At 43.6% G+C, this 144179-nt stretch overlaps 1 protein-coding gene and 1 non-coding gene across 2 annotated transcripts; both read left to right on the plus strand.

Annotated features, from left to right (window-relative positions):
* The first annotated feature begins 36413 nt into the window (after nt 1-36413).
* Nucleotides 36414-120234, plus strand: HS3ST3A1 (heparan sulfate-glucosamine 3-sulfotransferase 3A1). Its single transcript, XM_081580656.1, has 2 exons — nt 36414-38071; nt 119320-120234. Exons 1-2 carry the CDS (start codon nt 37473-37475, stop codon nt 119939-119941), a joined length of 1221 nt encoding a protein of 406 aa, XP_081436782.1. The 5' UTR covers nt 36414-37472; the 3' UTR covers nt 119942-120234.
* TRNAC-ACA (transfer RNA cysteine (anticodon ACA)) lies at nt 57887-57958 on the plus strand. Its single transcript has one exon. It is a non-coding gene; the product is annotated as a tRNA-Cys (tRNA).
* Nucleotides 120235-144179: the final 23945 nt, after the last annotated feature.

The following is a 144179-nucleotide window of genomic DNA, read 5'->3' on the forward strand; positions in this document are numbered from 1 at the left end:
TTGTTGCAAACACGGGCTCTAGGGTGTACAGGCTTCAGTAGTTGCAGTGCATGGGCTCAGTTGCCCCAAGGCCTATGGGATCTTCCTGGACCAGGGATCAAACTGTGTCAGATGGATTGGCACCTGACAATCCATCCATTGGCAGATAGATTCTGAAACACTGGACCACCAGGGAAGTTCTAAGCTCTTTCCATTTAACAAAATGTTTTTCTAGAAAAAGAAAAAACTTTTCTTGGTATAAATAATAATTGCATCAGCTTGGAAATGACACAGGTTCAGTCTGAAATTCATCTCTGTTGGTCCAGGAATACAGTGAATGAGATGTGGCTTTTGTTTTTGCTCGGCAGCCTCCCGCAACATTTGTCTTTCTAAAAACATCTTTCTGAATCTGCTCCAGGTCCCCAAATCTTAATCTTTTCTTTAATTGTGATCCCTACAAGCCTTGACTAAGAGGAAACATGTTACTAAGAGGAATCGTGAGGTGTTACAAAGGATGCAGGTCTTAAAACAGGATGTGAGTGGTTCACATTCTGTTTTGATGCTTGCTGGACATACAAATTTGAGCAAGTTCCTAAGCCCACTCACTCACGTTCATTCAAACATTTATGTACAGTCCACTTTGTATCAGCCTCCTCATCCGGAAATGAGAACAAACACTAACTATTAGAGTCATGAGAATCACATGAAATTACATTTAAAGATATCACCTGATTGTTTTCCACATAGCAGGCAGTTAATTCTTATGGTAAATATCAAGAGATTTAAAAAGAGATGTGTTACAATGTATATAATTATTGTGCATTTGATTTAAATGTGTTGCTGGTGGGGATGACTGCCCATTTTTTTTTCAGACTAAATTCAACAAACACTTATTGAGACCTACTGTGAACAGGTTTTGAGAGATCAAAAAATAAATTCAAAAATTACAGTATAGTCCTAATTCGTGACACTCCAGAGTATGGAGACTGGTACATAATTGGTTCTCAGCCAGTATTAGGGAAATTATAACACAAGATGTTACCACTACACTAACTGGAGTATATTCTTAATTAAAGATGGGTTGACAGCTCCCAGTGAATCTTTAAATGTAGTTACTGAATATGCTTGTTAATTGACATCACATCCTATTAAAACCATTTTCACTGTATGTTGTAAGTTCTTTTGAGAACAGTGCTTCTGTTGAGTTGCTCAAAATCAGTGATCAGTTTTCTGAAACTTATAAATCTTCCTCAAATACTTTCTCCATCTTTCATCCCCTATTCCTGTATCATTTTGTTAAAAAATGTTAAAAAAAATATATTTTTTACACAGAAAATTGGCAGCCCAGTTTCTGAATTCACCACCAAGATAAAGCCCGAGATCCTTGGCTTGGATCTCCTTGTGACGGATGGAAGGCAGAACACATGATGTCCTAACGCTAATATTAATTTGGGGGAGTCAGGTTCTGATTTACCAGGATCTTGTGAATGAGAATCAGTCACTGAAAGCCTTAATGTTTTTGTTTTGTTTTGTCTTTTAATCTCCATCCAGGCTTGTGATTGAAAAATGCTTTCAGGACCCTTGCTTTCCTGGCCAGCAAAAAACTTATGAAAACGATTCTCATGTGGGGAACACACAAGGAAAAAATGGATGTGTTTTCTTCAACACCTGTTTTCATTAAGTAAGGGGAAGGAAACGAAAGAACTTTTTAATGCTTATCAAGTAAGTGCCAGAAGCTTGCATATGTTATCCCACTTTATCTTTCAACTCAGAGAGGTGTAGATACTGTAGTCCTTGTTTGGGACATCCTCTCTAAGATTTTAATGAAATAAGATTTATCTTTTAGAATTAAACTTTTAATGAATTTTACAGGACTCAAGTAGAAATGAAAAGTCATAAGAAAAAGATAGAATAGTGTTTAGACCAGCACAATATGCAATCGTGTTAATGTTAATTGACGTTCTTACTAAAGAACGGTGTCCTTGGATAAAGGTACAGATCAGCCACGGAAGTTCAGACAAAAGAGGGACCCAGAGATGAACAAGAGCTGTCAGAGGAAAAGAAGAAACTCGACCAATTAATCTGGAGGAGTCTTGGTCCATTGCCAGGTTCTCCGTTTTGTGGAAATGTACACCTGAGGCTATATTAGCTCGATTCCATCAAACACCCAACCAGCTTCTCTCTTTCTGATTTCATGCTCAACAAACAAACCCCTGGTTGTAATTTGACTTCCACGTGGGTTTGCCTACAGGAAAAGAAAGTTGCTGACCAAGCAACTGTGAGGACTCTGGTCCAAGTCTTATTTCTCTTGGGAGATTAATAAAATGGCTTTCTGATTTTATATGTTAGTCTTGTGATTGGTTACTATAAATAGATCCTCCTGGCATAATCAGGTTTCTGAATCTACCAAGGAGAGATCCACATTGGGGATGGGAGTGTATTTATCAGGTAGTTCATGCCAACTTGTAAGATCTCATTGGAATTAACTACTCTACCTGACATATATCACTTCAGCCAGGTAATAAGACTTGGCATAAATATTGATGACATATTGATACTATGTAGACTTTTGACAGTGTGATGGAATTGCACTTTATCTCTGTGGTCTTCCTTCCAAATAGCTAAAATCTCTACCTAACCATGAGGAAAAGATCAAACATTCTACAGAATACCTAATCCAAACTCACTGAACTGTCAGGGTTGTCAAAAACAATTAATATCTTGAGAAGCTGTCACAGCCAAGAGGACCTAAGACAACACACAACCAAATGTAATGTGATATTTTGGGTGCCTAGATGAGATTGTGGAACAGAAAAAGAATGTTAACTAAAAACCAAAGAAATCTGCATAAAATATGTATTTTAACATCGAAGTATTGATATTGGTTCACTAATTGTAACAAAGGTACCACATCCTTATGGTGGCCCAAGAAATCTGTTTAGATTATGCTGCATTTAGGAAAAAAGTACTTCCTATAGACCATATGTATTATTAAAAAAATTGCTTGTGTTGGAAGTTGTGTGTAAATCTTCAGCCTTATTATAGTTAAGAAAACCATACGAAGAGTGGAGGAGGCTTACCTAGACCTCACACGAGAGGAGAGGCTTTGAATAGAAAGGGACGTGAAGGGTCAAAGCTCACCCTGAATTTGTCTGATACATTTTGGAGACTTGTAACTGAATTGCTTGGGTGAAACAATCTGTGATGTGATTCTCTGCTTAGTAACTCAGACGTTTGGGAAAGACATTGCTGTGGGTTAGTGTGACATGTTGTTCATCTGGAGGAGGAAGGTGATGAAATCTAAGCTAAGATCAGTGCTTGTGGACTGCAGATGTGGTTTTCTGAAAGGCAAATAAAGATTATTCGAAATAACAATAAAAGAATACACTTCTCTCAGAGAGAAGGAAGGGAGGCTCTCAAGAGAGAGAACAAGATTATGAACTGAGAGATACTTCCTAAAGGATACAGCAAAGACCTCCCCTTCATCACCCATCCACCCATCCACCCCTCTACCCATCCATCCACTCATCCATCCATCCACCCATCCACCCCTCCATCCATTCACCCCCCACCCTTCCATCCACCCATCCATTTATCCATACACCCATCCATCCACCCATCCATTCATCTGTCTTCTCTTCATTTGTTGTCTTATTTGGGGCTCTGGGCACAATTCTATTTCATATCCCACTCTAAGTTATTGTTTCCTCTGTTGGATAAGAATAGTTATTCCCAATGCTGTCATCATATCTGCTATAAGATTTGTATGGTTGGGCTGGAGGAATTAAGAAATACAAGAGGGAAGGGAAGTACCATTCCACATTTTCCAATTCCTTGATGCCAGTATAGCAGCAGCAGAACCACCTGAAGGAGGATGACAGTCCCAGAGTTTCAGGTACCAGCTGGCAGTTTGGTGAGACCTGTCCAAGAGGCAGCAGAGAGCAGCCGAGAGGAATACACAACCCAGAGAAGCAGCTGCCGTTGGAGCAAGAAACCGTTTTAAGACAAATCCCCCTCTCCCGAAATATGGAGGAAGGTAAGCCCAGTACTTGGGTTACACATGGATTATGTCAGATGATATATATTCTGCATATAGTAAGCACTGCATATATGGTAGCTATTAAAATAATAATAATAAATCTAAACGAATTCCACCTGGGACTATTTATCTGCAGAGGAATCTGGAGAGAGGTATGGCAGATCTGGGGGCCTCTGGGAATGGAGTAACATTATTTAAAACATCAACAAATACTGGAAACATAGAAACATTGAATACCAGAGCTAGGAAACCTGAAGAAGCATTTTAGGTCAACACTTTCATTTTACAAATGTATAAACTGAGTCCCCGAGAAGTCAAGTGACTGGCTTGAAACTATCCAACATCTGTACCAACTGAGCTGGGCACGCTGACTTCCAATTGACTGGGACTTTTTAAAAATTATTTTTCAAAAAATTCTCTAAATCTAAGGTCCATAAGTAAATTCAAGAAAATTCTGGATAATGGCTCTCCTAGATTTAGCTTAGTGGGGAAGTTACTGGCAGACATCATCTCAGAAAAGTGGAACCATTCAGTGGGAAAGAAAGTGCATTAGGGTTTCAGTGATAGACATGAATTCTTAAAGGAATGAAAATTCTTCCCCAGAAAATGCTGTAAAGGATGCTCATTTTGTGGATGTCCTGAAAACTCGATTTTCTGTTTTCCTTGTTCATACAGTCAGGAAATCTTGCTGAGATGGTAACAAGGGTCTGTAGACCTTCTCCACCCTACAGAGGTGGGGTCCTTTGGGAGCATGCGCAAGGAAAATGGACAGAAGCCCAGCGTCATCAGGTTCGAGGCCCATGGGATAAGGAGGGAGCCCCAGGCCAGCAGGTCCTGAGATCAGCTCCACGGAGAGAGGCTGGACTTGTGTGTCCATCAAAATCCTCTACCTCCACTTGGAACCTTTCAACTAGGACCATCTTCTGCCAATAAACATTCATCCTGGGAAGCAACCTTACAAACAGAGAAATACCATCACTGTCGGGAAGTCATTGACGTCAAGTTTCAGAACCAAGATTAGAACATAATTTTTTTTATTTCTAGATCTTCCTGGAAGGTCATGATGTTATAGCATCATTATCAATCCCAGATGAAGGGATTGTTGTTGTCAATCCCAATTGAAGGGACCAAATTGAAGATCAACATATTATAGCATCACTGTCAATCCCAACCCCATCACACAAAGGTCATTGTTATGTCTGTGGTCCACTGGCATATTTGCCCTTTAGGTCTGGTTCACAAAATCAACTCTTTCTGAAGTAGTGAAACTGAGTAGTTTAACATGTTCTCTCATTACTGTAAATCCTGGTCAACCTCTTAATGACCCAAACTAGCCTATTTCCTAAAGCTTATTATCCTAACCTACACAGTTCTCTTGGAAATCGTGTAGGTCAGAGCTCATACAGCTTACCTGAGCTTCTAAGTATGCAAGCTTTGTCTTCCCTTGTCTCCTAATTTTTTTTTTTTTTTGGCTGTACCACATGGATGTTAGTTCCCTGACCAGGGATCAAACCTGGGCCCCCTGCGCTGAAAGTGTGGAGTCTTAACCAATACACTGCCAGTGAAGTCCTTAGGTTTTCTTTCTATTAAATGTCTTGCCAGGTCAGGGCCGCTCAACAGGGATCCTTACTTCAATTGTTGCTTGGAAACTACTAATTGATGCCAAAGATTTTTATTATTGCTGTTGTTGGTTTTGTTTTGTTTTTTAAGGAAAACTTCCTCCTACAACAGGTGCTAAACAGATTATACGACCTTGGGAGGGATGTGTTTGGCATCCTTGGGCATTTCTACAACTGTAACAGCTATTCATGACATCCCCGGTTGACATCTAAGTTTGGTATGAGATCTGGTACCAGCCAGAAATTCCCAACTTGGCAGATTTTATTGCCGCTTTAAGTTGCCAAGGATTTTGAGGCTGCTGAGTGTGGAGGGGAGTCTAGGTGATGCATGTCTTCTCATCTCATCTTTATTTATTCAAAAAATACATACTGAGATTACAACATGTATGAGACCATGAAAATGCAACATGGGGTCAGATGGTCTGGAATCCCCCCACAATGACACTCATGAGAGTCTACAAGAGCATTTGAGGCAGGCCACAGAGCCTTAGAAAAAATAAAGTGATTCCTCATCAAAGAACACGTGGAATTTCAAATGCCACTCACTCAACCATTAGGCATGCTGACATATTTACTGAGGAGTCAAAATTTTAGTTGTAAATAACATGACTCTCACCATCTTGAAAAGTCTTATGAGACCTGTCGAATGAATGTTTGGTGAGTATCAGGATCAAAGGAAGCCATCTTAGGACATAAGAAGAACCTTATAGTGGACCCAGACAGGAAAGAGACCATGCATATGAAGGCCAGGTTCAGAGAGCTGCCTCGTGGGAACTGTGCAGGCTCAGGGAAGCTGTCCTGAAAAACTTATCTGGCATGGGCTCGGGAATCAAGTGAGACATTAGGTGGGAATGAGCTAGTGATGAGACAGTTTTGAGCAGAGAAATCAATGAAAAGCAATGGAGAAAAGTTTTGGTCACGGAGTGAAGAAACCCTGAGCATATTTGCTTTGTACAAAAGGAGATCATGCAGTCTAAAGTCCTGCTTCGAACACCATGATGGGCTTTTCTATATCTGATATCACTTTTGGCTACAGTATTGCAAGCTAGTCCTCCCAGGTGGCGTGGTGGTAAAGAATCTGCCTGCCAATGCAGGAGACGCAGCTTCGATCCTCGAGTTGGGAAGATCCCCTGAAGAAAGAAATGGCAACCGACTCTGCTATTCTTGCCTGGGAAATCCCATGGACAGAGTAGCTTATAGTCCATGGGATTGCAAAGAGTTGGACACGACTGAATGTACACTCTGTTTAAAAAAAGTTCAGTTTTATTATATATCTCTAGGGACCGGCAGAAGCATTGATTACATGAATGACTGACTATCTTGCGCGTTGTTCTGAACAAAGTATAACTTACAAAATCTTTAAAGTTTATTTACCATCAATTTGGAACAGTACCCTGAATAACCATTTCCTTAATATGCAAAAGGTTACACAATTCAGTTTAGTTCAGTTCAGTCACTGAGTCTTGTTTGACTCTTTGCGACCCCATTGACTGCAGCATGCCAGGCCTCCCTGTCCATCACCAACTCTTGGAGTTTACACAAACTCATGTCCACTGAGTTGGTGATGCCATCCAACCATCTCATCCTCTGTCATCCCCTTCTCCTCCCACCTTCAATCTTTCCTAGCATCAGGGTCTTTTCAAATGAGTCAGTTCTTCGCATCAGGTGGCCAAAGTATTGGAGTTACAGCTTTAGCATCAGCCCTTCCAATAAATCTTCTATAAATATTCATTTTGAGTTGTTTAAATTGTGTTTTCATGTGTAAACTTTACACATGACTTCATGGCAAATAGATGGGGAAACAGTGGAAACAGTGAGAGAGTTTATTTTGGGGGGGCTCCAAAATTACTGCAGATGGTGACTGCAGCCATGAAATTAAAAGACGCTTGCTCCTTGGAAGAAAAGTTATGACCAACCTAGACAGCATATTAAAAAGCAGAGACATTACTTTGCCAACAAAGGTCTGTCTGGTCATGTATGGTTGTGAGAGTTGGACTGTAAAGAAAGCTGACCGCTGAAGAACTGATGCTTTTGAATTGCTGGAGAAGACTCTTGAGAGTCCCTTGGACAGCTAGAAGATCCAACCAGTCAATCCTAAAGGAAACCAGTCCTGAATATTCTTTGGAAGGACTGATGCTGAAGCTGAAACTCCGATACTTTGGCCACCTGATGCGAAGAACTGGCTCACTTGAAAAGACCCTGTTGCTGGGAAAGACTGAGGGCAAGAGGAGAAGGGGGATGATAGAGGATGAGATGGTTGGATGGTATCACCGACTCGATACACATGACTTTGATTAAGCTCTGGGAGTTGGTGATGGACAGGGAAGCCTGGCACGCTGCAGTCCATGGGGTCCCAAAGAGTTGGACACAACTGAGCAACTGAACTGAACTGATACCCAGAACTTGTGTCAGCAGAAGGCGCTATGGACGCAACTATATCCTCCCATCAAATTCATATACTAAAGCCTTAACTCCCAAGGTGACCATATTTGGAGCCAGGGCCATTATGAAATTAATTAAGGTTAAGTAAGGTCATAAGTATAGGACGCTGACCTGATAGGGTTAATGTCTTTATAAGAAGAGGAAGCCAGGACTAGAGATCTCTCACTCTCCACACACCTGTACAGGTGAAGGAAGGACCATTTGAAGACACAGCATGAAGGTGGTTATCTTCAAGCCCGGGAGAGAAATTTCATCAGGAACTTAATCGTGATGGCACCTTGATCCCAGACTTCTCGCCTGCAGAACTCTAAACAATTAATTCTCTTACTTAAACCACCCAGGTGAAGGTATTTTGTTATGGCAGCCCAAGCTAAGACAGAAGACATTTGAATAAATAAGAATTTCCAATTTAAGGATAGTCAATAACTGATAACAGTGATTCAGAAACCTGTGCCTGTTCATAAGGGCTGTAAATGCAAATATACAATGTGATGTTGCTAACATATTTATTTGTAAGACATAATAATATTAATGTATATTCCTATTTACATCTTTATGAACATAAAATAGGAAATAACCTTTTACACATAGAATACATGGAATCTTTTTGTAAAAAGAAGGAATCGTTTGTGTAACCGAATGATGAAGTTCCAGTGGTTGATTTTGAAAGCATGGTTCTTTGGGGAAAATTCTTTCATTTTGTGATTTCTGCATCACTTATCTAGACCAGATCTCTTGGGTGTCATCTTAAGAGCTCTCCATAACATAAATCATGCCAAATGGGTAGTAAAAAATAGTAGAAGGTAATAGCTGATTTGAACCATTCTTCTTTCTGACAGTTCATGATGATACCTGCTCTGTGATGGTTGTAAGTCACAGAACTCAGGTCTGCTCATCAAAGTTCTCTGCACACACTCCCATGTAAACTAAAGTGCTCATCAAGATTCACACAGAGCAGCAGAACTGCAGCCAAAATTTATCCGCTATACACGGGTACCCAGTGGAATCTCAGAGACAGAGTTTTGGGTGAAGTAGAAAAGAATAGCTTTACCCATAGTGGCTTAAGGTCCTCGGCTGGGAGCCAGCTCACGAGATCCCACCCATGACAGAGTCATGAGAAAGAGGACTGATTTGAGCACGGCTTCTCAGGCCTCGGGGATTCTCGAGAGGCTGCCTCAGCGCTCACCTTAAAAATTAGATCTCTCTTTCTGACACTTGCTATAATAGACCTCTTCTTGTCTTCTGTGACTTGGACAAAAGGCTTTTCCTGATTCTCTTCTGAAATAGATCAGTCTGAAACCTCAATCAACAAGGCCCCTGAACCGTAGCACCCTAAATAAAATTATCTGGGATATAGAGTATGCTGATCTAAATTCCTTTTGCTAACATATTGGTTTGTTTAATAAATGTACCTGTGCCTTTGGAGCTAATGTGCTTGACTGTCCCTTAACAACAGAACAACATTGAGAGCCTCCACACAGAAAGCCCCAATGGGCACAAAACCCTTCGCAGGAAAAAAGGCTTGTTGGGAAATATAGGAAATGTTGCTTTATGAAACTGTTGCTTAGTCTATATTTACTTGCTATGTTTTTACTCTTAACGTATTTAGCCTATATAATAAAAGCATAATAGTTGAAGATTTATATAAATAGAAGTTTAGCTGTAATACAAATAGTGAGACAATTGTTGATTTAACTGAAGATTCTTACTTAGAGCTGACCTTCAGCTTGCTGTTCTATGACTTTATGGGACCACATTCTTTTCTGTTAAGCTGAAGGCGTAAAGTAAATTACCGAAAACAGGTTTTGCCTTGAAACTTTCTATTGATGGGTTCTTTCCTGCTGTGCCTGATACAAAAGTGTTCTGACTGATCAACCCTTATCAATAGGAGAGTCACAAGATGTTGGCAGGCCCCCAGGCCAGAAGATGATGTAAACAAAATGAACTAAGATATGCAAATGATGTCGGTAAAGGTCAACACTGTTGACCCATTAAGCTGATTTGATATGACTCTATACATTTGTTTCTATGTACCACTAAAGATATAAAAGCTGTCTTAAAAACAATAAAGTCAGAAGACACTTGGAAACACCGAGATTCGCTGTGTCTTCTCATTCGTATCGCCGACGCCGTCCATCCTGAGGGAACCCCTGACCTGCTGGGGCTGGACTCCGGCAGTCCTCAAAACTGCACGTACCATCCTGGAGAGGGTACTGAGGAGCTTTACATCAATAGTAATGGCTCAAAGAGGAGGGCGTGATCAGCTCGTGGACATTCTTCTGATTGGTTGATGTGAGGTCAGCATCATCAACCTTCTTGTTCCAGCCAGTCTGATGTCTCTGTGTTTGTGGGCTGCACACAGTTAACGTCTCCCTCCTGGAGAGGGTTTTTCTGCAAAAGGGCTCTGTGCATATCTTGAGGTGGAACCAGGACCTGCCTCAAGGCTTCACTATTGTTTCCTGACAGCTTCTCCCTTGTCTCCACTTCCCCTCCCTTCCTTGATTAGCAACCGTTTGGACCTGCCCTTTGGGGAGGTGTGGAGGCTGTAATCAAAATGAGACTCACCTGGGTCACACATCTAGTTAGTGGCAGGGCCAGAATTGGACCCCAGGACTCCTTCTTCTTCTTCTTTGGTTGCTCAGTGGTGTCTGACTCTTTGCAACCCCATGGACTGCAGCACACCAGGCTTCCCAGTCCTTCACTATTTCCCAGAGTTTGCTCAAACTAATGTCCATTGAGTTGGTGATGCTATCCAATCATCGCGTCCTCTGTCATCCCCTTCTCTTGCCCTCAATCTTTCCCAGCATCAGGGTCTTTTCCAATGAGCCAGTTCTTCGCATCAGGTGGCCAAAGGATTGGAGCTTCAGCTTCAGCATCGGTCCTTCCAATGAATATTCAGGGTTGATTTCCTTTAGGCTTGACTGGTTTGATCTCCTTGTTGTCCAAAGGACTCTCATGACTCCTACCCTCCTGTTTACAGATCCTTCCCACATCTCACAGCCTCCTGGAAAATGCAGAGGAGGGTTTTAAAGAGCCCACCTGAATTTCAGCCATGAGATTCTTTTACTGTTGGACTCAACATGTAAGCAGAAAAGTTATGTGGTTCTTATTTTCCTCAGTTGAATTATTAATACCAAGAGCTGATCAGCATGATGGTGAAACAACATAAACTTGGTGTCGGAGGAGGTGGGGCAGGTGCAGAGAACAGAGAGGAAGAGAAAAATCACTGACTTTAGGCAACACTGCCTTGGCTTCAGGGCTTGTGGGCTTAGGACCAATTTTGGAAAGGGCTTTTGATTCCTTCCGTATTAGCTCTTGAGAGTCTTGGAGAAGATGCTGAAGCTGAAGCTCCAATACTCTGGCCACCTGATGCAAAGAGCCGACTCATTAGAAAAGACACTGATGCTGGGAAAAACTGAAGGCAGGAGAAGGGGATGACAAGAGGATGAGATAGTTGGATGGCATCACTGACTCAATGGACATGAGTTTGAGCAAGCTCCAGGAGGTGGTGAAGGACAGGGAACCCTGGCATGCTGTATGTAGTCCATGGGGCCTCAAAGAGTCAGACACAACTAAGTGACTGAAAACAACAACATTAGCTCACTCTTGTGCCTAGTGCTCCCATTGCCTCCAAGCATAATTGAGAAGACTCCATGAATATCAGCAAAACACTTGCTTTATCACTTCTTCAAGCAGAAGCATTGTTTAAGATGAGAGGTTTCAAATTGTAAATGGGATGAGGGCTTCCCTGGTGGCTCAGAGGGTAAAGCGTCTCCCTGCAATGCAGAAGATGTGGGTTCAGTCCTCGGGTTGAGAAGATCCCCTGAAGAAGGAAATGGCAACCCACCCCAGTTCTTTTGCCTGGAAAATGCCATGGACAGAGGAGCCTGGCAGGCTACAGTTAATGGGATTGCAAAGAGTCCTACGTGACTGAGTAACTTCACTTTGAGACCTATAGATGGGGTGGTAGGTATATGTGTTTAACGATTGTGTCCGACTCTTTGTGACCCCATGGACTGTAGCCCACCAGGCTCCTCCATCCATGGGGTTTTCTAGGCAAGAATACTGGAGTGGGTTGCCATTTCCTTCTCCAGAGGATTTTCCCGACCCAGGGATCAAACCTGGGTCTCCCGCATTGCAGGTAGATGCCTTACTGTCTGAGCCACCAGGGAATCAAAAAAAGAAGTTTCACATTGGGAGAAAAAAAGAGCTTCCAGGTTCTTCTGAGAAATGAATATATACAGTGATACAGGCTTTGCATTGTGACTTGGTGACAGCTGAATTAACTCAGTTTCTCTCCTCCACTGCTTCACTCACTTGCATCACTTGTCTCCTCGGTGGGCAATTGACCTGGTGGCCCTTGCTTAAAAAAATGACACGAATTACATGATATTATTTTCTGCTTACAACTACAGCATACCTTGAAATTAAAAAAAAAAAACTTTAAAATTAGATTTCTTTATTACCAGCTGATGCTAGTATTTGCTCCACTGGACCTGGTCATAGTAGAACTCATATATATATATATATATATATATATATATATATATATATATATATATATATATATATATGTATATATGTACACATACACACACATGCACACATACACACACCCTCACACAGGCACTAGTGGTTAGATCTTTCAGCATCACTGATTCTATAGTATTTCAGCTTTTAGTCCATTGCCAGTTGGAATATAGGCATTAAATACCTCACTGACATCTTCTTGCTACTCATTCTGAACACTAAATACCTTCAAGGGGATTTAAAATTCTGTGGGCATCACCCTTTCCCTAACAGAGTGAGTGGCTTCATGAGTGTAACTCAGCCTCTACTGGACCCAGCTTTCAGCTCTGACATCAACACCAATTTCCAAAAACAACTGAAAAGACTTTTGAAGCACAGTGTTGACCTCAGTTGTCTCCAGTTTCCTCTCTCTGTGCAGTGAGAGTCACCAAGATGCACGAGATGCACCTTGGGTTAAAGCAAACTGCCACAGAAATAAAGATCAGACTCTTTTAGTATGATTTGAAACTAAAACATTCCTCTACCATAAAATCTGAAAGGTCCCAAAGTTTCATCATTTGAAAACAGACAAACATGTTTTTCTTTCAAGAGGAGGCAGCGGTGACCTAAGTGTTTTATATTCATTCTCACCCTGGGGAAAAATATATTCTTGGAAAGTTTTTACTTTTTTGAGCTCATTCCAAGGATGCGATGAACACGGCTCGATTCTGCGGCTGTATTTCATGAAGTGTCATTATCCTTCTGCCAGAGCAACTAATGGATGGCTGGGAGGAAAGATACAATTTGGAGGCAATTAATTCTGCTTCAAGTCCCAATTCACTGATGCTAAATAGCATTTGAAACGCGATTCAAGATTTAGAGGCCAGTGGAAGTCTGCCTGAGCTACTCCTCTTCTGGGCTTGTTCTGCAAGGAGCCTGCCTTTTGTTTCACTTCCTTTTGGTCCTGTGCTTGGGGCAATTAGATGGGCGATGGGGCCCCAGGCCCCATAAAGAATTTATGTCCTGGTTTGCAGTGGGGAGGGAGCTCCAGGTGAGCCGGTGCTAAAGATCACTCTACTGGACCTATCCAGGTCAGGACACATGCTGCCATCTGCTTGCAACACTGCAACAAAAACACAACATTTTGTTTCCCTCGGTGAGACTGCTGGGTCCACTCTGCCCTGGAGATGCACCCAGCGAGCCAGAAAGGCTTCACACCAGCTGGCCAGCATTATCCTGAACCCAGGAAGAGCCAGAGGCCGGCCCGAAGATATCACTTCTGGGAATACAAAGGCATCAACTTCCGTTCATGATTTATGAACAAGCGGAAATAGTCATAAAGCAACCTCTGCTGAGAGAGCAGCCATCAACCCACCTCTTTCCTTCTTCCTCTTCCAGGACAAAGGTGCTGCTAGCAGCCCTGGGGAGCAGGGAGTCTGCTAGGAAACCAGCTCAAGTCAAGTGGCCTCCCCTCCCATCAATGCCTTCTAGAAAAGCCACTGGGTAACCCCTCACTTGCCCTGCCTCTAGGGTCTCACGTCAGACTTGGCCACTTCCTTGTCACCACGGACTCCTCACTCAGCATCCTGTGCCTCTGTTTCCTCATCTTTGTGCTGCACCAGAATGATGGACTGCATTAAATGGTGCACACATAGCAGAAGCAGGAAATGTTAGTTACCATCCCCAGGTGGGGTTCCACTCTGACCACAGTGAGCGAGCCAGATTGGAACAGGGGGGTCAAGCAAATCCAGGGCACAAAGTCCCAGGGATGGGCTTAAAGCCAGTGCTTGTGTTCCAGCCCCCACTGAAATCAGTGCGAGGTGGATGTACTCCATGACAAGGGGACCCCGACTAACACATGGTGGCCCTCAGTGCTGGGCGTGGCTCCATGCAGCTCACATATGTTAACTGCTTGCCAATTTCACCACAACCCTCCGGAGGTTGTAACTATTTGTATCGTTATCCTCATTTCTCTAATGAGGAGGTTGATGCCTGTGGACATTAAGGAAACTCCTTGGGTCACCTGGGATCCTGTGGCTGCCCGACTGGCTTGCAGTGCGTGATCTCAACTACCCCACCCTCCACCACTCAGAGTCAACAAGATGGACAGTCCTGGGGCCAGATGGTCTGAGCTGGGCTCAACCTTCTAGAGCCTAGTTGCATTGAACTCCTTCATTTTGCAGAGGCAGGAACTGGGGGTGAAGAGACAGTTTTAGACAATGCCATGTAGTAGGGCAGCCTGAATCGGAGAGGTTGCTGAGAGTTCTAACTGTGCTGCAAAACAGCCCCTGACTTCAGAGGGCTCACTAATCACTAAATCACAGCTGGGTTTAGATTCCCACACCTAGGGTCCTGCCTCCTGCCCGCCTCACAAGGTGCAGGGAAGACCGCCTGGGTGACATGCTAGGCATGGTGAGTGCTACCTGGGAGGAGGTGAGGCAGCTGTTCTTGCCCCTATTCATGCAGTTGAAGCGGTGGAGTCCAGAAGTCTGACCTGAAGACTAAGTCCAACCCCAGGAGGCCTTGCCCTGCTGTCTGCTGTCTGGAGAACAGAAACAAAAAACAAAGCCAGAGGTCTAGTGAAGCCTTGCCTGGACTCCAACCAATATGGTTTCCAAACCTTCAGAGCCAGGGTGGGTCACAGCAATGAGGGCAACAAGAAAAGAGGGCTGCCAATGTAACTTGGGGCTGCCACTATGGTAAATAGCATCACAGTTCCTCAAAAAACTAAAAGTAGAACTATCATATGATCCAGCAATCCCACTTCTGGGTATGTATCCAGACAAAACTATAATTCAAAAAGATCCATGAACCCCAGTGTTCATAGCAATACTATTCACAATAGCCAAGACATGGAAGCAGCCTAAATGTCTGTTGACAGAGGAATGGACAAAGATGTGGTACATGTATACAACTGAATATTATTCAGCCATAAAAAAGAACAAAATAATGTCATTTTCAGCAACATGGATGCAACTAAAGATTATGATACTAAGTGAAGTAAGTCAGACAGAGAAAGAGAAATACCATATAATATCACTTATCTGTGGATAGATGGACCTGAGGAAATGGCAACTCCCTCCAGTATTCTTGCCTGGGAAATCGCACGGACAGAGGGGCTAGGTAGTCCATGAGGTCACACAGCGTTGGACATGACTGAGACAACTGAGCATATGTACTCATGGAACAGAAATGGACTCACAGACATAGAGATCAGGCTTGTGGTTGCCACGGGGATGGGGGTGGGAAAAGGATGGACAGGGAGTTTGGGATTAGCAGAGGCAAACTAGTATATATAGGATGGGTAAACAATAAGGTCATACTGTATAGCACAAGGAACTATATTCAATATCCTGTGATAAATCAGAAAGAAAAGGAATATGAAATCAATACACACACACACATATACACATATATGTGTATAACTGAATCACTTTGCTGTACATCAGAAATTATCACAGCATTATAAATCAACTATACTTCAAAAAAAAAAAAGAAAAAAGAGGGCCTGCCTATAGGAGGATCATTGACAGGGCAAGGAGTCCTGAGTCCAAGCCCCGCCCCTCACCCATTGGCCTGGCTCTGTGCCAGAGAAGCAAGTGACCCTCTAGGCATTCCCTGACCTCCCCTTCCCAGATCCAGGGCTCAGGTTAAATTGGTCCTCTTCCTAGTTACTAGATGTCCATTCTCTAAGGCTCAGTTCATTTCAGAGTTCATTGCCGGGTCGCCTGCTGGAGATACACAGAAGTACATGAGGAATTTAGAAATGGGAAACCTGGAAAGTACCTGGTTACCATGCATGGTTGAGGGTGCAGTTTAAGCACACGATGTGGGAATTCTAAGAAGGATGTGGTTAATGTGGCTTGGGAAAGCGAAATGTTGAGCGCTTTGTGTATGTAAACGTGTTTCATCCTGAAAGCATTCTCAGAGATCAACATAGTTAATTTTGCAGATGGAGCTTCAATGACAAAAGTCACGTACCCAAAGGTCAGAGTTAGATGTTGGGATCTAAACTGAAGCAAAAATCCAAGTCCTTGCTACTATCTCATGTTGCTTCTCAGTGTTTATGGAGTATCTACTGCGTACCAGGTACTCTGCAAAACATGTTGCACATATTAGCTTATTTAATCCTCACAGAACCCTTGGGAGACAGATAATATTAGTCCCAATTTCTAGCAAAAGGAAGCTTTAGTAACTTGCTCATGGTCACATCAGCAAGAAAAAGATCAAGATTTGAACTCGACAAGATTTGTGGAGCTCCAAAACTATGCGGAATTCCAGTTGAGCTATTTCAAATCCTGAAAGATGATGCTGTGAAAGTGCTGCACTCAATATCCAGCAAATTTGGAAAACTCAGCAGTGGCCACAGGACTGGAAAAAGTCAGTTTTCATTCCCAAAGAAAGGCAATGCCAAAGAATGCTCAAACTACCGCACAATTGCACTCATCTCACACGCTGGCAAAGTAATGCTTAAAATTCTCCAAGCCAGGCTTCAACAGTATATGAACCATGAACTTCCAGATGTTTGAGCTGGATTAAGAAAAGGCAGAGGAACCAGAGATCAAATTGCCAGCATCCACTGGATCATCGAAAAAGCAAGAGAGTTCCAGAAAAACATCTTTTTCTGCTTTACTGACTATGCCAAAGCCTTTGACTGTGTGGATCACAATAAACTGGAAAATTCTGAAAGAGATGGGAATACCAGACCACCTGACCTGAAAAGGAGTACGTCAAGGCTGTATCTTGTCATCCTGCTTATTTAACTTATATGCAGAGTATATCATGAGAAATGCTGGGCTGGAAGAAGCACAGGCTGGAATCAAGATTGCCAGGAGAAATATCAATAACCTCAGATATGCAGATGACACCACCCTTATGGTAGAAAGTGAAGAACTAAAGAGCCTCTTGATGAAAGTGAAAGAGGAGAATGAAAAGGTTGGCTTAAAGCTCAACATTCAGAAAACTAAGATCATGGCACCCGGACCCATCATTTCATGGTAAATAGGTGGGGAAACAGTGGAAAGCGTGGCTGACTTTATTTTTCTGGGCTCCAAAATCACTGAAGATGGTGATTGCAGCAATGAAATTAAAAGATGCTTACTCCTTGGGAAGAAAGTTATGACCAACCTAGACAGCATATTAAAAAACAGAGACATTGCTTTGCTAACAAAGGTCCATCTAGTCAAGGCTATGGTTTTTCCAGAGGTTGTGTATGGATGTGAGAGCTGGACTATAAAGAAAGCTGAGTGCAGAAGAATTGATGCTTTTGAACTGTGGTGTTGGAAAAGACTCTTGAGAGTCCCTTGGACTGCAAGGAGATCCAACCAGTCCATCCTAAAGGAGATCAGTCCTGGGTGTTCATTGGAAGGACTGATGTTGAAGCTGAAACTCCAATCCTTTGGCCACCTGATATGAAGAGCTGATTCATTGGAAAAGACCCTGATGCTGGGAAAGATTGAGGGCAGGAGGAGAAGGGGACGACAGAGGATGAGATAGTTGGACGGCATCAGCGACTCAATGGACATGGGTTTGGGTGGACTCCGGGAGTTGGTGATAGACAGGGAGGCCTGGCGTGCTGCGGTTCATGGGGTTGCAAAGAGTCGGACACGACTGAGCGACTGAACTGTACCGAAAACTATGCTCCTTCAACTACACCCTCATTTTTCCCTTTCTCTCTCTCTTTTTTTCCTATAAGTTTTAAAGAAAATATTCCCAAATTCCATCAGGAGTTTGATAATAGGTTGCCATTGCTGCAAGTGAGAATAATCCTCATCATCTCTACCAGATCTTCTCTTCTTATTTCAGGGACCAAATATTACGTCTTGAGCCCTACATAGCTGCCAGGTCCAATCACTTCCTGTGATGGAAGACTTCTCGGTCAAGCAGTGGGTTGGTGTTGTGACCTTTGCGTACTTAACCCATAAACATGCTGCCCTCCCCACCCTAGTCCAAAGTGACCACCTTGTAACCCTTCCTTCTACTCATGTCCCACATCCCGTCAGTTATCAGATCCCCGATGCTCAAAGCCAGGCTCCACCTTTCCATAGACTTCCTCAAATTCAGAGAGCCCCTCAAACTACACCTCTCTTTCAAATCTCTCCATTGACCTCAGGTGCCAGATACATAACTTCCTAAAGAGCAGCAGAGGAGATATCAGGACCAACTAGCACAGTATTCTAACTGAAACAGACAGTATGTAGAATGGGGAGTATAGAGAACTAACTGGTTGAATGATTTTCTGCTGAGATTATGGAAAGGTGACAAAAATATCCCTTCTCATTCTGAGTCCAGGAAGAAGCTTTTGAGCCTTTTCTCTGTAAAAGCAGCAAACCCTTATTTGTCAAAGGAGACTTTTTTTTTTTGATACAAAATCCACAGCTTCTGCATCATTGTTGTCTTCATATATGTGTGTGTGTGTAATTTTATTTATGTGTTTATTTTTGGCTGTGCTGGATCTTCACTGCTGTGTGCAAGCTTTTCTCGAGTTGTGGCGAGGGGGAGCTACTCTCTAGTTGTGGTGCCATGGGCTTCTCGTTGCGGTGGTTTTGCTCGTTGAGGAGCACAGGCTCTGGAGCATGGGCTCAGTAGTTATCGCACACTGGCTTAGTTGCCTGCCCCTTGGCATGTGGGATCTTCCCGGACCAGAGGTTGAATCCATGTCTCCTACATGGGCAGGCAAATTCTTTACCACCTTTTATTTTTGAGCCCTCTGTTGTATTTGCATTATTAAAACTCTCTCCTTTGATGGTTCTCATTCTAGTATCTTTTTTGTTGTCTCCTCCAACCCAAAAGGTGATGGAACAGCAGTGCAGCAGCAGGCAGGTGGAAAGGAAGGCAGGTCAGCCCAGGAATCATCAGCCTGACTCTGATCCTGACTTTGCTCCTGAGACTGCCCAGTTTGCCTGGGGACTTTCTCAGTCTTAGAACTGAAAGTCCTACATAATGAGAAAACCCACAGTCATGGACAAATCAGGAGAGTCAGTCACTCTATCTTTCTAAGATGAGAATAGAGAGGGGTAAAGATGTAAAATTAGTGTGAAAAAGCTATACTTTTCCTAGTTTCTTTTCTTTGGAACTAAGGAGACTTTCTAGTGATGGTAATCCCCTGGAAGATGTGCTAAAAACACAGATTGATGCTTTCAAATTGTGGTGTTGGAGAAGACTCTTGAGAGTCCACTGGACTGCAAAGAGATCAAACCAGTCAATCCTAAAGGAAATCAACCCTGAATATTCTTTGGAAGGACTGATGCTAAAACCGAGGCTTTGGCCCCCTGATGTGAAGAGCTGATTCACTGGAAAAGACCCTGACGCTGAGAAAGATTGAGGGCAGGAGGAGAAGGAGGCAACAGAGGATAAAATGGTTGGATGGCATCACTGACTCAATGGACATGAGTTTGAGCAAGCTTGGAGAGATGTTGAAGGACAGGTAAGTCTGGTGTGCTGCAGTCCATAGGGTTGCAAAGAGTCGGACAGGAGTTAGTGACTGAACAACAACCACGCCCACCCCAATTTCTGTTGCGAATGTCAGGGTAGAATGGAGAATCTGCATTCCTGGCAAGGTTCCATGTGATGCTGCTGCTGCTGGTCCAGGGACCACACTTTGAGAACCACTGCTCTCCAGTTTACAGATCTCCCCTCCAGAAAATATAGGATTCCTCCGACTGTGATTACACCAGAACCATCTTGCCACTAGGTCTGACCTTGTGCGTGCCCACTGAGCCATTTTATTCTTGCTAAAGTCTTTATTGTTCAGAGAGAGCGAGTGAGTGCCAGGCCAGTGACGTGGCCACCACTGATTAATGAGCCTCCTGCAGCCCTTGCGTCTTCGGGAGACCCTGGCTTGCAGCTTTTGCCCTCAGAGCCCTGTGTTCGAGGGGGAAAGAAATGGGAGGTCTCTTTAGAAAGGCCAGAGGGTGAAGGCTGGAGGGGCCGGGCGAGGCTGCAGATCACTGGAGAAAGACCAACCTGACCCTCTCCAAACCCACAACAAAACCTTTTCTTGAGTGATTAGCCCCAGAGAAAGGTGATTTGTTAAAGCCCTGGGTTCACCGCCTTTGTGTCCTGGGCCTTGGACATCTGGCAGGAGCCAGCGAGTCCTCTGATAGCGGGCTTGAGCCCCCATTCTCACCCAGTGGACTGTGCATCATTGAAACACTGGCTACTTATTCTCATGCTAATCCGTGAACTCCGGAGCAGATGCGAGGCGTTTGGTTCTGTTCTTGCGCACTTGTAAAGAACTAATGCAACTTTTTGAAAAGGGAAGGGCAGAGTTGGGCTGAGAGAAGGGTGAAGGTGAAGGGGGAGAGGGAAAAGGAGGGGGCCGGGGTGAATTCCAGAAAGAGAGTTTACTTGAACGACTTTCTCTCTTGATGGGCAAAGCACCGCAGTTCATGCAAACTCCAACCAAAGAAGTATAAGACAGGAAATGTGAATTAATATTAAAGTTGTGGGACACCTCCAACTTGCAAAGTGGACAATATTCATAGAATGCAAAGGCAGAAAGGCATAGAAGTTTCTCTCCCAAAAAGCTCCCATGAGTCTTTTTCTCTCTGTCTTGTGCAAAAACTTTATCTTCTGGGGCATGGACACTTTATTCCAGCCACTAAAGATTACAGGTGGCACAGTGGTAAAGAATCTACCAGCCAATGCCTGCCAACACAGGAAGATCCCCTGGAGGAGGGCATGGCAACCCACTCCTATATTATTGCCTGGGAAATCCCATGGACAGAGAAGCCTGGTGGGCTACAGTCTATAGGGTCACAAAAGAGTCAGACACGACTGAGCACACACACAAACACACACACACAGATTGCTTGACAAACTTATGGCACCCTTCATTTTATAGTTAGAATGCCATTTGAAAATTGAGGTAAGTTAAAGGGGAAGCTGGTAGTTGTTCAAAGGACTATGTCTCTATTTTTATATGCATTTCCTTTTTCCTATCGATAAAAAGATATGTATAGATTTACAGAGAGAAGGACAGATAAATAACTTTCAAAGCTGTCAGACATTTAATACTGTTATTCCTGTGTGGTTCATTTGACTAAAGTGCCTATATTATTGATTACATTGTAAATCTGTTAATGACAACATCGATTCTGTGGAATATCTAGATTTGTTTCCTACACTGTCATCAGGAAAATTCTTAAGGAGAAAGACTTATGATGCATTTGCTGATGGTGGACTGTCCCTCTTGCCTAGAATTTGTGACCTATTTAATGCACGCCACGGACACAGGCTGACGTCTGCAAAGCATGCCAACTCAAAATTGTTTACAACTCTCACCCAGATGTCCTCTGCGGGCCACCAGCTAGCATCACTCACTTTAACGGCTCTGCCACGTCAATAGCCTCTTCGTGCTAAGTGACCAGACCACCACCTTCCACTCTTGAATCTTTCAAGAAGTCTCTGAAGTCAGAGTTATCCAGAATTCCCTAGGGGTGAGAAGAACCTGGAATGCTTGTTACACAAAGACCTCTCTGGGCCCTCCGCTAGAGACCGTTATTCAGTAAATGAGAGCAGGCAGGGGTTCTAGCACACCTGCCAAGAGCCCCAGGTGACTCTGACCAGCAGAAATCTCTGGATCACATTGTCCAAAAGAGCATGTTTGTGACAGTCGTGGGGTGAGCAGGGGTCTCGCATGAGACCCCTGAGCTGCATGCCCTCTGCCCCTTCTCTGCGAATGCTGTCCTTCTTTGTTAGGCAGGTGTTTGGGTATATAGTATTTAATTGTAATTTTTAAAATAGCACACCTGTTTCTTTCATGATCTAATGCTTCTTTAATACACTTGTGTTTAGCCATCTGTGACTTTTGAAACCTGGCATGCCTGTTTTCACTGTACTGCCATTACCTGGAGATTTTATCTCCTGGTACCTGGTCCTCAGGTCTCTGTCTTGTAGGACGATGGGCACAGGGAGATTTGGTGATGAAATATATAGTACAGTAAGTGTATGGGCTTCCCTGGTGGCTCGGACAGTAAAGAATCTGCCCACAATGCAGGAGACCCAGGTTCAATCCTTGGGAAGATCCCCTGGAGAAGGGAAGGGCAACCCACTCCAGTATCCTTGCTTGGGAAATCCCATGAACAGAGGAGCCTGGTGGGCTACAGTCCATGGGGTCTCAAAGAGTCGGACACAACTGAGTGACTAACACACACATAGACAGTAAGTGTATATTATTTAATTGTAATTTTTAAAATAGTGCACCTATTTCTTTCATGATCTAATTCTTCTTTAGCACACTTGTGTTTAGCCCCCCTTAAGGTGATGCAGTGATAAAGAATCTGCTTGCCAATGGAGGAGATACAGGTGGTGCAGTTTTGACCCTTGGGTCAGGAAGATTCCCTGGAGAAAGAAATGGCAACCCACTCCAGTGTTCTTGCCTGGAGAATCCCATGGACAGAGGAGCCTGATGGGCTACAGTCCATGAGGTTGCAAAGAGCTAGATACGACTGTGTATGCAAGAGCATTTTCTTTGAGTCAGTCACTCTATAAAACCTTTTATATGTATTAACTCATTTACTGCTCTCGTCAACTCAGTCATCATAGATAATCATGTTACTGTTATCCTCCTGACACAGATAAGGAAACTGAAGCCAGACTAGATTAGGTAACTTGCCCAAGATCAGGCAGCTGACAGGAGGTGGACTCAGGGTTAAACCCAGATAGTTCAACTCCAGAACTCAGCACAATATACACATCAGTTATCCTTTCATATAATCCCTCAGTTCCTCATCTGTAAAATGGGAGTGTTAGATTTGATCTGATGTAACCAAGTTTATTTCTATAATGGGTATATGATCAGAAATTCATCTGTGTATAAATTCTAAGGATTTTTAAATAACTTTTACTGAATGAAGAGTGTCTACATTTAGTGATTTTTAGATGTGACTCCACCATGATTCAAATGTACAGGGGGTATAATTTATACCTATTTTCTTTCTGTCAGCAGTCCTTCATTATGTCGGTTTGGTGATGTCAATTTAATGAAGTGAAAGTTCAGCAGTTCAAAATCGTGTGACTAACGACATTGCACTTCAGTTATAATTGGCACTTGATCCAAGGATGCTAGAGGTACACTTGGCAAGGTTGGTTCTGCAAAAGAACCAGCGAGACTGGTGGCAAATACTTGCTGCCCTGTGAGATCACATGTGTTGGCCCAAGTGATAGAGAACGTTTGGTTAACAAGCCTCTGGGACACACGGTTGGCCCCCAGGTCACACAAAAGCAGTGGGGTAGAGGAGCACACGGCCAGGCAGACCAGCAGTGCATCCCTACTGACACCTGCTCAGCATTCAGAGCCTGCTCCAGCATCGGAGATGCTGTAGGAGACCTGTAAGCTTTAGAGTGAAGACAGATAAAGCATCCAGCTAGTATTTGGTGGGGGGTTGTTCATTTGTTTTAAAATATCTATTTATTTACTGGGCTGCACTGGGTCTCAGCTGTGGCACGTGGGATCTTTAGTTGTGACATGTGAGCTCTTAGTTGCGGAATGTAGGATCTAGTTCCCTGACCAGGGATCTGTCCTGGGTCCCCCGCATTGGGAGGGTGGAGTATTTGCCACTGGACCACCAGGAAAGTCTCATATAGCTAGTATTTTAGACTTGCCAATCGGTAGAGAGTCTGCCTGCAATGCGGGAGACCTGGGTTCAATCCCTGGGTCAGGAAGACCCCCTGGAGAAGGAAATGGCAACCCACCCCAGTATTCTTGCCTGGAGAATCCCATGGACAGAGGAGCCTGGTGGGCTACAGACCATGAGGTCACAAATAGTCAGATTTGACTGAGTGACTAACACAAACAGTATAAGAAAACCAGTCTCTATAATCATAGGAGCCAATTCCTTTAAATAATTAAATAGATGAATAAATAAAATATATGGAGAGAAAGATGGATGTAAAGATGCATGTATGCATATGTGTATTGGGTTGTGACTTTTAAAAATCTATCTTTTACTCTAGGCCAAGGTCAAAACCAGTTTTAAAATTACTCCCTTAGGTCTTCACGTGACCAGCAATGGCACCATCTCCAAAAGCCCTGTATCAGCACATGTTATTTTTCTAGTCACTCACCTCAAAACCATTGGTTTTTACCATTTCTCACTGTTTGACGCCCACTCATACCTTCCCTTTTCTCCCACTCAGCTTAGATTCTGTAATTTTCCATGGAATGGTTTTCCTACAATCCCTCCCTTAACTCCCTTTTCTTCTTTGACTTCAGAGTATTTGACAACCTCCACTTAGGGGCCCCTAACCTTGATGCATTTCAGCTTCACCCGGGCAACTGATTGAACACAACTCAAGAAAACACAACTGTGCTAATTTGTTGTTCATGACCACAAGTGCCAAGTGGGCTGCTGTGCTCGCTATATTTCCTGATACACTCACTCTCCTACTCTTAGATGACACAGTTTCACACCTTTGTGGTTGTTTTCAATCTCAGGCAAATTCTATCCACAAGGAGGCTAAGGTACCTGTCTTCATTTTGTTATATAGCCAAAGACTCCATGATAAACGGTATATGATTTCTGACAATTAGTAAAGGTCTCACGAAAGACTTTTAATTAACTGGGTTTGGGTCCTTTGCCTGTTCATGAGCCAATTACTATGGCCAAGTTCTGGCTTTTGTGCCCACCCCTCTAAATCAGGCTGGATCCACGCTTTCCAGGCCACGCGGACCAAGAATGAGGGGGCTCACTTCCCAAAGAGATATTTGGGGTACCTCCAATGTAAAATGAGACAGAGAGTTCTTGCTTTGCATATGAGGTTCATTACACAATGCCCAGCACGCAACAAAGAAACATTAGCTCGATGCAAACAGCACATAGAAAAGCTTTGGGATGTAGACAAAGTTCTACTTACATAAAAAGCTAAACCCTAAAAACTTGCATCACTGAACAACAAAAAAATGAAAATAAATAAAATATGATCTCTATTCTTGCTCAATATTCTAGAACAGACAACAAAATACATCTAAGGAAAGAAGAAAAAAGGAAACAATAGAGTTACAAGCAAAAATCAATGAATCAGAAAATAGAAAATGGTAGTTTTACTCCTCAGTTGTTTTCTTTTTTTTAATATAAAATAAATAAACGTATATAACTCTGGCAAGCTTAGTTAAAAGTGATGTGTGTGTGTTGAGTCATGTCCAGCTCTTTGGGATCCTCTGGACTGTAGCCTGCCAGACTCCTCTATCCGTGGAACGTTCCAGGCAGGAATACTGGAGTGGGTTGGCATTTCCAACTCCTGGGGATCTTCCTCACCCAGACATCAAACCCAGGGATCCAACCCGCATCACCTGCATCTCCTGCACTGGTAGGCAGATTCTTTACCAGTGAGCCACCTGAAGGGCGGCTAAACACAAGTGTACTAAATAAGAATTAGAATCATGAAATAAACAGGTACAATATTTTTAAAATTATTATTAAATACTATCCACCATTTAAATACTTTGATAAAGAGAATGATTTTAGCATGTTTTAAAGTTCATTGAGCAAATATTATGCAAAGGAAACACAAGCATATTGTCATAGAAAGAAATCAATTACATACAGCAAAAACCAAGAACACTCCCTTTTCCATCTCTCTTGCACTCTTCTTAAAAATAAGCACCGTCAAGAGTTGAGAGTTCATTTTTTTTTTCCACTGATGCATTTACATATGTATGTGTTTATGTCTTCCGTGTCATATGGGAAAATCTACCTGTGAGATAATATTATCCTCACTGCTCTGGGACTTACTTTTTCACTTAAGCAAATGAGTTGATGATAAATCTAGTGTTGACACGTAGATCTATCTCATCTGATTTTACAGCTTCAGCAAGGGAAGGTAGCCTTTTATACGACTTAACCACTTCTCTGTTGATGGACATTTAGGATGTTAGCAACTTCCTTCTTATAAACATGAAAAATGAGTGTCTCTGAATCTTTGGGCTCAAGAGCAAGTATTTCTTTGGAATAAATTCCTGGAAGATTTCTATTTCGATAGAGGGTGGCAGCTTGTCTTCGTAAAGGTCGACATCTAACTCCTTTTGAATTTTCTTTTTGTTTATTCTTGAAAATATTCTCTGTCATCAATGTTTTTACTCTGCCAACGGGATGAGGCCACCCAGTAATTTATCTTAGGCTTTCACTGCTCCCCAGCGGTAATTTCTATTACTTATTGATCAGAAGAGTCAAAAGATAAAGCCGCTTCTTCAGTTTTCATCTCTCCAGACTTGGGAATATTAGTAAAATTTCTCAGGCTTATGTTCATTTACCAGAATGGTCTCTAAGGATTGAAGCAAACATAGGAGCAGAATCAAACATTATTCCCCAGCTCTGCTCCGATTAGTTTTCCCCTCTTTTCTTTCCTTTCTTTCCTTCTGATAAATTTTGTAATGGGAGAGGAGTAGCTTGTTTCTCAATTTTTACTCATTTCTTTAGGTAACGAGTAAAAGAAATTACTGTGAAGATTTTCTGGGAAAGAGATTTTCTGTGAAGAATTTTCCATCTCAAGGGAGAGATGGAGCTGTTAAATCTTTTTTATGAATACATTATTCTCTTGCTCCTCATTGATAATATTAATTTTGTTATTGAAAAGCATTTTTGCTGTTGTTGTTTTTTCTTTTTTACAATTTACCTACAGATATTGTTTCTTCTTTTAATGCAATTGAGTATCAATCTTTCCCAGCGGTTCAAAGGTTAACCAAATGTCATCACTGATGTTTGGCTATTTTGTAACCTATAAAAACCAGTGAATTCATATCTTTCAAGTCTTATAAGATCCTCTGTTTCTCTGCCTATGCTTTTCTATGTAGTTTGGGCACTGATAGGGTTACCAGGTGAGGTGGGCTGGCCCCTTGAGACCCAGAGCCTCTGAGGGCTTCCCCTTGCTGGACCAGATGGCAAGCAGCGTGGATGGGAAGGGCAGAGGAAGAAGTTGAGCATCTCTTCCTGTCTTGTCACCCTGAGGAATTACTCCTGCACTTTAAACCCACCTGTGACTGTGGCCTTGGGACCACACCAGAGCCTACTCACCTTACAGCATGTTGGGTAGCACTTGGCTCCCTGTGTCTACTCCATTCTCCTGTCTTGCTTTCATGCACTCAGCAACATTTCTGGTCTGCTCATTACACATTCGGAGAAGGCAATGGCACCCCACTCCAGTACTCTTGCTTGGACAATCCCATGGATGGAGGAGCCTGGTAGGCTGCAGTCCATGGGGTTGCTAAGAGTCAGACGTGACTGAACATCTTCACTTTCACTTTTCACTTTCATGCATTGGAGAAGGAAATGGCAACTCACTCCAGTGTTCTTGCCTGGAGAATCCCAGGGACGGCGGAGCCTGGTGGGCTGCCGTCTATGGGGTTGCACAGAGTTGGACACGACTGAAGCAACTTAGCAGCAGCATTACACATTTTCCTTTCCCCTCAAAGGTAGTGAGTGCTCAGATTACCACGCTGATCTAAATTTTCATGAATAATTTTAAGAAATAATTACCGATTCAAGAAATGGTGGAAAATCTGAATATAGCAACCATGATTTTTTTAAATTGTCAATGCATACTCTTGCCCATTACGGCTCCAGATCCAAATTGCTTTATAAATAATTTTTATGTTACTCTCATATACATTATTTCTACTCTTGCAGAGTGTGGGAAAAAATATAGACTATTTGGAAAAATATATATATTTTTGGATCATTTTTGAAATCCAGATTCATCATAATAAAGAAATGACAAAATTGAATACAATAAAAGTTTAGCCTTTTGAATGAATATTGATATAAGCATCCCAAATAAAATTTTAGCAAAACACATACAATAGCAAAACATAATAGTAACAATACTACATTACCGAGAAGGTGAATGTGCACACACTTCAACATTGACACACATTGATGTAACATGAAATATTACAGAAAACAAATAAAAAACAGGTATCTCAGTATCTGTAAAATATATGAAACAAAATCCAGTTAATATGTACTTCTACATTTGAAATGAAGTTATCTAGTTCTTTCACAAGATAAAAAAATCCATAATGGAAAAAGAATAAACATTACACTTTAACGGTCAAAATACAGAAGCATTCCATAAATAACATAAACAGAAGGACATCTGATATTTTATTATTATTTTGCATTATTTTTATAGTTCTAACCAATTCAATGTGGCAAGAAAAATGAATGAGGTAGATGATTTGGAAAGCAAATTTAAAATTCTTGTCTACTAGAGATTAAATGATTGTCAACTGAAAAACAATGAAACTAGTAGGAGTGTCCACTGAGGGTGCTAGTTACTGAACATATGTGGAAAAGGCAATAGCTTGCTTATGTATCAGGGGAAAATCCTGAAAATATCTTGAAGAAAGATTTATTTACAAAACAATCATACATTTAACTCACATAAGAATAACCATAACAAAAGACACAAGAATGTTATAAAGACAATGAAAAATTCATCCTGAGGCCATGTAATATAATTCAATAAAACAGAATAACTGTGGTGCTCTAGAGTAAGGCATACCGTGTTCTTGGAAGGGATTACATTTATATGCATGTATGGAAGGAAAGTTATGACCAACCTAGATAGCATATTAAAAAGCAAAGACGTTACTTTGCCAACAAAGGTCCGTCTAGTCCAGGCTATGGTTTTTCCAGTGGTCATGTATGGATGTGAGAGTTGGATTGTGAAGAAAGCTGAGCACCGAAGAATTGATGCTTTTGAACTGTGGTATTGGAGAAGACTCTTGAGAGTCCCTTGGACTGCAAGGAGATCCAACCAGTCCATCCTAAAGGAGATCAGTCCTGGGTGTTCATTGGAAGGACTGATGTTGAAGTTGAAACTCCAATACTTTGGCCACTTCATGCGAAGAGTTGACTCATTGGAAAAGACCCTGATGCTGGGAAGGATTGGGGGCAAGAGGAGAAGGGGACGACAGAGGATGAGATGGCTGGATGGCATCACTGACTCAATGGACATGAGTTTGGGTAAACTCTGGGAGTTGGTGATGGACAGGGAGGCCTGGTGTGCTGCGATTCATGGGGTCGCAAAGAGTCGGACACGACTGAGCGACTGAACTGAACTGATATACATATATATGTGTGTTTGTGTGTGTGAATTTCCTCTCAAGTTCAGTAAATTGAATTAAATCCCAGTAAAAATGTGAACAGCATATGGGGGGGGATGGTAATTGATATAACAAACTTCAAATTTCTAGGGAAATAATGATGTGAGAATAGTCAACACATTTTGAAATGCTAGTTTAGGGTTTAGAGTCTCAGAGTGATAGTACACAAGTAATACTGTAATGATAGTATGTGATCCTCATGGAAATAAATGTTGAGTGTGTGTGTGTATGACGTAGTTGTGTCTGACTCTTTTCGACCCTTTGGACTGTAGCCCACATGTAGCCCTGCCTGTAGCCCAGGCTCCTTTGTCCATGGGATTCTCCAGGCAAGAATGCTGAAGTGGGGTGCCATGACTTCCTCCAGGGGATCTTCCCAACCAAGGAGTCAAACCAGCATCTCCTGTGTTGCTTGCATTGCAAGTGGATTCTTTGCCCACTGAGCCATCATAGAACAAAATAAAATGTTCCAGGACAGATTTGAATATGGATCAAGTTAAATGTGGGCTTTCCAGGCGGCTCAGATGGTAAAGAATCTGCCTGCAATGCAGGAGACCTGGGTTCGATCCCGGGGTTGGGAAGATCCCCTGAGGAAGGAAATGGCAATCCACCCCAGTGTTCTTGCCTGGAGAATTCCATGGACAGAGGAGCCTGGCGGGCTATAGTCCATGCGGTCACAAAGTCGGACAGGACTGAGAGACTAACACCTTTCAAGTTGAATGTAGGAGAAACATGTCATTTCAAGTCAGCAAGAAAAGAATAGTTATTAGGAAAACTAGCTCATCATTTAAGAAGGTAAAGTTTGAAGGTTAACTTGCAATAAATAGAGAAATTGCTTAGGTAAGAAACATACTCAGAACACCTCTTTCCTGGTAATTTTTCCTGGTATTGCTCATGATCTCTTAGGATATTTAGTACACTAGATTGAATTTCCCTGTTTATAAAGGGAAAAGAGAGATCTAATGATATACAAAGAAGAAACTACTTTTTAAAATCACTGTAGAGCCATGTCTAGAAATGTTATTTTTTTTTTTCCTGGGCAAATGGGTCTATAAAAACCACATTCTTATACAGTCCGGGATTTGAATTATCCCACATCCTTTAAAAGGGTGAGAGCTGTGTCAGAGGCTAAGCTGTAAAAAGCTCAGACATGAGCTTGGGCTTTTAGTGTTTAATTAGTAAAGATAAGCTTTATCTTTGCAGCCCCAGCTAGTGTTATGCCAGAAGTTGAAAGGCAGAATGCTAAAGAGACGGGGTGTGATCAGATGGATAAAATGACCAAGTCCATGTGCAGAAACTATCAGCAGGAATGAATCTTGCACTCAGTTGCTTAATAATATGTCTGGAAAAGGTATACTATTGTGTAGAAACAATAATTGGAACTAAGAAGTAAAATAAAAGCCATTTGTTGAAAGAAATACTTTGCTTCAGTATGTCAAGGCATTCTCCGATGAGTTAACTAAGCCTAGTGGTCCATACCTACTTCAGAGAGTGTGTTGTTTAGTCGCTCAGTCATGTCCAACTCTTTGCGACTCCATGGACCATAGCCCACCCGGCTCCTCTGTCCATGGGATTTCCCAGGCAAGAATACTGGAGTGGTTTGCCACTTGCTCTTCCAAGGGATATTCCTGACCCAGGGATTGAATCTGAAACTCCTGCATTGGCAGGTGGATTCTTTACCACTGCACCACCTGGGAAGCCCTCAGTGTTCCGTTCAGTTCATTTCAGTCACTCAGTGGTGTCTGACTCTGTGACCCCCATGGACTGCAGCACGCCAGGCTTCCATCTCCATCACCAACTCCTGGAGCTTGCTCAAACTCATGTCCATCACGGAGTTGGTGATGCTATCCAACCATTTCATCCTCTGTCGTCCCCTTCCCCTCCTGCCTTCAATCTTTCCCACCATCAGGGTCTTTTCCAATGAGTCAGTTCTTCGATCAGGTGGCCAAGTACTGGAGTTTCAGCTTCAGCATCAGTCCTTCCAATGAATATTCAGAACTGATTTCCTTTAGGATTGACTGGTTTGTAGTAGTTAAGAGAATGTAGCGGGCACAAAAAAAATCTCAAGTTGGAAATCAAATATTCACAAAGTAAATTTTTCATACTTTTGAAAGCTGAACTGAATTTCCATTTTTAGTGCCTGTTTTAACAAGTGGCAAAAATGTAATCATAGTCCATTCTGGGTACCCTTTCGGTCTCCTTCTGTCTCCCCTGCTCCCATCCCCTTATCAATCCCTCTGCTCCTACTCTGATATCCCTTGTTTGGTCTTAGAGATACTAAGATATCACAGAGAATCTGAGCTTGGGCCATTGTTACCATCCACTGGGCATCTGACAAACTGTACTTTTTCCTCCCTGGCCTTGGTCACCAGCGCATGCCTATTGCAGTTGCATCATGCCTTGTTCCTGACCTCCAGGCTTCTCCAGACCCTGCATCCTTATCTGGAACCCACTGCCTCCAGGTTGTTGCTTCTTCCGTGACTCTGGCGTTTTGAGGGGGCCCCTGGGGAGTTGTTGCTGGTGTTTCCTGCTAAGGAATCCCACAGCCCTTCTCCTCCTTTGCTCTGAGGTGGGGGATATCTTTGAGGCTTGCCCTTTCTCTGGGTTTCCCTGGAGTCTGTTGCACAAGTCTCCTTCGCTCTCAGATTCCCTCGGCTCATCTAGAGGGTCTAGCTCCTGCCAGACATAATCTCTGGAGAAGGGCGGATAGGAAGCATCAGCCTGTCTCTCTCCTACTTTTCTTCTGATTCATATCTCCTCCTCCTCCCACACGGAAAGGTTAAAAATCTTCTCTAGAAGTGGAGAACTAAGGGAACTCACTCAGAATCACCTATCATTCAGGTCTATTGTTTATGCCTCACATCCTTCTAAAGTTCACCTAAAAGATTAACTCAGTTTGGATCTTCTACTGTAAAAACTATGTGATTTCTTTGAAGAGTTTTTCTTAGGTGGACCAGTTTTAAAATCTTTATTGAACATGTTACATTATTGCTTCTGTTGTTTTATGTTTTGGTTTTTTTTGGCTGAGAGGGATCTAAGCTCCCCGATCAGGGATCGAACACACACTCCCTGCAGTGGAAAGAGAAGTTTTAACCACTGGACCACCAGGGAAGTCCCTATGATATATTTTAAATAAAAGAAACGCCAATATTATAATGAAACAGAAAAAATTATGGACTGAGCATCCTCTACTTTCAGAAAAGAAACTCAGAACAAATTAAAAAAAAAAAACCCACATAACCCACCTTGAATCAACTTTTAGCTCCCTGTTATTTATGTAAATAGGTACCATTTTTCACGTAACAGTTCTTAATTCTTCTGATGCTTAGCTTTTATTGTACCCAGGAGATTTTGAGAACCTGAGCGATCGGTCTACTGAAAATGTCCCTTGATCCTTTTGCATGTTAATTCACCTCTTGATAAGGTATATTTCCAAACCTGCACCCATTTCTTTCATATGTCACAGAATCGGAAAGAATTGACTCAGGACAGAAACAAGATGCATGAGTAATTATCAACCTTTCCAATTATTTTTCTGCCAAATCAATAATTCATGAAAATGACCATTTGTCAAGACCTTAGTTAAAGTCCTATCCCTCAGGGGAGGCGGGCCCCTGGAGAAATAACAGAACAAAGAAAATTCCAGATACATGGGTGGAATGTCCCCCACCTGGTCTCAAAGTAAAGCCAGCCCTCACTATCTGCAGCTGAGGCCCCTGTCTGTTCAGAAAACATTTGTCCTCTGAGGTTCCTGACAATAGAGAGCCTTTATAAAGTTTAGGATTACATTTCTTGAGGCGTGTTCTGAGAACAAGGAATGTTATTGGATAGGACGTGGGTAAGAGGAGTCCATGGTCCAAGAGGATTGGAAAACACTGGAAGAAGCAAATTTAACTGGTATCTTTACTAAAAAGTCATCTCAGAGACTGTAACATGCTAATGTCTACTGGGAATACTCAAGAGGGTACAGTCTTTTGAATTTATTCTATTGCAGAATATTTTGCTATGGAACACCCGCCAGGATTCGGGATGTAGCTGGGGAAACTCTGGCCTCTTTCAACACTGGAAATGGCAAGAAAAGACTTGAGCATCCACTCAGAGTAAGACCTGCTAGGAGCAAGCCCCAGCTCCTACCTGGCCTTTAGTAAATATCATTAGTTTCTCTCCTTCATCATCCTTTCTTTTCCAAACTTCAGAGACTAATACTGGCCACTAACAGCAGTAAGACAGCTTCCCTGGTGGCTCAGCAGTGAAGAATTCGCCTGCCAATGCAGGAGACACAGGTTCAGTTCATGGGTCAGGCAGATCCCCTGGAGAAGGAAACAGCAATCCACTCCAGTATTCTTGCCTGGGAAATCCCATGGATAGAAAAGCACAGTAGTCTACAGACCACAGGGTCGCAAACAGATCAGGCACAACTTAGTGACTAAGCAACAACAAAAACAGTGGTAAAAACACTTCTTAATATGGTCTTGTAATAATTCTGCTTGTTTCTCAGTCTGGAAATACCACTATGCTCATCTCCACCTGCAACAATCTTACTCCATCTTCAACAAGGTCATTCTTCAATTCCATGTACTTTGGGAAATCTTGGCCATCTTTCAGGGCACATCCAGGAGCTGGATATGAATCTGGTGAGTGGGTAGCACTGTCGGTCATTTGCTGGAACACAGTGCACTGTTGCATTCTAAAGAGTGTGTGCATGTTTTGTCTCATCGAGATTACAAGCCCCTAAGACCTGTGTTTCCCCACACGCAGGACATCAGCTGCTTGCTCATCCAGATCCATGTCACCCCCTGCTTCTGCTCCAAGAGGCTCACCTAGAGAGCTGACATCAACAGGCTCCCAAGCTCTCTGGCTTCCATGATGGTTTGGCCACTGTGGTGCCAAACACACGCTGGATTTTGAAGACTTGGTATGAAAAGAAAGAACATAAATGACCTCAGTCATTTTTATATTGACATGTTAAAATCACATTTCTAGGTATGTAGGGTACATTACTAAAATTAACTTCACCTGTTTCTTTTTACCATGTTTAAGGTGGCTACTAGACATTTAAAATGACCTATGGGGCTTGTATTCACGGCTTATTTCTAAGGTACAGGGCTGCCCTAGAGCTAGATATGGTGTGAGTGGTTCTGAGAACCCCGTCTCCTACATAGTGTGGGTGTTTAATACCCACGTAAAGGAAATACCTGTACTTGGAATGTGAAAGTCATGATATTCCATGTTGGAGCTGAAGCTAAAAGGGAACTTGGCCACCACCATTTCCAGATGGGAAAATCCAACCATGTTTGTAAACATTTATGGGATTGCACATGTTTTCAGAATAACTTTAAAATTATCTTCTCTTTTCTTTGGTCTTACTTCTGCAAGTCAGACTGAAATATCTAGAGATAACCTAAAATATATTAAAGCTCAACTAGATTGTTGACATCCAGCATTAGGACACAATGAGGCATTAACGCTTGGCAGGACTTATTGCTCATCCTTGTAAAAGTTCATTGCTTTATGGAAGCAGAACCTAACAAACTCTTCACCAGTGGACAGAAAAGGCTGGGATTGGCACTTCATAAACAGAAAACCACGTCCAGCCCTGAGTATTTATCCAGCTGGCACACATACAGCAATTCCACCCAGGCACCCAGAGTCAGAAACCGCCAGATCGCCCTGGAAAGGTTATAAAGACTTCACTTCCACGTCAGATGGAGCGCGGGAAGGCAGGCGGGCCAAGTCCCCACATTGGGCAACAGGAGCTCCCTGCACCCCCGGCTCCGCGGCCGCGGCCAGCCCTGGGCAGCACCCACCGGGCGCCCCGAAAGCGGCCTGCACGGCCTGCAAGGGTAAGTGTGAGGCGGCCAGGCTACCGCCCACATTGCGGGGCGTCCTGCTGAGACTAGGAAACCAAGAAATCAGGAACAAATCGGATTGGAATTAAAAACCACCTCATGCAGGTTCCACGGGCCACCTCCCTCCATTAAACAGCAAGGCGATTTGTAGGCCTTTCTGACCCGCTCTCTGAGGAGCGCGGGGAGAGGATGTAGGGTCAGGGGGGGCAAGCGAACCAGGAAACCGCTGCTCAGGAGACATTTAACTCCGCACTGGGGCGCGCACGCTCGCGCACGAAAGCACACACACACATACACACACACGTACAAACAACACTAAAAGAATTCCTTCATCAAAAACTGGGCCTATGGATTTGGAATCGGAGTTGATTTCTTTAAAAAAGAATTCTGAATTTCTCCATTTGATTCAGTTATTGGCTCATTTCCTAAGAGGTTGGACCTTTCCAGGTCCAGGGAAGCTTTGATCATTCCTAAACTAACATACGGGAAACAATGAAATGAAAAACAAAAACAACAAAACACCAAAAGCTGCTGCGGGCAGAAGGCTTCACTCGGAAGTCCGCAGTGGACAGCAGGGTAGGTGGGAGGCGAAGCCGCAGCGAAGGAATCCAGTTCGCCCCGGAGAGCCGGGGGCGCGGCGCGCGGCGCGGTCCCGGGAACCGCCAGCAACGAAACTTCCGAAGGTTCGCGGAGGTGGGGAGCTGGCGGCTCCGGGGTGAGGACGGAGCGACCCTGGAGGGAGGGACCCGGAGCACAGGCATCGGCGGGGTAGGGGCTGCGCTGGGCTGAGCGGCGTCGGAGTGGTTTGGGAGCCCCTGATGGAGAGCGTGCCTCGCGGGGTGGAAGTCAGGCCCCGGGGATCCGGCCCCTGCGCGCGCCTGCGGGTCAGAGGTCCCAGAAGCCGCAGCAGACCCGGCCTGGCTCCGAGGGGGCGAGGCAGCCGGCTAGGGTGGAGGGGACGGGGTGGGCGGAGTAGGGAAGGGGCGTCGCCTCGGTCGCCCCCGCCCTCTCCGCGGTCATTGGGCGGCCGCCGCGGGGTCTGCGCCACCTTCTCCCGGGCGCGCCCGCCTGTCCCCCCAGCCCGGGCTCCTCCGGGGGCTGGTCCGGCCCCGGCCGCTGACGTCACCGCCAAGTTTGCTGCCCTCGGAGCTCCACGTGTGGCGGCGGCGACGGCCGGGGAGGCGGCGAGGAGGCGGGGAGCGCAGTGGCTGCGGCTGCAGACGGGTCCCGCGCAGCCCGGTTCAGCCGCGCCGCTCCCAGGTGGGGCCGAGAGCCGCCGGAGCGGCCGGGCGCGCGCGGAGAGGGGCGGACGACTGGGCGCTGGCCCTCTGGCTCCCGCTCCGGCAGAGGGACTCGGGGGACCTCGCCCCAGGGCCGGGAGCGCGCACCCAGGCGGGCCGGGGACCGGGCAAGCGGCGGCTTGGAGGCGCTGTCCCCGCCGCGGTCTGGAGCGCGCGGAGCCCAGCGACCCGGGAGCCGCGCGTCCGCTCTCCGGGACCGAGCGAGAGATGCACGATCGCTGAACTGGGACGCTCGCTGAAAGGCCGCTCCGGCCCGGGGCTGAGACGCACTCCTTCGCTACCCGCCGCCGAGATCCCCGTTCCGGCAACTCTCGGGGACCTGGGGTGCCGAGCGCGACCCCGGGCCGAGGACTTGGGCGAGTCTAAGACGATGGTTTCTTAAGCACGGCATCACGTCCCCCTTCCCGCCCCCTCGACCGACCGGAGGCTGGGATCCCGCGCGCGGCTCCGGGGCCTCCATCTCCCGGAGGAGCCCCGGCTGCTGCCGCCCGGGCAGCTCGCACGGCCGCAGGGGCGCAGGGCGATGTGGCCTCGGTCCAGCGCGCAGGAGCCCCCGGAGAATGTCCCGGCACCTGGCGGAGTCCCGGCCTAGCATGGCCCGCGCGCTGCCCGACGTCGCCTCCGGCTAGGATGGCCCCTACGGGCCCCGCTGGCGCCCACCCCACCTCGGCAGAGCCGCTGTCCCGCAGCGTCTTCCGCAAGTTCTTGCTGATGCTCTGCTCTCTGCTCACGTCCCTCTACGTCTTCTACTGCCTGGCCGAGCGCTGCCAGACCCTGTCGGGCCCCGTCGTGGGGCGGACCGGCGGCGGCGAGGAGGCGGGGACCCCGGGCCGCGGCGTCCCGGCTGGAGGCCCCGGGGAGCTGGCCGCGTGGCCCGCGGCCGCGCGAAGGAAGCGCCTCCTGCAAGTGCGGCCGCGGCCGAGGCGCCGGCCGCCCGCCCCGCGAGACGACGGCGAGGAGACGGCCGGGGAAGAGGAGCCCGCCGGGCTGGCGGGGAGTCTCGGCGGCTCCGGGGCCGGGAGCAGCGTGGCCGAGACCCCGCCGGGGACCTTGGCCCTGCTGCTGGACGAGGGGAGCAAGCAGCTGCCGCAGGCCATCATCATCGGCGTGAAGAAGGGCGGCACGCGGGCGCTGCTGGAGTTCCTGCGCGTGCACCCCGACGTGCGCGCCGTGGGCGCAGAGCCCCACTTCTTCGATCGCAGCTACGACAAGGGCCTCGCCTGGTACCGGTGAGCGGACGCGGGGCAGGGCGGGGGCGGCCGGAGCGCGCGCTGGGGGTCCCAGGAGCCCGCGGCGACCCTCACCCCGTGCATCTCCCTCGATTTCATCAGAGGGCAGAGGGTCACCAGTAGCTGTCCTTAAGACGAGGAGTCTTTCCCCCACCCTGCCTCTGTCTAAATAGGGCGAAATATTTAGTACTAACCCCTGTATTTTCGATTTACCATATAGACTTGATTTCCACAATAAAGTGGATGGGGACGGGGGTGGGGGATATTTTGGCCTTGGAGATATTTTTCTTCAGTTTTTCGGATTCCCTTGCCCACAAATAGCCCATCTCTTCATTTTCTCCTACTCTGTGGAAATAGAGAGAGAGAGAGAGAATGTCCCTGCCATGTTAGAAACCTGCCCACCAATTACTAGATAAGTAACCTGGTGGATCCTTTCCCCAAGGAAACCTGTTTCTATTTCTCCTTTATCTTCTGGGCCCTTCCCTGGGGTTAATGCAGTCTTTGCCATCGCCTATTTATTTACTTATCTTAACTCTTTGCCAGAGAATTGTCCTGGGTGGTAAGTAATATAGATAATTGTTCTGAGTGGTAAGTAATACAGACACTTAAAGTGTCAAGAACTAGACTCTTAAGTTTGGGGGTATGTATGTGAGCGTGGTTTTAAAAAGGCTTTGTTGGCAATAACTTTTGTTTAGGGCGAGGAAACTGTACAAAATGCCTTCTGTATTTGTCGGAAAGAGTACCTTTTGTCTCTGGACTGGCAGAAACTTTTCTAAAGATCTTCAAACAATTCCCTTTGTAAATGAGGTAGCTGAAATTTTTGTTGAAGGAAGAAAATTGGGGGAAAGATAGGAATCTTGGTAACGCTGTGAAAAAACCCTCCTAATGCGGTGTAGGAAACAAGGCTGATTTAGATCTTAATCTTAAATTTGCCAGTCTTCTAAAATTCAGACCACCTTTAATAACAGAATAAGCCAAACTCTAATAAATCTTAGTGTCACCTGGGTTTTGTTTGCTATAAAATATTGGTGCTTTTTTCTCTCCTCGGAGCATAAGGAAAAAATACGCTGGAATTTATTTTCCATTTTCTAAAGTTTTATCTTGTTCATTAAATGTGCCTTCTCCTTGTTATTTTAACTGAAATGACACTACAAAAGGTACAACACCATTTAAGTATATTTCAAAAGCCCACTCAATTAGCCATTCATCCCCCAAAGAGAAATGAACGTGATTTGACAAGTTTATTTACTTGAGAGTCAAGCACAGGAAGCAAATTTACAGTAACCCAACTCAGGAGAAAACGGTTTCGTCCTAAAAGTCAAACTTGAACATTAAACATGTTTCAAACAGTAACTTTCCATTTGTTGGAAAGAGAAACAAACAGCCTTCCCGTGCCATGGGATATATATCAATTTAAAATCATCAGCCACTTAAAAAAATCCCCTTGTGTTTCTGTCATTTCTGTTGTATCCTCTGGGAAGTTCTTATAAAAATGACCTGTTGAATCTGGAAACAACAGGTCCTTCTTCTTAGCACAAAGGCAGCTCTGTTTTTTCCATCAAGGACACAAGAAAGAAGTGATTAAAGACCCCCTGAAACTCTTATCTAAAGCAGTTTGCATTGAATGCGGCCCGGTACATGGCTGTAAGTGAACACATTTCAAACCCACTGCCCCAGAACATCTAAGACGATGGACTCTGAGGTGCTGTTAAGTATGGTGAAATATTTAGTACTAAGCCCCTGTATTTTTGTTTCGCCACATAGACTTTATTTCCACAAAGTAGGATTGTTTCTTCCCGTTTCAGAGATGAGTATCTGAGGGTACAGTATATCCAGAGAGCTGGATCTTATTTTCCGTGGACCTTTCTGAGCTTGTGTAAGAGAAGGAAGGTTTCAAGGTAACTAGAAACACAAGTTTTTGTTTTGTTTTCTTTTTTTTTTAGAAGGGAGAGGCAATTTAAAAAAAAGAAGAAAAAGTCATAAACTTTCAGGCTGCTCTCTTGCTTGGAAACTGGATGCATGCTGTAAAGTAAATATCTCCTTGGATTGTTTACTTGGGTAGAGGAGTTTTATAAAGCAATTTATGGTGGTTACAAAAATAACTGCACAGTAGACTTCATGGTTTGGTGAATTTAATTTTCTAAGTGTTGGAGCAATGTCTTTGTTTTACCATTTGCAATGGTCTTTTATTGGATGCATAAATTTAAGTTTAACTCAATTACATGGTAAACTCTTATTAAAAAAGTCCAACCTATGGAGCCTGGATTATGCGATTATTTAATGAAATTTTGCCACAGTTCTCTTTCATCTTGGCTCTGAACTTGGAGTTAGATGTTTGTGGAAAAGACTGAAGACTTAAACATGAAAAAGAAAATCATGCACAACACCATCTATTAGGCACGTTTTAGCTCTTGTGTTTAGCCAGTATTTCAGGTAAAGGGATTCCTTTTAGACCTTCTTGATTCAGTCCCAAAATTGTAATATAGGATTTCGAACACACACTTATGAAATGCCACCCCCCACCACACACACAAAGGAACAGAAAGAAAACCCTAGTATTTGAGCCCTGAAGTGAGTTATTCCAAGAGAAAAAAAATCTTTACAATATTTTTTAGATGCTCATTGGCATGGGAGAATTATCCAAGTCTGGCCTTGTTTTTTCTCCCAGTGAAGTTTCTCTCCATTTGCCACAATAGTTTGTTGTGGCAGCGCCCCCTACCGTCCTGATGATGGCACAAATCTGTTGCTGATAGGAAGTTGGGAGAAAAATTTCTTGGAAATTGAGTTTGATAGTTTAAAAAGCCTGTTGCTAGGATGTGTCAATACATTTCTCTCTCTGGGGAAGAAAATTAATGATACTTTGTAAACTACATCCCAGAAATAGTGTAATCAATGGTTTCTTCGTTTGGACAAGTGTGTAGCAAAGCTTAAGAAAACAAGTTTATTCAAAATCTCTAAAAAGGAAATTATTCATATTGATTTAAAATGTCTGAATAGTACTCTCAAATCAGCGAGACACAGGGACATTTTAGTATGCCAGGGAATTTGTTAATGATAATTTAGGAAGCTTCAGTGGAGTTTTCTGGATATGAAACTCTGCCCTGATGGGGTTTAGAAAACATTCCACATGACTTAATTTAGCCGACATGCTATCAGGACGACGCCAAATGTCTGGCTCATGCAACACGGGAAAGCAGTCCTTCGCCATGCTCTGTCTCCACGTCCATCGGATGTGTGGCGGGTTCCTCCAGAAAAGTGGGGAATTGTTTCATTAATTTCAAAACGTTAAGATCTTTTCTGAAAGTTAAGACTGGATACCTCTGCTGTAGTTCAAGACCAGGTGAACTTGTAATTCAATAAGAAGGCCCCCCCCCCACTCTGCTTGTATATTTGCACCAATTATGATGTATGGTTATTTTTCTCCTAAAGAGATACCTTAGCTTTTATCTTACCTCCTAAGATAAAAAAATACCTATTTATGAAGTATTTAAAGATACGTGTGTGTGCTTATACATACTATGTATTATATATGTATGTATATGTTTGCATTCTGTGACACTTCAGTCTTTTATTTTGGGACAAGATAGTTAAGTGTTCGTTGTCTAATCCCTTATGCTAGCATATCTCATTCCTATATTTTGATTCAGCTTTTTAGTGAGACTGGATGATTTCCGCAGAGAAAAATGTTGCCAATATTATTTAACTCTGTAGCAGTGGTCCCCAGTCTTTTTGGCACCAGGGACGGGTTTTGTAGAAGACAATTTTTCCACGGACTTGGGGTAGGGGGTGGTTTTAGAATTATTCAAGTGTATTACATTTATTGTGCACTTTATTTCTTTTATGGTTACGTCAGCTCCACCTCTGATCATCAGACATTAGGTCCCGGAGTTTGGGCACCTCTGCGTAGTATCCAGGAAGATCAGAGGTGACTCAGCTTGGAGTTCGGGAGATGGTTCTTTCCATGGCTTCAGAATGTGAAGCTCTCTGACCCTTCCCGATCACGGCCTTGTTTATCATCCACAGGAGAGGCAGGCTGAGCAGAGGCACTTTCGGTTCCTGTTGGGGGTGATGGGCATCTCAGAGCAGCTGGGAGCAGCTGTAGAGCACCCCCGTGTCCTCTTTCCCACCCTTGTGAGCCACCAGCCCTTCTGCAGGAAGGGTGGGGGATGAAATTTGAGCCACAGGAGTCTGGCCACCCATGCAAGGTCCTGGGGACTCCTGTCCGAAGAGGCCCTGTGTCCTCAGAGGGGAGTGAAAGACCTTAGAAGGGATGAAAGGTTGGGAGGGGGGAAAGTGGGGAGAAGCAGCTTTGGGCCCTGAGTCCTGTGTCTTTGGAGGGGGAAAGGGCACCATGTCTTTCATTCATTTGCTCCCAGGAGTCCTCAGTGACTGGATGCTTTCCATCGAACAGGAGGTTGCAAACGGCACCTTCGAGAAGCCTCATGCTGCCATTTTGTTTGCTCTGGGTTCATCCCCCCCAGTAGACCTCCCCGGCAAGACAAGTTCAACAGTCTCGTCTGTGTGTGTGTGTGTGTGTGTGTGTGAGTGTGTGTGTGCGTGCGCGTGTGCACTCAGGTTTGTGCATGAACCCACATTCAAGAGCAGGCACCCAGTAGGTGGAGAAAGTGATAGAACTGATAACAGGAATGTTACTTAGTGGTTAGGGAACGTCTGAGCAGTATCAGACACCTAGGTGAAACAGGGTCTAGGATATTAAAACTCAGCAGTGGCCACAGGACTGGAAACAGGCATTAAAAACAACAACGACAACAATAGCAAAGCCATGCTTGGTACAGCCTGGAGTGGGAATACCTGGTGTGAGTGATTATTCCCTTTGAGCAATGAGATTTATCACGTGCTGGTAGAGTGTATGTGAAACACATAGCCATCTAGGAGCGAAAATCCTATTGTCATATCCTGCCTTCCCTTTAAAAAAAAAAACCTAAAAATGCTTTGGCCCAAATATTTGTCTCATAGAAATGTCTGTGGATGGGCCCAGAAAGAGGACATGCCAAATCTGTGTTCTGGAGGGGTCGTGAGAACAAAATAAGCTTGTGCAGTTAATGACAAGAAGGAGTGACCGTACATAGGCCGGAAGCTCCCGTCTTAGGAGGAGAGTGTCACAGAGCAAACAAACCCACTTGATATAAACAACTAAGGCTTGCCTGTCTCTATGGGATGCGCTTGAACAACTGCACATCACACTTAACCGTCACTCAGGTTGCTGGGTTGGAAACTTCATAGATGTAGTGCTTTTCCTTAGGGAAAAGCTTTCCCTTTCTCCACTAAGGAACAGGAACTTAGCTGATAAAAAGCATCATTTCTCCTTGTGCTTCCTAGTGATACTAGACTTGAAGCTTTGAGAAAGTTTGTTTCTCCTTAAGTGATGAATCCTTATTGTGGAAATAAGGTTTCTTATTAAGGCATATGCCTTTAATATTGTAACCAGAGGAAATTGCACCTCAGTAATATTTTGGCTCCCTAGTCTTTGCGTTTGTAAGAATGTCTTAAAATGTTTGCCAGCACTTTAAAATCTTTGTTAATTTGATACAGTTAAAAAGTCTCTATGGGCATTGGGGGGGATATTGATACAGTTAATAAATAAGCCTATGTAAAATAAACTTATGTGAAACCAGAAGCTAGAAATTGAGGAAATGCCGAGTTCAGTAGACCTGAAGCATATTCCCAGCTGCTTGCCTCCGGTGATGCAACTTCTGATTTTTTTATATCACTCATGTGGTCATGACTGTTACATTTAATCTGTGATCCTTTGAAAGCTGTATTCCAGAAGTTCAGATTTGCTGTCAGATGGCTGTAAATGTGGGCTTCCCAGGTGGCTCAGTGGTAGAGAACCCATATGCCAATGCGGGAGACCCAGGTTCCATACCTGGGTTGGGAAGATCCCCCGGAGAAGGGAATGGGAATCCACTCCGGTATTGTTGCCTGAAAAATCCTACGAACCGAGGAGCCTGGCTGTTTACAGTCAATGAAGTCCTAAAGAGTGGGACACGGCTTAGCGGCTGAACACGCACGCAAGGCGGTAAATGTTAAAAAAAAAAAAGAAAAGAAAAGAGGAAATATTTAGTAAAAAAGGAAACTTAGTACTTGGCTTTTGGCTTGTGATATTCTTGCAAAATTAAAAAAAGAAAAAAATCCTGTTCAGGGACTCCTGAGAGCAGCCCACTTTGAATGTGACATTTAGCGCCACCTAGTGGTAGGGAGAGTCCGCAAGGAACCCAAAGGGCTGAACTTGGAAAACTTCATCATGATCAGTATATTTGGTCTCCCCATATTTTTTAAACAAAAAACAAGGAGGGAAAATCATGTTGGGTAGCACTTACAGCCTCTCTGCCTGAGCCCGCTCTTTCAGGCAGGGAGGTTATCCTTTAGAGAGAAATAAAGACCTGCCTTGACAATAAACCTGAAAAACAAGGTAGAAGTGATTAGGAGATTTGTATTAGAAATGTGCATGCCTGAAAGAAATACCATATGCCCCAGATTAGTTTTGTTAGTGTGTTTTGCCTCTGTTTCTGAAAACCAGCTTCACATGAAAATACTTCCAGATGATTTTTATTTCAACATCAGTCATGCCGTCTTATTTCTTCCACCCCGTTGGACAGGCTCTTGAGGAGGGTCCCAGGATTCTTACGGGGTGGCACCCAGAAGCCTGTTTAACCCTTGATATGCCTGAGATACACTTTGGAAGATCTATCCTTGTGGGACAGTCTTATAGGAAGGTCCTTTCAGAGTTTCCAGCAGGAGACGGCTTCCTGTGAAGCCGTCCAGGGCCTGGGGAGCGGGGTGGGCAGGTATACACTACTATATATAAAATAGGTACCCAATAATGGACCTACTATATAGCACAGAGAACTCTACTCAGTATTCTGTAATAACCTATATGGGAAAAATATCTGAAAAAATAGATATGTATGTGTATCTGAATTACTTTGTTCTAGATGTGAAATTAATGCAACATTGTAAATCAATTCGACTCCAGTTTTGTTTTTTTTTAATTTGAAAGTAAGCGTGGGTGATAAGGGACTTATAGGAATGTTACAGTGGAGGAACCTGGCAGACCACACCCAATCCAGGTGAGGTGGATGACATCCCCTTCTTTTCCTGTTGAGATTTTGTGTGTGTGTGTGTTTGAGTCAGTCATGTCCAACTCTTTGTGACCTCATAGACTGTAGCCCACCAGGCTCCTCTGTCCATGGGATTCTCCAGGCAAGAATATTGGAGTGGGTTTCCATTTTCTTCTCCAGGGAATCTTCCCGACCCAGGGATCTAACCCGAGTCTCCCACATTGCAGGCAGATTCTTTACCATCTGAGCCACCAGGGAAGCCCCTGAGATCCTGTAACCCCTGGTGTAGTGCAGGAAAGAAGGCTTCATGTGTGGGGTTTTCTGCCCCTGCCAAATGCTTGACCCCCATCTGGTCGTGAGAAAACATGAATGGATGGGGCTGCCACAAAATACCTGAGCGGCATTTTCACAAATGTTGAGATCGAGACTAGCAAAATGAGACCGAGACATTTCTCACCGCCGGAAGGGGACAAGAGAGACTAATTACTAATGAGTAAATAGAATCTGGTACCATCCGCTGGGTCCCAAAATAGAAAAAGGGCGTTGATGGAAAACTGAGGATATGTGACTGACGTGTGTGGTTGAGTTTGTGCTGTCATAGTAAGGTTAGTTTCTTGGTTTGATCCTTGACCAGGGAAGGTGATAACCTCGGGGGAAGCTGTCTGGGTGAAGGGGTTTCTGAGAATTTTCTGTACTGTTTTGTTTACAATTGTGTTGTCTAGAATGATCCCAAAACCAAGGGGAAAAGAGCATCATTAACAAAGAAGGCAGAGGGGTGGGATGAGGGTTCGAGAGGGGTTTGAGAGGGGGCTCTATGTGTACTTCTGGCTGATTCACAGTGTTGTATAGCAGAAACGAACCCAACATTGTAAAGCAGTTATACTCCAGTTAAAACAAAGGAACAAAAACAAAGAAGGCAGAGGGCACGAGGGTTCATTCTGAAACCCTCTACCAAGCGAGCCCCTTTGCTCCTCTCCTTCCAGTTCCCCCACCCCCCATCCCGCCCCCCAACATGGGCTAGCCAGCTCCCCTCCACACCAGCACCTGTTGCTCTAGACATGCTGATCTTTCCCACAGCTTATTTCATAATAAAGTTGGCTCGGGGCTCCCCTTTCTGCTCTCTTGTCTCTGAAACATGGGCAGAGACAGTTTTGTGTTCCTTTTCTGTTCTTTGTGGCTGGCAAGTGTCACATCACGAAGGTATAAAGTCACCCAGCCCTGACTGAAGCCCTCTCAGGCTGAAGAGCAAAAGCTTTGATGTCGGTGATGGGCTTTTGAGGACACAAAGGACTGAAGTGGGAGTCAGAGGAAGATCTGACGTGGGCATCTGGCTTTGCCTGTTGTTGCTGCCAGCCAAGGAGGAGGAGTTGTCAGGGGTGGGGAAGCTGGCGATGTAGGTTAGAGGGATGGACGGACCCGTGCCTGTGGATGCACCTTAAGCTAGGATGACAACACAGTCTAGATTTTAGGGGTGAGCTTAAATATTCTTTTTTAAAAAATATTTATTTATTTGGCTGTACCAGGTCTTAGTTGGGGCATGTGGGCTCTTTAATTGCAGCATGTGGGATCAAGTTCCTTCACCAGGGATCAACCTTGGCCCCCTGCATTGGGAGCGTGACGTCTTGGCCACTGGACTGCCAGGGAAGTCCCCTCAGTTTAAATAGTCTATCTCCTTACTTGACCTTGTGCTTTAACCTTTGGTGTAGACCCTGGCTTGTGAGACCCGCTGCAGCAGCGATGCAGATCTGGAGCAATTGCAGGTGTGAAGGAGAGGGAGGAAAGGAGAAAATCCTACTCCCAGAGTGCTGGAGGGCTGGACCTGGGCATTCTGGGTGGTTCTTCCTGCTGGAACAACGAAGCCTGGGATGCCAATGTTATCAGACTCCCAAGTTCCCGTCTGGGCGGCACACTGGCATTTTCTGCTTCTGTTTTTAAGCACACAGTTGTGCATCGGAGGCTCTGGCTTAATAGAATTATGAAAATCTGCCTCAAAACATCTCCTTTGATATTCTTAACGGCTGTCAAAATAAAAATTACATTTTTACTAAAGCAGAACAAGAAAACAACTCTGGCTACATCTCGAGACTCAAAGAAGATAACAGTATTTCCTCTTAATCCTTGACTCACTTACCTTGATTGAATCTGTTTTATGAACCTGTGTCGTGCCAAGGACAAGCTACTAAATGCTTGTATAGATAAAAATAATTTCTATGATTTAATGCTATTCTGGGCTTGTTTGGCATTTTTTCACCTTAGATGGCAGACACTTTTCTTCATGCAGTTTGGAACTTTATAAATATAGCGAAATAATTGAACCTGCAACGTACATTTGATGAAATGTCATTTTAGTTTCTATTTCATTTATTTTCACTCTGATTTTTGTTATTTTATTCCTTCTAATAACTGTGGGCTTAGGTGGTTCTTCTTTTTCTGATTCCTTGCAGGGTAAAGTTAGGTTGTTTATTTCATTTTCTTGAATGCAGGCATTTATCACTATGAACCTCCCTCTTAGAACTGCTTTTACTGCATCCCCTGAGGTTTTGGAGTGTTTCCTTTCCATTTTTATTTGTCTCAAGTTATTTTTAAAATTTACGTTTTTTGATGTCTTCTCTGACTCATTGGTTGTTCTCTGACTAATCGTGTTGTTCAGTCTACATATTTGTGAATTTTCTAGTTTTCTTCTTGTCCCTGATTTCTAGCTTCATACCACTATGTTCCAAAAAGATGCATATCATGACCTCAAGCTTCTTAAATGTGTTAAGACTAGGTTCGTGGTCCAGCCTATGACCCACCCAGGAGGATGTTCTGTGATGTTCACAGAGTTCATCTGTAAGCATATCAGAAATCCTGAGCCATCCAATTGATTTATCACCCATCCATTAAAAAATAACAATCACCATGGGGAAAAAAAATCCTCTTTGTTTAGTGGTCCAGACGAACAAGTTTCCTCCTTCTAAACGGCTGCATGGGGAGGCCAAAATAGTGTCAGGAATATAATGAGAAGGCGGCTGGCTGCTCCTGGAAGTGGGGGGCAGGGTGAGTTGGTGGCTGTACTCATTTCTTAGGATCGTCAACCCTGTGCTCTCTTTTGACTGTGGGAAACCCCCAACGACCCCGCCCTGAACATGGCTGAGTCACTGCCGAAGTCCATCTTTCTTACTCTTTTCTGTATTTGCACTTTTAGACTGACACTTTTATTCTTTAGAAGTGTTAATACTCCCAGTCAGCCCATAGCCCAGTTTTTACCCCCCAGCACTCTTCTGTGGATCTTCATTATTATTGTTATGAATAACTCTTATCTAATTATTCTGCCAGTTGGTCATTATTAGTGCCAGGCTCTATACTATAGTGGTCAGGTCATTGCCAAATAAGACATGACTGTCGATTTGCACTTCTTTGGTTCTAACAATCAGAAAATGTAAAGAAAATTGAAATTAGAAGATATCTTAGAAATTGTCTTCTGCCTATGAAAAAACAGGGTGCCTTGCCTAAGATTAAACCAAAGACAAGAGCTCAGAGCTTCTGTTTTTCATGGTAAAATTCTGGAGACTACAACTGGGAAACCATTGCTTGCTCTGAATTATGTAAATTTTATTTTGGAGGATTTATATCAATGGCAAAAATATTCCAGAGAATGGAACAATTGATGGCATTATTTTCTCTCCTTCCAAGACTGGTGAATTAAAACACTGAATCAAATTGAGTCAGTGATCAATTCATCTTTGCATTTCTGGCTTTCCTCTCACATGTTTTCACCAATATTTTCATGCTTATAGATTTGGGAACCCAGGTAGCACCATTGGCCTTTGGATCCTCATAAGTAATTTGTTTTATGATTGTTACCTGTTTGTAAAAGATTAGTGGGAGAAATCCAAGTGCAGACAGGAGAACATTTTCTTTTTCTCTCTTGAGCGTTTGGAGTAGGAAGTAATCAATCAAATTATAGAAATAAAATTCCTTTCCCTTTTTCAGAGTTCTCATTTGGATTAGAGCTCTCCTTTCAATAGGAAATATCAAAGTTGCCAAACTGGTTTGAGTGACAAAGTCAAAAATGGTATGTTTGTTACGGTCGTAAATCTTTGCAGATACTCATTATGCTCAGGTATTTTAAAAAGGGAACTGGGTTAAGCTGCAGTGAAAGTTGCATTCCCAGGGCTAACTGCTCCCCTCCCCTCGTCACCTTCCTTAACTGAAGCCATGTTTGCTCCCAGTGGATGCTTTGGAAAGTTCTGGCCGTAAGAACAGACTGCAGTGATGAAGCGATTTTGTTTTACAAACAAAGCTGTCGGGTAAACAAATCTGGCATCTGGTTCTTTTTCTTAATTTTCTGCTGGACTTTAATTATGCTTGTAGTTTTCTTTCATCAAATGTTGTGGGCTTTTTTTCTTTTTTAAGAAATAAAGGCTGCTTGTTTTTCTTTCTAATGAGGTCTTTTTCTTCTTGCTGTAGGAGGACTTGAGATTACAACAGTATCTATTAAAAAGGCTTTCCCCAAAGCCAGAGGGTCTACTAAAATGCCCTACTAGGGTTTAATGATGGAAAGAAAACACATTGAATCTGTTTCATATTTCTATGGGAGGAGGTCATGGGGAGCTAATGCGTGTGAGGAAAGTTCTTGGGGTTTTCAGGTGGCAAAGGGTGGCAAGTTGGAAGCAAACAATGGAGAAACCACTTCTCGGGTCCAGTTGACAGTTAACAGGAAAGTAGACTTCTAATTGCCAAGCCCTCTGATTTCTCTAAAGAATCTTGGGATATTGATTTTTTAGAAACCATAGTGAGAAATAATTAACATTCAAAACAAAAACTCAAAAAAACCAAAATTCTGCAAAGATGGAGTAAATCGACCTCATCTGACCCAGAGCGGCTGCTAGTTTTTAACCTTTGGCTTACAGTGAAGATTCGAGTCAGCGGTAAAAATCTTGTGTGTACTAAGAGTTTTTCAAACTCTGAATTGCAAGACATTGGTGTATAATAAAGCCAATTAGAATTTTTTAATGGAAGGGGTTATAATAGCATAAAATAGGAGAGTGAATCCCAGGTAGTAACCTAGGCAAATATTACCTTGACAAACTTGCTTCAGGTACGAACACAGATAAGTAGAGTGTGTGCAGGAAGGTTGGAGATAAAATGTACTTGTCAGTAGTGGCGCTCATTAGAAAAAACTCTGAAAAACACTGGCCAGTGTGAGCAGAGGTCTTGTGTGAAAAGACTACAATGAACGTGCCAGGGGTGTCCCTCCAGAAACTCACCTCAGTCTTTTTCCACCTTCTATCTCCGGGCCCTGGAACCTGTCACAGAAGAGATTCACTATTTGTTTAGTGAAACAAAAATGATGCCTTAGGTCATGGGTCATCAGTTTTTTTTCTGGAAAGGGCCAATAGTAAATGTTTTAGATTTTGTTAGTCAGACGGTCTCCATCACAAATGTTCAACTCTGTTTCTTAGCAGGAGAGCAGCCTTGTTTTTCAGTCACTCAGTCGTGTCCAACTCTCTGCGACCCCATGGACTGCAGCACGCCAGGCTTCCCTGTCCTCCGCTGTCTCCTGGACTTTGCTCAAATTCATGTCCATTGAGTTGGTGATGCTAGCCGTCTCATCCTCTGCCACCCTCCTTTTGCTTTCAGTGTTTCTCAGCATCATGGTCTTTTCCAATGAGTGGGCTCTTTGCATCAGGTGGCCAAAGTATTGGAGCTTCCTTAATATGTAAATGATGGATGTGGCTACCTCCCAATATGTAAACGAATGGGCTTGGCTATGTCCCAGTAAAACTTGATTGACCCAAACAAGCCTTTGGCTCACTGGACATGCTTTTCAGATTTCCAGGACAGGCTAAAAGCTTCACGTATGTCCCTGGACCTTCCCTTACTTTACTTATCATGTAACTCTCAGGTGAGTATCCACCATGAACACTCATGGGAGGTGCTGAGGATGCATAATGTAGCTGATGGACTCCCCACAAAGCATCACTCAGAAATTACAGCTCCTCTTGGCCAGATGAGGCTAGAAGAGTCCATCCTGGGAGTGACCTGTGGGAACTTTTTGAAATATGCAGACTTGTGCAGGACGATGGCATTTCATGTAAAGGTGATTCATGTGCTCAATGACAAACATTTTACTTTGGAAAAGACATCATATAAACACATCCAAGCGGTCTTTGGTCTTTTCTTTTTATATATAAAAAGTCTAGTAATGCGTTTTGCTGTTCCTTGACTTTGTACTTGAGTACGTGTTTAATTTACATACATCTTCCTCCACTTCTCCATTTTTCCTTCCATCTTTTGGATGCCTGGGCATCCTGTGTTGGGGTCACCTGACCTCTGTCCTGAAATGCAGTCCCACCCTGTGGTTTCAGCCAACAGTCTGAGTTTGCAGGTGAGGAGTGAGATGGCAAACTGGGATCAAAGTGTCGGAAAGGATTTTTGAGGCTATTCCATGGCATGTGTAGGGAGTCTAATAATATTTTGATAGAAACCAATATGCCTGAAGTATTATAATTTCAATGCATAATCAACAGCAAAACATTATCAATGAGATATTTTGCATTTTTCATACAAAATCGTCCAACTCTCAGATGCATTTTATTTTTTAACACGTTATTTTTTAATTTTAAGTTTAAAATTTTTTAGTTGTGCTGCATGGCATGTGGATTTTAGTTCCCTGACCAGGGATTGAACCCATGCCCCCTGCTTTGGAAGACAAATTTCTAACCACTGCATCGCCGAGGAAATCCCTTTTTTTTCTTTTAATTGCAGATTGTGCTCTTTGGATGGATACGTGAGGCTTTCTGCACGAGTTTTTACACACAAGTAGCATCAGATATTCCTATTTAATTTTCTTGAACATTCTGGGAAACGTGTAGTGGCTAATTTCCAAGGCAGTGCTGCATGAGTCTATTCTAAACTCCATCGCAAGGGTAGAAAGCAAAATAAACTTGTTTTAAGAATCCCTATCTTTTTGAAAACTCACTTGAAAATTCCCTGAAAGAAAGAAGACATTTGAATACTTTGTGTTTTCTCTTACCAACACTGAAATTTAAAGTTTCAACCGTGGATATTCTTTCATTGGTGACATCCTATTTCTTCTCAGTGAATGCCTAATAGCGGACATTGTAATGCTTCTGATATTTTCCTTTTCACTGGGAATTTTGGTGATGATGAGAAAACATTAAAAAAAGGGAGGGGGAGAAAAAACTTAGAAAAGCAAACCAACGTATTCCTACTGTTTGACTCACAAATTTATTGCTTGTGGGAAAAAATTGTCTGTGTAGTGTGCATTTCTCATGTAAGTCGATGGCAGTCATTTCTGTCTGATTCAAAGAGCCTCATGGAGAAAGGACTTGGAGGACATTGCAAGTTGAAAATGGCTTAAAATAAGGATACTCGAGTACCTAAAGTTCAGAAGCTATTTTCTTGGCATCTCTCTAGGTTTAGTCTTGGAATATTGTAACTAATTAATCTATTTCACTGTGGTGGTCCTTTCTAGGCCACTCAGAAATTGAGGTGAGGGGCTTTTAAACAGCATGGTGATGGATCAAGGGGGTCAGTTTGGAGAGGAGGAGGGTGGAGGGAAGGGGAGTGTGTGAGACTTGCAGAGAACCGTGGCAACCCACTGCAGTGTTCTCACCTGGGAAATCCTATGGACAGAGGAGTCTGGTGGGCTCCAGTTCCCGGGGTCGCAAAGAGTCAGACACAACTTAGCAACTAAACAACAACAACAAGAACAAACAAGTTCAGTTCCTAGAGAGTTGAGATTTAGTACAAAGTCTGTGAAACTCAAACGGGAACTGAATATCATAAAACTAAATTCAGTCACACCGTTCTGAGCCTGCAGTGCCCTAGAGGGCTTAAGGGTATACAAATGACTGCATGGAATCTTCGCTCAGCTAATATCCTGATTAAAATGAAACCAGGCACCCCATAGCCATCTGCATTTGTGCGACAGAACTGGAGAGCGTTGCATTGTGTGGCCAGATTACTACGTAATTGCAGCAGTGGAGAAAGCAGAACGCTAGAAGGGGAAGACAAAGAGAAACACTTTGGAACAAATGCCTCAGAGGCCACCGATCAAGGGGCCTAGAAACCCACGTGGAGGGGTATGAGGTGGGAAAGGTGGTTCAGGTCTGGCTGGTGGGCGCCCTTGTTCTCGGTAGATTCCTCTGGGGATTTGTGTGTCTCATGGCATGATTCATGTCCAACAGATTTGTAGGTGAAGTGAAAGTCGCACTCTGTCAGCGTGCCTGCTGGGAATACTGTCCGAGACAGCATAGCTAACAAAGAGGATTTGGGGAAAATATGACAAAATGTCAAATGTGATTTCTTATAACAGATTATTGATTTCTTGGGGAAGGGGAACAGGAAAATGATGAGTGGCATGATATGATGTGTAAACAGAGGTATACAGATGTTAACAGGTGATTATTATGAAGTCCTTACAGATCCTGATAGCTCAGTTGGTAAAGAATCCACCTTCAATACAGGAGACCCCGGTTCGATTCCTGGGTCCGGAAGATCCACTGGAGAAGGGAAATGCTACCCACTCCAGGATTCTGGCCTAGAGAATTCCATGCACTGTATAGTCCATGGGGTCACAAAGAGTCGGACACAACTGAGTGACTTTCATTTCACTTACAAATCTGTTGGACGTGAATCATGCAATGACCAATTCCCTGATTGTTATCAAACTACATCAATGGAGAGATTTACGTATATGCACATATATAAATAAATATATATATATATAATATATATATTTGTGCATCCTGAAATTCCCAGATGAAGAGATGTTTGTGCTCACCCTTATAATATATATATAGGGCTTTCCACTTGGCGCTAGTGGTGAGGAACCTGCCTGCTAATGCAGAAGACGTAGGAGATGTGGGCTTGATCCCTGGGTTGGAAAGATCCCCTGGAGGAGGGCATGGCAGCCCACTCCAGTATTCTTGCCTGGAGAATCCAGTGGACAGAGGAGCCTGTACTCTACAGTCCAGAGGGTCCCAAAGAGTCAGACACAACTGAAGCAAGTTAGTATGCTTCAGGGCTAAGATATACAGATGTATATGTATGTATCTAAAAGTTTGCATTGATATGTAGTTGATTCCCAATGTTGTACTAATTTCTGCTATACAGCAGAGTGACTCGGTTATACATACATGTATTCTTTTCCATTACGGTTTATCATGGGGTACTGAATACAGTCCCTGTGCTATACAGCAGGACCCTGCTGTCCATCCATTTGGATAGATTGTATTTTGACTCTCTTCTCGCAGGCATGTTTCCCCTTCATTTATACAAAAAAAAAAAAACCAAATAAATAATAGTTCATTTAAACAGCTCTGTTAGTACATAAACTTGAGCATGGGACTTCCATGCAGCTAGTCTTATAGTCTTAGCACAGTTTTAAAGGTTCAAGTGAAATGGTTCAAAACAGGAAGTTCTTAAAAATTGCATTCTCACTAGATACGTAAACAGTTTCAACACAGTGATGTGGGCGTCTGACTTCTGATTGCCTCTTATCAGAACTTAGTCGAATATGCTAGCTCAGTTTTTGAAAGCGTGGGCAAGATCATTTTCCTTAAAGAAAGTACTTTTCGTTCCTCCCCAAGGCCCTACAGATCTGAACTGTTGAACTCAGACTTGAGTAATGACGTCCTATACTTTGCCAAACAAGTCGCTTCCCCCTTTATCACATCCATCAGAAGGGGAAGTGTCCCGCGGGACAATCTGTTTCCCAGGAAAGGCCTTTTCGTGTCTATGTGTTTGTTTTCTTAAGTCAAGTAAGTTGAAAATCAGAGGAAAATTTCAAGTTGGTTTCCGTATCCTTCGCAGGTGATATTCACGAATCTGAGTCTGTGGGTTGTATTCTGTCGGCACCAAAATGCTGAGACATTAATTAGAGAGGAATCTATAATCACATAAAAATAATGCAGACTGTTTAACAGCACCCGATCATGTAAAAAGGATGGAAGTAAGGCATAGTTGCAGCTTTTTTAGACACAGCTGCAACTAAATAACAAATATGTTGTAAATATTTTTTTTGAAAACTTGAAAAATTTAGGCTCAGAACAGTGTGACTGAATTTACTTTTACTGTACTTAATTCCTGTTTGAATTTTGCAGAGTTTATACTAAAGCTTTCTCTAGGAACTGGACTTGTTTGCAGTTATCCCAAAATCGATTATTAAGAAATAAGTACACAATTGTAAAATCTCATATTGGAAATGAACTCCGAGTCATTTGGCCCAATACTTATCTGACAGACCGAAGTTTATTAATATTAAAACGGCTCCATAGCTACTCTGGTCGACAGATCATCTCCTGATATGTCTTAAGAAACTGATGTTTGTGTGTGCTAAGTCTCTCAGACGTGTTGTCTCTGCGACCCCATGAACCGTAGCCCATTGGCTCCTCTGTCCATGGAGTTTTCTAGGCAAGAATACTGGAGTGGGTTGCCAGTTCCAACTCTAGGGGATCTTCCTGACTCAGGGATCGAACCTGTGTCTCCTGCATTGGCAGGCAAGTTCTTTACCACCGAGCCACATGGGAAGCCCCCAAACACTGGTATAACCTGATTTATTTGAAGGATTGAACTATTTAGTCAGTTCTTAGCTTCTTTTGCCTACCAGTTGCAGAGCAGGATCTCATCTGTTTATTCTTTATTCGTGTGACTAGTTGTTTTGAGGCAGTGCAGAGTGTGTGGACAACTTTAAAAAGAAGATTTTAGTAGCTCATATTCACATTTATTTATAAGAAAGATAATACAGTAGTTCTGCTACAGTGATTGTTTCGAAAGCGTGGAGTTTGTTCCAGTGGAATTCATGATTTAGAGAAAGAACCATTCGAGTATAATGCCAGTTTTAGATTTGCTCATGTACATTTTCATCCTCAAGAAACACTTTTGTTGTTGTTGTTTTTTAGTCACTCAGTCGTGTCCAACACTTTGCGACCCCCCTGGACTGTAGCCTACCAGGCTCCTCTGTCCATGGAATTCTCCAGGCAAGTATACTGAACTGGGTTGCCCTTTCCTTCTCCAGGGGATCTTCCCAGACCAGGGCTCAAACCCCCATCTCCTGCGTTGCAGGGGGTTTCTTTTCCACTGAGCCACCGCGGAAGCCTGAAAGAAACACTAGATGAATGCAGGAAACTGCACTCAGCTGAACTGAGTCGTGTAAGAACACACACATGCAGATACGTGCCTCACCTATCCACCAGCCACCTCAGCTCAGCTCCAGTTCTGACTCACATTCATCCGTGTCTGGTCAACAAGTTTCTGTCGCATTTTTGACAACCTTCCTTCAACACTTTACAATAACTCCCAAGCTGCAATCTTCCCAATGCCCACTTCCACGGAAAACATCAGGGCTTTTTCAAGGTCAAGTGTCGTATTTATTGTTGTATATATGAATTTCTTAACCAGTTCAGGTGTGACAACTGTGTTACCCTTATTGTTAGGTTCCTACCTTTCAAAAAAGTGTGCCCCTGATAAAGTTCGAGGGTGTTGTACGCTTACTCTGTTTTCCACATAAGCTCTGTGGTTTTTATGATGTGATTTTATATAGTGGAGGGTTTGGGAATGTGCATTGTGAGTTACAGTACAGCTGATTATATACCATCACAGAAAATGTAGCAAGTGCGGTGCGGTACAGACAAGCTTTGTACCCATCTGATGTATTTTTCCTCAGGCATTTCACTGTGTATCACATATTTTTAAAATTTTGTTGATCTAATTAGACTCAGGGCATATGTACAATTTGTTAGGAGTTTTATCATTTGGAAGTTTCATATAAACATTTTCTAACTCCATTGTTAGACCTTTGATAAATATTGTAATGACTTCTAAGTCCTCTTTGAAGAATATGTCATAATTTACTTATCATTTAGCCTTTAATCACTTTTTACTGCTATTCTGCTGCTCCGTCATATCCAGCTTTTTTGCAACCTGGACTGTAGCCTGCCAGGCTCCTCTGTCCATGGGATTTCCCAGGCAAGAATACTGGAGTGAGTTGCCATTTCCTCTTCTAGGGAATCTTCCTGACTCAGGGGTCGAACCCACATCTCCTGTGTTGCAGGTGGGTTCTTTACCCACTGAGTCAATGGGGAAGCCCAGTTAATCACTTTTTAATTTGGGGCTATTTTACACAGTACTTTGATGGATATTTTTGTAGAGCTTTTTGTTATATTGAATCCAACTTGTTTGGAGTGAACTCTGAGAAATAGAATCCTAAGGTCAAAGGCTGTGAATATTTGATATATATTGGCGAATTGATTTCCAAAATGATGATGATGATGGTGTGAATTTATACTCCCAGCAGTGTTGTACAGGTAGAAATGTGATCAAGTTTCTCTGTTTCCAGGATTCTCAAACACAGAGAGAAAATTCCATTTGAACAAGAAGACATGAGCCCTGTATCTGCAGGATCAGATGCTCCAAACTGCTCTCTCATTGCCTCTGCTTGCTCCTACTTTGTTCTTAGCATTTCGGCTTCTCTTAAACCTCCTAAAATGCCCAGGAGTGTTGTCTCATCCTTTCAAGTCACAGCCTCAAGACAGAGGTCCAGCTATCCATCCCCTGGGAGACCTGCTCCTGAGCCCTCTAGGTGATGACCTGGGACAAGTCCGTTCCCCTTGTTAGGACCTCAGTTTTTTTTTCTTAAAAACTGCGTTCAACTCAGTGTTTTCTGAACATATTTGGTCATCTTTAGAGACATGTTCTCAAGGAATTCATAAAGGTAAGAAAAACTTCCCTGGTGGCTGAGGTGGTAAAGCATCTGCCTACAATGCGGGAGACCCGGGTTCGATCCCTGGGTTGGGAAGATCCTCTGGAGAAGGAAATGGCAGCCCACTCCAGTACTCTTGCCTAGAAAATCCCATGGATGGAGGAGCCTGGTAACTACAGTCCATAGGGTCACAAAGAATCGGACATGACTGTGACTTCACTTCACTTCAAGAAAGACATGGTAAAGGGTGAGGAGAAGGGAGATGAAGGCAGATGAAAAACATCTATCCCTCTATGACTTAGGAGAAGACTAATTTTCAAAATAGCATTTTGTTATGAAACATTTCAGTATAAAGTTAAAAGGATTTTATAGTAAATGTCCTTCTACTCACTACCTAGAGTCTATTTTTAACATTTTTTTATACTTCTAGTAATTAAAAAAAATTTTTTTGACCACACCATGTGGCATGCTGGGTCTTAGTTCCCCAACCAAGGATCAAACCTGTGCCCCCTGCGTTAGAAGGTGAAGTCTTAACCAGTGGACTGCCAGGGAAGTCGCACTGCGCTTGTTTTATCACATATTTTTCCCACGACTGTGGATTCTCTTTTGTTTTCACGATCCCTCAGGGCACAGCAACTCCCTCAGATACCACAGGGCTCTGGGAAAGTTGGGGTAGTTTTGGCAGTTAGTCACTGAGACCATTGGAGTTGGCATATTTGTACCCAGTGCCATCTTGGATGGTACCCAGTGCCATCTTGGATGCCCTCTGAGGGAGATTTTCTTCCAGCAGTTTCAGAGAGAAGTGCATATACTAGAATAATGCATCAGTTGCAGAGTGTAAAATATAAAACTAAGGAGATTGGATTAGAAACAACGCAGGATCTGTAGATCCACAGGAGCCAAGGTCATCAAAGCCATCTCACTATAGACATTCCAAGGTTGCCACCACACAGAGCATGCGGGTGGGATTTTTTTCTTTTGGAATTCCCCTCAGGACCATACAACTCACAAGAACACTGGCTTTATTGCTCTGGGAGGCACACGCTAGTTAGACTACTGATGCTGTTCCTCCAAGCCACCCCCAGCCCCCACTTTCTCCCGTTAACTCCAGCTGTGGCTCTTGTTCTCATGACCCATGAGCTTGTGTGGGCTGAAGTCACGAACCCTGAGCTCCCTGGGTTTGCAGACATCTGAGGAGAGAGCTTTGATGACAACGAGCTTCTCTTGCCTCTTTGTGCTGCTGAGCAACTCACCATCAAATGCCCGTGTCATCCTTTCCTTCTCTGTAGAACATGGCCAAGAATTTTTACCTGGCTCGAGTTAGAGGGTTGTTGTGATTTTTTAAAAAATGAGATACTTGGGAATCCCAAGCTCCTGTAAATACATGAAAAGTTCATGGGGTAAAATGATTGTAAATAACAGTGTGGGATACTGACGGAGGAGGGCTTGGCAACCCACTCCAGTATTCTTGCCTGGAGAATCCCATGGACAGAGGAGCCTGGAGGGCTATGGCCCATGGGGATCACAAAGAGTCAGACATGCCCGAAGCAACTGAGCACAGCACACATGATACTGAAATAAAAGTAAGGCAAAAAAAAAAAAAAAAAGACTGAAAGAAGAGGCATTAAATGCTAGCATGCTGAAATTAGGTACCAGTGATGATTTCTCTTCCCGTTTCCAAAATTGTTTAGACAGTAAGTCCCCTACATGGGAACCTTCAAGTGCGGGCTCTCAAAGATGGGAACGTGTGTTTCCATGTCCAATCATGTCAGTTAGTTGACGTGTCTGGAGCACATTGTAAAGTGTGTGCATCCTCTACAAGTGGTTGTGCTTTTGTATCCTTTACTGTGCAGCGCCGTGTAGAGTACGGTAGTGCAGTGTCTTCATTTCAAGCTCAGGCTGTCCCAAACTTCCCAACAAATCTTCCCAAACAGAAGCAAGCATAAAAGCAGTGGTGATGTAGCTGCTACTGCTGTCCTTTTCAAGGTATGGTAAAAATAAAAAATATTTTATTTTTTGTTTGTTTTTATGTATTATTTGTGTGACAGGTATTATAAACTGGAGCTTCCCTGGTGACTCAGACGGTAAAGAATGTGCCTGCCATGCAGGAGACTTGGGTGCGATCAGGGAAAATCCCCTGAAGGAGGAAATGGCAACCCACTCCAGTGTTCTTTCCTGGAGAATTCCATGGACAGAGGAGCCTGGTGGGCTATAGTCCATGGGGTCACAAAGAGTTGGACACAACTGAGTGATTAACACACATACGCGTTATAAACCTAGTAGGGTACAGTATTATAAAGCCGATTGTGTTAGTTTGGTACCTAGGCTAACTTGTTTGGACTTACAAACAAATTGGACTTAAAAACATACTCTCAGAATGGAACACATTCATACATGTAGGGGACTTCCTACCTTTATCATGGAAAAGTGTATTAGGACTAAGCATCTGTTGTTCTCATCATCTTAGGACAAATGCAAGAAGTGACTTTTGTAGTAGCCAGTGGAAGAGGGAAGCCATCAGTCTTCTTGGGGAGAGACTGGAACATACCAGAAATGAACCTCCTTTGCCTGCTGGTAGCCCTGACTGCTGATTTATACCTTCTGCAGCCTACAAGCATTTGTTTACTTTGCATCCTTGGGTAACAGCTGGAGTCTTGCAAATGTGTTGAGAATATTTGACTGTCAATAATTCTGGAAGGTTTTATCACGTTGGAGCTGTCGAGAGACTAAGAGAGGTTAGGTTAACCCACTAGCTCCTGTCTTCTGTGCTGTGCCACTTTCCAGGGGGGATTAGCAGTGCCCGGAATAGAATTCCCAGGTCCCAGCTTCTGTGAGCAGGAAGGTGGGAGGAGTGGGAGATGGCCAAGACCCGTTTTAGGATTTTGGAGCAGAGAATGTGGAAACCAGCCAGGTGGCAAGGGCAGGCATCCTTGAGAGACTTGAGTGTGCTCTTTGGAAGTTCTGTTTTGCCTTTTTTACCCCAGGGGATTGGATGTACATCAGAATTTTACTTCTAGTCTAGTTTCCTGCATTAAAATTTCAGAAGTTGCTAGTTGTGAGAAGTGAACATCTTTAAAATCATGGCTGGCCAAGTAAGTCAGATGGAGAAGGAGAAATATCGCATGACATCCCTTATGTGTGCAACCTAAAAAGGAATGATACAAATAAACTTACTTATAAACCAGAAATAGGCTCACAGACTTAGAGAATGAACTTATGGTTGCTGGGGGGTAAGGGATAGTTAGGGAGTTTGGGATGGACATGTCCAAACTGCTGTATTTAAAATGGATAACCAGCAAGGACCTACTGTGTAGCACAGGGAACTCTGCTCAGTGTTCGGTGGCAGCCTGGATGGGAGGGGAGTTGGGGGGAGAATGGATACATGTATATGTAATGGCTGAATCCCTTTGCTATCCACCTGCAACTATCACAACATTGTTAATCAGTTATACTCCCATACAAAATCAAAAGTTTAAAAAATTTGAGCTGAAATATAAAGTATAGATCATGGCTGATTGTACAAAGAGAGGGGAATGGGATGAGCTGGCAGGAACAGGAGTGGTGGCTCATCAGATTCAGTCTAGAGTCAAAGCGAGCTTCAGGCTTTGTGCACACAATGGCATTTCAAGGAGTCTACTTTGGGGGACTTCTGTGCTGTGTGCGTCTGCCGTGTGTTCCCACAACACACGCTTAACTTCACTCATGAGCTGTGGGACCAATATAGTCTCATAAAAACAGTTCAGTTCAGTTCAGTCGCTCAGTTGTGTCCGACTCTTTGCGACCCCATGAATTGCAGCACGCCAGGCCTCTCTGTCCATCACCAACTCCCGGAGTCTACCCAAACCCATAAACTACCCAAACTCATAAAAACAACCTGTAATTATTTCAGAAACACTTGCAGGGGACAAGCCAAGATGGGAAAAGACATGCTTTCCTTCCGGCCTACCGTCTGCCCTCTAACAATAAACACACAGGAGGTTGCCGAAAATATAACAACCACCACAATGGCTCAGATAGTTAAGAATCTGCCTACAGTGTGGGAGACCTGGGTTCGATCCCTGGGTTGAGAAGATTCCCCTGGAGGAGGGCATGGCAACCCACTCCAGTATTCTTGCCTGGAGAATCCCCGTGGACCGAGGAGCCTGGCGGGCTGCAGTCCGTGGGGTCGAAAAGCATCAGACACGACTGATTGACTAAGCACACAACAAAAACACGTGCACCCAGCCAGAGTCCAGGGACTGGGAATTCCCGCCTGCCGGAGCAGTGCAGGCCGAGGCTGTGGTACCCGCGGCGGATGCCCAGGACAGGGGACCTGCAGCCAGAAGGTGGGGGTTCTGGGATGTGGCCTGTGTTTGCCAGGAGAGACGAAACAGTGACCCCTACTTCTGCCCAGTGCCTTGACAAACCCCCTGCTCTTTGACCTCATGGCTCACCTCCCAGGCTCAGAAAAATGTGGCAGAGAAGCTTGCCTTCTCAACAGGGATTTGGGCAAAAGAAGAAAACTATCACCCACAAAAATTCAAACCGCAGTTCTGTATGTCAGCATGTGGTCTGAGCTTATACTTCCTGTGAATGTGAGAAGTACACACTGAAAAGCTGACGTGAGAGCTGGTCTCAGGACTGTTGAAACCCCTGGTGTCTTGGGCAGGAAAAAAAAAAAGCTGCTCTGGATTTTCTACAACTTGGTTCCCAAGAGAATTCCCAGCAGGAACAACCACAGCCGAGGGTGTGGACACCATTAGTAATTTCAGTCACTTGAGAAAAGAAATCAACCATGAATGAAAGACAGGAAATCTGGCAAACCCCAGGCAGACCTCAAAGATATAGCACTCTGAAAGGTGCTTACGGCTTGTTTTAAATTAGTAAAGAAATTTAAAAATATGTAAAAATTACAACGAAAAAGTATGACAGCAGAAAAAGATTTGGGCAAGGACCAAAGAGAAGGGGGAGGAACACTGGAGTTGAAATGAAAGACTCAGTGGCTAGGCTGAGCTGCAGATTAAAACAGAAGAAGCAAACGGTAATAACTAAGAGATCAATCTGATAGGTTTACCAAACACAAGAGCCAAACAGCCAGGACATATTGATAACTAAAAGATTTGATGAAATTACCAAGGAGATAACAGGATGGGGGACTGGAAGAAGATGGTTTATAGGCACAGAGAATAGACTTGCTAGGTCCAAGGTACATTGAATAAGATGTCCAGAGAACAGAACATGAAGAACTTTCAGGTAAATAGAGTTAACTACACACAGATTTTCGCTGAAACAACTATTAAATGACATTTTATCAAGAAAGACTGAATCCATAAGGAAAGCATGATGTATTAAAAGCCATGTGGAGCCAAGAATTGGGTAAACATGCTGCCGTCTATGGGGTCGCACAGAGTTGGACACGACTGAAGCGACTTAGCAGCAGCAGCAGCTAGTACATTTAAGTGAAACTTAATAAAAAGTAATAAATGGGTTGGATTATTAATGAGACTAAGAGGTGAAGTGGGGGCAGTGTTGACAGTGATGTTCACTTTTGATTTTCTTAAGTTAATCATCAGGCAAACCATTTACATGTAACCACTGAAAGAATAACTTCAAACTGGAGGACAGTAAAATAAAATATGTAACAAACTCAATCAACCCAAAAGAAGTAAAAAAAATGAGCCAAATCTGCCCCCATAGAATAGGAACAGTAGACATAGAATCTAGAAAGCAGCAGATAAGATGGTATAAAACAAGTCCAAATTTATAAGTAATCAAGCTAAATGTAAATGGATTAAACTCAGACGTTGAAAGATTCTCAGATTGGATAACTTCTCAGAAAGGGAAGCCTCCATCACAAAGAACCTGGATCTTTGGAGAAAATTTCTACTCCTTTCAAACTTCCTCCATACTTCTATTTTCTACACCAAGGCATTAAAAATACATGTTGCTGTGCACAGACTGAATAAAGATCAGAGTGTAGAAAAGTTATGATTAACACATGTCCTGAGGTGCTGCTGATAGAAGAATGGCTTTTCTTGGATTAACATGAAAAGTTTCCTAAAATCAATCCTGAACTTTTTAGTTTCCTACAGAGCAGTGGTGATGCTGATTTTGGTCAGAGGGACCAGTCCAAATGTTTCATTGTATAAGAGTATCTTGGGCCATTCATTAATAATTAACAAAAACTCTGTGCCCAGCATCAGTGCTAATAGTTACGATTTTGTGACTTTTTAAAATGGGTTTACTGTTTTATTAACATTTAATCTTCACTAAGAAGGAGCTCAAGTGTATGCCTGCCACACATTCAGATTTTTGAAAGGGAGATAAAATGGACAGCTTTAAGGATGCAACGTATTTGTCACTGCACAATATATTCAGCAATTAGACAATCTAGGGGATGGTATAATTGGACAGCAAGGAGATCAAACCAGCCAATCCTAAAGGAAGTCATCCCTGAATATTCATTGGAAGGACTGATGCTGAAGCTGAAGCTCCAATACTTTGGCCACCTGATGCGAAGAGCCAACTCATTGGAAAAGACCCTAATGTTGGGAAAGGCTGAAGGCAGGAGGAGAAGGGGACGACAGGTTGAGATGGTTGGATGGCATCACCGACTCAATGGACATAAGTTTGAGCAAGCTCTGGGAGATGGTGAAGGACAGGGAGGCCTGGCGTGCTGCAGTCCATGGGGTCACAAAGAGTCAGACATGACTTAGTGACTAAACAACAACAAGTAACTACACCATTATTACAGCGAAAAGCTCTGAAATTGAAGGGAAAAACCCACCATTTAGGACTGCACAGAGGTCCTTGGCTGCTGACACAATCTCCCCTTGACTTCAGACTTGAGACATACTGAGGGAGTCTGCCAGTACACAGAAACTCTGAATTCAGAGCAAATTGTAACAGGATATATTGGCCAGAGCCAGTTCAGATTGTGGGGCCCAGTCCAAAGCCAGCAGGGTTGGCTGGAGGCTGAAATGTTGCAGCCGAGGTCCAAGAGAGCAGACATCTTCTAAAAATTGCTTATTTCCCAAGAAGTCCCTAAGAATTTGTTTTCCCAAATAGAGAATTTGTGATTTTTAAATTGCCCTCTCACAGTTGATGAAAAGCGTCTAAAGAGCTCAGAAACATACAGTCAAGACACAAAGGCACTCCAGCCATGCTCTTTGAGGTCACATTTCCACAGCCAGAAAGAGAGAACAGAGCCCTCACTCCAGCATGGGGGACCCGTGTCTCAAGAAAATGTCGTTTCATGATGCTTTGCCAGGCTAAATGTCTTTGTATTAGTCATTCCTAGAGGCAAAGCTGGAAAGAACCTTATGAATTTCCAACCTATCCAGCAACTGTAGACCTGAAGGAAGCTAAATGCCCCCGTATCCCTCCCCCTGCCAGCCTGTACTGGAACAGCAGAATGGCTGGACATCTGTGACATTTACTTGGTTTGTCCAGATTCCGACTCCTAGATTGCCTACACAGATCCTCCTCCAGTTGCCCTGATTCCAGCTGACGTAACATCCTTGTGCATTGCAATCTGAACATGACATGGGTACCAGCCAGCACACAGACCCTTCAGGTGCCTCCAAGAGTCAAAAATTCGCTGTCCTCTTCTGTAGCATACAGCCCTTCTAAGCCCTCCACTTTCCTGGGCTCCAACTTTTGTTTCTTTCAAAACGGTTGTCCCCCTGAACAGATGGCCTGTGATCTAACTGTCCTCAAGGTTCGGGTGGCATGTCTGAATGGCTCATAATTTCCTTTCCAAGTGGGGTCCATCCATCCCCAGAAAAGACTCTGATGCTGGGAAAGATTGAGGGCAGGAGGAGAAGGGAATGACAGAAGATATGATGGTTGCATGGCATCACCAAATCAATGGACATGAGTTTAAGCAAACTCCAGGAGATGGTAAAGGACAGGGAAGCCTGGCGTGCTGCAGTTCATGGGGTCGCAAAGAGTTGGACTTGACTTAGCGACTGAACAACAGCAACAGCAACATCCCCAGAAGGAGGAGGGTCTGGAACTAGTTTGGGGACAATGGATTCCCCCCCCCGCTGCCTTCCGTCTGCAGTGTGCATCACAGGCATAGGTATTTTTCCCACCTTCAGTGCAGCCTTGAGAACCTGGGGAACTGGTTGAGAGCCCCTATTGGGTTGACTCGACTCCATTATCCCAGAAAAGTGAGCAAACAACAGCTGGCCGATTCAGCTCCTCAGGCTCTGTATCCACTCTTGATACACAATCCCCTTGTAAAAGAAGCTCGGGCCTTCCAGGCACCCGAAGTTACAGAAAACTCATCTTTTTTATGAACTCAAATACAGTCCTGTCATAGTAAATATAAGATGGTTTACGGTCACAGGGCATGTCGGCTGGCTTCATAAACCCTGCCTCCTGGAGCTCAGCTGGGTGCCTTGATATTTGACTCTACGGATGGAGCTGAGCCCTGGTGGAAATGTTTGCCAGCGATTTCCATCAACGTAGAAAAACAGGACTTACAGCCCATAAATTCTCTGCCCGGCCAGGGGTGGGGGGTGGGGGTAGGTACGGAGGGGCCTGTGGGGAGGGTGTTAAAGGACCTCCATCCGGATAGTGTTTCTCCAGTTTTTGAATCTGTCTTTCACGCTGGACATTTTTATAGGGCCATTCAATCCCAGGATGTAAGGAGATCAGAGGGGGCGGGAGGGGGCGGTGATGTCAGGAATCGGATAGGGTTACTGGCCTCGCCCGCTGTTTGTCCATGAGTGCCCGGCCGCTGCGCTGGTGACAGGATGTAACAGTGCTCACAGAAGGGGCTGGTGCCTGTCCATCTGTCTGTCGGAGGCAGATGAATCTGTCGGAGCGAGTCACCCTGGACTCCTATGGGCCAAATCTCTGTCTGACTCATCTTCTGGCACACGTGGCTGGCTGCGGGCTGCAGCGCCCCCCTCCCCTGGACACAGAGCCAAAGACACTGCTGGTCTGATCCCCACAGGACAGCGCAGGAAGGCCCTGGTGTAGGAGACGGGGCAGAAGCCAGTCCATCACTGGTCCCCGTTTGTTTGGGTGTTTGACAGGCTGGGCTCTGCTGGAGGAGTTAGCTGTCGGTAGAGTTGAATTTGCAGCGGGCTTTCGCAGCTGTGTGTGTGTGTTTCTCCTGCAGTCCGGCTCCCGGTGCAGTGCAAACCCTGTCAATGCAAAGAGCTTATCCTCCAAGGAAGCTGCTGGCGGCTGAGAGCAGCACCAGCAGCGAGAGCCTCCCCCAGTCACTCATGATCCGGACCTCTGTGCTGGCAAAATACACAACATTGTGGGTGTTTCAGTGCACAAAAGGGCTGCTGTTTGTGGTTGGGCCCATCTCCCGCTAGAATTCCCCCGAGTCTCCAGCCCTGGGGGGTCTGTAGCCAGTGCCTTTAGGGATGCTCCTGGTCTGGCAGCTCCTCATGAAGAAGGCTCGGGAGAACGTCAGCAGCAGGGAGAGAGAAGTGCAGACCAGCATCACCTCCTGAGACAAGAAACTCCCTGCCTCTCATCAGTAGACCAGAATACTCAGCTGCAGCCTGAGTCTGGGCTGCCTTCCACCCAGGTCACGGGTCCCCATGCTGGCTGCTTTCTGGAGCCACCTGGGGAGCTGGTAATACTGATGCCCTGGGTCTCCTGCAGAGACTCCTGATTGAGTGGTCCCAGGGGGAGACCAAAGCTTCTGGGACCATGTGCATGCAGGGTGGGGGCTGGCCCTGCTTAGATGTGTTAGGACCAGAAATGAGGGTGATGGAGACATTTGTTTCTGGTCTTTTGTGCCTCTTCTACACCCACATCCCCCTTGGGCTATAAGCATTTAAGGTTTTGTGCTCTGTTGGATGGTCTGCTGGAATTTGTTCAAATTTCACCAACCTGTTCTCAGCCCATGAACGTGAGGAATGCCACTTTAATTCCCCTAACTTTGGTGTCTTTTTCAGTTAAAAGAAGAAAACATTGGAAAGAGTTTTCCCGCAGTTGTTTTATTGTTGTTTAGTCACTCAGTCATGTCCTATCCCTTTGTGATCCTATGGACTGTAGCCTGCCAGACCCCTCTGTCCATGGAATTCTCCAAGCAAGAATACTGGAGTGAGTTACCATTTCCTCCTCCAGGGGATCTTCCTGGACCAGGGATTGAACCCCCATCTCCTGTGTCTCCTGTATTGCAGGTGGATTCTTTACCTGCTGAGCCATTGGGAAAGCCCTAATTACTTTTCAGTAACCTTGTCATTTTTTTCAAGTGCTATTTTTGATCTTGGCATTTTGTAAATATTTTTATGACAGTTACTAGACTTCAGTATTTAGCTTCTCTGATGTTGAAGACTTTTATTCTTTGGTGTCTCCTTTATCCAGCTATTTTTAAAAGACACACTACATCAAGCATAAAAATAATACAGATAATTTCTCATGTACAAGACCTGAGATTTTGCCATATTTGCAGCAGACATAGATACAGAAGGATATAGATGTTTTCAAAGACATAAGCTGGTCATGTAAGTTAATGTAAGTTAATGCAAGTCTCCTTAAGTCCCTGTTGGATTCCAGCCTCTCCCGCCCTCCCTTGAGACAACCACCATCCTGAATTGCTTTTTTAAATCATTCACTTGCATATTTTTATTTTTATTACCTCTCTATACTATAAATAACTGCCTTATTTTTTTTTAAATTTTTATGGGATACTTGAACATGTTATTCCCATTTATCCATATAGTAATTGTAGTCCTTTAATATTGTCAGCATTTTATTATGAGTCTTTCGAATTTTTTAAAAACCTTCTTTTAAATGAGAAGATTTGTCTTTGACCTACTTCACTTAGTATAATAATCTCTAGGTCGATCCATGTTGCTGCAAATGGCATTATTTCATTCTTTTTATGGCTGAGTAATATTCCATATTCGTTTACTCCTTGGAAGAAAAGCTATGACAAACCTAGACAGCATATTAAAAAGCAGAGACATTACTTGGCTGACAAAGGTCCATCTAGTCAAAGCTATGGTTTTTCCAGTAGTCATGTATGGATGTGAGAGTTGGACATCCATACCAAATGATGTGAGTGCCGAATGATCTGAGTGCGGAAGAATTGATGCTTTTGAACTGTGGTATTGGAGAAGACTCTTGAGAGTCCCTTGGACTGCAAGGAGATCAAACTAGTCAGTCCTAAAGGAAATCAGTCCTGAATATTCATTGGATGGACTGTTGCTGAAGCTGAAACTCCAATACTTTGGCCACCTGATGCGAAGAACTGACTCATTGGAAAAGCCCTGATGCTGGGAAAGATTGAAGGCAGGAGGAGAAAGGGATGACAGAGGATGAGATGGTTGGATGGCATCACTGACTCGATGGACATGAATTTGAACAAGTTCCAGGAGTTGGTGATGGACAGGGAAGCCTGGCATGCTGCAGTCCATGGAGTCGCAGAGTCAGACACGACTGAACAACTGAACTGAACTGAATATTCCATTGTATATGTGTACCTCATCTTCTTTATCCACCTATCAGTGGACACTTAGGTTGCTTCCGTGTCTTGGCTATTGTGAATAGTGATGCTGTGAACACCGGGGTGCGTGTATCTTATTGAATTAGAGTTTAGTCTGGATATATGCCCAGGAATGGGATTGTTGAATCATATGGCAACTCTTTTATCAGCTTGCTCTCTCTTAGCCTGTCTTTATCCTTAGTATTTCACAATTTATCCATTTCTTTAAAGTCCACATTAAAGTTTGGTGAGCATGGGTGGCAGATATCACTTAAAATGTTCTTCAAGTTTTGTTTATTTACTGTAAATCTTTTTTTTTTCCTCTCCAGAATGTACCTCTGCTGTCCCTTTCTATTTAAGGCTTTGTTCCTTTAATTTTGTGGCTTCTCTTTCTAGAACTGATGTCTGTTGTTATCTGTTGACTCATACTTGAACATTCAAGGTTTTATTCAGGCCTTTAATTTGCTCGAAAAATAGGGTATGTGATTCACCCCACATAAACAGGAGGTCTAGTTAATGAAAAATCCAGTCTAATTAAGTGATTCAGCAGCTGGGAGGTGGAGGGAAGAGGTGGCATCTCAGAGGACCCACCAGAAAAACATTTCCAGCCTGTCCTCTGTTTGTTTCTGTGAACCTGCTGGTCTCCATGGCTGCTTTCTGCACAGGCTTTAGCTTCTTGGGAGTTTGCTGGTTTTGTCTGTTTTCATTCAGTCTGGCCTAGTCGTCTCTTTGAGTAAGTGACGTGAGTGTGTCTGACCTACTTCCTCCGCCTCTACCTGCTCTTTCAGGGAAATTTCCCCTGTCCTGAGGGTTCTGTGGAGTGTGAGCCCTGTTGCCGTTGAGTTTCTGAGCGAGTCTGTGGTTAGTCTGTGATTTCTCCTTGCTGTCTCACCCTCTCTCCTTCTACGGAGAGTTGAGGATTTCCCCCAAGGAAGCCACTACTCACTGCTTATACCTGCACTTCACTTAGGAAAGATGCCCAAGTGTCATGGCCTTCGGTACCTGCCCTTCACATGATTCCATTTGCGCCCTGGCTGCAGAAGTACCCTGAAGCTGAAGGTGGAGGCCGCCCTTCACTGATTTTCAGTGCTGAGCAAAGTTCCCAGATCTTTATCCTCCTTCTGTCATTTTGTCTAAGCCTGCATGAAGGATGTGAGAGGGATCGATTTTAATGACATCAGAGGTATCTTTTACCTTCATGATGTGTTCCTTTGCTTTTATACTTAGAAAATCCTGCTCCAGGAGTTATTGCAGGTACAGCGCTGTTTTCAGATTCTTATGGAAAATAGAGGATCTTCCCGTGTACACTTAGGTCTTTTCCCATCTGGAATTTCCTTTCGTGTGTGGTTTAAGGTACAGAAGGCACTTTATCTCAAATAGTGAAGATTGTCCTAGCACCTTCTGCTGAGTGTAAGTATCTTTCTAATTTTCATGATTTCACTCAAAAGGGCCGCATTTACATCACAGGTGGATTGTGTCTTGTTTGAATGTAAGATCCATTTTTAAAAAATTTACTTACTTATGTATTTGGCTGCATTGAGTGTTAGTTGATATGACACACTGGCTCAGTAGTTGTGGTGCTGGGCTTAGTTGCCCCAAAGCATATGGGATCTTCTGGGCCCAGGGAGCAAAACTGTGTCCCCTGCATTGCAAGGCAGATTCTCAACCACTGGACTACCAGGAAGTCCCCTGAATATGAGATCTTAAACTCCACATGTAAGGCAAGTTCTTAGAGACTCAAACATTCCCCTGGGAAACCCTTTGATTGGGTCTGGATTGCTGCAGGGTGATAGGCTTCCACCCCGAGGGTGCCCCAGGGGAGGGGGACCCCTGAGGAGACTTCAGAGGTACAGCATCCCTCCTTACTTTCTCAGGAAGCCCCCCTCCCGAATATCAGGACAAATCCCCTGTAGTATTTCAGGGCGTCCTCTCTCTCTGTTGCCAAGCTGAATCTGTGTATGTGAAATGGGTGTTTAATGTTTAATACGACAGCCCTCTAAACAAGTATGGATCGTGCATCTCCATTGGCAATTCTTAGTCTAACACTGTAGGAACCCTGGGTTCAGTTTACAAGAGCAGGGGTTTGGGGAAGGCCCCTGGAGCAGAGTGGCTGGGGAGCGGGAGAACTGCATGCAGACGGTGGGCTCCACAGAGAGGTGTTTAGGCTTCCACCTGTGCTCAGGGTGCCAGGTGTTTTGCGTCAGCAGGAATGTGGGTGGTGAGCTAGGGAGGAGTGGGTGACGGCCCAGGAGAGGTAGGTAGTCTGGGACTCCATGGGGGACAGCTGTCACTTCTGGGCTGAAGGGTTAGTTTACTATTTGCTAAGAAGCCAGGTACCTGGAATGGTTTTAAGGGGAATTCAGGAAGAACGATTCGGCAAAGTGAGGGTGCAGGATGGGTTAGAATGATGGCGGTTTGCCTACAAGGAGATCACTTACGAAAAGATCACGTCGTTTAATCCAAATAAGAAGGCAGAGAGGAGCTGAGGGTGGACAGATGCTGGCGGGAGGTGACATCTGTTCCAGACACAGTGTCTTCCCCGTCACCTACCCTGGCAGATGAGGGAAACCTTGATGAACTTCTCTTCCTGCTTGAGAAACGAAACCTTTGCCTTCTGTCTCTTTCGGAGGAAGGCTAAGCATGCTTCTAATGAGTTTGCTTCTAATGAGGGTTTGGACATGACAGTTCCTGAGTCATCAGCACTGGGTGAAGAAGGCCATGCACTGGTCAGGGCCGTGCAGTGACCCCTGAGTGCCTGGCGGGTGACCGCAGCCCAGGACGCCAGCACCACGTGGACTTGAGTGCTCAGATGGCCGCTCTGGTCATGGGTGAGTCTGGGGAAACTTGGCGGGTTTGCCATTTCCCTTGGAGCACTTTTATTTCTCATTTTTATTTTTTAATAAGCCTGATACATTATACATTGCTCATTTACTACTAAAATTGGAACCAGTAGAGCAATAACTGGCAATTACCTCTTTGAGCACTGCGAATTTCCCTGCTACTTTTCTGCAGTCAGCGAAGGCTCCAAGCTGCTCAGACTGCTGGACTCAGGCTGTGGGCTTTGCAGCTGGACCCGTGAAACTCCGAGCCTCTGTCCTGCCTGGTGCACAGGCTGGCCACTCAATAGATGACACATGGACCTCTTGTTCACAGGGCTGGCCTTTGGGCCATGGCGATGCTTGCTTATGAGTCAACTCTGCCCCATGGGAAGGAAGAAAAAAAGGATTTTAAATTTACTTGATCATGAAAAACCAGGAAGCGGAAGTCCCAGGGGAACCAAAAGTCCAAATGACACCAAAAGACCACTTCCTGAAGCAATCGAGAAGCCCTCCATGTGTCAAAAAATATTTTTATTGACTGAGATGCCTCTGGTCAGCTGATACACTCTTCTGAATGCTCTAGAGTTTTTCCCAGGCACAATATGAAATAGTGTTTATTTCTCAAAAAAATATCTCCTTTTAAGTTCATCATTCCTAACTTCATTCCCTTACCCTTTCAGATTGTTATTGTTGTTCAGTTGCTAAGGTTGTGTCCAATTCTTTGCCACCCCAAGGACTACAGCCCGCCAGGCTTCCCTGTCCTTCACCATCTTCTGGAGTTTGCTCAAACTCCTGTCCATTGAGTTGGTGATGACATCCAACTATCTCATCCTCCGTCTTCCCTCTTTTCCCTTTGTCTTCAGTATGTCCCAGCATCAGGGTCTTTTCTAATGAGTCAGCTCTTCGCATCAGGTGGCCAAAGTATTGGAGCTTCAGCTTCAGCATCAGTCCTTCTAATGAATATTCAGGATTGATTTCCTTTAGGATGGACTGGTTTGATCTCTTTGCCGTTCAAGGGACTCCCAAGAGTCTTTCCCAGCACCACAGTTCAAAAGCATCAGTTCTTCAATGCTCAGCCTTCTTTATGGTCCAACTCTCACATCCATACATGACTACTGGAAAAACCATAGCTTTGACTAGACGGACCTTTGTCACCAAAGTGGTGTCTCTGCTTTTTAATATGCACCCTTTCAAGTACTTCCTTTTAAAATTGTCACCGTCTTGGCCTAACCACCCACACTGTTATCAGATTTTCCTTTAAATAATAACCCAGGAGGAATTTTATTCCTTTGGAAACCCTTGCAGATAGGAACTTCAGAGCAAGGGATGATTTAATAATTTCCTTATAAAAATTCCAGACAGAATTCCACAGGAAAATTAGACACAAGACAAGGGTACAGAAATATGGGAGCTGGAGACCCCAAGGAAAATCAGAGATTCAAGGAAAAAGAACTTTCTCCATAAAGTAACCAGAGTTGGGGTCTTTCTGCCCCATAGATGAGACATCTCATCCATTCGACAGATCATAGGCTTACTCTTTGGGTTTTCTTGTTTGTTTATTTTGCTTTGCTTTGTTTCTAAGACTTTCTGTTGAGTGGCGAATCTGCTCCGGGCAGGACTGAGGCTCAGGCCTTCACATGTTACTCAAGTTTCTGATTTTTAGCTTGTTGCAGAAAGATTAGGTACGGGAAGCTTTTTAGCCCAATCTGCAGCTTCCATTTCCCCTTATCAAGTTCAAGAGCTCAGAGATGGCTGGAAGAGAGAAGGTTTTAGCCATACCTTTCTTTATCTGGTGTCTCAAATGGTAAAGAATCAGCCTTCACTGCAGGAGAGGTGAGTTCGATCACCAGATCAGGAAGATCCCCTGGAGAAGGCAATGGCTACCCACTGTTGCCTAGGGAATCCCATGGATAGACAAGCCTGACGGGTTACAGTTCACGGGGTTGCAAAGAGTTGGGCAGGAGTGAGCAACTAACACTTTCACTTTTTTCTTTGCTTTAATTTGCATTTGAGAAGTTCCCCATCCCTGCCCACACCCAGACCACCATGAAAAGTTAGTAACAAATGCAATACTGAATGGTCCTAGTCCTGGAGTTGGTCGGAACACTCTCTCCCCAGCCAGTAGGCAGAGTTCTGGAGACAAACACATTTCAGTACAGATGGGGACTCTTTTTTATAAATAAATTTACAAATGAGCTGACAGAGCCAAAGCTAGCCACCTAAGAAGAGGTAGAAAGAACACCCCTTCCACCCTCCCCACGTCTACTTTTCACATGCCTTGAGGATTCATACCTTCACAGGGAGGTTGTATATTGATCAGTGTCGCAGTCATATTTTGCCCTGACATACCTTGGCACTTAGATGATGAGTACCTTGGTCAGCCAAGGGAAAATTAAAGTGTTCAAAACTAAACCCAGCAATTGCCAGCCAGATAGCCATAAACTCAGGTCTAAATCAAACCAGTAAGTGCCTGTCAGCTGGACAAAAAGAGGATGAGATGGAATTCTTCCTTTCACACAGCACACAGCTTAGTTGGATAGAGTTGACCCAGAACCTACACTGTTAAATAGAAATTTTTAAGTTAAATCATATATGAAAACCAGAAAACAAAAAGGGGAAATAGGTCATTGTGAGAAAGTTCCATAAGGAGATGGTTGGATCTCAATTGAGAGAGTTTGGTAAAGAGTGAAAATTTAAGAATGAGAACAGTTTAAGCCCTGCGTCAAGGTAGAAGTGAATACGGTTTATTCAAAAGAAAATTTCTTTTTAATTTTTTTCTTTTTTTCAGATAAGGAAATTCATTAAAGCAGGGAAAATAGTTGGAGCCTGAGTATGAAGGGTGCTGGCTCAGGATTTTAGAGTTATCTCTTGTCCTTAGAGGGCTTCCCTGGTGGCTCAGGGGTAAAATATCTGCCTATAATGCAGGAGACTCGAGTTCGACCCCTGGGTTGGGAAGATCCCCCGGAGAAGGGAATGGCTACCCACTCCAGTATTCTTGCTAGAGAATTCCATGGACAGAGGGGCCTGGCGGGCTACAGTCCACAGGGTCACAAAGAGTCGGACGCAGCTGAAGAGACTGAGCGCACGTGCGTGTGGTCCTTGGAAGAGGGCAGAGGTGAGCTCCAAGCTGGGCTTTAGGACGGACGGTTCAGTGCTGTCTGCTCGGTAGAAGGTGGAAGCCTATCGGGAACCTGAACACGCTGCCGGAGCAAATAAATGGTGACCCTGCCTTTATTTAACAGATTGCTCCTTTGTTGTCATCGATAATTTTTGCATCAATTCTTATTTCTTAAAATACTGCATGAACATCTTATTTATTCTGATGACTGAATTTTTGGTCCCCTTGAAATTTTACAACAGAGGAAAGCATCTCAGTCATAGTACCCTGGTCCTGAATAAATCCCTCTGTTTGAATTTTTCCCTAAACCGAAACCAATCTTTCACTTAGGATTGACTCTCTTAACAGCTTTCATATAAAATATTTGTTGTTTGTTGTTTTAGTTGCTAAGTCACATATGACTCTTTTGCAACGCTATGGACTGTAGCCTGCCAGACTCCTCTGTCCAAGAGATTCTCCAGGCAAGAATACTGGAGTGGGTTGCTGTGCCCTTCTCCAGGGGATCTTCCTGACCCAGGGATCGAACATGAGTCTCCCACATTGGAGGCAGATTCTTTACGGTCTGGGCCACCAGGGAAGCCCCTGAGATCTTGTATCCCCTGGTGTAATGCAGGGAGGAGGACTTCATGGGCGGGCCTTTCTTCCCCCAAATCCTTGACCCCCATCTAGTCATGAGAAAACATGAATGGATGGGGTAGCCACAAAATACCTGAGCAACGTTTTTCACAAATATTGAGATCGAGACTAGCAAAATAAGACTGATAGACTGTCACTGCTAGGAGGGGACCAAAGAGCGAGAAGTGAGAAGGCCTGCAAACCAGGAAGAGAGCTCTCAGCAGACACCATATCTGCTGCCACCTTGATTTTAGACCTCATGGCCTCCAGACTGTGAGAAAAGAATGTTTGTTGTTCAAGCCACTCAATCTATGTTATTGAGTTACAGGAGCCTGAACCGATTGTGACAGTATGTAAGAGCAACACAGTGACAGAGTCATTGAAGACAGTGAGACTTGGACTTGTTAGCATCATTAAATAGTGAGATGTTAAAAGGTGAGGCATAGGGTCAGATGCTGAGGAAAGGGCTTGAGATGAAGGCTCCTTCTCTTCCCCTGACATGGATGGAAGTGGAGGGTGGGTTTCTGTGTAAAAGACAAGGTCGTATGATTTACTAGGTCACAGAATAATGGTGGGAAGTTTGGTCATCTCTGAGTCTGGTGTGTGTTCCGTGAAGTTCCTAGGCAACCTGGAAAACACGAGTTCCACAGCAGGGTGTTCACTAACAGTTGCATACCATGGAGTCTTGGAGCTTCATAGTACTTTTTAGAACATCACAGGGTCTAAAAGTCCTTAATATTAAACACATGTATCTCAACTTTCTCTGAACTTATCTGTCTATGAGATCCATGATTTCACACACATATATTTTCATTTATTCAACACTTATTTATTGCACATCCTTATGTGGCCCTGTGCTAGAAAGGTTAATTGTTCAGAGAATGAAGTTTGAGAAATGATGATCTCATCCAAACTCTTTATTTTTCAGATGAGGAAAGTAAGCCCGTGAATGTTCAGTAAAGGGAGGAGTTAAAGAGAGCGACTGAAGAGAAGGTCCAGTTTCCATAGGGAAGTTAGTCAGTGGGGACGTTGTCTGCAGAATAATGAAAGCTGAGAAGAGTGACATGGAGCTGGCAGGAAGAAAGTAGGGAGGCAGATCCATTTTTTACCCCTGGTGATGATAAAGGAATGAGACAAGATGGAAGTACCTATATCCTAGCTTCAAGGAGAGAGTCTGTATAGTTGTTGTTCCATTGCAAAGCTGTGTCCAACTCTTTGCAAACCCAAGGACTGCAGCACACCAGGCTTCTCTGTCCTCCACTATCTCCCAGGGTTTGCTCAGATTCATGTACATTCAGTTGGTGATGCTATCTAATCATCTCATTTTATGACACAAGAGTGAGTGAAAGGGCTGGTGGAAATGAAGCAGAGAAATACACACAGGGGATCCCATACAAAAGCAACCCCTAAAATCGATAAGAGGCTGGAGATAACAATTCATCTGATACTTTTTAAGTTACTGGGCTGGATGCCCTGGGTGATGCAGACCAAGCAGGAGGCAGTCCCTTCCAGGACTGAGGTCTCTTCCGTGACCTCATGGACAAGGTGATGCCACCCCAGATCCAGGATCCACATCCATCTGTGTCCTGAGCACAGGTTGGCATATTTCAGAGGCCACTCAACCACAGAAATGGGGCCCAGTGGAGTGGGACAGAAAACATGAAAACCTCTTCTGTTAAGAGAGATGCTTAGCCCCCAAGTCTAGAGAAGGAAGAAAAGCTTTCTCAGGTCATGAGGGCAAACCAAGGGGAAAGAAAAATCCAGAAATGAAAGCTCCACCCTGGTGATAAGCAAACCATGGGGTGGGTTACTGGGGAAAATGCTCCCTGGAGCCAGCACAGGGCCCATGTCTCCATTCATTCATTGTCCCCTGGTCTCATTACCTGGACACTCTCTGGTGTCATTAAGATATCAGCGTGATGTAGGCATATCTGCATGGGCAGTTTAATGATGTCTGGGGAAGGCATGGTGTTTATTCATGGTTGCTCTCGGGCAGTTGTCAGACTCCAGCCTGGAGATAAAGACGCTAGGTCTCAGGGATGTTAATCCTCCTGCTGGCACTTGACAAACGTGCAAGCCGGCTATTACCAAACTGATTATTTCCATCATTAACAACCCATCCATCAGTCTCCTTCGCCCGACAAGGCCACATGCATTCATCTCATCATAAACAATTATCTGACAAGAGTGCCGAGAATTGGTGCTCAGGGGGGAATTGCCCAACCTGGTCCGCCACGAGATGTAGCAAGCTGACCCCCTTGCTAGCACCCTCATTTCATTAATCAGATTAAGACAACAACCCGCGGAGGGAGCGTCTTGTTAAACAACAATATCCAATCAGGGTTCCTTTGTGTTGCCCGCCTCTGTGGCTGCATTTCTTTTCAGAAGATGAGGCTTTGCAGGTCCCCTTGGAAAACTCGCATCTTTGCTCCTCCAGTCACCCACCCATTTATAATAATTACTCGTGTTCCGAGGAGCAGGGCCTGCTGAAGGGCTGGAGTGATGGAGGCACCATCTGCTCCTTATCGCTCACCTGAGTCAGAGTCTCCTGACATCTCTTCTCCACGGCAACATGAGCCAAGCGGAGCCAGTGAAGAGGCTGGGGCTGTGCCAGAGAAATGATGGATGGAAGGAGGGGAGACAGTGGCTCTGCTTCTGGGCAGACAGCCCTTTCCTCCAAAGGGTGACTCATGGCAAAGGCAGTTTTGCCCCAGTTACAAAGATCGTCCTGGACCTAATCACGAACGACTGATGTATGTTTTTGTGCGCCTACAGCTTAGACAGATCCCATTACACCTAGGGAAAATAGAACCCTCAGTCCTAGTTCCCCTCTGCTGTTTCTTCTGGTGTCATGCAAAGTTTCAGGGTTTGGTTTGTCAAGGAGTTTGGATGATCATCTTTTCAGTAAACACTAGTTTATATTTTAAAAGCAAACCTAGAACAAGGAATAAAAACATTCATCCATTGGTATCCACGGGGGATTGATTCCAGGACCCTCCGTGGGTACCAAATCTGAAGATGCCCAAGTCCCATCTCAGCCTTCATTATCCTCGTTTCTACATCCGTGGATTCAACCAGCCAAGTATTGCATAATATTAATTGAAAAAAACTCCCTGTGAATCTACACAAGCCCATGTTGTTCAGGGTCAGCTATGTATACACACAGGTAGGACATGAAGATTCATCTGATACCCTTTAGGATTTATCTTTAAGAGATGAATATCTTCTCAAAGAGGTATTCTTAAAGAGATACTCATCTTTAAGAGATGCTGCTATTGCTGCTGCTAAGTCGCTTCAGTCGTGTCCGACTCTGTGCGACCCCATAGATGGAAGCCCACCAGGCTCCCCCGTCCCTGGGATTCTCCAGGCAAGAACACTGGAGTGGGTTGCCATTTCCTTCTCCAATGCATGAAAGTGAAAAGTGAAAGTGAAGTCGCTCAGTCGTGTCCGACTCTCAGCGACCCCATGGACTGCAGCCTACCAGGCTTCTCCTTCCATAGGATTTTCCAGGCAAGAGTACTGGAGTGGGGTGCCATTGCCTTCTCCGCTTTAAGAGATGAGTATCATCTTAAAGATACTCTTTAAGATTCATCTGATACTTTTTGTGCTGGATGTTCTGGGTGATGCTGATATGAGCATACTTCAGAGATAACTGCAGGTTTGGTTCCAGATCACCAAGATAAAGAATATTGCAATAAAGCAAGTCATGTGGGCTTTTTGACATATAAAAATTATACTTACACTGTGGTCTATTAAGTACGCAATAACATTATGTCTAAAAATCAGTTACATGCCTTAATTAAAAAATACTTTGTTGCTAAAAGTGCTCATCATTCTCTGAGCCTTCAGCAAATGATCATCTTTTTGTAATTGTAACATCAAAGATCACTGGTCACAGATCACCCTAAAAATATAATAATAATCAAAAAGTTGGAAATAGCATGGAGATTACCAAAATGTAACACAGAAACACAAAGCAAGCAAATGCTGTTGGAAAAAGGACGCCAATAGGCTTGCTCAAGGAAGAGTGGCCACAAACCTTCAATTTGTAAAAAGTGCAAGGGCGATGAAGCCTCCCAGGTGTAATAAAATGCATGCATATCCCATGGACTGAATAGCCCACCAGGCTCCTCTCTCCATGGAATTTTCCAGGCAACAATACTAGAGTGAGTTGTTATTTCCTACTCCAGGGGATTTTCCTGACCCAGGGATCGAACCCATGTTTCTTGCATCTCCTATAATGAAGTATGCCTATGTTTATAAATGGGTTAGAGTTAGGGTTAGGGTTTAGGGTTTAGGGTTAGGATGGCATTTCATTTGATGACACAAACAACGTGTTGATGGTGATGATTTATTTCCATTCATACAATGCTTCAATAATAGTCTTGATTTTCACAACAATTGTACTTGCTTTAAAAAAAGATTTGAGGGGACTTCCCTGGTTTTCCAGTAACTAAGACACTGTGGTGCCAATGCAGGGGGCCTGTGTTCAATCCCTGGTCAGGGAACTAGATCCACATGCCACAACTAAGACCTGTTGCAGCCAAATGTTTTTAAAACATTTTTTAAAAAGAAAGACTACATTTAAAAAATTTTCGGAAGCTGAGATTAAGAGATGCCATGCAACTTGCCAAGATCATGATCTGGTTAGCAGTCATCTTTGATGAGAGGTCTCCTGAGTCCTACTCTTATCACTTAAAATCATCATAGACTCATAGTAGTCCAACATTCTACACGATGCTTCAAAATCCTGACAAATGGTTACTTTTGTGAAGGGATCTCATTTCCCTTTGTGTAGAGCTCATTCTTCTTATGAATAACTTTAACCATTAAAAAGCTTCTCTTTTATAATTGAGCCCAAATCTTTATCTTTATAGTTCTAGCAGATTCTAGATTTCCTCCTAGGAACAAACACAGAGAAAAAAATTAGATTCTCCATGTCCTAGCCCCTCAGATCAAGACCTAATGTCTCCTGGAACTAATCTTCTTTATGATGATTTCAGATCTTAAGGTTTTATGGTTCTGTATTAGTTTGCTAGGGCTTTTCAGGTGATTCTGTGTGTGCTAACTTGCTTCAGTCGTGTCCGACTCTACGACACTGTGGACTGTAGCCTGCCAGGCACCCCTGTCCATGGAGACTCTCCAGGCAAGAACACTGGAGTGGGTTGCCGTGCCCTCCTCCAGGGGATCTTCCCAACCCAGGGATTGAACCCACACCTCTGGGAACCACTCCACCTCACCTCGCAGCCCCCAGCCAGGTGGGTCAGTGGTAAAGAATCCACCTGCCTAGGCAGGAGACATGGGTTCAATCCCTGGGTCGGGAAGATTCCCTGGAGGAGGAAATGGCAACCCACTCCAGTATTCTTGCCTGGGAAATCCCAATGGACAGTGGAGCCTGGTGGGCTACAGTCCATGGGGTTGCAAAGAGTCGGGCACGACTTACCAACTAAACAACAACAACAAACAATTTGTTTGCTGTTCAGTTCAGTTCAGTCGCTCAATCGTGTCCGACTCTCTGCGACCCCATGAATTGCAGCACGCCAGGCCTCTCTGTCCATCACCAGCTCCCGGAGTCTACCCAAACCCATGTTCATCGAGTCGGTGATGCCATCCAACCATCTCATCCTCTGTCGTCCCCTTCTCCTCCCGCCCCCAATCCTACCCAGCATTAGGGTCTTTTCCAATGAGTCAACCCTTCGCATGAGGTGGCCAAAGTATTGGAGCTTCAGCTTCAACATCAGACCTTCCAATGAACACCCAGGATTGATCTCCTTTAGGATGGATTGATTGGATCTCCTTGCAGTCCAAGGGACTCGCAAGAGTCTTCTCCAACACCAATTGTTTGCTAGGGCTGCTGTAATAGAATACCACAGACTGGGTGGCTTAAACAGCACAAAGGAGTTTATCTTCTCACAGTTCTGAAGGCTGCAAGTCCAACATCAAGATAGCAGCAGGACCTCGCTGCTTGGCTTACAGATGGCCACCTTCTCACTGAGTCCTCATGTGACCTCTCCTCTGTGCAGGAGCATCCCAGGTGTCTCGGTCTTGTCTTTTAAGGACGTGAGTCCTGTTAGATTAAGGCTCACTCTTGTGACTTCATTTAACCTTCTCTGAATACAGTCACTTTGGGGTTTAAAGCTTCAACACATGGATTTTAAGGAGACACTGATCCCATAACAGATACCGTTAGGTCAAGGCTTTCATTTCTTCAGTCGTGCTTTATTACACATACAAAAAAACCTAGAGAAAACCAGCACTTTGCACAGATGCAAAAAGACCTGACCTGCATCTTCCTTGTTGGAATAACCTTCAGAACTTGTGTCCACCCAATGAGAGCTATGTCAACAGCCAACAGATGGCCACCCAGCCATGATGCTTGAAGACTCAACCTAAATCAACATTGAAACTAACCAAGCTTATGATTCCACTAAAGGAGGAGAGTTCTCAAGGAGCATGAGTCTCTTGGGACTGGTGCTGTTCTGCAGCACAGGATGTAAAATTGGAAGAGTTGGCCCCTCAAGTCTCAAAGAAACTGGACTCAGGCCTGAATTTCTTACAATATGTTTGGGAAGGTGGAGAGGGTAATTATACAAACTGGCTCTTCCATTCCCAACGTGTATACCAAGAGTGAGTTGAGACAGTGATGAATGACCGAGGATGAGGTTAGAATAATTTAATAAGAAGAGGTGGAAATGTGGTCTTTAATTCCTAACCTTTTGAGCTGTGGCTAAAATCCATTAATAGAACACGGATTAAGAAGTCTAAAGTACGATTACTCAGCAGCTCTCACCAGTGAATCACTCTGGCACTTGGGCCAGAATTAACATCTGAGGATTCTTTCAAACTTTATGGCTGGGTCTTTTTTTTTTTTTTTTTTTTCTCTTTTTTCCCTGGCTTGACTTCTTTTGTAGTCTTGTGCTCTTTAGCACAGAGATAGGAAATGTCTGGCATCCATTCAACACTCATTCAAACCACAGGGTAGAAGTATAAAGGAGGCCTTCGGGGATATTCAGGGTCAGTCTGAATAGTTCATATCATAGATTTCAGTAAAAAAAAAAAAAAATTCTTTTACACCATCAGTAATGAGAATTGTATCACAATATACAAGTAGATTTAGCAAGATTTACAAATCCACGTGTGTTTCTTTAAGCAGTAGATTTTGAATATTTGGTGACCTTAGAACTCTCAGTTCAACTGAAATTTTACACTGAGGCAAAATGGGACAAAGCTGGTGAAAGGAAAGTTGCTGTGCTTAAAGAAGGATGTGAGTCTCAGAGACCCACCCCCCTTTCCATTTCCCTCTTTTGGGTAGCCCCCAATGGAAATAAATGCCAAGATCTTCTAAGAAGATAAATTGAATGCATTTTCTCTGGGAGGTTCTTATTCTACAGTGATTTTCTCCCCATGAACCACAGAGCATGTGTAAGTGGAAGCTGATCGTTAAATAGTAAATCACATCTCTCCTTAAGTTTTGAAAAATATTTTGAAAATGATATGTGGTCGTCCAACACAAATGTAGAGATGAAAGGAATCAGATTTTCCCCACTGCAGGAGCTTTTAAAACTCTTTGGCTGTTTAAAGCAAACTGCTGAAACAAGGTATATTTTATCAATTGACCATGCATTTTTTAATCCATCACATCTACAGTGTTGAAGATGGAAGGGACCCTAGAAATTGAAATCAAATGAGATTGTCGCGTAAAAGTGCTTTGTAACCTGTAAAGCCTTTTATAAGAATAGGTGTTGATGACAATGATGTTTACTTCTTTTCTTTAACTGGACATATAACATTCCTTTGATGAGCACTGCTGAATCTGTTAATTGGAGCTTAGAGAATGGAAAAACATCTTGCCCAGTGTCAAGAAGCTAGTGACACCAATAACACTAGAACAGTATATATTGTTGCTCAAGAATATTTTGATCAATTAGAAAGCTTGGTAATCAGAGTCCATCAGAAATTAGAAAGAGAACATTTACTTCCTTTGTATAAAAATGCATGTCATCTATACTAGAAATGTATCTGGAGGAACTAATTTTTGCTGGAACTCAAAAGTCTATCAACCTGGACCTGCAAGTCTAAAATGTTTCCATGGAGGAATTAGGGCTTACTCACCTAAGCCTGGGGGGCAGGGCAGGTACCCTTTCTTTGTAGTTCTGTGGTGACTTTGTTTTGAAACATATAAGATGGAATCTCATCTTCCATGGTTCATGGTGAGCTTTTAATATCATTGAACTACAGCCAAATGATCTCTAAGAATCCTTTAGACCCATGAAAGTCCATATATTATTTTTGTCCCTGGAAATTTGGCCAAGAGATTCTTTTTTTTTTTTTTTAATTTTAACTTTTTTAACACCAAAAATATTTTGTATTGAGGTATAGCAAAAAACCCCAAAACCAAACAAAGAGAGATTCCTTTTTCTGCATTGTTGGAAGCCAAGGTTTCTTTTGAACCAAACAGGGCAGCATGAAAACATTCTATGTTTTGTTCTCTTTGAGCCTGATTATTGAGGAGTTGAGGAATTGCCCACGATCTGATTCCACTGTACAAATTTCCTACTTTATCCACAACTTGACTTCTGGTGATGAGACTGATCTGTAACTCAAACAAATTTGAAATGACTCAGTAATAGGAAATCTGCAGTGTTGTTTAAGGAAAAAGATGCTCTTCAGCAACACGTCTAACCTGTGAATTGAAATGATGGAGAATGACCGACCACAAATCCCCCCACTGATCTTTAGTATCTTCCTCTGAGCTAGGACCTCAGTTTAGAGGAACACTGGGTGATAATCTGGGATTGTGTCCAACGATGGCCACCAACAGTTCCTCCCATCCACATTTGTGCATCCCTTTCTCCCATTGAAAGGTGGAATCTGATAATTAGATAAGTCCTTCTCCCTTGGACCTGAGCTGGCTGTGTGACTTGCAGGACCCAGTAGACAAAGGCAGAGATGATGCTATGCCAGTTTCAGACTTAGTTATCCATGTGGAGACCTGACAGCTTCTGCTTTTGCTCCCTTGGCACTCTGACCCACAGCGCGAGGAGGCCCACCCTGTGGAAAAGGAGGTCAGCCAGCCCAGCTCTTTAGCCCCCTCAGCTGAGGACCCGTACTTGTGATAGAAGCTCTGTTGTTACTCTAGCCCCAGCTGAGATCCAAGATGATTAAAGCTACATGAGTCCAGTTGACATCACATGGAGCAGAAGAACCACTTAGCCAAGCTCTTCCTAAAATACAAAATGCTTTGCATTGCTTTCAGCATTACGTTGTGAGCCCTTCATTAAACAGCAGTAGATAACTGAGACAATGGGCCAAGAGGTTTCTGATGGATTTGGTTTGGTAGAATTTTCCCTGGTGCTTTTCCTTCGTCCTGAGAGACTCTTCTCTTTTGTATCTTTGGATTCTGCCCAGACTCTTGGTGAAGAAAAGTGAAACAAAAACAAAACATCAGGGACTTCTCAGTGGTCGACCCTGCAGGACTTCCCTTCCCCCAAAATGGGGCTGGATTGGGGGATGGAGGACCTGGGCTACTCAGTGGGCAATCTGAACGACTGGGAGTAAACCACGGAGCCATTTCAGGGAATGGTAAAAAATTTTTGGAAAAAATGGTGGGATTGCCCTTGTAAACACAAAGGGTGACTGAGCTGTGCGGAACCACCGTGAGCTTTGTTTCAGAAAACAGCTGCTGGATGTCTGACAATTAAGGGGTAAGACAAGTTGTTTCTCTTGGGTAGAAAAATACTATAAAATTGATGTGTCACTTAAGATACACAAATATGGCACTTAACAAAAAAATAGATATTTCTTGATAGAAAACACTCTTTAAAAGAGTAGTGCGGCAGAGCAATCTGCTAAAGAATGTTTATTGCATTCGTTGAAAACTCAGTTAAATTCAGTGAGATTGTCACCTAAGAAAACACTGACATCTGGATTTTCATGTTATTGAAATATTGATGGCATAAAGTGGAGGCTGATGAAATAAAAGATCCTTATTACTTTCAGTACCTTGGAATAACCTTCTACCTGTGAACCCCGGGGCGTGCTTTCCCCGTCTCTTCTCCCCACTCCCCTCATCCCTGTCCTGTAAAAGAGGCATCTCTACCCTCTGTTGACAAGTATCTGGTGGAAATTTTATAAGGTTTTTTCAGCAAGGCATCAGTTGTCTTTAATACTTGAAAGGAAATTGAAGGGAAGGATTCAATTACTTGTGTGAAAAATGAACCTTCTCCCCAAGGTTTGACCACTGCTGGTGTGCTTGTTTTAAAGCTGAATTATAGGTGCAATATGTTTGCCAGAGACATGGGCATTAATTTTCTCAAAGCATTCAAGATGGGGAGGACACAACTGGGGGGAGTAGAGAGAAAATAAGATAGTAAGAGTTTTACGTTGATTTATTCACCTTTGTGCAAAGTAGCAGGGACAGGCAGGGGACTGCTTCAGGAGCTGTGGAGGGAAGGACTACAGGGCAGCCGGCCAAACAGAAAGTCAGATTGTTGTTCTTAGATGATATAGAGTCGCTTTATTTCTCTAGCTACTTTATAAAAATACGTATGCATAAAATATGCCACTGATGCAACCATATGGGCCAAGGCCGTGCTGTTTATCCAGGAAATGATTGTGTCCCTAACCTGCCTGTCTGTTAGCTTATTCCTGTAATAAAGTTAAATCGGATCTGTGCAGAGCCGAGCCTGTGATTCCAGTGTGTTCGAGTTGGGCAGTGCAGAGAGATTGGCACACAGCCCACTCTCTGCGGATGAATCTGTGGATGGGTAGATAAGTGGGTGGGTGGGTGGGAAGAGAGGCAGATGAATGGATGGGTGGATGGATAGTTAGGTGGATAGGCAGGTGAATGATTAGATGGATGGATGGGTGGGTGGATGGATGCATGGTGGATGAGTGGATGGATGGATGGTGGATGAGTAGATGGATGGATGGTGGATGGGTGGATGGATGGATGGATGGATGGAAGTGGTGGATGGATGGATGAGTGGATGAGTGGATGAATGCTTGTGTGTGTGAATGGGTGGATGGATGGATGGGTGAGTGGGTGGATGTAAGGATGAATGTGTGGGTGGATGGTTAGGTGGATAGGTGAATGGATGGGTGGATGGGTAGATGGATGGATGAGTGGATGGATGAATGGGTTCTTGGGGCACAAAGTTGATATGTCACAGATCTGCATAGGTGAGCTGTCCCTCAGAGGTGGGGTCACTACATGCAGATGTGAGAAGCGCTGGACCAGGGATCTGAGGGTGAGTCCTCCCTCAGTCATTAATTATCTCCATGCAAGACCAGGTGTGGCCTTTATGGGGCATGATACAGAGTGAAAATGGAGGAGTCCTTGTTAACAAATTATTATGAAATTTTAATTGTAACAGCAGAACACTGAAAGGAGGGTGGAGCCCTTCTGAGCGTGGACCCTGAGAGACAGCTGGTCTGATGCCCACAAAGCCCATCCTGACTCTGTGACTTTTAGACAAGAAGCTTTTTGTCATATGGAGGGTTCCGTTTTCATGCCTTAAACCAACTGATTGGTTTAATGATATGGTTTAACTAACTGATATGATTGGCAGCTTTACCATAGCTGGAGGGGGTGGTGGGGAAGGGATTGAAGTGCTATCTGGTGTTCCTTAGCATGGGAAGACCGTGATATGCTCTATGGAGAAAATCAGTGTGTTATATAAACTTTGTTCAGATCTGAGTTAGTGTGCGATTGGCTGCAAGTTTCAGTGTTAATGAATCAATAGCATATATTAAATGAGATCTATTTAAACAGAAACACACATAAGACAAGATGATATACTGATTAACTGATGGAAATTTTGTGATCAAAGGCTCATGGGAACCCAGTATAACAGCATGGTTCAGTATTCGCTAATTCAGTGGTCGAGGGACATTGTAAAGTGCCTGGAATAACGAGAATAGATTGTGTGGTTAAGAGTCCACCTGTTCAAGTAAAGGGTGGGAAGGTCAATGGAATACATCCCATCTTTAAGGAGTGTTTAATGACAGAACTGATCATTTATGACTGCTGCTCATCCCAAGTATCTTAAATACACCATCTTTGAATTCTGAAAATTGGGTGTTAAGCCATTTACAGGAAGGAGGACTTGGGTTGACATGGCTACGAAGTGGCCCTTGCAGATGTCATGAAAATAGCCTGTTATGTTTTCTCTCTTTTTATCCTGAGTCAAAACAAGTATTTCACTGTATTGTTTACTCATTGCAAATATTTCTTAGAAATAGTCGAAGCCACCAAGATTGTAAAACCACCAGAACCTGATTCCAGCATGCTGCTTTTTGATGTTCTTATCATCTTCTGCCTAAACGTCCCAAATCCCACCCTCTCGTTGAGGACAATGGAGGATGGTGGCCTTTCCCCATCTTAAGTGCCCTGTGAGCAGAGAGAATTCCTTAATTCTCTCCTAAACTCTGCATCTCCAGATTCCTTTTCTGCCTTGATCTCCACTCTGTTCATCTTCCATTCTGAGCCCTCTGTTTCTGGATCCTCCTGGAAGCCTCCTTCCCACTATCTTGTCTCTGCCTCCTTCCCACCAGGATTTCTGCTTGCTCCTGAAGTGTAGCCTTCTTGTCCTGATTTTGAGAACAGTGGCTTCTTCTGGAACTTGCTTCTGACCCCCAGCAACCTCAGTGCCACACATTTGCCAATTTGAAGTCCGAACTTTCATGTGGTCCCTCCCAGTCTTCATCTTGCTCCTCTGGAAGCTAGGAGAGTCCATCTGGGTCCCTGCTTTCGGTTTCAAGACAGCCAGGTCTTTCACAAATGCGACTGTAAGTGGACATGTGTACAGAGAACACTTGTGTGTGCAAGGGGATTCCCTCTGCGTGTAGGAGCCCACCTTCAGCTGCCCCACTCAGGTCTTGAGAGCAACAGCCAGAGAAGTCGCTCACTGGTGGACTGGGGTACTCTGGCGCAGAGTGGCTGTCTCAACTCATCTGGCCAATAGTGTTTGCAAAGAAGCTTGAGTTTCAACTCTAATTACAGCCGCTAATTCAGGCCTGGCCTTCTGATCATTCATCTTTTAAGTGTTCAGCTTCTGAATCCCATTTGGTTGCCTATCCTCCCCCCACTCCCTCCCCTTGATGTGGCCAGAATAGTTAACTCAGACAATTAGTAAATGCTGAATCATTGAGTCAGTGAATGAAGTGAGTGTCTGTGTGAGGTATACAACTTCCTGAGTGGGTTTAATGGAAGCCTAAAGAGATTTTTCACAGATTCATGGGTTTTCAAAGGAGAAATTTGCATATTAATAAGAAGCTGTTCAGACTGATTCGCCTAATGTGTTTGGAGTAAGTATAATTAAATGTCAAGGGAGATATATCATGAAGTAATGGAGCTGAAGCCAATTTATCAAAAATAAGGTCTAGGGAGAGACATTTCAAATAATAAACATTCTCCAACCTTCCTTTTTAAGGTGATTTGCTTAGTCTGGGCCAAGATTTACACGTTTTTTGAGACTCGTTCAAACAAAGATGCTGGGAACAGAGTGGGGGGGGTGGGATAGAAGAAATGAACATTTTTTTTTTCTATTCAAGTTTATAACATTCAAGGCAGTCTTTCCTGCCTGAAACATTTTAAGGAAGCCAAACCTTTTTAATTTTTTCTCTCTCAGATATTGGGATGTGGTAGGATGAGCACACTTGAGCCACCCCCCATGTACGCAACTGCCATTTGCAAATTCCTTGTTCTGATGAGAGGGTATGTCACGTTTAGGAGCAGCTGGTCACCCAGGAATTGCACCGATGACAAAAATTGGTTGAACATTGCAAAGGGTTCTAGATGTGGAAGGCGAGCATTTACTAATAAGCATGTCTAAGGAGTTGACTGTTCTTTGAACAGACTCAATCCGTGGGTCTTCACCTTGAATGTACTCTGGAGAGAAGCCATGGTAAAAAGTATACAGACACCTTTTTATGCTTTTCTCTCTAAGTGAATGGACCGAGACATCCAAGGAAGTAGATGGATTCTCTTGAATTCTGGATATCACTAAGGTGACCTTGGGAATAGACGCTTGAGAAGATCAAATGGAAATGGGTCTTGATTATGTTTATCAAACTATGAAGCCAGTGGGGTCATTCCTGGGCAGACTAGAGTGAGCACGCACTCACCACCCCGCTTCAAAGAGGTTTGGGGTGGGAGAGAAGGACTTGACTCAGTGCTGTAAAATCACCAGATGGAAGAGAGGTCATGCCCATCTCATCCTCGCATGTGACACCAACAAAATGAAAAGTCACATTTACAAAACTTTAAACATGTTTCCACATGCAGTGACTGACTATGCATGATGCTGACTGTAGCCACTGGGAAGATTATGTAGAGAAAGCCATTCAAGGATATAAGCTTTTTGAAGCACCATTTAAATTTTGGTTGGTAGCAGTTTCCTCCAAGTTTTGCAAAGCAAGCTCACCTTGAGTTTCATTGGGATTGATCTGCTTTGTCCTATATCTGAACACGTGTTACCTAGGGTTTTTTTTTTTCTGTTTTTTTTCAATTTATTTTCAATTGGAGGATAATTGCTAGATGTCCATCAACAGATGAATGGATAAAGAAGTTGTGGTACATATACACAATGGAATATTACTCAGCCACAAAAAGGAATTTGAGTCAGTTCTAGTGAGATAGATGAACCTAAGGCCTTTTATACAAAATGAAGTAAGTCAGAAAGAGAAAAACAAATATCAAATATTAACACACATATATGGAATCTAGAAAAAAGGTATTGATGAACCTATTTGCAGGGCAGAATAGAGGCACAGATGTAGAGAACAGACTGGTGGACACCGAGAGGGAAGAAGAGGGTGGGATGAATTGAGAGAGTAACATTGAAATATATACATCACCATATGTAAAATAGATTGCTAATGGGAAGTTGCTGTACTTAGGGTTTTTTAGAATTACTTAATATGACTTTGTAATAGCAATGCCCATCTTGGGTTTAAGTCCCAACACTCCCCCTTACCCTTTGGGTAACTTGGGACAAGTTGTTGAGTCTCTCTGCACTTCAGTTTTACCATCCAGAAAGGTGGAAGCCTTAGAGATAGTGTATGTGAACTATCTTATTATTGTTGTGATTTTTGGCATTTGACCCGTGACCTCATGAAGCCATCATTTTTGGACCACTCATTTGTAAACATCCTTTACATTTAAAATGACTGGAGACATTGGACCTGACCAGGAGAATCCCCTGGGAACTTCATGTTGTGTCTATTTAGGGCAATGAGAAGGAGGACATTTCTTCCCCTGGTCATGTCCCTTTTCCTAATGACAGATAGATTACAGCTCTGTTTTCAAATGTTTATACAAAACTTTGGCAACTCTTACTCTGTGATAGAATCTGTGCTGACTGAATGAGGGAGGGTGGATGTCTAGAACCCACCTGCTTAACCTACCCTCTCACTTAGCTCTCGTTGTTAAGTTGCTCAGTCTTTGTGACCCCATGGACTGCAGCATGCCAGACTCCCCTGTCCTTCACCATCTCCTGGAGTTTGCTCAGATTCATGTCAGTGATGCTATCTAACCATCTCATCCTCTTTCATCCCCTTCTCCTCCTGCCTTCAATCTTTCCCAGCATCAGTCTTTTCCAAGGAGTCAGCTCTTTGAATCAGGTGGCCAAAATGTTGGAGCTTCAGCTTCAGTGTCAGTCTTTCCAGTGAATATTCAGTGTTTATTGCCTTTAGGATTAACTGGTTTGACCTCCTTGCAGTCCATCAGACTCTCAAGAGTCTTCTCCAACACTGCAATTTGAAAGTATCAAATTAGTAAGCATATTACTTAGTAGGGCATCCCTAACACATTTCCAAAGAGCTTTTAGCCCTGTACTCAGCCAAATTTGAATGCGTGAGTCACTAGCTTACATTTTCTCTAGCTGTGTGGGATGGATTTGCATCATTTTTTTTTTAGTAATGTGCCATTTTGATCACATCCCTAAAACTTCAGATGGACACAGGAATACTGCCATGGGGTCACAGACACCAAGACAGCTCTATACAAACATTTCTTAGTTTTGCAGAATAGAAAGTTCATTCAATAGATGATTGCTTGGCAACTCAACAAACCATAGGCCTGAAATTTATTATACCTTCAATGTGTGCTTCCAGCTTGGAGCTTTTCTTTCGACCCTAGAAATACTAAATACAATATTTCCTGGCTCCACCATTCCCTGGACTTTCCACACCATGAATAGTTGGAAAGACCCTCCACATACCTAGCTGAGAATGAAGCCTATTTAACTTTATCCTTGAGTCCAAAGGCACCAAGTTCAAAAATAAAAGAATTTTGTGAAAGCAATGGTTTTGTTTGCTACTATCACATTTCGATAGGAAATGCTTTTGAAATCCTTGAAGTCTGCCAGCAAAAGGTATTCTCTGTAATATTACTTCTCTAGTGTTTGTGGGTGTTATGAGGGCAGGAGGATCTTGTGGTCAAATATGAGTGGGAAATGGATTCAACCAACTTAAATGGACTTTAATGGTGGACCTTTAAAGGTTGTGTTTCTAGGATTTGCTGTGACAAGTAAGTGAAATTTGTCATGCACAGTGTTTCCCCTGTGACAATGAAAACCCAAAGGACTGTGTGTTTCTTGGGTTTGGGAAATGCTGTTTTGTGGAGTTTTTTAAAAAATTATTTAGTTTTGGTTGCACTGGGTCTTCACTGTTGCGTGGGCTTTGTCTAATTGCGGCGAGTGGGGGCCACTCTTTGTTGCAGAGCTTGGTCTTCTCATTGTGGTGGCTTCTCTTGTTGCAGAGCACAGCCTCAAGGCATGTGGGCTTCAGTAGTTGCAGCTCACAGGGGCTCAGTAGTTGTAGCTCATGGGCTTTATTTGCCCACTGCATGTGGGATCTTCCCGTGTCCCCTGCATTGGCAGGTGGGTTCTTATCCACTGTGCCACCAGGGATGTCTGCTGTTCTGTTTTATATTGAAACAAATTGTGATTTATAAAATGAAAACTTTGTCAGGGTGGATGAACTTCATTGTTAGAGTTTGATAGCAGTCTTAATTAAGGAAGTTATTTTGGATCTCAATGGGCAGATCGTTTTTTTCTCCTGAATAAGTAAATGGGGATGGGAGTATTAACTGCGAGTTTCTTTCCTGAAAACATGAGCCTGGAGGCTGAATTTTACATGATAGATTGGTGTTATGATGTGATTGATTTTGCAGTAACGTGGGACAAGTAATTCATTTTTTTCCCTGACAAATAGCAGGTGGTACTCGTCCAAGGAAACCACCTACATAGAAGTAAAATGTCTTTTTTTAGGGCTGTCAGGAGTATTGTGCTATGGAATTTTCCATATTTTATTGCTCTGGTAGCTCATTCTCCCAGGGTTACCATTTCCATAGTCTACAAACCAATAGTGTTACTAAAAGTGGGGGCCAGCTGCTCACTGCTGAAAACAAACAAAGAGGCCAGACTGTTGGAAAGAGTGTGTGTGTGCATGCTCAGTTGTGTCCAACTCTTTGTGACCCCATGGATTGTAGCCCCTCAGGCTCCTCTGTCCATGGGATTTTCCAGGCAAGAATACTGGAGTGGGTTGCCATTCCCTTCTCCAGAGTATCTTTCCAACCAAGGTATCAAAACCACGTATCTTGTGTCTCCTGCATTGGCAGGTGGATTCTTTATCACTAGTGCCAATTGGAAAGCCTCTGATGGAAAGGAAAGTTTGCTTTATTTTGGATGCTGGCAACCTGTCAGGGAGGGCATACTCTGGTCCAAAGGCCAACTCCCCGCCCCCACCCCCAACTGGTGGGCAAGAGCTTTTATAGGCTGAGGGAGAGGGCTACAGGCAGAAACAGCACAGCTCTGACAGTCATCTTGAAATTGATCATCAGTGGTCTGACCAGTGTCATCTTGATTGTTTTAAATACAGTTAGTCTTCAGTTTCAGGATCGGTTTGTTTCCATTTCTTTGAGGTCAGTTCTTGGAATTGTGGCAGCTTATGTCTTGGCTACAGTCTGGTCATCATGTAGGTGACTTCTCCCACCCGGTGGAGGCTTCAGTATCTATAAGACAGCTCACAGGCTATGGCTCAGAATACTATCTACAGCCCTTGAGGAGGAACTAAAGGTTCCTGACTTTGCTTAATGACTAAACTATTATTATTTGCTTTCCTTCGACTGTTTTCCTTTGTTTCCGTATGTTCTCACCTCTCTGATTAAACTTATTCTTTGGCTAAAGTATTTCCACAGACAAAAGGCAGGCTGAGAACACTGGGGGCGAGGACCATAGGGTCCTGCTTCGTTTCAGCAGGACTGTACCTACAGGGCTTCTGTGACGGTGGTATATCTCCGATCCTGTGTTTTCCAGCTTTACGTTTCCTACCTCCACCGCTGCAGTTGTGGAATCCTCCCTTCCCACACACCACCCTGGGTCCCACAGCTGCATCTTTGTATCTTGTGCCTTTTCACCCATTTCTCTGCTGGAAATGCTGAGTTTCTTCTTTTTTCTACCCACTAACCCCCCCACTCATTCTTCAGACATGCTAAGTCACTTTGGTCGTGTCCGACTCTTTGCAACCCTCTGGACCATAGCCCGCCAGGCTCCTCTGTCCATGGGATTCTCTAGGCAAGAATACTAAAGTGGGTTGTCATACCCTCCTCCAGGGGATCTTCCCAACCCAGGGATTGAACCCTCGTCTCTTAAGTCTCTTGCATTGGCAGGCAGGAAGCGCCTGGGAAGCCGCTTCTAGCTCCACCTGGGAAGCCCATTCTTCAGAGGAAATCTCAAATGCTACTTCCTTCATGACTGTGTTTTCCCACATGGTTGGATTCACCGCATCCTTTTCCTGAGTTTTATGCCATATTGTTTATATCTCATTCCCCGTCACTCTTTGGGTTTTCCAGTAGGCAGATCCTGAAGAGGAGTTAGATGTATAAAAGATGACTTGGAAAGAGGCTGCCTGCGGAGGAAAAGGGAAAGAACCTGGACTGGGCAGACCCAGTGTAGACCACCCAGTCTCTGCCAGCCCCAGTGGGAGACCATGCACCAAGATCGCTCATCAGAGGCTTACCAATTTGCTAAGCTTCTGTGTCATCACTTTGTCCAGTAACTGACCAAGAGCTGCCCGGAGCAAAGTCTGTGCTTGCCACTGGGATGAACCCTGTGGGCTCCAATAGCTGGGACCTTTCAGCTGGTCATCCAGCTGGGCTGCAGGTCCTTTCGTGAAGGGAGATTAGCATTAACTCATCTCTGTGCCTTCCCTCTTTTTTGCTGCTGATCAGAGTTTTTTTAATATAATTTTATTTCTTTGTGGCTGTGCTGGGTCTTCACTGCTGCGTGGTCTTTTCTCTGGTTGCAGTGAGTGAGGGCTACTCTCTAGGTGAGGTACACAGGCTCCTCACTGCAGTGGCTTCTCTTGTTGGGGAGCACCAGGCTCTGGGGTGCACGGGCTTGAGTAGTTGCGGCTCCCTGGCTCTAGAGCACAGGCTCAGTAGCCGAAGCACACAGACTTACTTGCTCTGCGGCATGTGAGATCTTCCTGGATCAGGGATCAAACCTGGCAGGTGGATTCTTCACCATTGAGCCACCAGAGCAGACCCAGTCAGTTTTTTATTCTCTGATCTGAATACCCAGCGTGTTAAAACTAGAAGGAATTTCAACACACGTGCACTGGAGCCTCTACATTTTACAGACAAGGAGGCAGAGACACTGTCTTATGATTTCCTTCATTCTAGGATCCATTCTGAATTGACTCTCAAATCAGAATCTGCTGGATCAGTCCAACCGTTCCCATTCTTGTTCCATTCCAATGACGTTCAAGTATCCATTTTTCCAGCCATCTCACCGCCGCCCCCGCCCACCCCCCATTCCCCCCACAGGAGGCACTACCTTTTCCCTGGAGCCAAGAGAATGAATGCTGATGGATGTCGGGGAAGAAAATGAGGAAATTATTTGTGATATCAGCACTTGGCTCAGTGGTTCAATGACGCCTTTACAGAAAACTGCACTGACACTAAATATCAGGCTTTTGTGACTTGAAGTCCCCAAACAGTTGCAGCCAATAAGGGGAGCTGAACCCACAAAGGCAGATGAGCTGTGGCAAGAGTTGGGAGTCTGAGCGCAAATTTTTGTTTGTTGAAGAAGGAAGATCGGCGGCGGAATGGTAGTCTGTCGCAGGAATGTCTGCCCACCGTCCTGGGTATCACTCACTCTCCTAGAAGCTGCTGGGCTCTGGGGTCTTAGATGCACTTGCTGAGAGCTCTACACGCTGGCCCTGGGCACCACCGCTCCCTCTCCTCCTGCGAGGCCCACTCTGCTCTGGGGTGATGGTCTTGCCCTGACTGCCAATCCCATAGCAGGTGATGTCTGTCTCATTGGTCCTGAGGGCCCTTGATGACTCAATTCTCTCAAAGCAAACACTTTCCACATCAATAATTAAGCAGATCAAAAAAAAAAAAAGATAATTAAGCAGATCAATTAGGGGGAATTTACCAAGTATAATCAGGCAAAATCAACTCTGTGCCCCTCGAGCATTCTATTTTTCATGCCCCATTCTCTCCCTTCCCTTCCCCTGAAGTATTGTTTTGTGGACACAGAAAGTCTCTGTTTTGTGTTTTTATAAAGCCCGGGCAGAAAAGGGGGGAAAAAAACACAAGCAATTGGAAAGGATGGACGTGAGCAGTGGTAGGTGAGTGCAGACCCAAGCTGTCCGGTCTCCACTCTCTCCTTACAGCTCTTGGGGCTTGAGGAGTGAAACTGGGGCAGGTTGTTTTGGGGTGGCACAAGCTGTGGAGAAGGAAGTCCATGGGGAGGAGGCCCCAGCCTTCCTGGTCCCCAGAACGGTGAAGCTTGCAGCCAGAAGCAGAGTGTGTTAGGCGTTAGAAGGCTACTTATCCCACAAACAGAATATAGGCTGTCTTTTCAAAAAGCTCCGAAACATTGATAAAATGTTTATCTGCTTGGCCACAAGAAGGATAATAAGTTTCCTGAAATGTTTAATGTTAAACTCACAGTTCGACCACAAGGGGAAAGTAATAGTAAAAGGACAAATAAAATGAATGAAACCACTACAAGATTCAAAACCATTTTCTTAAATCCCTGAATAAAAGAGGAAGTCAAATCAGCAGGAAAAGGCCATTTAGAAAAGGGACAAACAGTAAACTAAATACCTGTTGTACTTGTTCAGTCGGTGATACACAAAGGGTGAATTCAAGTCCTCACGTGTTTTAATATCAAGTCAGCAAGGAATGAAATCAATATTCAGATTCAAAAATCAGAAAAGGAGCAAAATGCAAATAAAACAATGAGAATAAATATGGTCAAAAAGTCAGCGAAATTAGAAAACATAACAAAGAAAGGGAAAATCAGGAAGATTGTCTGGCTCCAAGATAGCTGTAAGTGTATGGATTGTTCACCCTTGTGATTGTGGGGCTGTCAGGCAACTGTTGCCACCTTGTCCAGCATCACAAGAGGTGGGGAAAGGTGTCCAGACCTTTCCTGAAAAGCATAATCCTTTGTAATCATTATCCAAGGCACTGAAAGAGCCTGCCTCACCTTGGGAAATTGGCGGGGGGGCGGGGGGGGGCATTCTCTACTTGGGCAGCAAGGGTCCACCTTGTGGTCAAAACCACCAGCCTTCACCGTCCTTACTTCTTTGCAGCATTTGATTTTTGACATTGTTGGTCAGCACCACTTTTTAAAAGGTAGTTTCTCCATCCCTTGTTTAGTTTTTCATCAACACCAGCCTTCTCCTTCCCTGCTTTGTTCCATAATTTGTTAGCATCCTAGACTCAACTACCTGATCCTGTTTCCTTCTCAAGAAACTAACCAGGTTCTTTGTCTTTTCTTTATTTCACCCATTTTCTGCACAACTACACAGCCAGATCTTAACATCACTTTTTTCCTAGAAAGGAACAAGTATCAGAGGAAAATGGATAAAACTTCCCTTGATCTTTTGCCTTATTCTAGAGTCTTCAATGCTGAACCCTTGAGACCTAGTTCCTCCTTTCTCCCTCCTGACTTGTATAACAGCTCACTTTTGACTTTACGTTTTGCCTTCAGTTCCTGTCTTGACCTACTTCTGATCCATTTTCAAACACTCAGCATTTCTAGCTCATTTCAGATGTCTATTTCAGTTTGGGCTTTCCTGGTGGCTCAGTGGTAAAGCATCTGTCTGCCAATGCAGGAGACACGGGTTTGATTCCTGGGTCAGGAAGATCCCCTGGAGAAGGAAATGGCAACCCACTCCAGGATTCTTGCCTGGAGAATTCCATGGACAGAGGATCCTGGAGGGCTACAGTCCATGGGGTCGCAAAGAGCTGGACATGACTTAGCATCTAAGCACACACACACGCAGGGAGCTAAGATCCCCCGTGCCGTGCAGCATGGCCAAAAAGAAAGAAAGAAAGAAAAAGTAAAAAGTAAGTGCTTTTCAAAAAAAAAAGAATGCTTTCTCTTATGTGATGCTGTCTAATAAATTCTTATCTTGTATTTTATTGTACTCTATTCCTTCCAGTACAGGTGGCAGTTTTCTAAAGCAATGCTTCCCAATGAGGGATGAGTTTGCTTCCCAGGGGACACTTGTCTGGAGACATGTTTGGTTGTTGTCATGCCCCAGGGGCCTGGTGAGATGGTTCTGGTATCTGGTGTGTGGAGGTCAGGAATGCTGCTCACATCCTACAAAACGCAGGGTTGCCCACCACAAAGAATTATCCATCCTGAAATGTCCATAGTGCCAAGGTTGAGGAACCCCTCTCTGAAGGGTTGTGTCCACAGACCTGAAAACACTTCTCTGCCAGGGTTGCCAAGAGGGGGGAACACTGCCCCTAATAACACACCAAGGTTCTTCCAAGAGGAATAATAAGAACAAGTTTTGTCTTTCTGGGTTTTTATTTTTCCTTCCTTTAGTGTGTGGCATCCTCTTTCTTCAACTGTGTGTCAACTAGTGAGACTTAGGTCTCCAAGGCCACTTGGAGGTTAAAGCACTAACAAATGCTTCTCCAAGTGTCCACAGAGGCTGATTCAGCACGCAGGGCGATTAGCAGGGTCGGGTTAGAACTAATGAGCTCCGGGTGCCAGTTGTGGCCATTGGAGCTTAGTGGGGCTTTGAGACCCAACAGCCCTCGACTTCATTCTGACCGGCTTGGATTTCTATTACTTGAAAACCCAGGAGGGAGAAAACTGCTGAAATGGTAGTTTCCTCCCCATCAGGCTAATTACTTCTTTTCCCAAGATCAAGACTGTATTTGGAAGGGCTGAGACATCTGAAAGCAGAGAACATCCTGCCTACTGGGGCAAGGAAGCAAGGGCTGTTGTGTGCCCCTCAAAAGAGACGGGTGATTAGCAAAGACTCTGAAAGCAGAACACGAAGTGGAGGGACTTGGAATGGAGTCTGCAGACCCACCCGGCCAAGAAGGAGGTGGTTGTGACTGGAAATGCCAAAGCCCGGGCCTGGGAGGTGTGCCCTCTGCTCCTGAGTAGGAAGAAAAGATGCCAGTGGGACTGGAAGAGTTCAGCAGAATGCATGAAAGTGATGGAGAATTTGGAAGGGAGCAGATGCTGCTGCTTTGGGGTGGCAGGTGTGAGATGGCCTCACCAAGCTGTCAGCAAACTCAGCCTAGAGGAATGTGGTTCTAGTTTTCCTATGAATAAGTGATGCATTTTATTTATCTAAATGGAAATATGTTGCCTATTCTTCAGCATTCTTGTTTGTTTATTTATTTTGGCTGCTCCAGGTCTTAGTGGTGGCACTTGGGATTTTATATCTTCATTGTAGCATGTGGGATCTAGTTCCCTGACCCAGGGATCAAACCTGGGCCCCCTGCCTTGGGAGCTCAGAGTCTTAGCCACTGAACCACCAGGGAAGTCCCCAGCATTTTTAGTTGTAATCACTATGGATTGGTTCTACGGATGTGCACTGGTCAGGAAGGATTTTAGAGGTTGCTCTGGCTTAGAGAGTAGGGTCCTGGATTTTTTATCTTATTTCATTAGTAGTGCTCAGTCACTTCAGTTGTGTTAGATTTTTTGAGACCGTATGGACTATAGTCCTCCAGGGTCCTCCATCCATGGGGATTCTCTAGGCAAGAATACGGGAGTGGGTTGCCATGCCCTCCTCCAGAGGATCTTCCTGACCCAGGGGTCAAATCTGCATCTCTTATGTCTCCTGCGTTGGCACACATGTTCTTTACCACTAGCGCCATCTGGGAAGCAGTGTTGGGCAAATTATTTTGTGTCTCCCAGCCAGACTTTTGTAATATTTAAATACATGGTTGGACTGGTGTCTTATGTAAAGCTTTGTTTCTCCTTGAACTTACTGTGGATTGAAGAGAATTGGTTGATAACAGAACTGTCCTGTTAAAATAATTTCTTTACATCTTCACCCAAGCTGAATTAGAAATTAAAAGCATACCAGGCAAAGAGGACTTAATAACAAGTCAAAACTTTGGATTATAACAACTATGGAGAGTGTCGACAACAATGGTATGTTAGTCAGTTCTTCATTGATCCTTTGCAGGCTTCTTACTATTTTGAAGGCAAAAGTAGGGAGATGATGGCAAGTGACTGAATTTGATTTTTATAATGGGGTTATTTCATTATTTCCATTAAATGGAGGAGGAAGCTGAGACATCAAGAAATTAAGACACTTATGGGTCACATAATTATTAGGAAATGGAACCAGATGCTTCTAGTCCCAAACTTGACCCATTTTCACAGTATTTTTCCATCCAACCACCTCTGAGTTCTGTGCTTCATACCAGGGGATGGTCTTCTGATACTTTGGATTTTATGGTTATTTTAAATGCTTTGAAGTTAACAGTATTTGTTGAAGCTTAATAGGAAGAACAGTCCAGCCCAATCAAGAGTTTCTAGTGGCTTTCTCTTTTACTAGACTTGATGAAGGTTAAACAATAATAATATCTTCTCCTAGACAGCATGAAGGGAATGAAATAACTATATACATCAGTATCTAGGTGTTTGCAAAATATCTCTCTTATTTTCATCATCTGAAAGTCCAAACTAGATAAAGCTCAAGGAGTTTGAGAGATCATATTGTAGTTGGTATTCAGTTGCTAAGTTGTGTCCAACTCTTTGTGACCCCATGGACTGTAGCACACCAGGCTCCTCTGTCCTTCACTATATCCTGGAGTTTGCTCAGATTCCTGTCCATTGAGTTGGTGATGCTGTCTAACCATCTCGTCCTCTGTTGTCCCCTTCTCCTTTTGCTTCATTATTTCCCAGCATCAGTGTGTTTATCCAATGAGTCGGGTCTTCACATCCGGTGGCAAAAGTATTGGAACTTCAGCATCAGTCCTTCCAGTGAATATTAGGATTGATTTCCTTTAGGATTGACTGAGAAATCATATAGCACTTGGCCATTTCTGTGGCTAAAAATAAACTCATTGTATCACCATTACATCATCAGCTTCACCATACCGAGCGCCTTCAGCTCATTTGCTCGTGTGTGCAGCATCGTGGGTCGCACTAACAGTTTCTCATCATGGCTTTTCCCATTCTTAGGAGACACAAGCATTATCTTGATGGCCTTACCCACCCCTAGCAGGAGCCACACACATCTTTACCAAAAAATAGGCTAAAATAAAGGTTAAGTGGCTCCTTCACTCATGTCCGGACCATCAGTGTTGCAGGCAGGCACCAACACCGGCCATTCAAAACATTTTGCAAACCAAACCAGTGCTGTAACCATGTAGACTTCATTTTAAGACTTCTGGGATTAGGGTCTACTTTCTTATTTACTCCACTTTTGGCATTTTAAGACTGAGTTAGGGCTTCTCTGGTGGCTCAGTGATAAAGAATCCATCTGCTAATGCAGGAGAAATGGGTTCAATCCTTGGGCTGGGAAGATCCCACATGCCGCAGAGCAACCATGCCCATGCATCGCAACTACTGAGTCTGCGCTCTAGAGCCTGGGAACCACAACTACTGAAGCCCACATGCCTTAGAGCTTGTGCTCCACAACAAGAGAAGCCACCACAATGAGAAGCCCTTGCACTGGAACTAGAGTGTAGCCCCTAGTCTGGAGAAAAGCCCTTGCAGCAATGAAGACACAGCAGAGCCATAAATAAATAAAATTATTTTAAAAATGAATAAGTTAAGGAAGATGCTTCAAAACAGAAGGAGCAGTTCTATTTTTTAGAGAGTACAGCAATACTTTTGGTGTTGGGACATGTAAGTTGATCAATAATTCCACTCACTAACCCGTTAATAGTTTGGTAAGCATCTGTCCAGATTTTTGGTAAGCCTATATTATATACCAGTACATCATGTCAGTTATTATGGCTAAACTCATGTTTCATAACATTACCACAAGACCTCAGAGACATACGGATGCCTATTTGACAAGGCTGCAGGGTTCTTCTGATCTGGGCTGGCCTGAGATTGCAGCTGGCCTTGCTCACATGTCCACGTGTCTGTGGTCAGCTGTGAGTCGACCAGATGGCTGTCTTGATCTTGCCAGGGGCTACCCACATGACTGGGGAATCAGTTGGCTGAGGGCTGGTCTTGGGTAGGCCTAGCTGGGATAATTGGGTGATTGAACTTTGTTCTGTTTGTCTTCCACCCTCCAGAAGTCTCATCCAGACATGTCCTCACAGTGGTGGCCAGACACATGAGTGTAATATGCAGGAGGTTGTTTAAACCTCTTCTTGGAATAACTATACACTTGTTAATGCTCAGTGACCAAAGCAAGCCACATGGCTGAACTCAGTATCCAGTCATGGGAAAATAGATTCCACGTTCATGATGAAAAAGCTGTAAAAGTCATGGCAAAGGGCGAGGAGAGTGAGAGGGACCAAGAATTGGGGCCATCAACACACTCAGACCAACACACTCACACCACACTCACTGAAACATCCTTTAACACATGAGTGTTTTCTTATCATCTGTTTTTACACATATGAGATAATATCCTATCATATTATGGCTTATAAGATACTGAAAATCTTTCTTCATTTGAAACAGATACAGTTACATCTTTTTAACCTTGCACTGTGTTTTTTGGATAGCATATGCAGAGTTTTACCCAGTGCCCTAATGATGAGCATATACATTGTTTCCTGTTTTGGGAATTTTTGGATGGTGCTACCGTAAACACACATTTGCATAAAGTTTTCTGTACTGACACTGATGTTTCAGTAAGTTGAACCTATGGAATCCCTCCTGTTTTATCCTCCAATGAGACTGAGCGCTTGTAATTCCCTGAATGTGTCACCACCTTCTGCGCCTCCATGCCTCACACCCTGTTTTTTCTAAAATCCCCCTCCTTGGTCTACTTGACTGATAAGCTCTAGTGAAACCCATGGAAAAGTGAATCTGCATGTAACATCACTGATGACTGCCTTCACCCCCATCCTGCAGAGTCTCAAGTTCATAGTGTGTGCAGCTGTACTGTTATTCCAGTCTTCACTGAGGTACCACTGTTTGCGAAGCCTTCTCTAAATCCCTTAGGCAGATCCGGTCCTTCTCTGAACATCTAAGCACTCCTATTACAGTCATTGTCCCAAACCCCTTTGCTATTCTGTCTTTCTATCAAGAGGGTAAGCTCTTCGAGAGCAGGGCTGCTGTCTTCCTGATTCTCATTGTTCCGTTTCCTGGTGGGGTGCTTGACCCAAGTGGACACTTGACGAAGGTTTGCTAAATAAAAATCTTACACTTGGGGTCAAAACTAAAGGTAACCGTACAATAATAATTCAACAGATACTTACTTGTTCATTCACTTAACAAATAGTTATTGAACATATGCAGTGAATTGCATGTGTTTGAAATGGGAAGATGGCAAGAATGTCAGTGTGATTTCTTGACATCAGATGGTGTTTTGAGAGACTCCTTATATCAATATAAAGGAAATTAAATCTAAGAAAAAAAGCATCTCAGTAGAAAATAATAGACCAAAATACATAACCAGGAAATGTCTTTAGAAATAGCATTCCTAATAAATGTCTGGGAAAATGTTCACTGGCTTAAAATATAAGTATTAAATATTTAAAAATTGTTTCCATATATTTATTGGCATTAATTACACAATATTCATAATACATGAATGCATTAGAAGACATACTTTAATATATTGAAGTAGAACTGAGATATCTGAAATAATATATTAAAATTCAGAGATAAAGTTTAAATACTTGCATAGAAAGCCAGTTTGCCGTATGATTCAAAAACCTTTAAAATATACACACCTTCTCTTCTACTTCAAGGAAATAATTAAACATGAATGAAATGTTTAACTTTGGAAACAACCTAAGTATCCAACAATAAGGAATTCACTGAACACTTCGTGGCAGTTCATATAATAGCATACTACACGATCATTTAAAATTAAGTCAGTGTGTATTTAAGGTCAGGAATTTCCTGTTTCTAAGTGCTCAAAAGCAGTTCAGAATGGTTTGCATACATAATGATCTCATTTCACAAGTGTTATAAAGAATTGCATAGAATAGCCTAGATGGATAGACTTCAAGATACTACCTCTGAATGTAGAATTTGGGGCTTCTCTAAACTTCCTAAGTTTTCTACAATGAACCTTGGGGACTTCCCTGGCAGTCCAATGGCTGAGACTCCATGCTTCCACCGCAGGAGGCCCAGATCTGATCCCTTGTCAGGGAAGTAGCTCCCACATGCCAAAACTAAAGAACCTGAATGCTGCAACTAAGACCCACTGCAGTCAAAAAAAAAAGTCTTTTGGAAAGCTGCTGTTTTTCTCTGGGATCACACCCTGCAGCCTGCGGCGTTTTGTTTCCCTGAACTGATAGGAGAGAGATTCCTTCCTGTTCCGTTACACAAAGGTGGTGACTGCATGCCTGCAGCATCTCTGCCCTGGAGAGCCTCCCTGCCCTGGAGAGCCTCCCTGTGAGTCGCTTCATTCCGAAAGTCCAGTTCCTGGGGACCCTCAGGCTTGTTTTGAGTCAAAGCTTTGTCTGTTTGCCTTTTTTCTCTGTGATGACCTCTCTGAGGCCTGGTACATCCTCTTTGTGTGCTTAACAGGTCCCTGGACAGAACTACTCATGCATCTAAACATCCCATGAGTCTAAACATTTCCAAAGTGATAAACCAAGCTAATAAACTGTTAAACAAAATATATTCTGTTCTTCTATTTTGATAGAAGAAATATTTGAATTTGAAATACTCCTTAATAACAACAAAACAAAAAACAATAATGCTTAAATCTATTGTTTTTATGTGTCTGAAAGTTTAGGCAAAATACCAGAGGTAACTCGATTTAATTGTTATTGCTCAGTTGGGTCTATGGATGGACCAGCGATGTGTGGGTGAGTAACAAATGGAAGCACGCACACATCATGAGCAATTACATCTTCTGCAGTACAATTCATTTCTCATGCTTCATTTCAGCAAAATACTAATTACATTACCGTCAAGATTTTAATGATAATTTTGTTCTGGTGGCAATAATGACCTAAAGCAGGGGTCGGCAGACATTTTCTGAAAAGGTCAAGATCATAAATAGTTTAGACTTTGCAGGCCATCTGGTCTCCGTCACAAGTACTCGACCTGCCGTCCAGGTTCAGAGTCAGCCACAGACTCTCTGTAAGCAAAGGGCCTGGCTCTGTGATCACTATTTGCTACTGAGACAAATAACTGGATTTGACCCGCGGGCTGCCCAGTCCCTGCTGGAGCTGTGATTTTCTCCTCCTGCGCGGCACAGGTGGCAACCTTGTCGATGGAGTGGATCTGTGGACCCTCAATGATCGCTCTTCTGAAGTTGGTTTTGTCCGTTTGCCTCACTTCACCATGATACCATGATTTTGGAGGTTGGTTTCGTCTCACCAGAGTGAGATTATTTTGGAAGGTCTGTTAGTGAGACAGGACGTAGGTCATTTTCTGCAGCTCAACCCCAGGGAAGCTGATGGCAGGTCCTGATGGCACATTTTAGAAAGAACACCCAGGGAGGCCAGGGCCCCAAACCCTGAAAAATCACAGCTTCACGTTGATTTTCCTGTTTTGAACTTTAAAGACAGGGGCTTCCATGGTGTGGCTCAGTGGTAAAAAATCTGCCTGCCAACGGAGGAAACGCATGTTCGATCCCTGGTCTGGGAAGATCCCACGTGCCAAGAAGTAACTAAGCCCATGTGCCATAACTACTGAACCTGTGCTCGATAGCCCACATGCCACAACTACTGAGCCCACGTGCTGCAACTACTGAAGTCTGAGTGCCCTAGAGCCCGTGCTCCGAAACAAGAGAAGTCATTGCAGTGAGAAGCCTGCTCACCACAACTAGAGAAAGCCCGTGCACAGCAATGAAGACCCAGAGCAGCCAAAAATACTTACAGATAAATAAATAAACTTTGCAGGCATATTGCTGAGCACCCACTCTGTGTCCAGAACCTAACAAACAAATCAAGGAAACCAAAACCAACAACAACAACAAAAAAATGCATCTTTATCCAAACGTAACAAAGAGGCTTTCTAAAATGTCAGGGTTTTTCTCATCCTGCCCCCACATGTCTCGGCTGCTCTACTGTCCTTAGATTGTCAATTTCAAGCCACGAAAGCACATTTCTTGCCTTATCTGTAGTGGCACGTATGCGAAGGGCTGATAATTCCAGGCTGATGAGAGGATCCGTCTGCAGCTGCACAGAAGCTGACAGCCCTCAGGCCAGTCGTTTATAAAACCCTGTCTGGAGCCAAAATGAGCTGAACTGGGGGTGTGCATGGCCCTGGCCATAGCTGCAGCCCTGACTGTGGCCGAAGAGCTAGGAGAGCTGGCCCCACCCTCGGCCCCGACCCTGCCCGCCTAATGAGGAATTCCACGTCTCCTCTGGATGGTTGATCTTGGAACATGGTTAAAAGTACCAGATAGGATGAAGAACAGCTCTTCCTTTTATCGAGGCTCGTGTTTAATGCATCATTCCTGCCTCAAAAGGACCACAAGGGAATTTCCCCTGCAGGGATGAACTTTATTGTTTAGCGAGTTGAAACCTCAGCGTGGTCAAACCCAGAGCTCGCTTTATTTCTAGAATTTGAGAAGAATTTTGTATCGTGGAGACAACGGTGAACCAGGGCTCAGGTGAGCAGGGTCTAAGCCAAGCCTTGAGTCCATCTAGCTTTGGGTTTTTTCAGAGGCTCCTGCCTCTGTGAAACCACGAGGCTGGGTCAGGGGGGTGGTTTGAGACTCCTCCCAGTTATCCCTCAGTGATGCTGCCCCCACAAGAGTACAGTCTACCTACTTCCTTTTCTCCAGCTCATTTTTTTTTTTTTTTTTGGTTTTTACTGTATATTGGAATATGGTGGGGGGCTTCCCTCGTAATTCAAGGAGTAAAGAATCCGCCTACAATGCAGGAGACGCAGGAGACCCGGGTTCAATCCCTGGATGAGGAAGATACCCTGGAGGAGGGCCTGGCAACCCACTCCAGTATTCTTGCCTGGAGAATCCAGTGGACAGAGGAGCCTGGTAGTCTACAGTCCAGAGGGTCCCAAAGAGTCAGACACAACTGAAGCAAGTTAGCATGCTTCAGGGCTAAGATATACATATGTATATGTATATATCTAAAAGTTTGTATTGATATGTAGTTGATTCCCAATGTTGTACTAATTTCTGCTATACAGCAGAGTGACTCAGTTATACATACATGTATTCTTTTCCATTATGGTTTATCATGGGATACTGAATATAGTCCTTGTGCTATACAGCAGGACCCTGCTGTCCATCCATTTGGACAGATTGTATTTTGACTCTCTTCTTGCAGGCGTGTTTCCCCTGGGTTACAGTCCAAAAGGTTGCAAAGAGTTGGACACGTCTGAAGCAACTGAGCACACACTCGGAGTATAGCTGGTTTACAATATTGTGTCCATTTCAGGTGTACAGCAAAATGACTCATATACATATATCTATTCATTTTCAAATTCTTTTCCCATGTAGGTTATTACAGAATATTGAGTATAGTTCCCTGTGCTCTACAGTAGGTCCTTGCTGATTATCTATTTTATATATAGTAGGCTTTGTATGTTACTCCCAAACACCTAATTTATCCTTCTTTCCCCAACCTTTCCCCTTTGGTAGCCATAAGTTTGTTTTCTATGTCTGTGAGTATGTTTCTGTTTTGTAAATAAGTTCATCTGTGTCATTTTTTTTCAGTTCAGTTCAGTCGCTCAGTCGTGTCCAACTCTTTGTGACCCCCTGAATTGCAGCACGCCAGGCCTCCCTGTCCATCACCAACTCCCTGAGTCCACCCAAACCCATGTCCATCGAGTCGGTGATGCCATCCAGCCATCTCATCCTCTGTCGTCCCCTTCTCCTCCTGCCCTCAATCTTAGAATCCACATATAAGTGATATCCAATTGTATTTGTCTTTGTCTGACTTTCCTCAGCTCATTCTTGATCTCTCTGTCTTTCTATAATCTGTCTCTCTCTCTCTCACACACACTTCTAAGAGCTTATAAATATTATTTAGGCTCTAGATCCTAATTTAATTTCAGTTTATCTCTGTTTTCTATCAGTTCAGTTCAGTTCAGTTGCTCAGTCATGTCCAACTCTTTGCGACCCCACGGACTGCAGCACACCAGGCTCCCCTGTCCATCACCAACTCCCAGAGCTTGCTCAAACTCATGTCCATTGAGTCAGTGATGCCATCCAACCATCTCATCCTCTGTCACCCCTTCTCCTCCCGCCTTCAATCTTTGCCGGCATCAGGGTCTTTTCCAGTGAGTCAGTTCTTTGCAGTAACTCCAACTCCAATACTGTTTTCTATAGTCATTTTTTATAACTAGATTTAGAATGTTAAGACATTTCTGTTGTTCAGTCACTAAATCGTGTCCAGCTCCTTGTGACCGCATGGCCTATAGCATGCCAGGCTCCCCTTCCTTCACTGTCTCTCTTAGTGTCCTCAGATTTATGTCCATTGAGGCAGTGGTGCCATCCAATCATCTCATCATTTCTATTCTAGTTGAATTTCGCTGTCCCCTCTGTTTCTTGGACACTTGACCTTTTCATTTTTCTTTGTCTGCTGTTCAATTGAAATGAAATCTCAAGGTTGCTTTTTCGCTTAAATTCTCCTAGATGCCAAGTGTTTGGAATCACTGCCTACCTGAAGATGTAATTTGGATGCTTCTTTCAGTGAAATAAAACTGAGCTCAGTAGAAACAGCTCAGATTTTTCTCTTCATAATCTTCTATACATTTCGGGACCTTATTACTCAGGTCTATGCCAACCCCTCCCCCACCTTCATAGGTATCCGTAGCCTAGATATTGTGCTGTTGTGTTTGCCTTTCTTTGGGAATGCCCATGAGATACTTTTCTTTATCCGCAAATTCTAGAACACTTTGTGAATACTTTGCAAAGTGTGGATCTCTACCAAGGCCAAAACTAGGAGGAGGCATCAGTGGTACATAGGATGGAAAAGTCAAGGAGATGCTTACCCCCAGGCTAGCACAGGTGTTGAAACCTGGGCACCTGGACAGAATAATGATCATCTCTTCCTATCTTGATGCATAAAGAACATCTGGACCTGACATCCAGAGATAGACCCACTGTGGACAGGTGGAAAGTCCCTATCTTTTTCCAGATCCTCTCTTAGACTCTGGTTGTCTTTATAGATTCTACCACTATTATTAGGTGGTCTGCTAAGTCTAGCTTTGAATGGGGTTAGGGCTTTCTTTCTGGGTATTCTTTGATATTTTGAGAGGACTTTGAAAGAGGCACATCAGTTCCCAAGAGGCAGACACCATTTTAAAACAGAGTTTGGGGGACTCCCCTGGTGTCCAGTGGTTAAGACTTCGTCTTCCAATGAAGGAGCATGAGTTCGATCCCTGGTCCGGGAGCTGAGATCCCACATGCCTTGCAGCCAAAAAACCAAAACGTATACCAGGAGCAATGTTGTAACATTCAATAAAGACTTGAAAAATGGTCCACATCAAAAAAAACTTTAAAAAAATAAATAAAAATAAAACAGTTTGGGATGCTGTAAATGAGGTTAGAAAGGATATTTTCAATCTTATGAACACATGAGTTTCCCAATGAAGTAAACTTAGAAGGAGAAAATAAGAGGGTGGAGCAATGAGCCATGTAAGATACTGGTCTATTTTTGTATTTTCTAAGAGTCCACAGATGAGAAAAACTGTAGAAAAATTGCTTGGGAAACTCTGAGATCCCACACAGACATCAAGGATTGTGGATTGAATTTATGATCCCAGATAACCCTTGCCTCTTCCCCTTCAGGACTGCCCTTCTCCATGACCTGGATCCAGATGTATTTTCTGGCCTTTCATGAGGCTCCCCCACATTATCAACCAAGAATCCTTGACTTCGGTCTCCTCCTCTGCAGTGCCAAGGAACATTGTGTTGCTTTCTTGAAATAAACTGGTTTCCTTTGTCTGTAAGCCCGCAGAGGATGAGAACCATCTCTTTCTGTCTTTTTACTTGATTGTTCTGATGTTTAGAAGGAACACTGGCTTTCAGGGCACTGGGAAATGTATCCGCCTTTAAGTCTGATGCTTGGATGTCTTGACGACAGTTTGCTTATCAGATCTGCACATCGAGATTTGGTCAGTGTAGGAGCCGGTTCCAAAACCATACATCTTCCTTTCCTACAGAAGCCAACTCAAAAAAATCAGCAAAAGGGAGTTTTCTTTTCAGCCTCACAAGGCACGTTTGGAGTGGGGGTCCCACATAACGCCAGCAGGAAAAGAAATATTGCCATAGCTGCCCTTGGCCCGGGGACGCAGGCCCGGCGGCACCGGGGTTACTCTGCTTCCTCTGCTCCCAGCTCACGCCATCGGGGGCCCCCCTGGGAACCACCTTCACTCCATGGCCATGAAAAGAGCATGTTTTCCCTAGAATTTCCTGCTGCCGGAGGTTTCCAGAAACAGACACACAGTTCTGTTTGGTTGCAGAGACTAAAAGAAAAAAAAAAACGTATGTGTACGTGGGCCAGATTTATTTATTTCTCAAAGTAAATTACCTTTGCCTTACAACTCAGGTCCTTCCCTTACAGAAGAAAGCCTTTGAAAAACAGGCAGTGTCTGCGACCTGTTTGCAAGATTCCAGGCAGAATGATTCACACTCTTGAGGTGGCTAGGGAAGCAGTGCCTGTAATATTCCCTCGTTGTGACCAAATGTCAGCGATGGATCTGCCATCTGCCAACAGACCCCTGCCCAGGTCACCTGGGGGTCCGGGAAGGTGGAAGGAGCATGTACTTTGGGGCAGAATGGACCTGGATTTTCATTCTCTCCCTTTCACTCATTACTTTGTGTCTTTGGACAACTCCTGTTACCTCTCTGAGCCCATTGCCTCTTCTGAGAAATTATGCCAGTATTCTAGCTTTTCACTGTTGTGAGATGCAGGAAAGAATACATCAGATCTCGGTCTATGGTAAATGCTAAGTATGGGTTCCTTTGCTTCTGTCTTCATCATGTTCTTTCTAAGACACTTGGAATTGAATTCTTGACTGTCCTGTGCCTGTTATTGGTCTGTTATTGGTAATTCCTGACTGTTCTTTTCTGTGGACTTCACTTTCTGGCAGTGACATCTTGTTTTGATGTTTTGGCCACCGAGGATGAGTGGTGCAGAGATGGGTCTCCTTCGGGACCTCCCTGGTGGTCCAGTGGTCAAGACTCCATACTTTCAGTGCAGGGAACAAGGGTTTGATCCCTGGTCAGGGAACTAATATCCCACATGCCGCGGCCAAAAAAAAAAACAAACCAAAAACAGATATAGAATTGGGTCTCCTTTGTCCCTGTCTTCCTGAAGGCAGCAAGATTACTCAGCTGGTGGATGGACTAGCTGGTCTTTCTGCTGCCTCCAGGCACCAGAGAGATGCCAAGGCAGCCTTCATCTGAACCAGCCTCAGCACTTTGCCTTGGTGTCTGCTACTGGAGCTGCATTCTTTTCAACCTCATTGATTCTGAAGTCAATTCTATTGATGCCAAGTTGCCCTGCTTAAGGATTTGCAAAAATCTTTTTAGTTGATTGGTAGTCACACTTCAGAAGAAAGCAGCAAGTGTGAGGCTGGATGGAACTTTCAATCTGACAGGTAACTAATGAGTTAAAGCCCTGAACATACGTGGAACCTTAGAACTTGGATGGTCTCTAAGACATAGGAAACGGTGGTCTTATTTTGCTGATGAAGAAACCAAGGCCCAGAGAACTTAAGAGATCCACTTAAGGTCACACAGCTTTTAACATCAGAATCAAAGCTTAATCCACACTTCTATTCCCAGTTTTGAAAACTCCCATGAAACTCCGTTTTCTTCATGGAGATGTATGATCCATCTGAGCCATGTTTTAGGATAAAAGCAATCATGTGTTGTCTTTTGTCTCCATTAGAATTCTTAGGCAGAAATCTTTTTTTCTCATGTGAAAGATTCTTTCTCTTCTATTTATTCATCATATAAATTAAGTGATGTATTTCTTCCATTAGTTATTTTTTAAATAAAAATAAGGAGAGTAGCGATGGTCTTATTTTTTTAACTTTTTTTTTTTTTTGACTATAGCCAATTAACAAACAATATTGTGACAGTTTCAGGTGACCCTCAGAGGGACTCAGCCATACATACACATGCATTCTCCCCCAAATCCTCCTACTAGGAGGCCACATAACATTGAGCAGATTTTCTTTTGCTATGCAATACAACTGCATTTTTGTTTGGGGAGCTGTTTGGGGAGCTTTTTTAAAGTAAAGTTTCTATCATTTTCCACCTGTAAAACTTTGGGATCTTCTTTGAAAACGTCTCCTCTGTTCGCTCCATAAATCAGTTTTATGGCCCTCTGTGGCCCCCCATCAGTATTCTTCCCTTTCTTACCACCTTTTTCTTCCTCGCTATCAGCCCCTAACCCAGGTCCTCAGCTCCTCAAGTTGGGATCACACTGGAAGAGCCTCCCCAGATATATCTAACTACCTGCAGGGCTTTCCTAATCCATCCTGACTTGTACGCTGACTCAGATTTAATCTCTCACTGACGTTAATCACACCCTCCCCTTTTCAGTCTAATTTCATGCAGCTCCCCTGTTTCAAACAGACAAATTCCTTCATCTGTGTTCAATTTGGGCCTTTCAGCCTCTTCACAGCCACCCTATGGGGTAACTTTCTCACGTTATCGGGGTCTGCATCCATCGAACTGGCTCCATCCCAGTCACCTTCTGCATGTCCTTTTCCCATCGCTCTTCTCTGCTGACTTTTCTCTCATCCTGTGCGACAGGGATAACCTGGCCGCAGGCACTGGGAGGACCATCCATCACCTCCCATAGACAACCATGGGAGCTTGGACCTGCTGCTTTTCCTGCCTAAATTTCCAGCTTCTTCCTCAGAAAAAAAATGGGAGCATAATGTCTATCTTATCTTACAGGAGAAAACCATTGATAAATGTTTTGCAAGCATACCACATTCTTCAGCTATCTCTGTGCTTGTGTCCGCACTGTAGAGACACATCCTCCATGATACTGTGAGCTCCGAGGCACTTATAGCGCTGGGAGAATCTCATTTGGGACAGAGGCCAGGCAGCTCCTGTTCTGATAACTTACCCGGGGGGAGGGGCAAGGGGTCCCTGGGAGGATCATTGGTTCCTAGAGATGGAAGCTCAATCCTTGTCTCTTTATGAACTAAACTTTCACAAATTGGAGATGTAGTTGGTTTAGCAAATGCCCTTTTTTAGAAATTATTTACTTATTTTTGGCTTTGCTGGGTCTTCGTTGCTGCACGGGCTTTTCTCTAGTTGCAGCGAGCGGGGGCTACTCTCTAGCTGCAATGCGTGGGCTTCTCATTGCAGTGGCTTCTCATTGTGGAGTATGGGCCCCAGGGTACAGGCTGCAGTAGTTGTGGTGCACGAGCTTAGCTTCTCTGCGGCATGAGGGATCTTCCCAGACCGGGGATTGAACCCTTGTCGTCTGCATTGGCAGGCAGATTCTTTACCACTGAGCCACCAAGGAAACTTTGCAAATGCCCTCCTTGAAATCCATGTATTCCTTGGAGAATTATAGAAAATTTGTCCATTTATTTTTATATGTGCTATAAGTTTTTAATGAAGTATAACGCCGTTCAGAAAAGGATTCAGATCCTAGGATCTGACTCAGTGATGTTTCGCAGGGTGGATACACTCATGTCACCAGCACCCAGATCCTGCACTGGGGTATTCCTGACTTTCCAGAAGCCCCTGTGGCCTCTTTCAGTCACTAATCCTCCCCCCCACCCCCCCACCCCACCAAAGGCAACAGCTGAGCTGACATCTAACACTAGAGGTGGGTTTTGCCTGTTTTTGAGCTTTTTATAGGAGAAATCATCCAGTTTTTGTAACTGGCTGTCTAATTCATTTCTATCGATACAATTTTATGTCTTTATCTTCTGGGTGAGTTCTTTTTTTAAAGAAATCAGGCTAAAATAGACATAACATAACATTTGCCATATTAGCCATTTTTAAGTGTCTCAGGTCAGTAGCAGTAAGTACATTTACATTGCTAAGCGATCGCTCTCCTGAACTCTTTTCATCTTGCAAAACTAAAATCCCCATCAAATACAAACTCCCCCTCCCCCTGCCCCCAGCCCTGGCAATCACTATTCTACTTTCTGTCTCTGTGAATTTAGCTCCTCTAGGGACCTCATACAAGTGAGATCACATAGTCTGTATCCTTCTGAGCCTGGTTTATTTCACTCAGCATAAAGGCCTCAACGCCCATCCATGTTGCAGCAGGTGTCAGAATTCTGTTCCTTTTTTAAGGCTGCATAATATTCCACAGTATGGCTAGATCATGTTTTGTCTGCCCATTCAGCCCTCTGTGGACACTTGTATTGCTTCTACTCTTTGGCTGTGGTGAATTCTTCTTTTTTAATTTGGGGACAAAGAACAAAAGTGTGCCACGCACCTGGTAATAATCCTGCATTTGTTTGTGAAACTCCTTCTTGTGAACCCTATCTTCTCCTTGACATCTTCAGGAGAAAACAAATAAGCATCTCTAATTTTGCTTTAGAATTCTAGTTTCTACCATTTTATCCTACCCATTTCTACTATAAAATGTCTCCAAATTATTTTCACTCCTGCAAAGTGAATGGAACAGCCAATCCTGTTTGCCTGAAAATTAAGACGTCCTAGGACCCACCCTGTGCATTGTTCACCAGAATTTCTCTCCCTGAACCCCAGCTTGTCCGGTCTTTAGACAAACCCGCATGTCTTCTCATTGCACTCGCCTCTCTGCTCCCCTCATTTGCTCGGTGTTTCTGAGAAGCTCTCATTGTGCTTGGGTGGCTCTTCCACTGTGTGTCCCAGGCTGAGCCCTTACACAGAACAGACACAGTACATGCTTCACTCCAGTAAGGAAGGAAGATGTCTAAATTCGCCTAAACACTTTGAAATACTGTATTCCAACATATATGTGCATTTTGTTTTGTGTGATAAAGGGGCTCTTTTCTGAGCATTAAAATTCAAGTTGCAATAACAAAACGAACCTAAGAATTTAAAAGGGAGATGGCTAGTTAAAGAATTCTGAGATGAGTCCTTTTACAAAGCAACAATTCTCTGCAATATAAGCCTCATCAAGGATTTACTTGCACTTGCATTTCTTCCTTTATGAAGAAAGCAGGTAGCGGCAGCCCTAGTTCACTCAGACTCCCCATCCCGTCCACTTTCCTCATCCTGAAGATGACAGTAACTAATGTGTTTTTCCTCTGAAATCCTATTTTAACTGTTTCCTCTTCAAACTCCTCCTACTTTGGATAGCTCTTTTTCCTACCCTATCGAGATAATTTAAAATAGCATTTCTTTTTTTCAGGGATATGGGTAATATTTCCTCTGGGCCGGCACAATCTATGACTTTAATCTCCGCTGACAGGCTGCTGGGGAGTCTGTACTTCTCCCTGGGGCCGGAGGGCAGGAAGACTGAGATTGCCCACTGGCAGCTCCCATCTGAAGGGTCTTATCTCTATTCTACTGGCAAAATACGAGGTCAAGTGGTTAAAAGTCAGAGATGATAGGAAAGAAGGCAAGAATGCTGACTCTTTAAAAAAAAATCATGGAATACTCCTTCTTATCATTTCAGTGGTGTCTGATGTTTGCCTTTTTACAGTCCAGAACTTTTTCACACATTTGATCCAATTTTCTTCCCTGAGATAGTCCAACAGTTTCTGTTTAGAGCTCCTGGCTCATCTTATAAAAGTGAAGCTCATCTCCTTAGCTTCCAAAGTAGGTTGGTCTAGCTGACTTCTCAGTTCCATGAAGGGGAAAAAAAAATATATATATATATGTTGTTTAGTTGTTAAGTCCTGTCCAACTCTTTTGTGACCCTATGGACTGTAGCCCTCCAGTCTCCTCTGTCCATGGGCTTTCCCAGGCAAGAATACTGGAGTGGGTTGCCCTTCCTCTCTCCAGGGGATCTTCCCAACCCAGGGATTGAACCCAAGTCTCCTGCATTACAGGCAGATTCTTTACTGCTGAGCCTCCAGGGAAACCCATATACGTGTGTGTATATGTGACGAATCTACAGATTTTGTCACTGTGAATATATATACATACACACGTACACAGTAACAAAATCTGTGGATTTGTGTCACACGGTGGCCCCAGCTTTACACAGGCAGTCATGACCGTCTGTGTCTCCTTTGTGTCAACACAGACCTCCCTGGTCTTTGCTTTTTCTTACCCAGACCTTCAGCTGTGTCTAAGAAAGGGGGATGGGGGCACAGTTAAAAGTTCTGAAAAAGGAATTGCAGATTTCTTAAATCAACAAGGAAAAAAGCAACAGGAATCAGCTATCTAATTATCATTTCCCCTCCAAAAGAAAAGTAAAGATAAGCTGACTAAAATATCCAAAAAAGCAAATTGTGAGGAGATCTGTATCATTAAACTAAGCCAGCATCAGTGGCTTATTGCCACGAATGTTGAAGAATTTGTGCCAGGTATAAATGCACATAGCAACAGATTGTTTGTGAAGCAATTGACATGATGTCTGAGATAAACGTCAAAGTAATTCATTTGGGGTGATGGGGGAGTTGACACAGAGGGTTAGGAAGGAAATGAAATTGGCGGTCAGTTGCTTTTTGAAGTTGGATGTAAGTTACGTGAGATGTATGTGATAGTTCTCCCTACTTTGGTGTATATTTGCAATTTTTCATAATGTACAATTAGCAAATATACAGGAGGAATAAAATTACAGGAAATCAAACATAAGCAGACTCACATAACACACAGTGCATTTTTTATTACAAAGGTGAAATAGAAATTAATAATAAAATTATGAATGAAACCAGCAAGTCAACCATCAGAATTTAATAAAAGTAAAAGCAATCCTAATGCCTGGACCAAAAAGAAAAAGTATCAAGTGCAATTACTAAATATTTGTGAAGTTATGCAAATGACCAACAGTACATGTCGAAGTTTGGGGAATTTGACCAAGTCTGTACTTAAAGGGAAAATAGTAGCTTCAAAATGTTTTTATTACTTGAGATGAGAGAAATTATAATAAATAAACTAAAAAAATTCAGTTAATTAAATTGGAAGAACAAAGCATTAACAGAAAAAGAATAAATGTCATTAAAAAAGTAAAATGCAAATAAGTAAATTTGAAAAGTCATCTACCAAACTAGAAAGAAAGGCAGGAAAAAAACCCATAAAATTATAGTTGAGACAGGGCATAAAACTTCAACTACTCAACTGGGTGATTTTTAGAAAAATATTAATTGACAAAATTCACCGAAGGTGAAGCAGATCATTACAAAAAAACAATAACCACAGAAGAAACTGTAAATGTATTTGAAGATTCTAGTCCCTTTCTTATCCTCAACCCCCAAAAGCACCAGTATTAGATGACTTGGGGCTTCCCAGGTGGCGCTAGTGGTAAAGAACCTGCCTGCCAGTGCACGAGACACAAGACTTGGGTTTGATCCCTGGGTCAGGAAGATCTCAGGGATCCAGGATTCTTGCCTGGAAAGTCCCCTGGACAGAGGAGCCTGGTGGGCTACAGTCCATGGGGTCACAAAAGAGTTGGCCATGACTTAGCCACTAAACAACATCATACAGATACATATTTCAAATCTATGATAAAAATAGTGGATTTAATGGCAGTACACTTTTGGAAAAATACATAGGTTTTATTTCACCTGCTTGTACTTTTGGACTGGCTCTGAGACCCATCCTTTCTCATGCTTGAACTGGGTAGCAATCTCTCCAACAGGACTCCAACAGGAATTTTTTTTCCCCCACATGACAAGTGATCCTAACATTTGTCAGGAAGAATAAACAGACAAGAATCATCAAGAACGTTTTGAACAACAGAGTCAGAATTTACTTTGATGTACATTAAAATATATTACCATAACATGATAGTAACTTAACATGACAGTTGGACCAATAGAGAGAGGGACCACGATATTTAAACTATTATAAGGATGGCATTTCAAATTATTAGATGATAAAAGATGGATTATTTGATAAGTCTTGTTTGTTATAGAAAAGTTCAGGAATTATAAAGAGAAATATTTTGTGTACTACACAAGGATATTATGTTGATTATAATTTATTTGTTTATAAGAAAACCACAAAAAGGGCTCAGGGTATTTTAACACCATCTCGCTGCTGTATAATTGTGTTTATTACAATATTCTAATTCACCTAAAAGAATTTTATCAAGGTTATTTTCTTACAGCCTTGTGGGTTGATGATTATAAAAAAATTACATAGCACTTATTTTGTGCCAGGCACTTTTCTAAGCTGTCGAGGTATATTAATACCTTTAATATTACACAGCATCGCAACAACCATAGGAGGTCAAAATAGTGTTATTATTTCCCATAAAGTACATCCGCGAGGAACTAGGGTGCAGAGTGTCTGTGCAACTTCTCTGAGATCACAGTCACGTACCTAGTAAGGGGAGCGATTGGTACCTGAACTCAGGCCGCCCTGCTCTGGGTGCATAAGACTTTTGCTCTCCTAGGAAGCAGCTCACAGAGTCCATTAGGGGAAGGCGCTCAGGCTCCTGGTTCTACTGTGCCTTTCTGCTCCACTTTCTGCTCCACTTTCTGCTCCACTCGGGGACCTGAGGTTTGCATGTCAGATCTTCAGGGCCCTCTAAAAGCTGGATACGGCAGAAAATAAGGGAGAGGTGACACCAGGAGAGGATCTCAGAGAATGTGGAATCCTACTCCTTCTACCCTAAACTAAGGTGCCTTCACATCTTAGGTGGATAGAGAACATCTGACCTCCAAGCTTCAGAGGGAAGTTCCTGTATCTCTCAGCTCTGAAATTTGGCTTACATTTTTTCCTGTTTCTACAACTGTAATTAGATGGAGCCAGGATTGAAAGTGTTGACATTGCAGCTCGATGCTCTGTGATGACCTAGAGGGGTGGGATGGGGGACGGGTGCGATGGAGGGGCGGGTGGGAGGGAGGGGGTTATGTGTATACCTATAGCTGATTCACGTGGTACACCAGGAATTTACACAACATTGTATAGCAGTTAACCTCCCATTAACAATCAATTTTTAAAAAGTGTTGACTTGGAGACGTGTGGCCAAAGAGCTGTGACCTCTGACCTGCCCTGGTCTGTTTGCTCCGCGCAGGGACCTGATGCCGAGGACCCTGGATGGCCAGATCACCATGGAGAAGACGCCCAGCTATTTCGTGACGCGCGAGGCGCCCGCACGCATCTCGGCCATGTCCAAGGACACCAAGCTCCTGGTGGTGGTGCGGGACCCGGTGACCCGGGCCGTGTCGGACTACACGCAGACGCTCTCCAAGCGGCCCGACATCCCCAGCTTCGAGAGCCTGGCCTTCCGGAACCGCTCGGCGGGCCTGGTGGACCGCTCGTGGAGCGCCATCCAGATCGGCCTGTACGCCGAGCACCTGGAGCGCTGGCTGCGCCACTTCCCTGCCCGCCAGATGCTCTTCGTGAGCGGCGAGCGCCTGGTGCGCGACCCGGCCGGCGAGCTGGGCCACGTGCAGGACTTCCTGGGCCTCAAGCGCATCATCTCGGACAAGCACTTCTACTTCAACCAGACCAAGGGCTTCCCCTGCCTCAAGAAGGCGGAGGGCAGCGGCCGCCCCCACTGCCTGGGCAAGACCAAGGGCAGACCCCACCCTGAGATCGACGCGCAGGTGCTGCGGCAGCTGCGGGATTTCTACCGGCCCTTCAACCGCAAGTTCTACCAGATGACGGGCCACGACTTCGGCTGGGACGGATGAACTTATAATTTAAAAAGAAAAAAGAAAATATCAGAAGATAATATATTTTTTTACCAGTCGGTAGAGAAGAAGCAGCTTAATATTTGCGCTGCCGATATTTGTTTCAGTATTTTTTTTCCATGAATGTTAAAGAGATTGTTCTCCTCTCCACCCTCACTGGCATGAACAACCAACCGCAAAGGTTTTGATAAAAAAGGAAACCTGCGCGAATATCCATTTTCCATCTTTATTTTATGTTTTACGTGCACAGTTATTAAGTATGAGTGTCAGTTACCATTAAAACTTTCAAGAAATTCCTGAGAGTATAGCTCACTCTCTTTTTTTAACACAGCCCAGATAAATTTGATATCTCTCCTGATGTTTTTCTCCCTTTAATTTTGTTCCTGTGCCACTTTTTCTTAAACCCTTTCCTGATTTCTATGAATTCCTGAATTCTATACGGTTACCTATCACTTCTCGGATATCACAGTGTTTTCAAATACATCTTTCTTGATCCTTATACTCAGCTGTGATGAACACCATAGAAGAGGAAGGCTATTATCCCCATTTTACAGATAAAGAAACTGAGTATCAGGGAGGTTAAGTGATGTATCTTACCGCCAGATGGTGGACCCTTGACAAAACTCCACCTTCCACTTATTCCCTGTTTTGTGCCCCTCTTCCCAGGGAGAATGGGAAAGGCACAGACGTCCTTTAGAAATGCTTGGCTAGTTTGGGGAGGGTTTCCTGTTGCTTTTGAGTTCTAGGCAAGCCTTATGGCGCTCAGACACCTTACACAGTTGTGCTCAAGGAAACCACTCTGTCCTGGACACAAGGTCTTTTAAGAGGCAGTTTTTGCTTGCTAAAGAACCCCAAGAGGTGGAAATCCCGACTGAATTGAAGTGAGGGGAATTACTGGATTCTTGCATGGAGAACAAGGTGGCTACTCACACTAGGAGCAGGACAAGCTGTGGTAGGGGCAGAATTTAACTATTCTTGTTGATTACCTTATTTTTTTTTCTTAAAGAAAAACCCACTTCAGTAAGAGTTTACAAATATCAATCTCAGTTTTTAACCCCTTTTTTAACAAAGAAAATCTGCCTCTGTTTATAACATCTTATTTCTAACCTTGGAGCTAGTACTAAAAAAAAAATCAACATCTTATTTACAAGGCCCTCAGTTTTTTATGGGTGGAGGGAGGGCTGTCACTTTGTCACTTTATTTTTTCCCATTTCCTCTTTATACCAATTATAATATAATATTCATTAATATTTGGAAAATACTCTAAGAAATGCAGATATGGGTAAAACGGTGATTTTTTTTTTCTATTCTTCCATCTGTTTCTGCCTGTTCCCCATTTAAATAGCTCAAATAAATCAATAGTTTATTAAGAGTGTTCCTTTCCTCTCTGAGTGGGCATTAACCAGATTAGCATTAATGGGAATTAAATTGGTTTAGAGAAGAGCACATATGCACAAACTATATAAAACATTTATAATTAGTCTGTCAGCAACATTTTATTACAGGTTTAAACCCAAGAGGAAAATGTCTCCAATCTCATGGAAGTTTTCCATGTCTGCCAAAACGTAAAGGACCAGACACTCCAGTATTCTAAAACAGTATTCTTTTTTCTTCTCAGTTTTGTCCATCAAAAGAACCTAACGTTGTTTTAAAATATGAAGTTTTATTGTGCATTTGACAGAGATGCTATTACTGAGTGAACTATGTATTTCTTGAGAAGTCTAACACGGGATTAAAATGAAAGAAAAAAAAACCAAGTTTCTAGGTATCCTATTCTTGCTTTAAATCTCTGGATTTATTTATTAATTCTCTTTTATGGGGGTTAAGTAGACCCCAAATCCAGGTCCCCCTTCCCAGCTGATCTCCTTCCCTTCTGTGCCCTCAACTTCCTGACGCTACAGCATGCTTTTTGTTCTACTTGACTCATCACTACCAGCAACAAGAAATGCATTTTACACTCTTTTCATCTTTTCTCTTATGTCTGTGCTTCTGATTCTCTCACAAGCATTTGCTTGGCCTCACCCAAAGGTGGCTTGCACAAGGAAACAAACACATCTAACAACTGTACTCAGCTGCCTTCATCTTTTTGTGTTAAGAAATAATAAAAGAACAGAATTGAGTGCAAAGAACCTCTTCTTGCATGTAGACTTTTTGTTTGCTCATATGATTTTTTTTAAATGGATGACTACAGAGCATTCCAGGAAAACCTTCTAAGATTTCGTAAGAATGGTAGAAGTTCTTTATGCTAACCAAGTGTATGACGATCTCAGGCCAGTGGACCCCAGAACAGGAATTTTCCATTTCTGCCTTTATGTGATATTTCCCCTTGCTGTGTGTGGACCTGGACTCAGATTTCTTTTGCCCAGTTGGCTACGTCACATAAGAAATAGGCTGTGCTCTTGATGTGAGCCTCTTAGTCACCCTTCCTCCAAGCTGTCTGCTCCACAGTCATGTCCACCGACCTCTTTCACTCCTCTCAGATGTAGAGAACAGCCAGAGGTCTGCAGCTTCATTCTGAATCATTTGCTTTTGAGGCCATGTCTACAGTGTATAAATTCTTCTGATTAGTAAGAAATTCTAAGAGAAATAAATTTTAGTCTGTTGACTAGAGATCAGTAAGCTTCTAGAGAATGGATATTTATTATTCCTGGAGTATTAATCCCACTCCAATTATCTTATTTTCAAAGATCCTCAAAGTTAGATTAAACCATGACAGTGATCAGGATTAAATCCCCATTTAGCACTTGAATCCTTTCTTCTGCTGGTTGTACAGGGGTTTAAAACACTGATGTATCTATCAATTAACTCTTGATTTTTGCAGTTGTAAAGAGAATAAGTGAAAGTGAAGTCGCTCAATCATGTCCGACTCTTTGCGACCCCATGGACTGTAGCCTACCAGGCTCCTCGGTCCATGAAATTTTCCAGGCAAGAGTACTGAAGTGGGTTGCCATTTCCTTCTCCAGGGGATCTTCCCGACCCAGGGATTGAACCCAGGTCTCCCGCGTTGCAGGCAGATACTTTACCATCTGAGCCACCAGGGAAGCTGGCTGGTAAAGAGGATAAGTTTCTTCCAAACACTTCCATCCTGTCAGCTGAGACCTGCCAAATCTGATACCTATGAAGATAAGCAGCATTTAATATGTGAATAAATAAAATCTGTCTGTAAAGTGATAATATAATAGTTTATATGAATGTAGCAGATTACCCTTGAAGGCATCTTTTCTCCTTAAACCAACACCTATTTCCCCTTACATTCAGTTACTGTACAGATGAGAAAACTAAAGTTGAAGATAGTGGTTCTCAAAAAAAGCAATTTTTCATCCCAAGTGATGTCTGCAGATATTTTGGGGTTCTAAATAAGCATGGTAGGGTATAGGGTACTCCTAGTGAATCAGTGCCAAGGATGCTGCCGAATATCTAATAACGTACATGAGAGCCTTCATCACAAAGAATCATCACACCCAAAATGTCCAATGATGCTGTGGTTCCCAGCTGAAGAAGAAATAAACCAGTTACAGTTAATGTGTGTCCAAACCAGGTCTAAAAAAACAGATTCTAATTAATGCTTGACTGGTATGTCTTTCACTCAGCATTCTAGGTTTTCTCTTGAAAACCTTTCTCTCTCTCACTCTATAAATGACTCCATTATAGTAAGCAGATCAGAGTTTAAGGGTGTTCTTTGTCAAAAGAAGTACTTTGCTGAGCTGGGTTTTTACAACTGAGACACAGATGCAGCTTGTAACAAACGGATGGCTGCGTTTCTGAGAAGTGGAAACAGCTTCACATGAAAAAATGTCATTAAACGTTTCTAGAGTATTTCTCAAGTTCAAGCCTTACAGCTTTAGTCCTCCTCCATGGAGTGCCTTGAGAGTATTTCTTGTCACCTGATGCAACCAAGTGGCAGGAAATAGAGGTGAATGCCTAGGCTTCTGTTAATCAGCTAAATTCAGATGGACATGCTGTGGTTTATAATTGACCCCTAGTGGATGAATAATAGCAAAGGAAGATGAATTCTTACTGCAACATTTTCTACCGGGTCTTTGTATGTGATCACCGTAGAATCAAACAGAAGGTATGGTTCCCCAAATTAGGAAAATATGGAGTCAGTCCAGTGAAAGTCTTAGTGTAGGAACTTCCCTGGCAGTCTAGTGGTTAAGAATTCACCTCCTGGAACTTCCGTGGTGGTCCAATAGTTAAGAATCCACCTTCCAATGCAGGGGACATGGTTCAATCCCTGGTGCAGGGGGAAGTAAGATCCCACATGCCACAGGGCAACTAAGCCTGAGCACCACAGCTAACAAACAATGCAGCCAAATAAATAAAAAATAAAATATTTTTTTTAAAAAGAATTCATCTCCAACGTAGGGGATTCGGGTTCAATCCCTAATCAGGGAGCTAAAATCCCACATGCCTTGTGGCCAAAAAGCCAAAACATAAAACAAGCAATATTGTAGCAAATTCAATAAAGACTTTAAAGAATGGTCCACATCAGAAAAAAATCTTAAAAAATGAAAAAGGATGTCTTAACATAGAAATAAAACCCCCACCTATGCTCATGTTGCAGCTGATAATCACTGAGGACGAATGGGACTTTCAAAGCCCAAACATCAAGAAGCATCAGTGTTACATGGAGTTTATGGTCCTTGAAATATTTTCATCGATGCGAAAACAGATTTGCAATCAGAGTCTCAGCTACACAGGTGAGAACCACGGATAGGAAAAGCACAAACCTGTTTGTCACATCATGAAATTTTAGAAACTTTAAAACTTAAAAAAAGAATTTGGGAAGATTATAAAGCAGTGCAACCTCAAATACAGAGTAATAAAATAATGGATTTTTATTATGTCAGGAGGAAATAAAGCTGAAAATAGAAATCGCTTCTAATATAGGAATCCATTGTGGGACATTTAAGATATTTAGTGAGTATGTTTCAGGCTATAACCCTAATTTTCTAGTTAAATTTCCAACTGTTGGCTGTGTTCTTTTAATAGCTATATGCTCAACATCTTAACTCTCCTCTAATTTCATTGTCAAAAGGTAACAAGAAAGAAGGATCATGCATTCTGCTCTGAGTCCTTTTCATGCCCATCATCCTGGGTCTGATCTTTTAGGTACAAAGGGTCAGACAGGATGAGATGGCGTCCTTTGCTAGCTCTGGCTGGCTGGTATGTGATGAAGCTAGATTTCTAGCTTGCTAGTTCCTCAGAGGCGTCAACGTTACTGTCTAGTCCACATATTGTCAAACTATGGTCCCCGTGTTTCTTGTAGTAAACATCGAGTATTTATCATCCTTGGGGGCTTCTTTTCATCACAAAGAGAAGTGATGTAGATTTTCCCCTCTTACCTCCAAGCTCCCTGCTCCCTTCCACTTCCCAAGTGCCTTCTCTCCGCCTTCACCTGCCTGTGTCCGCGGATCCCTGGTGTCCTCATGGGCTTCACCTACTGGTCCAAGTTCTACCCTCTCTTCAAAGGCACCGTGCTGGATGCCGTCCACTCCACACTTCAGATACTTGCAGTCCACCTAAGGCAGCAGCTCTCAGCTTCAGCTCTAGGGAAAGTGGTCTGTTTATCCGATATAGACACCAGGAGAGACGAAGGTCAGATGGGTTTCAATTTCCCCAATGGTATTTACATTAGGAAAAACAGGGCCCACAGGAAGATGGATGAGACAGAGGTGAAAGTTGGGGGCACACCTTTGACTGGAGCTGGAGGTGTTCTCGGAAGGACACTTCCCAGGCCTCCAGGGCCCCGCCCTTCATCCTTGACCTGAAGGGCCAGGGTCAGTGACTTGGCATTCCACTCCCGAAAGGTCGTCTGCCTCTGGTCCGGGCAGAGGCATGTTTCTCCCACCTGTTTTCCCACAAAGCCTTATCTAAGCTCGGATTTCTTTATTTCAAGCCTGCAACAGCTGGTCAATCAGGAAACAGTAGGAAGTGAGAAAACTTGACAGTCATTTCACTGCAGTTTTTCAGAGGGAACAAGAGTTCTTGATGAGTTACCATCAACTGATACCTCTAGAGCCAAACCTAGTTCTTATTTCAGACCACTCGATCTTACCCTTTAAAGCTCAGATCAGTTGTTCTTTGTCACAATGAGTCGCAGTAAATATTCTAGAATAATAATAACGTACCTTTATATAGAATGATTCAAAGCATGTTTATACTGTAGTTAGGCCTGAATAGTTTCTTTCTTTTAATTCTAAATTAAAAAAAAAGTTTAGTCTGTTATAGCTCTTCAACATTTCCAGCAAACTCCACATGTCCCATCAACTGAATAACTTACAAATATCTTTGCACCGTTTCCCCGCCCCCCCGCCCTTCTTGCTTCCATATCATTTCTCTTCCAGGTGACCTCTTCCCCCTCAACATTTTATTGTATCCAAATCCTATATCAAAAGTCATCTTGCATCCTTATTTTTTTTTAGATTCATTCCTTTCTTTTCACTGAGACTCTTAGCTGTTATTTTTCGCTTTTGGTAACCACCTGGCCCCAAAATCATACGTTATTTTTAATTTCCAAACTTGGTCTTGATTCTGCCTCCTTTGATCTTCTTCACCTTTTATTAAAATGTGTCTTTTCCTTTTGGGCTTCCCTGGTAGCTCAGATGGTAAAGAATCTGCTTGCAATGCAGGAGACATGGATTCCATACCTGGGTTGGGAAGATCTCCTGGAGGTGGGCATGGCAACCCACTCCAGTATTCTTGCCTGGAGAATCCCATGGACTGAGGAGCCTGGCAGGGTTGCAAACAGTCGGACACAACTGAGTAACTAACACTTTTCATTTTAGGAGAAGTTCTCTTTAGAGAAAAACACCCTTCCCACCAGTATCCAAGCATCTGGCATTGAAATCTTTCTCAAGGAGACCACTTTCTTATCCCTTCTTATCCACAAAGATGCAAAAGCACCAAGCGGCCTCAGCTTTCAACTGTAAAATGATTCTGAACTCAACACATCCAGCTCTTCTTCCACCCAGCCGTAAATAATGAGCTCCTCTTCAGACTGTTTGGCCCCTGCTATTTGATGAGGCCATTAATAAACAGTTCTGTATCAACAGAATGGTAAACTCGACTAGCCTGAGCCATATATAATGAATGTACAAAAAAATTGGAAGCAGATCTCTTTTGACCAGCCTCATCCTGTCTCCTAACTCAAGTTGCAAATCTCCCACGTGATCATAATGTCCAGAGTCCGTCTCCCTCATCAGTCCTTCAGCGTGTGTCCTTAGCTCTCTCAGCTGTCTCTTCCTTGCTTTTTCAGGCCAGTTTATTCCAATGACATCTTCATTATTTAATTGACTCTAACTCTAGTTTCTCCACCTTTATCGTCATCATTTTTATTGTCCTCTGGGCTTCCCTGGTGGATCAATAAAGAATCCGCCTGCAATGCAGGAGACACGGGGTTCAGTCCCTAGGTCGGGAAGATCCCCTAGAGAAGGAGATAGCAACCCACTTCAGTATTCCTGCCTGGAAAATTCCATGGAAAGGGGAGCCTGGTGGGCTACAGTCCATGGGGTTGCAGAGAGTCAGACATGATTGCATGGCTAAACCACTACCACCACCTTTTTTTCTAGAATTGTCACCATGATGTCTGCTATGTTCTAAAACTGTGCTGTCCACCTTTGTCTGACTCTTTATCACCTTTCTAACCTGTCCTTCTCATTTCCTACATTATCTAAATTTTTCCCCCATTCATTGTTTCAGGTCAGGGATATAGCCATGCTGATAAATAATAGGATTATACATTCATTAGATTTACCTAACACTTCATTAGATTCATTAGATTTACTTAACCCACCAGGCTCCTCTATTCACGGGGTTTCCCAGGCAAGAATACTGGAGTGGGTTGCCATTTCCTTCTCTAGGGAACACTTCCTACTTAAATAGACCATGAAAGGAATCCATGGTTTGTCCAATCCATCCGTTTTCTTAACCCTATCTTCTTTCTCTTTTTTTTAAAATGATGTTCCAATTCATCAGCTCTTTCTGTGCCTTCATGATGAAACTCCAGGTCTTGTGGATAATTTTGTGAGTAGTCTTGATTTGACCAGAAAGGATGAAATCTTGCATGAATCATTCAGTACCACTAAGCCTCAATTTTTCTTATTTTCTTTTTAAATGCACAGGATAAACTGTACTGTCAAATTCATTCCAACTGAAATGTCTGGAAGCATTTTATGGCTGGGGCTGTCACAACGATTTTTCTTCTGTCTCTTAAAATGATTATCATTTCCATCACTTTAACTATTTGCTGTAGTCCACTGAAAACTGTCACCAATCGGGCTTCTTGGAAGTCCAGGGGTTAAAACTCTGGGCTACCACTGCAAGGGGCATGGCTTCAATCCCTGGCTAGGGAACTAAGATCCCACATGCTGTGCAGCACTGTCAAAAAATCATAAAAATAAAATACAGTTTCTAGATCTGTTCAGTCATTCGTCCAACTCACCAAACAAAAAATTGTGACTGAAATTTGCTTTTATTAATAAGAATCAGTGCTAGCTTGGCCACCAGACATTTCCTTTCTCTCTTGCTTGGCCACATGTGTCAGCGTCAGAGGAACCATGACTACCCTTGAACTGTGAGTTACTTCCTATTTTTTCTGCTGCCCCGGTGTTCTCAATCCTTGACTCTAAGGCCATATCTTTTCTGGATTCTGGAAAAAAAATCTGTTAAAAAAAAATCCTTAATAACAGTTTCTAAACTGAGACTCTCTTAATCCATCCATTTTTGGCCCTTTAATTTACAGACTACCTCCCACCTTGAACAGTAAAATATAGCTATGAAGAAACTTATTCATTCTTGTGTTAATCATTGCCTCCATCTTCACTTTGATCTGGTCCAGACAGACCATGTTTTTCCACTGACATATGCTATTTTCTGTGGATTTTTTTACTTTGACTTTTTCTACCAACTGCATCATCCATTGCCTGCCCCAGAAAGACAGAGACAAAACCTCACTCTGTGAATCCTTTACTACTGAGAGAATCACCATTGATAACCTTTTAGAATCGAGGACTCTGTTTCTTACCTCTTGCTTAGCCATACAAATGCCTTCTGAGTCCAGTGCTTGCCCAAAGAGCACCATCAAGTGACCCGAAAAGACAATACCTATTATTTCATGTCCTGACATCTAAGGTTTTAATAGTTAAATCCAATTGGCTTGAATTTGTGGGAATTTTACCTAGTTTCCAAGGGATCTTTGGAACTCTCTTTTTAAAAAGCGATCTTTAAAAAAATTCTTTGATAAAATACACTTAAAATCTACAGTCTTAAACCATGAAGTGTATAATCCGGTGTCATTAAATATATGCAAAATGTTGTTGGGCAGCCAACAACACCACTGTCCATCTCCAGAAATTCATCGTCCCAGATAGAAACTCTAAATCTAAAACTCTAAACAATAACTCCCCATCTCCCCCCCTTTGCCCCAGGAAGTCTCTGTTCTACTCTCTGTCTCTGTAAATTTGACTCCTCACGGTACCTCATAGGGCATGTGTGCTCAGTTATGTCCAACTCTTTGCAACCCCGTGGACTGTACCCCACCAGGCTCCTCTGTCCCTGGGGTTTCCCAGGCAAGAATACTGGAGTGGATTGCCATTTCCTTCTCCAGGGGATCTTCCCAACCCAGGGATCGAACCCGAGTCTCCTGTATTGGCAGGCAGATTCTTTATCACTCTACCACCTGGGAAACCCCGTATCAGTGCCTGTAAAGTGAAAGTGGCGCAGTCATGTCCGACTCTTTGTGACCCCATGAACTGTAGCCTGCCAGGCTCCTCAGTCCATGGAATTCTTCAGGCAAGAATGCTGGAGTGGGTTGCCATTCCCTTCTCCAGGGGATCTTCCTAAACCAGAGACTGAACCCAGGTCTCCCGCATTGCAGGCGGATTCTTTACCACCTGAGCCACCAGGGAAGCCCAGTGCCTGGCACATAGCAAATAGGATGTAAGTTTCAGCGTTTCTAGTAGCTATTGTTTAGAAGCCTTACAGACTCCCTCTCTTTTAGGACAAGACCGTTTGTATGAATAATTTTACACAGATATATCCCTATCTTCCTATGCATTTCCTGGCCTCTCTGCACAGATTATGCAACTTGAGATAACTGCCCTCCATTTTAAGATTATTTCACCCTGAAATTAGAAGACTGCTCAAACACACACTGGAAACTTCTGAATCCTAAAGTTCTCGAAGCAGAGATGGAAGGAGAGAGAAGTAGCATAAACCCACTGACGGAGTTCATGTTTGAGAGTCCACAGTCACAACCCCCTATTTTTCAGAAACTAATCATGACCAGGGAGGAATCCACCTGGGCTTGCTGACTCTAAATCATCCAACAGGAAGCAAACACTCGGGGTTACTTGGTCTCACAAGAGCAGGGCTGTCAGAAACGACAAGGAGCAGTCCCCGTGGCCTCATGTCCCCATTCTTTCTTGTGACTTTCCATAAATCCTTAAAGCTCTTAGAGGCTCACTTGGCTACTCAGAGAGTAGGTGAGGTGGTCTTAAATGTTCCCATCAGCTCTCAATAAGGATAAACACATGTTTTTGTCAAACTTGAAAATAGGATGGCTTGGTGAATCTTAATGATGACACATTTTAATTGTGGCCATGTTAAAGTTTGCTCAAGCCTTTTGATGCCAAATATTGACATTTTTTTTCATCAGCATCCCTGAAGGTGGATCTTTCCATGTTCATCACAGAGTATTCCTTGGAGACCCTAAGTTTAATGGCACGCCCTCTCTAAGACCTTTGCAACCACAGGCAGAATATTGTCTTTATTTTAAGAATTCTTATCACGAGCACAGAGATCGAGCAGACTTAACGTTAATACCAGCGTACCCCACACCCCACTTCTGTAATCATCAGGTATAGAGACAATATAAGTTCACATTTCCTGTTTATATTAGATGAGGAAGGGACTTACCTGAGGGTCCAGTGGTTAAGACTTTGCTCTTTCAATGCAGGGGTCTCGGGTTTGATCCCTGGTCAGGGAGCTAAGATCCTACTTACTGCACAGTGTGGTCAGAAGGGGAAAAAAAGGAAGTAGGAGAGGAAGAAAGACGATGGTTTGCAAGTTTAAAATATATTGATTTTTCAAGTGATAATTTTAGGGAAAAAAAAGCCTGATGAGAGAAGATGACTCATATACTGGCAACCTCTCCAAATATAAACTAGCTTAATCAAACTGGGAAGTTGTGTTTATCAGACCGTTTTGAGGTCATGGAATTAATTCATGATTACAGATGCAAAACCTCAACATGACGCAAATGCTCTTTAGTAGCACTTCTATAAAATGAAGATATTTACCATGAAATAAGACTTATGTGCTACGAAATAAAACTTGACAAGGCTCCCAGCTTTATAGACTAGGACTATTAGCATTTTATATATCTATAAAATTGGTTAAAGAGTTTTAGCTTCTCTGCCTTTTCTGAAATAAAAAGTTGTAATTTTTCGAGGGTACATCTAGGCTTCCTAGGGATTTTTGCAAATATATCAAGGTTCATAAAAAACAAGCAAATCGTTTGCCTTGATGGTTGGGTTTTGTTAAAGCCAATGGCACATGTTTGTTTATTTTCTTCCCCCTGGAGTGCAAAGGCAACTGAAAAGAGACCATTGGTGGTGGTGGATGGTGATTCGATGTAATTTATTTTCTCATGTTTGTTGAAGTAGAAATTATATTTACATATATGCTATATTAAGAGGGCACTCTATTTGAAGTTCCAAGTTGTTTGGTTGTATTTGATGACCATTAGCAAAGAAAAAAAAAAGCCTTTCAAAGAACCTTTAAAATATTTTTCTATGACTAAGTCATCAAAAAGGTAGCTTTTATGTGCTTTGAATTTTCTTTTCAGTATTGCAAATTTTGCCTCATCTGAGACAATTGACCTTTTCTTCCTCTGAAGAAATATAATTTCTTCTTCTGTTTTCAGCCCATAATTTTTGATTAGTTCTTACAAAGCTGCTGGGGTATTTTATTCAAAATGTTTCTCTGAGAATAATTCTTTAACTTATCCACTCTGGTAATTTAAACTAGACACTAATGTTTAATGTCTTAATTACATTTAATGTATTAAGTGTAAATTTGCTGTGATAAAGTTACAAAAAAGAATATTATAGGCAATAATAATAATTTGAAAATTTAAGCTTATGGGAATTCCCTGGTGGTCCAGTGGTTAGGAGTCCACTCTTCCACTGCAGGGGGCACAGGTTTGATCCCTGGTCAGGGAACTAAGATCCTGAATGCTACCAGGAATGGGAAAACAAAAATTAAGCTTAAAACTGGAAAATCCCATTTTAAATTATTAAATTGCATCACTATACCAGGTTTTCTATCTCTTTCTAGTAACATGAAATGAGTATGTCTTCTGTGATAAAGATTTAAAGAGTTTAAGACATCCGTTTTTATGTACTTTGTTGGCCACTTTCTGTTCTGTTATTCCTGTTTAAAAAAAATAGATTCTGTTTGTGTTTTATATCGTATGTAATAAACGGCACCCATTTCATACAATACAGGGTCTGTTGCTGGCATTCACTGGCGCTTACTTATGGGACTTACTTATGTCTTATTTTACATGGAGATTCAAGTGAAGTAATTCTGACCGAGGGCTAGTATTTGGCGAAACTCTTCTTTGAGTCTCCAGCCTCATCACTGTGAACCATTTCTCAGGGCAGCAATGTTTGACCTGAGCCTCCCAGGATGGATGGGATTATTGCTGGCGATGTGAGGGTGCGAGACAGCACAGTGCCAGCACCGAGCAGTGTCTCAGAACACCGAAGTTAATGAGCCGGTTTATTGTTTCAGGTCCCTATTGAGAGATCAATGGAGGTCCAATGGCACCACTGCGGGGGATGGACGTTACCTGCCTCCCATGTGTTGTGCACTGCCTCCCACACTCACAGAAGACGCCATTCTCTGTTCATAGTGCGATGATGTATTGAACCCTGAATCCCTGGAAAATCCTCCCCAGGCACATGCTTAGAGAACCTACTACCAAGTGGCGAAAGCCGCTGCACATGATGAATCTATCTGCATCCCTGTTGTAGACCTCAGGGCATGAACTCAAGGGATCAAATGGAAAAATGAGGCTTAGAAAGAAAGATGAACAAGATCCCTGGGGTCTCAAATAGTATGAGACCTCTTTGATAGTATGCTCAGCTTCATCACATTTCAGCTTCCCAGACCTACAGCTGGAATACAAGAGCCCAGAGATATCTGGGTTCCCAAAGATCATAGAGTCAGATGATGGTGTTTTTAATTTGCTTCTCTTTCCTATGTGAATGGAGATATCAATGACTTCAGATCCTTAGAATCATTGTAAAGATTCTGCAAAATTGTGTGCATCAGGTTCTGAGAGCAGGGCTGGGCGAGTGATGGGTACTTGATAAATGTCACCTGTCGCTGATATTCACATCACTCAGGACCAAACAGTTCCCCTCCTGGTGAGGTCTGGGGGGCCTCTCTTGTGTGGGCTGGGGGGAACTTTACCCCTGCTCTAGGGACAAAGCATGTGAAGGAAGTGACAAACTCCCTCTAAGTTTACCACGTCATGTCAGAATGGCTACATCAGCGGGGTCTATAGTCTTGAGTGAATTCGAATATGTTTCCCTCAGGCAACCTGATCCTGGCCCCTCACTGTGCTTTCCGTTAACTTTTACTTCTCCTCCAAGAGACTTTCACAGGAAATGTGGTTTTAAAAGTGTTGGAGGAACTTGTCAGCCAGGACCTCCTTCATTACAGAACCCAAGTGAGTAACCAGGGCAGGAAGACATCTGTTCCTTGGCACCCGGCTGCCCCATTGGGCACGCAGCGCCCCCACTCCAGGGGAATAGTTCATAGCCGAGTCCCTTCTCACCGCCATCTGCCCCCATAAATCCTGTACGTACTGCTCATTAATACCTGTGGTACCCTGGGATGCAGTGCTTGATTCATTAGCCACCGGTGAGGCTAGGAATCCGAAGGTCTGCCTTTTCTTCTCTGCTTCATTATGTTCAAGAGCAACTAAGAAAAGCCATGTTTTCATCACAGGCTTGGCCATAAATGCTCTTTCAGTGGGCAAAGCTGTAGCTTTGAGGCAAAAAAAAGGGTTAGGGATTTCTATCACATTTTCTGGATGAAGATAATGAAGGCCATTGTCAGAGCCTTTTGGTCTGTGTCTCTCAGAGGAGCCTAATAGGCTACAGTCAAGCTTCCCTGGTGGCTCAGTGGTAAAGAACCCAGCTGCCAGTGCAGGAAATGAGGGTTCTATCCCTGGTCTGGGAAGATCCCCTGGAGGAGGAAATGGCAACTCACTCCAGTATTCTTGCCTGGAGAATCCCATGGACAGAGGAGCCTGGCAAGCCACAGTCCATGAGGTCACAAAGAGTAGGACACGACTGAGCATGCATGCTTTGATATGGACCATTTTTAAAGAACTTTTTTTTAAAAAAATATTTTTAATGTAGACCATTTTAAAAGCCTTCATTGAATTTGTTACAACATTGCTTCTGTTTTATGTTTTGGCTTTTTGGCCAAGAGGCATGTAGGATCTTAGCTCCCTGACCAGAGATCAAACCTACACTTCCTGCATTGGAAATCTTAACCATTGGACCACCTGGGAAGTCCCCTAGGGACCACACTTTTGTAAAGAAAACCACCAAGAAAGTTTCATGAGTGAATCCTCTTGTCTCCTCTTTCTCTGGTTGTTCATCCCTCATTCACACAGCTGTGGGGACCACCTTTCTCTGTGGCAAATACCGGGGCGCTGTCAGGCTGTCTGGGCCAAGTCAATTGACCTCCAGAGCTAGTGTTTTACAACTCCTGTATCCTTTTCATCCATGCCAGATGTTACATCCACTATCATCTTTTAATGCACACAGCATCCTGGTCAGAAGCTTCAATGTCAGATTGTTTCTGGTGAGTTGTTCAGTTGGTCGGTCATGTTCGGCTCTTTGTGACCCCTTGGACTGTAGCACTCCAGGCTTCCCTGTCCTTTACTGTCTCCTGGAGTTTGCTCAAGCTCATGTCCATTGAGTTGATAGTGCCATCCAACCATCTCATCTTCTGTCGCCCCCTTCTCCTCCTGCCCTCAGTCTTTCCCAGCATCAAGGTCTTTTATAATGTGTTGGCTGTTGGCATCAGGTGGCCAAAGTATTGGAGCTTCAGCTTCAGCATCAGTCCTTCCAGTGAATATTCAGGGTTTATTTCTTTTAGGATTGACTGGTTTGATCTCCTTGATGTCCAAGGACAGATCAATGAAAAGGATCCTGTTTCTTTTATGTCCCTGACTTCACCCTACCACTACAATAATGTTCTAGAATCTTCTTCTTGTTCAAAAAATTTTATTAATCCACTATTTGTCTTCCCATAATTGGTCTGGATTTTTTTTTATGATGCTATTTTTTGTGATTCCTTTCTTCCTTTCCTGCTACCCATCTGACAGTCCACGTGTCTGGCTCATGCCTTTTAGAATATTCTACTGTTGTTCTCCTTCCTCCTAATTTCACTGCAGGTTGTCACACTCTGACCCTTTCATGGCCCTGTTGCAATGCTTTTTTTTCATAATCCTTCCTCCAATCACTCCATGACTTCAGCTATTCCCCTTCTCTGAGCCCTTCAGTGAGCCTCTTCTGACAATTGACAATCTCTCTCTCTTTTTTTAATATATTTTTTTGATGCTGATCTTGCCCTCTGATTATTAGGGATTGGGGAGATGATCTTTGCACAGGAGTCCACCCTCCCCCCGCACCCCCTCCTGTTGCCAGCAACCAAAATAAAGCAAACTCTCCTTTCCATCCACCTGGTCTTTTTTATTGGCTTTTGAGAGGCAAGCAGTCAGACCCCACTTTCGGTTACAATGTTGGTACCTTAAACTCAACCATGGTGAGAGTATTTACGCTGCGGAAATTAGCAAACACTACCAATATGGCCTCTCTTTTCTTTTTTTCCTAAGAGAGCTAGTTTACCAAATTCCACTGAAGCAAGTCCATCTCTACTCCTAAAGACAAATATAAGACAGAATACCTGCCCACAGGGATGTTATCCCATTTCTCCTAAAACAGAAACTGTATCCTATCTCTTCCAGGCCAAATCCATATGAGGAAGCTGAGGCTCGCAGCTGACTTCTCCAAGGGAAAGAGCCCTGAATGGAGTCCCCAAAATCATCTAGATCAGCATCTTAGTTCCACCCAGGTCTGGCCTTAAGGTACCATATTTTTTCTGCCCCAGAGTCAGATGAAGCTAAGCAAGAGGGGGAAAAGTCAAATGGACTGTTTAACTTTTTAAAAGGATTTTGTTGTTGTTGTTGTATTTCTAAGTCCTGTCTGACTCTTTGTGACCCCATGGATTGCAGCACACCAGGCTCCTCCATCCTCTACTGTCTCCTGGAGTTTGTTCAGATTCATGTCCATTAAGTTGGTGATGCTATCTAACCATCTTATACTTTGCTGCCCCCCTTCTTTTGCCTTCAATCTTTTCCCAGCATCGGGTTCCTTTCCAATAAGTAGGCTCTTCACATCATGTGGCCAACTTTTTAGAGCTTCAGCTTCAGCCTCAGTATTCAGCTTCCAATGAATATTCAGGGTTGATTTCCTTTAGGGTTGACTGGTTTGATCTCCTTGCAGTCCAAGGGACTCTCAAGAGTCTTCTCCAGCACCACAGTTCAAATGAAGTCAATGAATGCTTAGGATAGAAGGAGCTGCTTCCACCCCAGCCTCTCGTACATTTCCACATCATGCTGGCCCTAATGGGGAGTGACAGCTGATGAAAGCTGCTATTCATGGTCATCTGAAACAGCTTTTCCTCCCAGATGAAATTCGGTGTGGCGTGAGTCTAAACATGCAGACCAAAGGCCGGGTGAGTGTATTCCCCAGGTCTCTAAGGGCTGGCAGAGGCAACTCAGTTTGTGAAGGGGGCTTCCTGACAGGGCATCACACAGGCCCAGTGTAAACAATAGGAGTCTTTGTGCCCCACCCCCCCGGCCCTGAGCTTAGGCCCAAGAGGGTGGTCCTGGCCCTGGACTCTGCCCATCTCAGGCTCTCCTCTTTGTTTATAATCAGCAGCAGGCACTAGGGGCACTTTCGAGCTTGGTTACTCATATTTTCTACCACCCTGTGGAACAAAGCTGGGATTTGTCCTCATTGCCTCCTAGGTGAACCATGTCCCTGCAGGGAGCCATGTCGGGTGGGTGACACGATGCTTCAAATCCAAGATGGCTATTCTGACTCCTTGTCTGGAAGACCCAAGAGTGAATGCATGTCCAGCCAAAGGGCTTTTTGTGTGGAGTTTGGGGACACTGGGTTATTCCAGCAAACTGTAGACAGATCTTTACCAGCCTGAGGCAAGCAGGCACCCCTTGGAACAAAAAGCCAGAGCTTCTACTCTGAGTCTTGCCATCTGACACTGATGTGAAGTTACAAACATATGGTTTCCATCAAAACAGAGTTGGCTCTGTTCCATCAGCCTCTGGGATCCAGGGACTTAGAAACTAGGGGGGTGCAGTTTCTCGTAGTGAGAGGTTGGGCACTTGGAAGGTGTCTGGGCATCGGGGCCCTGAGTTGAGTCCTTTTGGAAGAACCAATGCACAAGCTCCAAGAGGGTGAACATGGGCCAAAGTGGCAAGATCAAGAGAATATAAAAGAATGAAATACTGCCATTTGTAGCAACACTGACAGACCTAGAGATTGTCATACTGGCTGAAGTAAGTCAGACACAGAAAGACAAAATATGACGTCACTTATATGTGGAATCTAAAAAAAAAAATGGTACAAATGAACTGATTTACAAAACAGAGAGTCACAGATGCAGAAAACAAATGTACTCTTACCAGGGGGTAAGGTAGGAGGAAGGATAAATTGGGAGATTCGGATTGACATATACATACTATTATATATAAGATGTGTGTGTGTTAGTTGCTCAGTTGTGTCTGACTCTGTGCAACCCCATGGACTGTAGTCCACCAGGCTCCCCTGTCCATGGAATGCCCCAAGCAAGAATACTGGAGTGGGTTGCCATTTCCTTCCCAAGGGGATCTTCCTGATCCAGGGATTGAACCCACGTCTCCTGCATCTCCTGCACTGCAGGTAGATTCTTTACTGTCTGAGCCTCCAGGGAAGCCCCATATATAAAACAGGTAACTAGTAAGGACCTACTAGCAAAGGACACTCCACTCACTGGAGTATAATGGCCTGTATGGAAAAAGAAGCTGAAAAAAGAGGATATAGGTATATGTATAACTGATTCACTTTGCTGTAAACCTGAAACTAAACCTGAAACCTGAAACTAACATAACTTTTTTTAATTCCCCAAAAGAAGAGTCTAGGGCTGAGAGAAAGCTGATTTAGTCCCCCAGCTTCTGCTTCCATCCTGAGCCACCTATCAAGACGCTTCTTCTTCCTTGCTCTGAGGTTCAGTTCAGTTCAGTTGCTCAGTCGTGTCCAACTCTTTGAGACCCCATGGACTGCAGCACGCCAGGCCTCCCTGTCCATCACCAACTCCTGGAGCTTGCTCAAACTCGTGTCTATCAAGTCGGTGATGCTATCCGTCCTCTGTCGTCCTCTGCTCTGTTTAAACTACCAGAAATTTGGTTGTGGATGCCCAGCCAGGAGAGGTGAAGCATACTGTACATCACACTGGCAAAGGCAGGCCATTGGGCTAAGAAACCACAGCAAAACATCAATGTTTCTCTCTTTGTGTCTCCCGACTCCTGCCCTACCTCTGAGGTCCCTGAGGAATGTTACTCATCTCAGGCCACAAACTCACCTTCTCAGACATCTTGTTTTCTCCAACTAATCTTCTCTTCTCTTTTAAGATCCTATGCCACTGTTCTATTCTTTTCTGTCCCCAGGAACTTAAAACTATGTATAGAAACTCAAGAAATAAGTTCTTGAATGTGTAAATTTTAGGATCTTTCAATTCCCATAGTGCTGTGTTTCAGTGTCTTGCCAAGTGCCCAGGCAGAGTGTGTGTGTGTGTGTGTGTGTGTGTGTGTGTGTGTGTGTTGGGGGATGGAGTGTCTGGTCCTCAGTATGTGTGTGTGTGTGTGTGTGTGTGTGTGTGTGTGTGTGTGTGTGTTGGGGGATGGAGTGTCTGGTCCTCAGTAGAGCCAGCATTCATTGGGTCCCGTCATTTTCTACAGTTACTTTACCATCCAGTCTGCTGCTCCGTCCTTCCTGCCGCAGACACAGGTCTCTTCATACACACCTGTTTAGCTCCCCGTTAGCCTTTTCTGTGTTTCTCTGGGCAGGGGACAGTGTGCAAGGCAAATATTCACGCACTCTCTGGTGCCCTTCTTGAGTCTAAGGACTCTGAGTCCTTGAGAAACCCATCACAGCCATTTCTCCCCTAAAGCATCAGAGAAGGGGATTTTAATCTCCCCAAGCTCCACAGGGAAGAGAGACACAGATGTCACGGCCATACTTCTCCAGCCCACCTGGAGCTGTCATCCTGCCGCGAGGACCAGGTGGGTAGAGAGTGGAGCTGCACCACTCCTAACCTGGCTCTAACCTCCTTTCTCTCCTCTAATGGGAGAAGGAAATGGTAACCCCTCCAGTATTCTTGCCTGGAGAATCCTCATGGACAGAGGAGCCTGGCGGGCTACAGTCCGTGGGGTCGCAAAGAGTCGGACACGACAAAACATGAGCGTGAGATGGTTGTCTGAGCTCATTTCTCTGAAAATACCTTGAATGTAAAGTAGACATTATAAACCAGGTAACCTGGGTGAGAAAACTGAAGCCAAGGAAAAGGAAATTACTCATCCAAAATGTTCTGCTAGGGAAAAGCAGCAGACTGACTTCTGTGGAAATTCTGTTTCCCACTTGATGAGTTTAATCAGATTTCTGGTAGCTGGAATAATGGGTGCTAATAGAATAAGCATTTTAATATGGCTTTTACATGAGAACCAGGGATGAATTTGGGTGGTGAGAATTCTAATTTGGGTGTAAATGTTAAGGTTGTAGAAAATACCACATGGAAGCTTGAAGTCACTGGCTACTAGGAGGTGCTAGAATATGAGTGGGGAAATAGCAGAGATAAATTCTGTGGGTTTTTTATTCAACAGTTATTACAACTATGTTAGCACTGCTATAGGCATAGGTGACAGGAAGATAAAGATGAATAAAACATAATCAAGTAAAATTCAGATATAGTGGAATATGAGTGTTTCACCTATTACAAAGTTCAACTAGATTTTTACTGTCTTCTTTGCTTTATTAGGTTTCATAACACATCTATGTGGAATCTAGAAAAATGGTAAACATGATCTTATTTGCAAAGCAGAAATAGAGACAAAGACATAGAAAACAAATACATAGATGCCAAGGGAGAAGGGGTGGTGGTGGAGTGAATTGGGGGACTGGAATTGACAAATATGCAGTGTTGACATATTGACAAATATACATTTTATACTATATATAAAAGAGATAACTCATGAGAACCTACTATATAGCACAGGGAACTCTACTCAGTGCTCTGTGGTGACCTGAGTGGGAAGGAAATCCAAAAACAAGGATATATGTGTATGTATATGTGTAGCTTGGCGTAGGAAAAGGCAGCTCACTCCAGTATTCTTGCCTGGAAAATTCCATGGGCAGAGGAGCCTGGCAGGCTACAGTCTCTGGGGTTGCAAAGAGTCAGACACAACTGAGCATACACGTAGAAACAAATAACAAAATTCCAAGAAATTTTTTTAAAAAAATGCCTTTGAGAAATGATGTCACTTTAATCATGCCCTCACTAGGGTTAGGGTAAGTAGTGATGCATGAGAAGGTATTTGACCCCAGAGTTTAGTCAATGATTTAGTGATGCAGTAGGTCTGTCTCAGGGGAGGGAGAGGAAACAAGGCTGCTAGTGAATGAATGATTGAACTCTATGCATCTGTTCATGACTCCTGGGTATCTGAGGGCAACAGGGGGAATCGGATAAAGGGGGTATGACCAGCTAGAAATCCTTTATCAAATGCACAATTTGCCACAATGCCACGTGCTTTGTGAGGGTACCATCCACCACCATCAGAAAGAAAATTGCATGTTTTAGAGGAATAAAAGCAGTCATGCCTCATGAACACAAAAAGTTGTTCTTGGAGACAGGAGTTCTGAATAAATAATTGATGCTTCTTTTCGCTGAATGCACAATGGATTTTTTGCATCATAAATAAATGAGCAACCTTTTATTTATCCGGTGAGACCTCCTGGGGTGCACACGAAACATCATTCTTATATCATCACGTTCATTTAAGGGCGAACCAGCTGTTTGCTCTCTGCTCTGTGGGACAGGAGAAATGGTTCAAACAAATGATAATAGCAAGTATGTGTCAGCCACAGGTACTGCGGGGGCCTCGATCAGATGATGTTTTATGGCATTTTCTTAAACTTCACACAAAGAAAAGTGGAACATTGTTTTCTGGGAGATGGGTTTTATATACCTGTATTGGGAGTCATTTTGTTTTGTGAAATTCTCACTTTGTATTACGTGGGTTGCAAATGCAGGACTGAAGAAGGTCATCATTTCCTCCCAGGCATGCTGCTCATTGCTGAGTGCACAGTTTTGCTTTGCTTCAGCTCTGTGGGCCGTGCCTCTTATGTCTCTTGCATTGGCAGGTGGGTTCTTCACCACTGACGCCACCTGGGAAGCCCACTAGTTGGATAAAGTGAAGCAAATGGAAGCGATGAAATTTTTTTCTTGCTAATACATACTCTCTAAGATGCAGAGACTGCAATTAAAAGACCCTCTGGTGACAACCTAGAGGGGTGGGATGGGGAGGGAGGTAAGAGGGAAGTTTAAGAGAGAGGGGACATATGTATACCTGTGGCTGATTCATGTTGACGTACGGCAGAAACCATTACAATATTGTGAAGTAATTATCCTCCAATTAAAAATAAAATAAAATAAGACCGTGAAACTTGAGGCTATCAAATAGGTTCTCGCAAGGCCTTTGGAAGACAAATAACAAGCTGGAGTTATTGTGGTCTAAAAAAAAGAGCATGTTGGAAATAGGACTAAAAGCCCTTGGAATGGCTGGAGTCTCACATATGAGGTGATATAAATAGCTGAATCAAAGGATGTCTGTTCTAAGTTGTCCTTTTTACTGGGTATTCTTGAGAGGAGCAGAGCGTGGGGCGGGTCCACTGGATCTGAGGGAGGGAACCAGTGTGGACCAAGAAGCATTGCATTCCTGGAGTAAGTCCCACTTGGAGGTGGTAGATAATCCTTCTAATACACTCCTGGATAGGGAGGGATTCTTTCTTAAGTAATTAATCTAGTACATAATATGTGTTGTTGTTGTTCAGTTGCTAAATTGTGTCCAAATCTTTGCGACCTGGGTCAGGAAGATCCCCTGGAGGATGGCATGGCAACCCACTCCAGGATTCTCGCCTGGAGAATCCCACGACAGAGGAGCCTGGAGGGCTACAGTCCATAGGGTCACAAAGAGTTGGACACGACTGAAACGACTTAGCAGGCATGCATCCAACTAGACAGGCAAGAGAATGTGCACATACTAAGAAATATTAGACATTTGTCTAATTTTAATCATCAGTTTGAGAGGTCAGAGAGCAGTGAATTCAAACAAGGAGTCTTACCAGAGCTGAAGCTGGAATCTGCCTGGAGGGACTGGCTGGATGGAACATGGTTTTGTTTGTTGGTTTTGCGAATTTTCTGTTTGTTCTGTTTGGCTGCTTGCAGTTCCTTCATTACAAGTAGCTGCCTTTGTATTAATACCAAGCAGCCCTTCAAGTGTGCACTTGCTGACTCCCTGACCTCAGTGACTGACGATGCTCCGCTGCTAAGCTCTGATGTCCACGCACTTAGAAAGAGCAAGGGTGACCTGATGCACCTAGGCTTGAAATTTCTGTCTTCCTCATAAGCCCCTGAACTTTAGTATTTTTGACTCTGCTAAGCCGCTAATAGTCAGTCCCCCAGGCTACACACATATTCACTCCCTCAACAGTTACTCACCGAGTGTCAATCCCATACCAGGTACCACCACCCTGAGTATCAGGGATGTATGAGCCCAAAGAAAAGACCTGATCTCAACTCCTAAGAGGTTTTACCACATTCAAGGGAGACACACGACAGATACACAAAATAAGAATCTGAGATTTAGCATCAATTAAATATTACCTTCTAAATTCAAAGGGGCTTCCCAGGTGGCTCAGTGGTAAAGAATCCACCTGCCAATGCAGGAGATGTGGATGTGTTCCTTGGGTCAGGAAGATCCTCTGGAGGAGGAAACGGCAACCCACTCCAGTATTCTTGCCTGGAGAATCCCATGGAAAAAGGAGTCTGGTGGGCTACAGTCTGTGGGGTTGCAAAAGAGTCACACACGACTGGGTGACTGAGCACACTCTGAAATCAGATTCTATTGATCCTAAAGATTGAGGTTCTGGATGCGGGCTGGACTCAAATTTAACTCAGGACTCTCTGATGAACTAACTTATCGCTTACTTACAGAAACACATTTTTTAAATTATGTCCCCAAACTCCAAAAAAAAAAAAAAAAGGAATTCTTAAAAGTTGGTTTGCCCTTAGGTTGCTTCTCTCTCTTGGCTAGTGTAAATAACACTGCAGGGATGCAGGGGGACACGTGTGTGCACCCATGGCTGATTCATGTTGATATATGGCAAAAACCACCACGATATTGTAAAGTAATCATCCTTCAATTAAAGTAAACAAATCTTAAAACAAAACAAAAATAACGCTGCAGTGAACATAGGGGAGCATATGTCTTTTGGAGTTATTGTTTCTTGTTTCCTCTGGATGAATACCCAGAGTTGGGATGGCTGGATCATATGGTAGTTCTACGTTTAAGTTTTTTGGAACCTCCATATGTTTTCCAAAGTGGCTACACCATTTCACATTCCCACCAAAAGTTAAAAAATCATTCTTGGTGAGTTTTTTAAGTGTAGATTCTAGATATAGAGCTGAGAGAAAAAAAAGCATGTTTCCATTTCTGTCAGTCTTTTGAGGTTTGGGCGGGAGGGGAAGTAGGGCTTCTTGCACTGTGTCTGTTGTTTCCTTAGTAAAAACAACTGTTCTAGGTCCCCTATCCTTCCCACAGAACTGATTGGCACCACAATGGAAAGGCTTAAAGACTTCAAGCTCTATTTGGTGTCTCTGTATAATGAAGATACAGAGTCTCATAGCCCAACCCAGGAATTTCTACTCAGAGCCCAAGACTAAAGGAGTTTTCACCTAGCAGGTAATGGAAGCCTCTGTAAACTGGCTGAGAAAGTGAGACTGAACACTGTGTCATTCCGCCTCCTGGGCTTCG

This window comes from Giraffa tippelskirchi, chromosome 3 (genome assembly GCF_054371585.1).
Source record: "Giraffa tippelskirchi isolate mGirTip1 chromosome 3, T2T-mGirTip1v1.2.pri, whole genome shotgun sequence".
Taxonomy (NCBI): domain Eukaryota; kingdom Metazoa; phylum Chordata; class Mammalia; order Artiodactyla; family Giraffidae; genus Giraffa; species Giraffa tippelskirchi.

Excerpts from the sequence above, each read along its gene's own strand:
- HS3ST3A1 (XM_081580656.1), top strand. The coding sequence starts at position 37,473 with ATGGCCCCTACGGGCCCCGCTGGCGCCCACCCCACCTCGGCAGAGCCG. Across the intron at positions 38,072-119,319 it reads AAGGGCCTCGCCTGGTACCG|GGACCTGATGCCGAGGACCC; the intron begins GTGAGCGGACGC and ends TGCTCCGCGCAG.